Below are 121,308 nucleotides of genomic sequence, written 5' to 3'. Positions count from 1 at the left end.
CACCCCCAACCCCGGCCCCTGCCCGCTCCGGCGACAGAAGGGACTTTCCCGCGGGTCCCGCGCGCGCTCACGAGGCGCCCCGAGCGGGCAGGAGCGGGTGGGAAGCCGGACTCCGACTGGGAGCGGACCCGCCCGGGTCCACACGGGCAGCTCGGATGCGGGGCAGGGTCTGGGGTCTGCGCAGCTGGGCGGGCCGGAGAGCTCGGCCCCGGGATACCCCGAACCGGGCCGGGACAGGTTCCGGAGCGCAGGGGGGCGCGGCCCCGCCCCTCCGCCCCTCCGCCCCTCCCGAGCCGCCGCGGCCCCGCCCTCCTCGTCACGCTCCATGTGACCCGCCCTCCTCGCGGTGCCCTTCAGCCGCCGCCGCAGTTCCCGGCGCCACATGGACCCGGCCGGCCCGAGCGCGCTCCGCCGCTGACCCCAGCGCCCCGACCCCGAGAAGGTAACCCGCGCCCCCTCCCCTCCCCTCCCCCGACGCCCCCCCCTCCTCCCGTGACGCCCCCTCCCTCTCCGGACTCTCCCTCCACAGACCCCTCCTCCCTCCCCTCTCCTCCCCGGACGCCCCTCCTCCCCGGACGCCCCCTCCTCTCTCCCGCCTCCCCTCCCTCCCCTCCCTGCACACCCTCCCCTCCCCGGATGCTTCCTCCCCAGACCCCTCCTGCCCTCCTCTCCCCTTCCCGGACGCCCCTCCTCTCCCCGGACGCCCCCTCCCTCCCCTCCCTCCCTGGACACCCCTCCCTTCCCGGGACCCTTCCTCCCCAGACCCCTCCTGCCCTCCTCTCCCCTTCCCGGACGCCCCTCCTCCCCGGACGCCCCCTCCCCTCCCCTCCCCGCGGGCGCGCTCTCGGCCGCGCGGGCGCTGTCCACCGCGCGGTGCTGAAGCGGCCCCGCGGTCCCGGCCCGCGCGCTCCCTCTCTTGCTCCTTCCCCGAGTCTCCGGCCTCTCGCGTCGCCCTTCCCTCCCTCGTCCGCGGTCTCTCCTCCTTCTCCCGGCGCGCCCCCGCCTGAGGGCCGCTTGGCAGAAAGGGGTGCGGCGGCTGCAGGAGCCCTGGGGAAGCTCCAGCTGCGCCCCGGGCCTCTCTGCGGCGGGCCCTGCGGTTCCCTCCCACCAGGAGCCAGGGGAGAAGTTTGGAAGAAATCTGCTTTGCGACAAAGGCGCCCGTGCGCGCCAGCGCCTTTTGGGGGGGTGGGGTACGGCATTCCCTGCCTGCCACCCCTTCCCCAGCCCGCACACACTCGGGTCTCCTGCGTCTGCGGAGGAAAAATTCATAAAGCACTGGATCTCTAAGAACCTGGTTTCCCTGCCAGAGGAGACCTCACGAGGGGGAGCACTGCAGCTGCTGTTTTTACAGGAAGCATCTCCCCACCGGAGTTCCAGCTGGCCTGGGGAGCCCCACCCATGCAGATGCAAATGGAGGGGTGGTCTGTCCCCCTTTTCCATTTGCTCCCTGAAGGCCGGGCCCCCTGCCCTCTCTCCTTCCCACCCCAGTCTCTGCTGTGGGCAGGGGGTAGCGGGCGCTGGGACCTCCTGTGGAGAGAGCTTGGTCTCTCGAGACTACCCCATCAGTAGCCGAAGGGACCTCCCTGAAGGGGCACTGGCTCAGGGCCCATCCACCGTAACTCTCCTGTCCCTTGGATGGACCGCCCCCTCTGGCCTAGGGCCCATCAAAGAGGCAGCAGATCCGGTCACCTTCAAACGCCCCCTGGGCCTGGCCCTGCTTCACACAGGCTGCACCCCCCCCAAGTTGCGAGCACCCCCATCCCTGCAGTAGCAGCCAAAAGCTGGCTTCAGAAACCCCAGGGGCTGGGTGAGACAACTTTGCAGGTCCAGCTGGGGTCCTGGGATCTGCCCACCCTGGTCAGAGTATAGTGTGGAAGCACCCCTGCACGGAGACCCTCCCAGTGCTGGGGTCCAGCCACAAGGTGTGGGGGACGACGAATGATGCTCTCTCAGACCCCCGACCCATGCTGAGGGGAAGTCGGGCGGGGACGAGCAAGGAGCCCTGCCCAGGGTCAGGGTGACCTGTGAGCACTTCTTTCCTCCAGGCAGAAGACTCCTGGCCACACTCGCATGTGAATTCCGACCCTCGCAAGAACTGCTGAGGAGACAAAGCCGTCGTCATGGAGTTTGTGATGAAGCAGGCCCTGGGAGGTAGGAAGTAGGCGGTGTGGGGCACGTTGCTCCCACCTGGTCGCGGGCCCGCACACTGCAGCGGCATGCGGACGTGGCACGTGGTCACCCTCAGACTTCACACACGCCTGCTCACATCACATCCCCGCAGACACACCTGCTCGCCCCTCTGGGCAGAGCAGGGCCTGGCCAGCCTTGGGGGTGGGGGAGGATGTGCGCTGAGCACTGTGGTCAGGGTGGAGCCCTGCAGACGGTGCTGAGGCAGGGGTCAAAGGCCGAGCAGCAGCACCCCCACTCGGCCCACGAAGACACCCCAGGGTGGCTTTCAGGGGCACCAAGGGCCAATCCTAACGGGCAGGTCCGGCGGCCCCCACTGGGGCTTTGCTTTAGTGAGCAGAGCTATGGGAGGCTGCAGGGTGGCTGCAGCAGCTGGAGTGGGGTTGTGGGGCCAGAGCTGGACCTGTGGTGTCCAGTCAGGACCCTGTGGGTTTCACCCAGGGTCGGCGCATGCACAGGGACAAGAGAAGAGGCTTGCGTGACACCGGCCCTTTCCACGGAGGAAGTGCGGCCTCTTGTGTGTGTGTTCGGGAAGGGGACCCCCCTTCCAACCCTGCTGACTCCTGTTTGAAGGGAATCCTGTGCCTACTTGGCTCAAGGCTGTCGTTGTGGCCAGAGAGCCTGGCCCAGGAGAGGAAGGGAGTGTAGCACAGTGGGCCGAGGCTCTGGCCCAGGAGGTGGGTGGGGCAGTGGGCCGAGGTCCACACTGGCACGAATGTGTCCTGGCAGAGCAGTCTGGTCAGCCAGGCCCATGGGGCCTATCCTGTGTACCCTGGCTCCCCTGGTGCAGCACCACCTCCCTGGGACGAGAGCCTGCAGCCAGCGCCTGACTGCCATTTGAGGTGTCTTCCTTGGGTGGCCCCCATGGGCCACACCCTGCCTGGGACCGTTCGCAGACTGGCGAGTCTGGTGATGCATGATGAGGCCACCCTCTTGGTGCTGCTGGATGGCAGGAGGACTTGGGGGCTTTTGCTATAGGTGGGGAGTCTGTGGGGCCGTTGTGCCAGAAACGAGGGGCAGGATAGAGGGGCCAGGCCACCACCCCTAGGACAGGAGCCCCATGTGTCAGGACAGGAGAAGGGCTACGTCTCCGCTCAACACAAATTAAATGAAAAGACATGGGCCCAGGGCCACGTTCCCTGAGATTCGTGGTCAAGGAGAGGCTGCGGGTCGAGTCTAATTATAATGATTACATCACCGGGACATGATTCAGGGACAAGGCAGCATCCTGGCATTGGGAGGGATCCATGTTCCACCCAGCCAGTCCCAGGCTGTTACAGATAATTAATTAGGTGGCTAATTCAGGCCCTGAGGTGGGCTTGTAAGAAAACTGGAATATCTGATTTGGCTGTCTACATGGCTGAAATTAGCTGGGTAATTGCCAGCCTGGATTCCCTTTGTTCCATGTCAGCCCAAAGTTTCTCCTGCAGCGGCAACGGGGCGGGCTTCTTGGAGCGATGTGGGAGCTGCATGGGGGCTGCCTGCGGAGGCCCCTTGGAGCACCCTTTCTGCGCGGCCGCTCGCCGGGCGCCCCAGGCCGGGCATGGGCCCCCGACATTCACCATCCCAGTGCTGCAGGGGTGGGGCTGCACGTGACCTCCCAGTGACACCTTGTTTTCTGTTCCTGTACTTTGTCACTTTTTCCTCCCCTCCCAGTGGGCATCATTTTGATCTCTCTGGATGTGTGTGGGTGAGAGGGAGACAGACAGAGGGACAGAGACAGACAGAGACCAGGAGAAGTCTTCCAAGAGAGACAGACCAGAGCCCCAGACACAGAGGAACGGCCAGGACGGACCCGGGAAACCATCCAGAGAGGCCAGCCCAGAGAAACGGGGACCAGGGCTGGAGTTGGAGAGAAGATACAGCCCAGAAACAGAGCCAAGAAAGGACAGAAATGGAAATGCCCCAGGACGCACGAGACATACAGCTATGTGGGAAACAGGGCCCGAGGGAGAGAGACGCAGGAGAGAGACAATGGGTGCGAGGCTGTCTGGAGTCAGGCAGAGACAGCGACTTGGGGAGACAGAGGCTGGGAAGAGAACATCATGGAAAAGACAGGGTGACTGAAACGGAGACTGAGGAACCCAAGGGAATGTGGGACAAGAGGTGTAAGTGCAGGGTACGTGTACGGAGAGAGATGGAGAGAGACAAAGAGAGAGACACAGAGTGACAGAGATAGACAGAGAGGCCCAGAGAGAGAGAGACAGAGAGATAGAGAGAGGGCGACAGACAAAGAGAGAGGGAGAGGGAGACAGTGAGACAGAGAGAGAGACAGAGTGACACAGAGAGACAGTGAGAGACAGAGACCCAGAGAAACAGAGACAGAGAGAGATAGAGACAAAGAGACACAGAGAGAGACGACAGAGAGATAGAGAGTAGAGAGAAAGAGACACAGAGAGTGATGGGGCAGGGGAGAGATAGAGAGAGGGACAGAGGCAGAGAGAGACAGAGATATGTCAGAAGCAAACAGAAATAGCGTCCAGACCAGAAACACAGAGTGTCCATCCCTGCACACACTCACGCACACATGTGCACACTCAGAGAAAGACAGCAGAAAGGAGGGAAGAGACGGGGCCTGGAGGGAGCCCGGGGCAGCCTTGCACAGCTGCACTGGGGCAGGACTCGATGCCACCTAATAAATTGTGGCCATTGGAGGCTGTCCCCACCTCGCTGGGCTGAGTGGCCAGTCCGCCAAGGACAGACTTCACAGCACCTTCTCCTCGGCCCTGACCCTGTGCCTCAAGCAAGGCCTTTGTGGGGACAGAGGCTGCAAGGTGACTGCCTGGTGGGGATGGCAGTTGCAGGACTCAGGACTCCCACATCAGATGACAGACAGACAGACAGACGGGACACCCACAGGCCCCCCAAGCACATGGCTGTTTCTGCAGGGCCTTGTCCACTCTGGGGTTCAGGGCACCCTGGACTGGGGAGGGACCCAGTCCCAGATCTGCTGGGCTAAGGACGAGGCGTGTGCCCTCGGTCTGGTCTGTGGTGACTCTGTACCCCGGTCCCGCCCGTCTAGGCCTTCACGCAAGCCACAGCCTCGGGGCCCTTAAGCTCTGAGGATTTCGCTGGAGGGTCGACCAGGCTTGTCCGTGGTGCTCAGGCCTCTCCTTCCCTCCCTCAGTCTGGTCACTGCTCCGCCAGCAGCCTCTGCCCCTCCCCACATCGCACTTGCCGGCATGTTCTGGGCACCTCCCACGTGGCCAGGCTGGGCCTCAGGTGAGACCTCTAGAGGAGGCAGACGAGGACAGAGCGATGGCCCGAGATTTGGAGGAGCCAGCTAAGAAGCTGAGATGCAGTGAGGTCGACCCACTGTGACATCCAAGGCCCCAGGCCCTCCCTGTAATCTCCCGTAGACACCCACCTCTGTCCAGGCTCTGGCTGTGCCGCTGCAGCCACCTCAGAGCCCTCTCCTCCACCGGCCTGTCTGCTTGGACGCTAAGCCCACCTCACTGGGGACCACAAGGTCATCTGGGAGCAGAGCAGAGACCTGGGGGGCACGTGTTGCAGGGGGGACAGGAAGGGGAGGGAGGTGACAAGGAGTCGCCTTGGCGACTATGAGGGAGGACGAGACAGCAGACTGGGAGGGGCCAGAGGGGGCTGTCCTCATCACCATGGGTAGTGGCGGCAGGACTCAGGTGCTGCACATCCGTGTCCGGCCTCGTCGCGTCCCAGCAAGGTCAGCAGCACTGACCGTCGACCTCACTCAGACTCCTGGTGCCGAGCCATTTTTCTGAGGGCAGGTGGCAGCCGTGGACCACAGAAGGAGGGACAGGGCTTCTCCCCTAAGATGGCAGGACAGGCCCAGACACCCAGCCTCTGGGCCCCCGGGGTGGACATGGTGGGGCTTTGCCTGGCGGCTGACTCTCTCGAGGTGCAGCCTGAGAGGGACAGGGCGGAGCGCACGGGGCGTCTGCTCTCAGGGCTGGAGTTCTCCACGGGCTGAGTGGGGGCACCTTCGTCTCCTTCAGACTCAGAAGACATGACCCCCAGGACACAGCTGGGTTCTGCCCCGAGGCCAGGGAGCCAAGGGCACCAGGGGCACCCAGGGCTGGCTAGAGGAGAACTCTTCTGGGGCCGGATCGTCAAGGAAGCTGTCCAGCTGTGGGCAAGCTTGTCTTGACCCGGAGGAGGTCCTGGGGCCTTTACAGGTTTGGGCCCCCCCAGGTCCATCGAGACACCTCAGATTTAAATCAGCTGATGGTCAGTCCCTGAAGGAAGAAAACACGGATGCGAAGTCTGTGTGGCAGCAGCTCGCGTGGGCCCTGGGAGCTTGTCTGCGGCAAAGTGGCCTTGAACTGAGGCCAGATGCTTGGGCCGCGTCGCCTGGGGACGGATCTTGGGCTCAGGGTCCTCAAGGGTGTAACTTGAAGAAACTGTTTTCCCCCGAGGCCAGGAAGTGGCAAATGGCCCTGGAGCTATATTTACACCGTGGACGAGAGTGTGGGCGGTCGTCAGGTTAATGTGGCTGGTATAGACACTCAGGCTAAATCAGGCGCAGGTGGCTATTTTGGCCCAAACAACCCTGTTCGTGGCTGGCTGTCCCATCGTTCCACCTCAGTGTGACGGGTTCTGTGTCTGGAACATGCTCAGGTCTTCAGAGACGGTGCGGGGGCCGGGGAGGGCTTCACGGAGGAGGGGACATCTGAGGTGGGCTCCAAGGACCAACAGACGAGACTGGGACACAGCACATGCCAGGGCCCGGGCTATGGGGGCAGGGCTGGGCTGGGCTGGAAGGGGACTCGGGGGAGAACGTTACAGGACCCGGTAACCAAGCCCGAGGGTGGTCTCCTCAGCAAGCTCCGTTCTGCCCTGGCACGTCCAGCGGCTCTCGGCAGCGGGTCAGCGTGGACGGTGTCCTGGGCGAGGAGGCTGTCCAGTCTCAGGGGTAGAGGGCGTCAGGGCCTATGTCCAGTGCGAGGGGAGGGTGAGGCCTGTGTGTCTGGGCAGGACAGTGGCTCTTCCGGCCGAGGCTTCGGGTGGATGGAGGAAGGTGGATCACTGTCACCCGGCCTCCACGGGCAGAGGACATCATTTCACAGACACGTCCCCCAGGGAGAGCCTCGGGGGCGCTGCGGTCAGGCTCCACACCCTGTGGGTGATGGGTTGCGTCCTCTCGGCCAGGACACCCTGGGGGTCTCATGGGGGTCAGTCCCTAGACGTGTCGAGGCCAGAGGGACCAGATCCTGGAGAAGGGAGGGCAGCGCCTGCCTCGGGGCTCACACGAGACAAGTGGGGCTGGGGTGGGGCTGGGGGGCAGTCTCCCTCCAATTGCCCAGAGCCCCTCCCTCAGTGCCGGTTGCGCTGCCCCCAGGGCTTGTTGGGGGGCCCCCTCCTCTCTTGCCCTTCCCTGCTGTAGGCTCCGTGAGGCCCAGCTGAGGCCTGTATGTCTGCAGCTGCTGTGAGACACAGTGCTGGGCTCCTGCGGCCTTGCAGCTCAGACGCAGCTCTTCCCGGACCCTCCCTCACCTCGCCTCCTAGGACTGCCAGCAGGGCGCAGAGGCAGCGTGAGGTCCCATGGGTCCTGTCCCGACCCCCAGTGCCCACCACGGGACTCTACACTGAGGGCATGACCAGGCGTCCACATCCTACCCCAGACCCAGGTCCTGAGGGCAGGGCCAGCCCACGTCTCCCCAGCCCCGTCTGTCTGTTTTGGGGTTAGCTCTGTTCATTGGGAGCCTCCCACCGGCCTGGGGCTGCCCCACGGGGACACTGACCAGGTGAGGCCAGGGTCTGTGGCATCTGGGAGGACGTTGGAGCCACAGGCTGAGCTGGGCTCTTGCAGAAGGAGCAAATTGGGAGGCGAAGCTCCAGAATTATGCACTGGGGAAGATGCTTTTGACTGAAATTACAGAGAACCAGGCAGAGAGTGGCTTGAATCGAGGTTTGTTTCTCTTATGTGACAAGGTGTCAGGAGGTGGCCCACCTGCTCAGTGGTGCCATCAGGGACACAGCTCTGGCTCTCGTTGTGCCACTGTTGTCCCAGTGGAGCATTCATGCTCAGCCTGCTCCTCGTAGTTGCAAGGTGGCTGCTGCTGCTCTGGCGTCACATCCACATTTCGGGCAGGAGGAAGGGGAGAGGCTAAGGGAATGTGTTTGTGGAGTCTCATGGAGGGTTTCCGTTTATGTGTCATGAGCAAGAAAGCTCTGGGAAGGTGAGGGCCAAGGTGGCACAAGGGGGGCGGTATTGGGCAGGCAGCCTGGCTCACATCAACTTGGAAAATCTTGATTTTCAGATGCAAGACCCCCAGACCTTGAGCCCCAGAGGGCAGGGGTGCCCCCATCCCCTGCTCACCCCTGAGTGCTGGCTCCTTCTCCACAGGCAGCTGGCAAATGCTTGATGGTAAAATACCAATGGTCATTTGGAATGGGCTTCCCAATGCCGTGTTGGCTTGAGACTCGGCTCACTTCACAGGGCTCAGGAGAGACACTCCTTACCCCACATCTCTTGGAGGCCAGAAGGACTTCAGAGAAACTGCCTTTTCTCCCAACACCGGGAAGACAGTCCTTCCCTCAGGAGAGCAGGCCCCTGGTGGGCTCAGCTGCAGCTCAGTTACAAACGCTTCCGCCCAGCGTGGAGGGAACGGACACCACGCACTCGAACCACAGAGCCACGGGCTTTTTGCCTCGTTGGTTGGGATTGAAGCGTTTAACAGCTCCTGTGTGGTGGGGCTCTGTGAGAATCTCGTGCCGACATCAGACTGCTCGACAGGCTTGGGAACGTCATGCCTTTAATGCTGCGACATTCAACAGAGCAAGGAATTAATGAAAACTTCAGAATGAGCATCAAGTTCTGGCAAACCCTGACGCTGACAAGTTTCAGAGACCCCCAAACCTGGGTGGAAACAGACCAGGCAGGGGAAGAGCACACTGGGCCCCCGGCAGCTCTGGGCGGCCCCCTGCTCAGGGCTGGTGCTCTGGGTAGACAGAGAGGAGTGTGCAGGGTCCTTCTGAGATTCCCGCAGTCGGCCAGTGGCTGCTCAGAGCACCCCGATTCTGTCTAGGGGAGAGTGGGGACTCCGACTGGGGTCTCTCGGATTCCTGTCCTGGCCTCCTGTGCTGAAGCTTTGCACAAACCACTGTTTTCCCGCATTGCCTCACTTTTCCCATCGTGTGGACAGGGGAGAACGTGGCTCCTCTCACCCCTGCAGGGGTCAGTCAAGACCTCTGGCTTCCTCTAGGCGGGCAGCTTGGCAGGGTTGGCAGAGGGCCCTCATCCCACCTATAGGTCCTCTAGAGTCCCATGGGCTTGACTGTGAACTGTAGCATCCAGGCAGAGGGTGTGGGCTGAGGCCGGGCAGCTGCTCAGGGCCCAGTGGAGGGCTCAGGGTGCTGGGTTCTGAGTGCTGGGTCCTGTGTGCTGAGTGGTGGGTGCTGAGAGTGCCGGGTGCCATGTGCTGAGTGCTGTGTGCTGGGTTCTGAGGGTGCTGGGTGCTGCATGTTGAGTGCTGAGTGCTAGATGCTAGTATTGGGTGCTGAGGATGCTGAGTGCCGAGTGTTGGGTACTGAGTGCTAGACACTAGTGCTGGGTGCTGAGTTCTGAATGCTACGTGTGAGGTGCTGAGTGTTGCATGCTAGTGCTGGGTGCTGAGTGCCAGATGCTGGGTACCAGTGCAGATGAGACCTAAGGGGTTGAGGACTTGTGGGGTCAGACAGCTGGCCAGAGCAACTCTGACAGAGCCTGCGGGCAGGTTGGCACCCTGGTCTGCCCCTTTGGGCACTAACAGCTGTTCCTGACATTTCCATGGGAACACAAGGGCCTTGTCCTGGTGGAAACATCAGACACTGGTGCTGAGCTTTGCTGTCTGGGGTGGGTGGTGGGCTTCGCCAGGACAGAGCCGTCCACTGCATGCACCCCAGGCCATCTCAGCCCCCGGCCTCTGCCTTCACCTTCCAACTCCCAGAGGCCCAAGAACTGGCAGGGAAGACCACAGGCCCGGGCCTCCTGGGAGAGACAAGAAAAGCAAGTGCTGTGTACACATGGCGAGAGGAGGAATCAGGGGAAAATAGAAAGGGTTTTAACAGAAGGCGAGGGGTGGTCCTGCGGAGCCCCCCAGAAAAGCCACCGTCCTCCAGCCCCCAAGGGTCCTCGGGGCCAAGGGGACCACCCTGCACTTAGCTTTCCTTCAGAAGGAAGGCTCTGGAAATGTGGACCACCACTCCAGGCTGCGCACCTGGTCCACGGGGTGAGAGCAGTCCTTGTGGTGCTGCCGAGAGCCACCAGGAGTCGGGCTCCCCTGTCCTCTGTCCATCAGGCCAGGCGGACGCCCTGCCCAGCAGAGCCTGCCCTGCCCTTGGGGCTCCCTGTTGGGGTGGAGACATCGTGGAGGTCCCTGAGTCTCACTCGAGTCCCCCTGTGGAATCTCAATCTCCCCCTTGAGTGTCGCCATCCCCCCAGCATCTCAGTCCCCCTGCCAGCCACTCCAGCTCCAAATGGGCTGTGGTCGAGGGGTCTGGGCAGTGCTCCTCGCAGGGCCTGCATGGAGACCCACAGCAGGTAAGGATTAGAAGGGGCTTCTGTTTGTAGATCCTCCCGGGAGGGCAGCAGCCCCCCACTGCTCCTGCCCCAGGTTGCCTCAGGGGCCAGGAGGTGTGGGGCCGGGGGAGGGTTCCTGCACCAGGGTCACTCAGCTCCAGTCAGGCCCCTCTTCCCCGGCCCCTGCACCTGCTCCCCACTTCCGGTCCTCGTCCCCCTCAGCAGACAGGGTGCCCGAGGGCAGCGACCCCCATGGCCGTGGCTGCAGCCCTGCCTCACCATCGACGCTGGTGGCCCGGTGGCCCAGTGAGTGGCAGATGGCTGAATGGAGGGACGGACGTGTGAGGATTACAACCACCCTGGAAGCCGGGCGGCCGTGCCATCTGGCGGAGCTTGGCTGCGTTTGGGCTCACTAATTGGCGTTTTCATCTCGCCTCTGTCTCCGTTGGTCCTCTCCCGAAAGCCAAGGCTAGACGCTCTCCTCCTGGCGCCCGGCTCTGCAGGCAGGGACAGCACTGGACAGGTGGCCACAGCCGTGGCCCTGGGGTCCCCTCCCCATTGGGGTGCAGGGCATCTGATCATTACCCAGGCTGAGGGGAGGAGAGCTTTGTTCTTGGCAGGAGAATTCCCAGACAGCTAGTAAGCGTTTGCGAAACCACAAAAGGAGTTGACAGGGAGGGAGGAGAGGCGTTGGTGCTTCCTAGTGGGTATACAAGCCAGAGAAGCATCGCAGAAAATTAGGAGCAGTGAGGTGGCTTCCTTGAGGTGGGGCTCGGGGTCAAGATGAGGGGGCAGTGATCCTCCAGCCAGCCGCTCACGGCGCCCCTCTGTCAGCCTCCCGAGGCAAGGCTGCCAGGCCCAGAGCCCGGGCCCCATCAGCTGGGTGGGACGGGGCCCCCAGCACCTTGTCCCCACCTGCTGGGGGCTTAGAGGGGCGGGACCTGGGGCGCCCAGGCTGGGCTCTGACGCTCAGGAGGGCACTGGGCTGTCTGTGCCAGCGAGGACGGTGCAGAAAGCCAACTTTCTTTCAACCAGTTCACCCTTGCTTGTTTTTCTGACCCTGGCCAGCGGGCTGGGGGCGAGAGCCAGACGGGCATGTCGGAAGCCGGGCCCCAGGAGGGTGGCACCCCAGGCCCCGTGCTGTGCGGCAGGCTTTATTTCTCTTTGGAAGCTAGTTTGTTCTTGACCCAGATGGCCCAGAGAGTCCGGCGCAGGCCCAGCCGTGGTGCTGTGGGCCCTCCTCCTCACCGGGGCAGCGGGTGGGCGTCTGTCGGGGGACTTTGCTTCAGTAAAACTCTCACTGTTTAGCGTGTATCCTTACAACGGACACGTCTGATCCCCTCTGTCATCCTGACTCCGGCCTTTTAAATGCTTCCTTACTGTTTCACTTATTTTATCTGGATATATGGATGGAATTTCCTTTGTGAAAACCTTCTGCAGTGTTTTGGAACCTATGTGCCCTTTTAAAGAGTTACTTCAGCTCTAATTGTCACGGTCGGGATGCTGCTGTGTGTCTGTGCCTCTGCCAACGCCGTTCCAGTTCTCTGCACTTCCGCCGTCTTCCCGCAACCACGCCTGCCGTGGTCTGTGATTTAGGGCAGAGGGTTGGGACGACAGTCGGTGTTTTCTTAATATATGAAAAATATTTTGTTCTTTGCATTCAATTTTATGAGATGTTTGTACATATTTGTTTTTTTAACATGAAAGTAGATTTTTTAACTATTGTTAAAATAGTAAATATTCGTTGTAGGAAATTGAAATAATACAGAGAAGTATAAAGAGGTGACATGGAAAATTGAGATGCAGCATTGCTTTAAAATTCATTCTTTAGGATCACTCATGACTTTATTTAAAAATATTTTTTCAAGGAGAAATGCCTTCAGATCCATTTCTAACTTTAAAAGACTCTGCAAAGTCCCTTATGCTGTTGGTTTCCTAGAACTAGTTCGGGGGGTCAGTGTTGGCACCAAAGGGTGGAAGCAAAGTCAGCTTCCCGAGGTGACTGTGGCTGAGAGCTTCCAACGGCAGACACCGTGATGGCGTCGTCCCCCACGGCCACTCTCCGAAGGCGGATGATTTAGGTAAGTCTCTGTCCGTCTTGTAGACAGACAGACAGATTGAGCTGCAGAATCAGAACAGAATTAACTCCAGCTTCCAGGAGCAGTTTGTAGATCTCTGCCTGCCGCCCTCCCGTCCTCCCGACAGGCGTGGGTGAAGGTGTGCCTCTAATTCAGACTGAACATGATAATACAGAACTAAAGTCGCTTATTTCTCGAATCACCCCACTGAGAGGTGTTCTTGTGTGCACGCATGTGTCCCTTCGTGTCTCTCAGTAACATGCTCATCACTCATCTCAGACGTTTTGTCGGTTTCTTGTAATGGACTGGGGGCACAGAGCTCTGCCCCTGGCTCCCCATGTGGCCATATCAGCAACTGTGCAGGCTTTGTTACGACCGTGTACATGGTCTTCACCGATGCAGTGCACTGCGACCACATTTCTTTCTTACCAAGCCTATGGTTTGCCCATAGTTAACATAGGTCTCTAATTCCTTGCACACCCACCAGCAGCCCCCTCAAAACAGTATTCCCATGTGGTTAAAGGCTCCAGATGAGCTGTTAGTAGTTTCTCTCCTCTGGAGCAGCTGCCTCAGGACTCTGGCACCTTCTGCTCCTGTCTGCACTGGTTGCTGTCTAGGCCATCACGAGACGTGGGCCCGGATCCCCCCATCTTCTCTCCTGGCTGGATCCTCAGGAACCTTCTGAGATGGACTGCATGGAGGGCCGACAGTCTCTCTACTCCAGCTGGTGCACGATTGATAGTTAGGCTGGGTATAAAATTTTAGATTCAAAAGAATTTCATCCTAAAATTTTGAATTCATTTTTCTGTTGTCTTTCAGATTCTAAAGTTGCTGTTGAAAAGTCATGTGCTATTACTTCTAGTACTCTTCACGTGACCTGTTGTTTTCTCTCTGGAGGCTTATACGGTTTCCTCTTCAACCCTGGCATTCTGAAATTTCCAGGATTTAGGACCTTGCTGTGGGTCTCTTATCGACCCTGCTGGTGCACGTTCTGCAGTTCTGGGACACTGCTTTTCATTGCCTCCATGGTGGTCCCGTTGCTTCCTTCTTCCTGCCTCTCCACTCAACTTTGGGCTTCCTGCACGGATTCTGTATTTTCTTGTATTTTCTCTCCATCCGTCTCCATATCTTTTGTTCTACTTTCTGGGATATTTCCTTAATTTTATTTTCTAACTCTTCAACTGAATTTTTAGTTTCCTGTTGAGCTTCCAAGAGCTCTTTGGCATGTTCTGGATCCCCCTAGAGGTCCCCTGTCTGCTGTGCTGTCTGGTCCTCTGAGCCCCTCTTGCCTGTCTGTTCAGTGGGGTGCTCTCATCACGTTGCAGGTTTTCCTGGTGCACACTCGTATTTCAGAGCGAGTTATGAAAGCCTGGCTGGAGTCTTGTGTGCTGTGTGGGACTTCTGGGCGTACCCAAGGGATGAGCATGCGGGTTTTTGTTTGGCTTTTATGTTTGGGGATCTCCAAATGTCAGGGTCTCTAGGTCTTGTGTGAGGGCGTGGTTCCATTACATGGCTGCATGGTGGACTCTGTGAACAGGGCAGTGGACAAGGGCTTGGGTGAGGTCTCATCTTTCAGGAGACAAATGTCCACATAACACCTGTTTGCGGGTGGACGTATCACCTCTGCCCCTACGTGCCTGAGACTGGTCTGAATGTGGAGCGTCTCTGGTTCAGTGTCTCCAGGGAAATGACTGCTTGATCTTCCCTTGCTGCTTGGGTGGTGGGTCCCCAGGGGAGGGAGTGCAAGTGCCCCTATACAGCCCCCAGCCCATCCCTCATTACCCCACCTCCCACAGGACCTGGCGCCTCCAATCCCAGAGTCTTCTGGAGTTCTGCCATCAAGTTGGCTTCTCAGCGGCATCTCCCTCTGCCGTTATTCAGGTTCCACCTGCACATCTGCTTCCCATTTTCCCCAAATGTGATATGTCAGTTACCTCATTCTCTCCTCTCCTGTTCTGTTTGTCCTTGTGGAATTACACTTCTAAATCCCTTTACTCTCATTTTAGTGGGGGTGTAGAAAGGGCGGTAGATAAGCGCATGTGTTCAATCCGTCACATTTAACTGGAACTCAGCATACCATCAGGTGTAAGGACACCTAGCATTAGGACTCCTAGTATTAGGACATGTAGCATAAGGATAACCAGAGTTAACATGCCTAGTTTAGCAAGACTAGCATTAGGACATCTAGCAGTAGGATGAGTAGTATTAGGACACCTGGTTAGGACACCTGGTATTGGGACACCTGGTACTAGGATGCCTGGTATTAGGATCCTTGGTTAGGATGCCTGGTATTAGGATCCCTGATTAGGACACCTGGTACTAGGATGCCTGGTTAAGATGTCTGGTATTAGGCTGGTATGAATTCACTACTGTTGACTTAACCGATGCCTAATGTTGCGCATCACACTTCCAGGCTTTTTGCTCTTATAAGCAATGGCCATCCCTGCAGTTATAGCCTACCATTCAATCAATATTTATTGAGTTCTTACCATGAGCCAGACACCTAGACAGTCTGTCTTGATGAAGCACACATTCTAGTGTGGGACACGGATAAACAAAACCAGGTAAGCAAACACTGTGCCTTGAGTCGGCGATAGGTGCCACATAGGAAAGAAATCAAGGTGGGGATTGTCTTTGGGGCAATTTGTTATATTGAGGTGGCAGTACCATGGCTGCGGGAGGAGTGGTCTTTTAGGAAACCATTGTATCCTTATTTGCATGAATACCAGACGGTGGAAGGATGTGCAGAGCTACCATTCCTCTAAATAGATCACGCAAATCTCCATCCCCAACAGTGCTCCATACTGCAGATCACACACACACTCCCTAACATGGGGTTTCGTCAAAGTTTTGCTGATTGAATGGATAAAATTGATCTTATTTTTAATTACATTTTCTGAGTGACAGTGTGATTCAACATCTTTCCTTCACTCAACAAAATTTCGGAATCTCTGGTAGTTGTCATTTTTATGATTTATACATCTTAGGTAATTTTTCCATTATTTACTAATACCTTTCCATGTTTGTCATTTGCTATTTAACTTTATGATGTTCGATGTATTTCACCACACTTATTTCCACAGTCAGCTCCGTCGGGTTTGGGGGTGGCTTCCTCGTTATGGGCTGGATTATCCATGTCTCTACAGCCGGGTAACTGTTCAGTGGATGCCAGCCATTGTGCCTTTCACCCTGTTGGGTGCTGGATGTTTTTATTTTCCTAAACATATTCGTGAGCTTTGTTCTGGATGTGGTCAGGTACTTAGAGACAGTTTGATTCTTTCCTGTCCTGTTTTTGGGCTTCGTTAGGTGAGATCAGAGCAATGTTTAGTCTGAGGATAATTTTCCCCACAATCAAGGCCATCGCTTACTCTCACAGATGCCCGTGACTTATGGCTTTTTCCACTCTGGCTGTTGGGAACACTCTTGTTAAAAGGCAGAGATTGTTGGATTGGGTAGAAGATGAAGACCCAACTTTATGCTGCCTACAAGAAGCCCACCTTAAATATAAAGACACAATTAGCATAAAAGTAAAAAGATGGACAAAGATAGACCACACTAATATTAATCAAAAGAAAGCTGGAGTGGCTACATTAATATCAGGCAAAGTGGATTTCAGAGTAAAGAATATCACCAGCGATGAAGAGGGGCCTTTCCTGATGATAAAGGTGCCCATTAATGGAGGGCGTAATAGTCCCAGCCATTTCTACACCTAATAACTGAGCTTCAAAATACATAACCAAAAACAGGTAGAGCTTAAAGGGGAAGTAGACAGACCCCAAGTGTAGGTGGACATAGTCAACTCCATCCTAAAGAGACAGACAGACAGAAAGCAGTAGGGACATACAAGACTTGACAACTCACCGGACCTAACTGACCTGTACAGAACACTTCCATCAACAGCAGACACACGTTCTTTTCAAACATACACAGAACATTTACCAAGATAGACAGTATTCTGAGCATAAAACCAGTCTCAAGAAATATAAAAGATTCCAGTCCTGCGAAATATGTTCTCTGACCACAGTGGAATGAAATGAGAAATAAATAACAGAAAGATATTTGGGAAATCCCCCAAATATTTGGAGACTAAACAACATGTTTCTAAATAATGCATGAGTCCAAGAAAGAATCAAAGGGGAATTAGAAAATATTGTGAACTGATTGGAAATGAAAAAAAAAAAAGATTAAAATTTGTGGGATTCAGTAGGGCAGTGTTCAGAGGGAAATTTATATCACTAAACACCTCAATAGAAACGAAGAAAGGTCTCAAATGATTAACTTCAGCTTCTAACATCAGAAACTAGGAAAAGAAAAGCAAATGAAACCCAGAGTAAGCAGAAGAAAGGAAGTACTAAAGCTCAGAGCAGAAATGAATGAAATAGGGGGAAAATGAAACCAAAATCTAGTTCTTTAAGATCAATAAAATTGGACTTGTATCCAGAATATATAAACATCTCTTACCACTCAGTAAGAAGACCAACAACCCAATTAAGAAATAAGCAAAAGCTGAGGGAGGTGGGCCATAACCCCTACCTCGCAGGTCGGCTGGGTGGGGAGATGGAGGTCCACATTCCTAGAGACTGGTCATGTGACCATCGTAGGATGGGATGAGAAGGGCACTCTGCCTCTCTGGTCCTCCTCCCCAGACCTATAACCTCAGTCTAATCCTGAGAAAAACATCAGACAATTCCTAATTGCAAGACATACAAAATTCCCGAAAAGCCCTCCTCAAAACTGTCAAGGTCATGGGGGCCGGCCCAGTGGTGTAGCGGTTAAGTTCACACACTCTGCTTGGCCGGCCCAGGGTTCGCAGATTTGGATCCCGGGCAGGGACTTATGCACCGCTTGTCAAACCATGCTGTGGCGGCGTCCCGTATAAAGTAGAGGAAGATGGGCACGGATGTTAGCCCAGAGCCAATCTTCCTCACAAAAAAGAAAAAAAAACCATCAAGGTCATCAAAACAAGGGAAGTGTGAGGAACTGTCTCAGCCCAGAGGAGCCTGGGTAGACATGGTGACTAGTCACATGGGTCCTGGGGCAGAGTAGGGATGTCAGGTGAAAACTGAGGAAACTTGAATACACTATGGGCTTCAGTTAATCATGTCGTTATCAACGTGGGCTCTGCAGTCGTGGTGAGTGAACCACACCTATGTGACATGTTAGCAGAGGGGACGGTGCAGGGCACATGCGAATGCTCTGTACTGTTTCTTCACAATGTTCCTGTAAATCTAAAATTGTTCTCAAATAAAAAGTTTATTTTTGAAAGTGTGCAAAAGATTTGAATAGGTATTCCACCAAATTAGATATAAAAACAGCTCTTAAGCACATGAAAAGATGCTCAACATCATTGGTCATGAGGGAAATACAGAAGCCGCCATGAGATGCTGCTTCGCGCCCGCTCGGATGTCAGAATCACAGAGACGGGTCACGGTGTTGGCAGGGACGGGGAGGAACTGGAACCCTCAAACTGCTGGTGGAGTTTAAAATGGTAAAACTACTTTGGAAAACCGTTTGGCAGTTTCTTAAAAAGTGAAACCTGAGTTTACCGTCCAGCTCACAAGTTGCACTCCTAGGTGTTTACCAAGAGAAACGAAAGCACACGTCCACACAGACTTGTCCACGGATGTTGACAGCAGGGTTCTTCACCAAAGACCCAAACTGGAGACAACCCTCAGGTCCACCAGCAGGTGGAGGGATAACCCGATTGTGTCCATCCCTGCAATGGCGCCTCCTGGACAGGAAGCAGGAACCAACTGTAGACACACAACAGCAGGGACGGCTCTCAAAGTGTCTCGCGCAGTAAATGGAGCCAGACCCCTCCCCCAAGTACTGCCTATTCCACGATTCCTTTATGTAGAATCCTAGAGAACATGGCAACCTACGGGGACAGAAAGATGATAAGCGGTTGTCCGGGGGTGGTTTGGTGGGAGCAATTACAGGGGCCACCTGGAAACTTTGGGGGACGGATGTGTCCATCGTCTTAACTGTGGTGATGGTTTCATGGATGTGCACATGGCACACTGCATGATTTATAGTGTGTCAATTATGCCTCCATAAAGCTGTTTTAAAACTGGGTTGTGAGTGTTAGTGAGGACACCTGCCTTCGCACCGGTCTGCCGTGGACGCGTGGGGCCCCCTCCCCCGCCCCTTTTGGAGGCAGGATGGGGCCAGGGAGGTGGCAGCGGCCTGGCAGAGCAGCAGCCTCCTTCTGGAGAGAGTGAGAGCGTCCTCGCCCCCTGCCCCACCCACTGGCTGCAGGGAAGAGGGAGACACAGCACACCCTCTTCAGGAGGAGAAGGCGAAGAGGGGCGCCAGGGCGCGCAGTGACGCCCACCCCGTGAAGGTGGGCCATGCCTGAGGACAGCGTCGGAGCGGAATAATTTTCTAATATAGAACATCTTTACTTCCCTGAAATGAACCCCACTGAGTACAAGTCTGTTTTCCTACAGAATTCTCTAAGAAATGCCAAATCCACTTTCCATCTCCGGTTCAGCATTTTGCGCTGCTGTGTCCGAGGGAGCTCGCTCTGCGCTGATTTTTGGCATCGTTATTATGCTAATTTCACAAGAATAACCTGGGGAATTTCCTTCTTTTTTCTCCCTTCCAAGAACATTCTAAATATCATTGGAATTACCTGTTTCCTGAATGTCTGAAAGAATCCACCTGTGAATTCTTAGACATGCTTCTCAGTTTTTGACATTTTTTAGAAAATCTACTTCATTCCAGTTTTCAAATGTATTTGGATAGAGTGTACAATAAATCATTTGATCCTTTTAACGTCCTTTCGATCTGCAGCTCTTTCTCCCGTTTTCCTAATTTTGTGTATCTTCATGCTTTCTTTCCATCTCGCCCTGAGCAGGCTGCTCTATCTGTGTCTTTCAAGATCCACCTCCTGTCTAATCCACTGCTGGTGGGAATGCAAATTGGTGCAGCCTCTGTGGAAAACTGTGTGGAGATTCCTCAAAAAATTAAAAATAGAAATACCTTATGATCCAGCTATCCCACTACTGGGTATCTACCCAACGAACCTGAAATCAACAATCCAAAGAGGCTTATGCACCCCTACGTTCATCGCAGCATTATTCACTACAGCCAAGACATGGAAGCAATGCGTGTCCCTTGACTGATGAATGGATAAAAAAGATGTGGTATATATATATCATGGAATACTATTCAGCCATAAAGAAAGACAAAATCGTCCCATTTGCAACAACATGGATGGACCTGGAGGGTATTATGTTAAGTGAAATAAGCCAGAAAGAGAAAGACAAACAGTGCATGATTTCACTCATATGTGGAAGATAAACCAACACACGCACAGATAGAACTGTTTGGTGGTTACCAGGGGCTAGGGGAGTGGGGGGTGGCCACAAGGGGTGGAGGGATGCACTTATATGGTGACTGATAAACAATAATGTACAACAAAAATTTCATGATAAAAAAATTAAAAAAATATATTAACATGTCAAAAAAAAAAGATCCACCTCCTGGGTGTCAAGGTCTCTTCCTTGATGCGCTGCCTCTGCTGTTACTGTGCTCGCTCCGTCCTCTGCTTTCCTGGGTTCTCCCTCTGGGGGCTGGGCAGACTGTGATCCCGCTGTATCCCTGCTGGCTTAGGAATGCGAGTGTTCAGGGGCATTCGAGGCATCAGCTGCCCCCTGAGCTTTCGCTAGATCACAGCCTCATTGTCTCTGATTCCCAGATATGCAGTATTTGTGTTTTTACTCATTTGTCGTTAGAGATTTTATGTCTACGAGGGTTGGAGAGGAGAGTTTGTTCCTGGTTTCGCTGTTTGTCCTCTTTCCGCTTTCCCAATGCCGTCAAAGATGTGGTCTTATTCCTACTTGGAAAACGTATTGAGGTTGTCTTCGCAGCCTGACATTTTTTTGAGACATGAGATTATAAGTCGTTTTAAAGCTATGCTTCGGGCCGGCCCCGTGGCTTAGCGGTTAAGTGCGCGCGCTCTGCTGCTGGCAGCCCGGGGTTCGGATCCCGGGCGCGCACCGAGGCACCACTTCTCCGGCCATGCTGAGGCCGTGTCCCACATGCAGCAACTAGAAGGATGTGCATCTATGACATACAACTATCTACTGGGGCTTTGGGGGAAATAAAAATAAATAAATAAAAATTATTAAAAAAAAAGGATTTCCTTTCAAAAAAAAAATAAAGTTATGCTTCTTTTTTAAATTGTGATAAAATATACATAACATAAAATTTTCCATTTTAACCGTTCTTAAGTGTACAGTTCAGTGGTATTAACTACATTCACATTGTTGTGCAGCTATCACCACCATCCATCCACAGAACTTTTCATCTTCCCAGACTGAAACTCTGTCCCTTTTAAACCCCATCCGCCCTCCCCCAGCCCCTGGCACCTACCATTCTATTTTCTGTCTCTGTGAATTTGATGACTTTAGGAATCTCATCTCTGTGGACTCATACTGTATTTGCTTTTTTATGTCAGGCTTATTTCACTTTGCATGATATTTTCAAGGTTCATCCATGTTGTAGCAGGTGTCAGAATTTCATTCCTTTATAAGGCCAAATAATACTCCATTGCATGGATGGACCACATTTTGTCTTTCTATTCATCTGCTGATGGGCACTTGGGTTGTTTCCACATTTTGGTTATTGTGAATAATGCTGCTATGAGCATGGGTGTACATACACGTACTTTCAATTCTTTCGAAGTCCCTACCTTCAGTTCTTTTGAGTATATACCTAGGAGTGGGCTTGCTTGATCATATGGTGATTCTCTGTTTAATTTTTTGAGGAATTGCCAAACTGTTTTCCACAGTGGCTGCACCATTTTACATTCTCACCAACAGTGCACGGGGGTTCCAATTTCTCCACATCCTCGCCAACACTTTTTATTTTCTGTTTTTTGTTTTTTAATTTTCTAAATACTTGTCCTAATGAGTGTGAAGTGGTATCTCATTGTGGTGTAGACAATATCTGATTGCTCTTTGTAAACATTCCATGAGAGTTTGAAAAGACCTTGTCTATTTTTTTCAGGGTTTAGGTTTGGTGTGAACATGGTTGTAATCGCCAATCCTTTTTCTATCTGTAGATAATCATAAAAACATGGATGTATTCATCCATAGGGTTTTTTCCTCCTTGCTTTCCAAAAATGGCATCTGTGAGATACGCTTGTCTGCACCTGGCTCTGATAGTGCTCACGGCCACCTGGGATTCCCTGACATGTGTGCATCATGGCCGTGTGGCCGTGTGCCCAAGGTGTCACCTCATCTCCCGCCATTTGCCAGGGCTGCAGCTGAAACAAACAAGCTTTGAACATGTCTGTGGGCACGTGCTTCTTCAGGGAGGAGCATTTGTTTTAATGACATGGACGTCTGGGCTAAGGGGATGGGCTTGAAGGGTGGCTGGATTCTTAATGTGCTTAAGAATGTGGATTGCTGCTCCAGCTGTGCCATCATCCGCTTTCCTGTAGACTGAGAGAGCCCCTTCCCGCCCCAGCAAGAGGCGTGAGCACCTTCAGAGCACGTTCAGAGAGTGAACCTTTGCTGTCACTCTCCTGACGTGCGAGGGACTCACAGCGAGGGGGCACTTTCCCATCAGTGTGGCATTCGGATCAGATCTTCTCTGACATTTATTATGAACCTTAATTTTATCTAAACCCCCAAAAAAGAAAAAAGAAAGAATTGTTGGGGTTTAAATCGCGTGCACGGTATGTTAATTTTGGTGTAACGGGCATCTTTATGATATGAAGCCTGCCCCTGAAGAACCAGTGAGTCTGTCCAAAGCCATCACGTTGAAGGAGATGAGGTTTTCTACATGTAGGTTCTATAGATTGCTGCGTTAAACTTATTCCTAAGTATTTTCTCTTTTTATAACTATTGTGATTGGAACATTGTCCCCATTTGTGTTTCTAGCTTGCTGTTGATAGTATGGTGCACAATGATTCCTTTTTCTCTGTAACTGTTCATCTGGCCCTTCCGCCGCAGGCCACGGTTAGTTCTCGTGGGTTTGCAGCAGTGTCCTGAGTTTTTAGGTATGTGATCCCGTCACCAGCAAAAGAAGTGGGTGGGGGAAGAGTGAGAATCTGATATCTTCTTCTACAATATAATACTCATCATTCGTTTTCTTATGAAATTCAGAAGAACCCCAACACAATGTAATAATGGTGGGCACGTGCGCCAGGCTCTTGATTTTAATGTCTGGAGATTTACCCATCCCCTGTTTTTATTTGTTTTCTACTTCAGTTACAGCTTTTATCTTTATTAATTCTCTCTTCCTGTCTTATTTTGGGTTATTTACTATCTTCTTTAAAATTTTTAAAGATAACAATGAAGTTCCTACACTTGCTGTTTTTCTTCTTTAAAACTAAAAGCTATAATTTCTCCTCCAAAAAAGCTTTTAGCCATGGACCCTAAGTTTAAACATGTAGTGTTTATTTTTCATTGCTTTCTAGAGTTTTTACAGTTTCAGTTTTTATTTCCCCTTCAATTTAAGGGTTAATTGGGTACATGTTTCTAAAACTTGAACTTCTATAGTTTGGTCATCTTTTTAGTGTTTGCAATTTGATTAGATTACAATCAGGGAAGTTGGCCTATAATGTCTCTAGTATTTAATTTGTTAGGATTGAGATCAAATTGATTGTGGTGTGATTTGTGCACAATAAGCACTACCCACTGATAGGGTACATTTCCCTGAGTTGTGACTGAAACCATGACCCCTTTGTGGTCTGTCCATCCTGGGTCCCAGGTGATCCCTGATCTGCTTACTTTCACTATAGACCATCTGTGCTTCCGTTTACATGAAGGAGATCTCTTCATTCGTGTCTGGCATTTCTCCCTCAGTGCAGTCGAGATTTTGAGACTCCTTCGTGTTGTCGGCGCATCAGTGGTTCGTCCTTTCTACTGCTGGGTGCCTTCCGTTTGTGTGTCCGTTCACCTGTTGACGGACATCTGGGGTGGTTCTAGTTTTGGGCTGTTACAAATAAAGCTGATGTGCATGTTCCCGTTCTCTCTGCATGTGAACTTGCGTATCCATTTCTCTTGGGTAAATACCTAGGAGTGGAATTGCTGGGTCATGTGGTAGGCGTATGTTTAATTTTATAAGAAATTGCCAAACTCTTTCCCAGAGTGGTTGCACCATTTACATTCGCACCAGCAGTGGATGAGCATTCCCGTGTCTTCAGGTCCTCGCCAACACTTGGTGTGGTCAGTCTTTTCCATTCGGACAGCTGAGTAGGCAGGTAGTGGTGTCTCTGTGACTTAAGTTTGCATCCCTTATGCCTGATCATGTGGATCAGCGTTTTTGTAATTGCCAAGCACATCTTCTCATGCACTTATTTGCCATCTGTATCTCTTCTTTGGTGAAATGTCTGTCCAAATCTTTTGTCTGTTTTGAGAATCAGGTGCTTTGTATTTTTTTTTTTATAATTTTATTTATTTATTTTTCCCCCCAAAGCCCCAGTAGATAGTTGTATGTCATAGCTACACATCCTTCTAGTTGCTGTATGTGGGACGCGGCCTCAGCATGGCCAGAGAAGCGGTGCGGTGCGTCGGTGCGCGCCCAGGATCCGAACCCGGGCCGCCAGCAGCGGAGCGCGCGCACTTAACCGCTAAGCCATGGGGCCGGCCCAGGTGCTTTGTATTTTTGTCATTGAGTTGTAAGAGTTCTTTACGTATTCTGGAATAAGACCTTTATCAGATAGATGGTTTGCAAATATATTCTCTCAGTCTCTGGCTTGCTTTTTCTTTCTTTTTTTTTTTTTTAACAGTTTCTTTTGAAGGACGAAGGTGTTTAACGTTGATGAAGTCCAATTTATCCATTTTTTCTTTTAAGGTTTATGCTTTTTGTCACCTGTGTAAGAGATCTTTGCCTAAGTCCAGGGCACAGACATTTTTCTCTTATGCTTTCTTCTAGAAGTTTTATAATTAGGTCTATGATTGAGCTTTGTATAAGGTTTGAAGTAAGGGAAGAAATTTATTTGCATAGGGTGTCTAATTGTTTCAGACTATCCTTTCCTCGTTGAATTATCTTTGCAGCTTTGTCAAAACATCAGTTGACCATACATGGGTGGGTCTCTTTCTGGACTCTTGTCTGTCCTGTTGACCTGCACGTTATTCTTTTGTCAATGCCATCCTGCCTTTTTTTTTTTTTTGAGGAAGATTGGCCCTGAGCTAACATCTGTTGCCAATCTTCCTCTTTTTCTTTTTTATCCCCAAAGCCCCAGTACATAGTTGTATATCCTAGTTGTAGGTCCTTCTAGTTCTTCTTTGTGGGATACCACCACAGCATGGCTTGATGAGCAGTGAGTAGGTCCGCGCCCAGGATCCAAACCAGCGAACCCCGAGCCACCGAAGGGGAACGTGCGAACTTAACCGCCACGCCACCCGTCCAGCCCCCCATCCTGTCTTGATTATAGTCAGTCTTAAACTCAAGTGGTGTAAGTCCTCTAAAATTGTTCTCCTTTTGAAAAATTGTTTTGTCTATTCTAGGTCTTTTGCCATTTCCATATAAATTTTAGAATCGGGTGGTAAATTTATTCAAAAAAGCCAACTTGCATTTTCCTTGGGATTGCATTGAATCTATAGGTCAATCCAGGGAAAATGTGATCATAGCAGTATCGAGTCCACGGACACGCTCTCTCTCTATTCATTTAGGTCTTGAATTTCTCTCCACAATTCCGTTGTTCTAGGTCAAGTAGGCTTGCACATCTATTAAAAATATAGTCATAGATATTTTATGTTTTTGCCAGAATTGTTCATGGAATTGTTTTTAAATTTTATTTTCCAGTTGTTTGCTGCTAGTATATAAAAATCCCTTTGTTTGTTGTTTATTAATCTTGTATCTTGTGACCTTGCTAAATTCACTTATTGGTTCTAGAAGTGGTTTTGTAGATCCTTAGGATTTTCTGCACAAATGTTCATGTTGTTTGTTAATAAAGACAATATTAGTTCTTCCTTATTGATCTTCATGCCTTTAATTTATTTTCTTGCCTTCTGCAATGGCTAGTCCTCCAGCACAAAATGGATGGGAGCCATGAGAGGAGCAGCCTGTGTGCGTCGCTGAGCTAAGAGGAAAGTGTTCAGTATTTCACCATGGACCATGATGTTAGCTGGAAGGTTTATTTGTGGCTGAGTACATGATACGTATCTCTTAAATTTTTTAAAATTCTTATTCACCAAATATTTGTTGAGCACCTACTCTGTGCCAGGCACTGATCCAGGTGTTGGGGGCACAGCTGTGATCTGGTCAGGGTCCCTGCTCTCAGGCAGCTTACTGTCTGTCAGCGGAGACTGGCAATAAAAGAGCAAAGATGTATCATTTCAGATCATGGACTGGCTGTGCAGGAGAACAAAGCTGGGAGACAGGAAGGAGGGTGATGAGGGCTGTTTTCTCTTTGCCCATTTTTATTTGGGTCCATATTCAGATCTATAATCAACAAGAATTTCTGTTGTTATGTGGGAGTCCAGTTTCATGCTTCCCCACAAGGAGCTCCATTATCCCAGCCCCACTGAGGGAAATCCAGCTCTTTCTCCCGGGTGCTGAGGCCCCACCTCTGTCACTGATCACGTGTCCAAGGCTTGTGTCTGTGTTAGTGGGTCTGCATACGGGCTGTCCTCTCTGATCCCTTTTCCTGGTTCCTTCCCCTGCAGCCAGGCCTGCCACACCACGCACACCACAGTGGCATCTGGTAGATCCCCTCCTCCCGTTCTTCCTTCAGGCGCCTGTCCTGGCTAACAGGGGCCTTCTGCGTGTCTATACACAACACTCTCAGCTTGCCAAATTTCACAGAATTCCCTTTTTAACTCTTGCTAGTTTGACTGGGATTGCACTGATCTGTAACTCAGCTTGGGGAGTCTCCCCGTCCGTGAACATGACAAGTGTCTTTACTTATTTAGGTATTTTTTCATTTTTCATTAAATTTTATAATTTTCCCCATAGTTTTTCTTTTTCTTTTTTTTTGTGAGGAAGATCAGCCCTGAGCTAACATCCATGCTAATCCTCCTCTTTTTGCTGAGGAAGACCGGCTCTGAGCTAACATCTATTGCCAATCCTCCTCCTTTTTTTCCCCAAAGCCCCAGTAAATAGTTGTATGTCATAGTTGCACATCCTTCTAGTTGCTGTATGTGGGACGCGGCCTCAGCATGGCCAGAGAAGTGGTGCGTCGGTGCGCGCCCGGGATCCGAACCCAGGCCGCCAGCAGTGGAGCGCGCGCACTTAACTGCTAAGCCATGGGGCCAGCCCTCCCCATAGTTTTAATTCAAGTTAAGACATATTTTTCTCTTTTTAAAAATTGACTTTAATCTCAATGCAACATGATATCCCAGATTGGATCCTGGGACAGAAAAACGACTTTAGTGGAAGTACTGGTGACATCCCAATAAAGCCTGTAGTTTGGTTGATGGTCTTGCACCGAGCGGATCACTCAGCTTTGATGAATGCATCGTGGTTGATGTTAGGGTAAGCTGGTCAAGTGTGTGTGGGAGCCCTTTGTCCCACCTGTGTGACTCTTCTGTAAATCTAAAAGTATTTCAAAATGAAGTTCTAAAAGTCAACTTTAATTTGTGTATTATTTAAATACGCATAATTTCCATTATGTATAATGTACCATAAATGAATGCACTCGTCATAGTGCACTGAGTGGGGTTTTGACCACAGGAGTGACTGGTGTACATGAGCAGTCCCAGGAAAACCCGTCTGGGAAGACACTGGGTTGGGAGCTAGTGGGACAAAGTTCAGGGAAGGGAGCTGTAGGAAGAACAACAGGTGCAAAGGCCCTGAGGTGGGAGCATCAGAGCCCCTGATCCCACCCCCACCCCCCAGCATTGCGGAGAAAACTTCTCAGCCTCCCCATCTCCTGCAGAGTTGCCGGGGTGGGAGGGGTAGGGGGAGCCCCCATCCACTGGCTGCGGGGGTGGTGGGCAGACCCCCTGGGCTTTTCTAGGCTCGTGCTCTTGTCGCAGGTGCTCCATGGACGTGGGTGAGTGGCTCTCTTTAGCTGCTGTTGGATTTCTGCATAACACCCTCCCCCAGGATGGGACCTGCTCCTGGGTGGAAAGGCGCCCCACCTCATCCTGCACGGGGTTGTGCCCTGGGGTTGTCTGGTTGTTAGGGGAGCGGGTGGGAAGCGCTAGCGGGTGCTCCAGTCCCCATCTCTCACCCAGGAAGCTGAGGCTGAGAGAAGAGCGAGGGCAGGGTGGGGTCGGCCCCTGCGCGGCCAGCGCGGACCCCCAGCCTCGGATCTGACCCGCCTCCTGCAGGACGGGCCTCAGGCACAAGGGGGACCCACTGGGTGCCTCAGTTTCCTCCTCAGTAAATGCAATGTCGTGCTTACTGGTGGGGGAGCGGGGGGGCTTTTGGAAACGCACTGCGCGTAGCACCGGCAGCTGAGGGGGTGGCGCGGCGCTGGGATTGTGGCCTCTCCCAGGTGGCACTGTGGACACCCAGGAGTGGGTCCCATTTGGACAGCGAGTGGCTTTGCAGCCTGCCCGTGAGCATGAATCTGCTGCGGTGGAGTGACCTCTGGTCCTCTCACCCCCACCTGGGAGACGTCGTCCTGCCTCCCCCAGCTGCCCCTCCATCTGCTGGGCTACCTCCTCCCTGGGCCTTCCCTAACCCCACAGGCCAGGTGGACCAGCCCAGAGCTCAAGTGGGGACAAGACAAGAACAGGGAGACCTGGGGCAACCCTGACACACAGAGCCAGAAGGGCCCCGGGAAGCCCCCCAGGCCTGCACCTGGTGTACAGAGCTCAGCACACAGTTGGTGCTCAACAGGTGCTGTTTTGTCACTAGACCTATAGCCCAAGGAATGCGTTGGAGGAGATTTAGGGATCCAGCCCACCAATTGAAGGGCCCCCTCCAGCCCCTGCCTTAGCCACCACACACCTTTCTCTCTCAGGAGAGGGATGTAGATGAGAGGGGGTCACCCACCTCTGCTTTAAGATGCCAGGACTTTCCAGGAGGGAGAAGGAGCTGTTGGCCACTCTTGCTGTAGTGTGAATTAGCTCATTCAAGTGGGGAGATTTCCGTAAATGCAGTCCACACATGCTGCCAGTGGCCCATGGGCCAGGGAGGTCAGGAAGAGTGCAGCTGTCCCCCGATTTTCCTGCCCCCGCACACACCTGCCGGGGACAACAGCAGCACCGGGAGGCAGCGATCCTGGCCTAATTACCTGGGGAACTGTTACAAGAGTGTATAAGTGACTCTATGACCCAGTTTCCCTCGAGTCATTGGTCTGAAGTCTGCTTTGCAAAATTTTGCAGATGTGGCTGAAAACGGACCATTAAGCTCTTAGATTTCTGTCAGAGTCTGAATTTGTGCCATTGGCCAAGTACCTGGTACAAGTGGGCTCCCCATCCCCACAGTGACAACGGTGGCAAGATGGTCTTGGCCCCCCCACCCCAACCTTTGTAGTAGTTTCCAGCAGCTAGAGAGGCCACGTGGTGTAAACGTGGCCCAGCCTGACAGACATCTAGTTTCCAGCTTAGAACACTCAACAAAAAGTTGTTCTCTTCCCACCAACAGCTGGTGGCCTTCCAAACTACTCCCTCTGCCCACACGAGAAGAGGTCACTCCTGAGTAACTGGCAAAGGTGGCGTTTGGTACAGAAACCTGCAGTAAAGGGAATCTCTCCAGGTTCAGAATTGCATGGACCTGTGCACTATCAGAGTAGTACAGCAGTACCAAGAGTGCCAAGGACGTGGAAGTGGAGAATCAGACCATGCAGTCACTGAATTCAGAGAGGGGGCAGTACAGAGCTGGGCCTCAAAGCCAGGGGGGAATTGGGACACTTCTGGGTATGAGGGGTGGTGGTGGTAGCACCCACCCACACAGACCTGTTTGGGGGATTCTCATGCATTCCCACATCAGGGCGTATTCCTGAGGCGTGGACTCAGCCAGCCTTGGGCAGTGCTTATGAGGGCTCATCAAGGGATCCGCAGACAGAGGCAAGACCTTCAGAGGCCCGTGCCTGGAGGGGCCAGGGAAGCAGACTGAGGGGCATCCATGGGAGTGGGGACAGAAGTCACCGGCCCTGCTTGGGATCATGGGAGGAGGACGGCAGGCATCGGGAAGCAACTGGGGCAGGGGGGTCCCCTCATGAACGTGGCTTGTTCCAGGGGAGCATGCAGGGGTGATGTGCACGGTGGGCCTTGCTCCTGCTGGCCATGTGTGAGTGCGGGGTGCCGTTGAGGGGCTGGCCCCAGCTAACCTGCACCAACCACCCTGTACCCCCCCGTGCCCTTGTGTCTGGGTGCTGTGGAGCCTGCGCACTCCGAGGCGGTAATTACCTGTCTCTGTCCTCTGGGCAGAGTCACAGAGGGCGTCCGGGAGGTGTTTGTTGTTGCCTGTGAATCAGGAGCTCATGAGAAAAGTGGTGGCTGCTGTGGCGAAGAAATTAGGGCCTTGGTGCCGCGCCACGCAGCCGCCAGCTGCTCCGGGCCAGGGGCCACCGCCCCACCCCCTCACACCAGAGCCCACCAGGCGCCGGTCCCAGGCCAGCTCCTCAGTCCACACGTTCCTGTGTTCAGCCATGCCTTCCACCACCTTCCAGAGGCTGCGCCTCTGCTGGACACGGGACCCAGAGAAGACACACACCAGCCCGCAGGAGCTCACACACACACATGCACACATACGTACACACACCAGCCCCCAGGAGCTCACACAGACACACACATGCACACGTACATATACACACCAGCCCCAGCAGCTCACACACACACCTGCACACACACCAGCCCCCAGGAGGTCACACACACACACATGCACACACACGTACACACACCAGGCTGCAGGAGCTCACACAGACACACACACATGCACACACACCAGCCCGCAGGAGCTCACACACACACACGCACACATACGTACACACACCAGCCCCCAGGAGCTCACACAGACACACACATGCACACGTACATATACATACCAGCCCCAGCAGCTCACACACACACCTGCACACACACCAGCCCCCAGGAGCTCACACACACACATGCACACACACGTACACACACCAGGCTGCAGGAGCTCACACAGACACACACACATGCACACACACCAGCCCCCAGGAGCTCACACAGACACACACACATGCACACACACCAGCCCGCAGGAGCTCACACACACACATGCACACATACGTACACACACCAGGCTGCAGGAGCTCACACACACACACATGCACACACACCAGCCCCCAGGAGCTCACACACACACACATGCACACATTACGTACACACACCAGCCCCCAGGAGCTCACACACACACACACATGCACACACACCAGCCCCCAGGAGCTCACACACACACACATGCACACATTACGTACACACACCAGCCCCCAGGAGCTCACACACACACACACACACATGCACACACACCAGCCCCCAGGAGCTCACACAGACACACACATGCACACGTACATATACACACCAGCCCCAGCAGCTCACACACACACCTGCACACACACCAGCCCCACAGGAGCTCACACACACACACACATGCACACATTACGTACACACACCAGCCCCCGGGAGCTCACACACACACATGCACACATACGTACACACACCAGCCCCAGGAGCTCAGACACACACATGCACACAATCCTACACACAGAACCACAGCCGCACACACACAACCACAACACAGTCGCAGGCACACGCAATCACACTTCCCTTACAAACCAACCTGCCCAGCACTCACACCCCCTCCACCCCCCCACCCCCTGACACACACAAGGACCACGCTTCCCCTGATGGATAGAAAGCTCCAGAAGGAGGGTGGGGAGTAGGGCCAGGTGGGAGGAGAGCGAGGAGGGACCATCTTGTCTGGGCAGCGCCGTCCCACCACAGGGTGACTGGATCACCACTTTTCTGTCCCCAGGGGCCACCAAAGACATGGGGAAGATGCTCGGGGGCGACGAGGAGAAGGACCCTGACGCCGCCAAGAAGGAGGAGGAACGGCAGGAGGCGCTGCGGCAGGAGGAGGAGGAGCGCAAGGCCAAGTATGCCAAGATGGAGGCAGAGCGCGAGGCCATGCGGCAGGGCATCCGCGACAAGGTGGGCCGCGCCTCACTGGGGGGCGGGGCCCTGAATGAGGGAGGCTGCCCCAGCCTCCTCCGCCCCTCCTGTGCGGCGCACAGGGCAGACCTGACACGGGAGCTCCAGGAGGTGGCCCCGGCGGAGGGAGCAGGACAGGGGCGGCCCCCCCACCCCGTGTCCGTCCACCCCAGGCTTGCCAGGGTCAGGCTCCTTCTGTGCTGTGAGTCCAGCCTCTGGGTGGGGGCTCCCAGGCTCCTCAGATGGGGCGGTGGTTTCTGCAGGAGAAAGCCCCCAGCCCTGCCCCTCCTGGTGCTATCTCCCAGGACTGCCCCCCAAGGACTCCCAGGAGAGGCTCTGCCCAGTCGGGGAGGGGCCTGACTGCCCCCGCTCACAGGCCGGCCTTGCCTGGGGTGAGTTGTCCGTGGGCAGGGGGAACGCACCTGACCACCCCCGGGGGTCCTCATACCTTCTGAGATTCGCAACAGCGTTGTTGGGGAGCAGGCCTGCGGGCTGTGAGGTCTGGCTGGGGGGTTGGCTGTGAGCTGGTGGCCACACCCTCTCTGGAATCATCTGGGCAATCTTCCCCGTGAGTGGGGCAATGAGAGCGTCGTGCCTGTTTTCCCGCAGAGGGGGAAACTGAGGCCCAGAACGGGAGCAGGCGTGCGAGGCTGAGCCGGCAGCTAGGCCCGAATGCTTAGTGCAGGTGCTCTGTCCCCAAGGCATGTCCCTCCAGTGGCCAGGCTGGAAGGGTGGCCGAGGTCTGGAGAGGGCAGGCGTCAGGGCAGCTGCTCCAGCCTCATCCAAGAGGAGACGGGGCCCTGCCCTGGGGGCTCTGGCTGTGTGAGGAGTGGCCTGGGCACGAGGCGCCCCTGAACCCCAGGGCTTTCCATGGTCCTCGAGGCCGTGCGTCTGGGGGCTTGCCTGCCGCCCTTGGGCTGCACCAGGCCAGGCCTCCTCCGTCGGAGGTGCTCACGGCTGAGTCACTGGGTCCGGGCATCGGGTGGGAGATGTGGCTTGGGGTCTGCCTTGCTGGGTTCCTTCCTGCCCCTAACCCTGGTGCCTGGCTCTTCCCAGACCTTGTAGATGAAACCTGTGGGTAGGCTGCCGGGTGGGCGGTGGTGGGGACCCCAAGGAGATCTCCACGGTTCCCTGCTCTGGAGCAGCTGAGAGGCCCAGGCTGCAGGGTGGGAAAGCTCAGACTCCAGGACCTCCCGCCTGCCGGGTTCTGCCTCAGTGTACCCAGGAAGGGCCAGCTCCACCCAGCCTGATGCGGAAGCCAGACCTCCCAAGGGGGCACAGCACAGGCGGGGCTCCTGCAGGTCTCTGAGCCCACAAGCCCCCCCCCCCACTGATGGGGGCATGGGGGCTGCACACCCTGATGTCCCACTGTGGGTCACTGGCACCTTTCCTGGGGACCTGCAGAAAGCTCGAGTCGATTTTGCTGCAACAGCAGCTCATGACCCCGCTGCCCCCAGCATGGGGAAGAGCCAGGAAATGCGCACCATCGACCAGACACCAGAGAGGCAGCCAAACCCCACTTAGGCTGTGCCCAGAAATCAGTGTATCGATCGGGAAACGGGGGGCAGGGCGGGAGAGGGGAGTCAGAGGACAGAGAGACAGAGAGAGAAAGAGAAAGAGAAAGAGACAGAAACAGAGAGAGCTGAGAGCTGAGAGCTGAGAGACGTCCAGGCAGAGTGTCTCCTGGGAGGAGAGGAATGGGAGGGTGGCCGTGGCGGGGAGCTGGGGGAGGGACAGAAACAAAGAGATGGAGGGGGCGGGGGTGGAGGAGATGGCTGGAGCAGCTGTGTCTGGAAGCTTGTCTGTCTGTCCGTTTGTCTGTTTCCAGCCACCCAGCTGGCCACGGCTTTGCCCCAAGTGGACAGCGGTGGAGGATCCTGGGGGTGAACTTATTTGTCCCAGCCCTCAAGCCTCACGAACAGGTCACAACCTTTGGACAGGCCTTGGAGCCCCTGAGGATGTGCGGGCTGTAGGGGGGCCTCCCCCATCGGGAGACAGGTGCCTCCTGAGGCCCCGCCCCTGAGCCCAGGCCTGGCCCCCAGGTGTGCTTGTGGGGTGGGGGCCAACAGCTTGGAGGGGGTGCGGATTGTGTGAGTTCCTTTGCGTAACACACACCACTCTTTTTAATATGAAACCCCTTCTGTCCCTCCTGTCTTCAAACCCTCCAGTGGCCCCCATTTCATCCAAGGCCCCAGGCCTGTGGTGACTCTGCCCATGGCTCCCATCTCCCCTCGCCGCTGCACACACAGCCTCATGGGGCTCCCATTGAGCCCACACTCGCACTGCCCCAGGGCCTTTGCGCGGCTGCTTCTCTCTGGAGCCCTCCCCACCCCTTTATTTGCTCCCCACACCTGCCTTCATCTGATGCACTTGGGTTTTTACTTGTTTGCTGTTCGTCGTCCATCCACCATGTGGAGGGCAGGAGCTTCAACTCTTGGGCAGGGCTTGTTCCCCTTGATTGAAACGGTGCCTTGTCCTGTGGATGCTGAGCGAGCAAATGAGTGAGCGAGCGAATGAATGAATGGGCATCACGTCAGCCCCAGTGACCTCTTCCTCCTCGTGGGGTCTGATGGGAACTGAACGTCAGAGTGAGTCCTGGTGGGAGTGGGGGGATGTGCCCTCACCCTGAGGGTCCTGGGGTCCTGCGGCTCTGTGGGCGGGCAGGGGGCTGGGTGACCCTCACCAGCGCCCCCCAGCAGATGAGTGATGGATCATGTGCCCCCCTCAGAACCCCCAGCTTCTGGGGTGGCCATGCAGAAGGCTGCACCCCTTGGTGGAGCCCCAGGACCCTTGGCCTAGTGCCACGGGGGTCCCCTGGCCAGGGGTCCTACCTCCCCAGATGAGCACTCCCCAACCTGGGACCCCCTTGGGTGGGCTTGGCACCTTCACCTTCTGAACCCCCTCCACAGGCTGTTCCTCACTTTCTCTGCCAGCCCCCAGCCCCTCCAGGCTGAGAGCTCCTTCCTGTGCCCACCCAGGGCTCTGGTCCCGCCAGCCCAGGGGATGCTGTGGCATCTGCTGAGTCCAGTTGCCAGGGCAGGGGTCAGATCCCGGCCCTTATCCCACTCGCTGGCTGGGCCAGGTTCCTAACCGGCCCTGCCCAATCATTTCAGCTGTTGTGGGATTAAGCAGGACTAGTGGGCCAAGGCCTGTCCCCAGAGGGTCCCTTGCAGGGAAGCTGTGGGGTGTGGGGAGCAGACACACACCTGCTGGGGGCCCCCTGCTGGCCGGTGCGGGGAGCTCAGCGCCTGGCACCTCCCGCCCCCGCGAGGCCCGCACCGTTCTCCGCAGAGCCCTCCTCCACCTGGGTATGGCCAGGTAAGCCCCCCACTGCCCTCCTGCTCCCCTCTGGTGGGACCCCTGCCCTTTAGGTGTGGCTCCCCCAGGTGGCCCTCACTGGCCCCCGGGCGCCAGACCCGGCTTCCTCCAGCCCTCCCTTGGTGCCATGTACCCCCAGGCCTCGTGGGGGCTGGTCAGAGAAGGGTGCCGAGCTGCCTGGTCCAGAGCCCCATCAGATCGGGCGCCAAGGGGCCGGACCCGGTCGAGGGGAGCGGAAGCGGACATGCTGGACTTCTCACCGCAGAGGCTGTGAGCAGCGCCTCCCCCTCCCAACTCGGTCACGACGCCGTCTGCGGGGGAGATCAGCCCACCTGCGCGTCATTTGCATACGCGCCGCCTGGTTTGCATACGCACGTCCTGATTTGCATGCGCACCGCTAAGTTCGTGCTTCCAGCCGCTCACGTTCCGCAGCTTCCAGCCAGAACCACCCCCTCCCGGTGCCGGGCCGGCGGATCGCAGTCCAGCTGGCCCCCACGTACCCCCGAGATCACTCGATGCTCAGCCTGAGGTTTGCGCTGATAACAACAGGTGTGACTGTGATTGCTGATTATTAGTTGTTTCACCATGTCACAGATTTTCACCGTTAATTAGCACCGCGCTGGCGGCCCTGGGCTCCCTCCCGGCCACAGGGTATGGGATGGGGTCCTGCCGTCTCAGTAGTCAACAGGGATGGCTGGGCGCCTCAGTGGTTAGTGTTGCTGGTGAACAGCCGCCGATGGACGCCTGCCCCCGCTGTGGCTGGGCATTTGTCTCCAGTACTCGGAAGCCTCAAACCGGCTCTCAGCCAGACCACATGGGAGCCAGGCTCCGGGGTAGACCCCAGCTCAGGAGCCCCGTGCCAGCAGAGTAACCGTGACCCTCAGGTCAAGCCCGGAGTGGCCTTAGCCTCAGAATGACTTTGAGCCTCAGTGGAGCGACTGGACTGGGGTCTGGGGTCTCCTTCCTGGACCCCAAAGGGGGGGACCCCGACACTGTTTGCAGACAGGGCTTCTCCCAACCCCATGTGTGGCTTCCCTGGTCAGGGAGGGTCCTCTGCTCAACGTGCACCACGTGTTCTCGCCATTACCCGCTGTTCCCACTGCCACTCTTGTGTCTCTGCCAGCACCGAGTGTTCCTCTGAGAAGCGCACTTTGGCCAGGAGCGTGAGCGCAGGCTCTGGCGGCACAGCCCTTTCCCCCAGCACACGCGTGTTCCTGCCGTGTGCACAGAGGTCCTGTGGCTGTAGGAACCTGCTGGGCTCCGTGCCCCTGGCTGGAGGGAAGCTCTCTGGTCTCACCTAGTTTCTGGTGGTGTCCCTCTCCCCGGCTCACAACCCACCCCACAGCACTGAGCCACATGTCCTACCCTCCCTCCCCTTCTGAGATCGGGGACTCTGCCCTCTGTGGTGAGGTTGTCCCCAAGGGGTGACCCAGGAAGTGAGCCTGTGCTCCTCGCACGTCCCGTGGAAGTGCCTGGTGTCTGGCCAGCTTGTCACACTTGTGCCCTCTGCTGACCTGACGTCAGTGCTCAGTAGGGAGGACACTCTGGACAATGTGCCCGCTGCTGAGGACGTTCTCGAGATGCCCTCACTGCCCCTTACTGAGACCCTTCCAGTGCTCCCGGCTTTTGTTCAGGGTGCAGAGAGGGCCCCTGCTGAAGAAGCCTAGACATCATCCCTCATCTCTCATCCCCCTCTCCTCAGTGGCCGGCCGCGGCCCGGGAGGGCCAGGTTGTGCTCTGGTCACAGGTGGGCCAAGAGTATGGCTGACTCCTCTTGGACCTCTGCTGAAGGTGGACCTTGCCTCCCCAATGCCTGAAGCCACCTGCAGCCTCGGGGGAGGAGACAGTGCAGAGGTTTCCCTCAGCAGGCTGGGGGTGGGACACGGCCAGGCCCCCCCAGTCTGGAAGGAGAGAGAAGGGCCTTCTTGGAGCGCCAGGGTGCCACCCCCCAGCACCAGAAGCAGAGCCCACCACTTCTTGCAGGAGGAGCTGGTGAGGAGAGATGAGCAGGCACTGGGGGCTCCACCATCTGGGCAGAAGCACCCCTCCCCAAGGCCAGCAGTCCTGCACTTGTGTGCTCCCGGCAGGATTCTGACACTCACACGTTCCCCCAGCACGCCCTCTTTACCCTCATTAATGCTTCTGCTCTCATGCACTCCCTAACTTGTGGCCAAGGACCTCAGACCTGGCCAAGGGGTGTCCCTTCCCCCAGCCTCGGTGGGTCCTGAGATCCACCCACCCAGTGGACAACCAGCCCCCCACCCACAAGGCTGGCTTGGCCCCACCTGGTTCCCACCAGCCCTAAGGCAGGAGGTCTGGTGTGGTCTTGTGGCATCAATGCTTGTCTCCAGAGGGCTGGTGAGGATGCTGATGGGCCTGGTGGGGGTGTGTATCAGTCTCCTGGAAATTTATACTCTCAGTTTTGGAGGCCAGAAGTCCAAAATCAAGATGTGGGCAGGGTTGCGCTCCCTCTGAAACCTGTAGGGGAGAATCCTTTCTGTCTCCTCTAGTTTCTGGTGCTTCCTCCAGTGTTCGGTGTCTTTGGCTTGTGGCAGTGGCTCCAATCTTTCTCCATTTCCATATGGCTTCTCCCTGTGTGTCCTTTTCCTGTACAAGGAAACTCTTGTTGGATTTAGGGCCCAGAATGACCTCATCTCTATCCTTACTTTAATTACATCTGCAAAGACGCTATTTCCAAATAAGGTCACATAGTGCGGTTCCAGGTGACATGAACTTTGGGGGGACACGGGGCAGAGACACACACAGGAAACCCAGGCATGTTGGCTGAGGGCACATGGAGGTGGAGGTTCCAGGACATCCAGCTACAAGTAACTACTGGGCACACCCCTCTGCCGCTGCCCACCGAGTGTGCAGAGTGACCGCATGTCCCCAGACCAGGTTTCTGGGCTGTGTGCGGTGGGCCAGCACGGAGCGACGTGTTCTCTCCCCTGACGTCCTGCCCGCGGCTCCCGGCCACCGCCCAGGCCAGGCTGTGGACAGGACCGAGCACCCCCCACCAAGTGGGACCGCAGGGGCGGGGCTTCGGGGGGTCGTGGCGTTGGCGCCCCCTCAAAGGGAGACGCGGCGTTCCCCCTGACCCCCCGTAGTTCCCCCTTCAGCGCGGCCCCGCCGTTCAGGCTGCCGCACTCTCCGTGGGGGTCTCCTCCAGGCCCCCTCCTGGGTGGGGATGGTCCTGGTGGCCGGCGGTGGCGCAAGGGGCTCCCGCACACGCTACAGGCAGCTACAGGCGCTGCCTCTCCGGCCCTTGGCCGATCCCCCCGGTGCAGGGAGACGGGTCGGGACCCTCGGGGTGTGCGCGGTCCCCCGCCCGCCTGACCCCGTGCTCTCCCCTCCCCCACAGTACGGCATCAAGAAGAAGGAGGAGCGCGAGGCTGAGGCCCAGGCCGCCATGGAGGCCAACTCGGAGGGCAGCCTGACGCGGCCCAAGAAGGCCATCCCGCCGGGCTGCGGGGATGAGCCGGAGGAGGAGGACGAGAGCATCCTGGACACGGTCATCAAGTATCTGCCCGGGCCGCTGCAGGACATGTTCAAGAAGTAATGCCCGGCGCTGGACGGCAGCCCGCCAAGCCCGGAGCCCCCACCCCCGACCGTCCCCTTCGCGCACCCCTGGACATGCCCTCCGCGGAGGCCCGCGGAGGCCCCCGAAGGGATGTCGGGAGCAGAGTGCAGCCCCACAACGCCAATATAAGCCATAGCCCTGTCTATCAGCCCCACGCCCCCTCACGCCTTGGGAGCCTCCGCCCCCCTCCCCCTCCCTGCACTGCCATCGCCACCGCCACCGGGGGAGGGGCGCCCTCCCCCTCCCCAGGGGCCCCTGCGGTCCGTGCTGGAGGCCCCGGGAACAAGTCCACGTGCTCCTCTGGCCGCGGGTGGGTTGGACCCGCCCCCAGATCCTGGGTCGCCCCTTCCTCCCGCCCTTCGCCGCTCACCCAGCAGCACCCGTGGCCAGGGCCACGGAAAGGGCCAGGCCCTCGACCACCCCTCCGTGCGTCGTCCCTGCGTTGGTGGGCGCTGGTCCAGGCCCAAACTCAGGAGCAGAGCCATACTGGGGGGAGGCGGTCGTGCAGGCAGTGATGGGGGCTGGGAGGGGCAGCTGGTGCCCGGGGCCCTCCTGCGGCAGGGGTGGGAAGCCCCTCCCACTTAGGATCAGCCTGGACCCCAACCCCTTCCTCCTGCACTCACACCTGGGTTGCTGGATCTCGGCATCATCCTGTCGGCTAGTTGCCCACTTCTCTCCATCTGCGCCCCTCACGTTCTTTGTCCGTCTGACTCTGTCCTTTCCTCTCCCACTCCTCTGGAAGGCTTTGCTTCTTAAGAATGCCATGGCCCTGTTCTCTTACAAACCAAGGGAAACAAAGCCATAGGCTTAGGGAGGAAATTCTCAGAGCCCCCACCCCGCCCCCGTGTGGCGCACACAGAACCCCTCACACACCCGTCTAACTCTCGCTCCCCTCTCTGTCTGGGCCTGGCAGAGCCCGGCCCACTCCCCTCCCTGGGTGGCACCTCCTGTCTTCTCCTCCCTCCGAGGCTGCTCTGGGGGGATGGCCAGCCCTCTGCCTCTGAACACCCACACCTTCCACGAGAGCTGCGGAGGATACCCGGAGCTCTCGGGGGCGCGTGCTGTGCCTCCGGAGAGGTGCGTGGAGACAGGAGGCCGGTCCCTGCCCTCCTCCGCCGTCCGCTCCTCGGCAGAGTGCGGCCCCTCGAGCTGGGGTCTTCGGGGTGTCCTTGGCACAGCGGAGGCGGCGTTTGACCAACCACCGTGGGCCGACACAGCCGGGCCTTTGAGCCCTTCCGTTTTCTCCATCCTTGTTTAATCTGCATCACAATATGTTGAATCTCAGGTAAATGAGGTCTTCTGCGTCGGAAGAGTTTTATCTTGACGGACAGCCCGTCGCCTCACTCCCCAGGGCCCTTTCTGTCCACATCAAAAATTCATTGTGTCCACGTGTGGCGGGCCAGGGGCGTGGCCCTCCTTGCTCTTTAGAGAAGCCATACGATTAGACCGCAATACTCACCGCGCCCCTCCCTCCGGAGACGGAGAGCATGTCCCGCCCGCGCTGCGCCGGTGTCCTGCGCCCCGACCCTCCCGGTTCCACGTCTGCCTGTTTCCACACTTTAAAAAGCCAGCTCTGAGCAGGCAGGGTATTGTCTCGTAGACACCCCGCATCGTTCCCAGGCAGGGGGCGCCGAGCAGCTGAGCTTAGTAGACGTGGGTGTTGTCTGTCCGTCTGTCCCCACGCTGCGCCCCCTCCTGCATGTTGGAGGCCGCCGCGTTTGTTCCCTCCGGATGGAATCACAGCCAATAAACACCAGTGATTTCACACCGATCGGCCTCTGTCTCCGAGTCCTGATTCCGCCTGGGAGGCCAGAGTGGCGGAGGGGAGGGCACAGCCCGGGGTCCTGGAGTGGGGCTGGACCCCACAGGGATCTGCACTCTCTGGGCTCTGCTGGACAACCCTCGCTCACCCCACGCCCTGCCAGATAGAAAACACCTTCCCCTCTCCCTGGGGCGACTGCAGCGTCTCCCCACTGCCCTGACCCAGATTCTCTGCTCTGATCCGTTCCTTAAGGCAGCCCCAGAGTCATCTCCATCTACAACACAGATCAGCCCCTTCAGGGCCCCAACCCCTCCCATGACTCTCACTCTGCAGACCCTGTCACAGGCCTTTCCTTCCATACGGCTATGCCAGGCCCTGGGGGCACAGGTCCCACTGTGCTGGCCACACCTCGGGCCCACCTGGCAAATTCCTGCACAGCCCCGAGGGTCTGGCCCTCCGCCTCTGTGCCCCACTGCAGCTCTGGGCCCCACACTCCACAGGGGACGCCTACCCATCTGGGCTGAGACCTGATGGGGTGGGATATGCTGGCTCTCTGGCCTGGGCCTGGGCACCCCAGCCCAGCCCAGCGAACAGCCCTGCTGTCTCCTCTGGGCCCCTGCCCATGTCCTTCCTGTGCCCAAAGCCCACCCCAACGTGCTGTGGCTACTCGTGTCCCCAGAAAGGCCTTGTTTGACCCTCCACTTCTGGGGGCCTCTCTCCAGGGAGGCAGCAAGCCCCGCTCACCTGTGGTTTTCCTCATGCTGCTGGCTGGGAATGCACATGGGGCTTCCAGTAACATGTGCCCAGTGTCAGCGAGCAGAAAGGCCACACTCGCCCCGCCCCGCCCCCGCCCCTCCCCACCGAGCTGTGCACTGAAGGCCGCTAGGGAGCTAGGCCCCTTTGCCTCTGCCTCCATGCTGGGGATGCTGGGTGGGGTCGGGGAGGGGTCTGGGAGGGAACGTGCTCTTCTCCGAGCATGTGGGGGGATTGTCTGCTATCCCCCCTCCTCCTGCCACTGGGGGGAGTTTGGCCCCCAGCCCCAAGTACCGCTGAGCAGCCAATGCGCCTTCCATCTCCTGAGGAGGGAGCGGCTGTCCGACAACCTTCCTTCCCTGGATCCCAAACTCGGAAGAAGTCTTTGCCGCCCACTCTGTGGCTTGGGGTCTGCACGCTGCCCCACAAGGTGCTGCTAGGAGGCACCGGAAACTGCACCCACCACTCAGCCTCCCCTCCCCCGACAGACACAGCCTGGCCTGGACCTGACTCGGTCCTGAACAGCGACCTGGACATGCCAGGTGACCCGGTGCGCCTTCCCCCAGCCCTTCTTCAGCGACGGGTAGTTCAGACCTCTCAGGGAACGGGGTCCGAGGGCTCCAGGGAAAGGCACTCGATCGCTTGTCCGGAGCCCCTGCGATGTGCTGAGCTCAGTTCCAGGCACCGGGCATGACTGAGGCCCCTTCCTCCTGGAACCCTTCTTTCCAGTGGCAGGAGACAGATGATAAACATGAGTCAAGGGGTGATTTCTCCTGTGGAGTGAATCTTGAAGGATATACAGCATGGTGATGGCTGTTCTCTCATCTCTGAGGGGTGACATGTGCAGAGATACCCCCAGGAAGGGCAGAGGGATCCCTGTGGGCCTCTGGTGGAAAAGCATTCCAGGCAGAGGAACAGCCCTGCCAGCAACCTAAGGCAGGAGCCACCCTGGGCCTTTCAGCACAGTGACCCTGATTCCAGCTGACCTGGCCTTTTCAGGGCAGTGACCTCCACTCCAGCTGACCCGGCCTTTCAGGGCGGTGACCCTGACTCCCGCTGACACGGCCTTTCAGGGCAGTGACCCCCACTGCAGCCAACCTGGACTTTCAGGGCGGTGACCCCGACTCCAGCTGACTCGGCCTTTCAGGGCGGTGACCCCGACTGCACCTGACCGTGCACCTGTCATGTGACATGTGACACTTCTCTCTTAGCAGAGTCTCTTTCTTTTCTGGGCGTTTAACTCTTTGGACAAAGCAGAGCACACTTTGATTCTTGGTACCCTCCAGGGATGTCCTCCACTGGCAGGCAGGCAGGTCCTCCACTCTCCCGGCTCCGAGAACCTCTGTGCCCTGGTCCTGCACACAGCCAGCCCCAGGCCGGGCTCTGCTTCCGTTTCCTGTCTCCCCTCCTCTTAGGCGACCTGCCCTCCCTCAGCTGCCTGAGCCACAACCCACTTAACCATCAAGGCGGTTAGGACAAACATTTAAAGGTCTGGCAATTAAGGACCATTTTGTCCAGTTCTGCTAATCCACAGCTACACAAATCCTGCTGTCCACAGTCGGAGCCAGCGGGGCCAGAAAACCCTGGATCTGGGCCGCTTGTCCACATGGTTTGCTTTTTTTTGTTTTATTGGTGAGGAAGATTGTCGCTGAGCTAACATCTGGGCCAATCTTCCTCTATTTTGTATATGGGACATGGCTATAGCATGCCTTAGTGAGTGGTGTGCAGGTCTGCACCTGGGATCTGGGCCCACGAACCACAGGTCGGCGAGGTGAACCTAACCACTAGGCCACCGGCTCAGCGTTAGCTCAAGCGGTTGCTCTGCACTCTCGGGAACTGCTTCCCTTTAATCCCTTGGTGTCCACACAGTTTGGAAATGGCTCCACTCCAGTCTCAGCCGCTTCCGGTATGGTCTGAAAGGAGGGGTCCCGTCACGGGTGAGAGGTGGTTTCCACGGAGCCTGGCTCAGGCCGGACTGGGTTGGGGGGCGAGGTGAGGCGGCGGGACCAGAGGCGGGTTTGGGGCTTGGGCTGGGGCAGGACGGGGTGGCACTGGCGGGTATCCAGCTGGGGGGGATTGAGAGTCGAGCCGGGGGTCGAGCTGGGCGTGCGTGCTGGGGGTCCGGGCTGGGGGCAGGATTGGGGTCAGGAATGGGGACGGGTTTGGGGGCTCGGGCTGTAGCAATGCCAGGCCAGAGTCGGCCACGCACGCGAGGATGGAAGGGCTTCAGGGCAGGACTCGGCCCAGTGCCACTCAAGCTGGGCGCTGAGGCCACGCATCCGGTAGCCGAAGCCCGGCCTGTAAGGTGCAGGGCGCGGGTCCCGCGACGTCCAGGCTGCCCGCGCAGGCCCTGGGTTCCCACCCCACGTCCCTCCCGGCTCCGCCCCCTCCCCGCCCAGCCTGCCTGAGCCAATCAGCGCATGCCAGATCAGACCTCCACCATTAGCTCTCAGAGAGTCACACGGTGGAAGCCTGGCCAATCAGAACCATGGAGACACCAATGTATGGAGGGTGGAACATGGCGTGTCGGGAAGGGAGCCTCCGACTGTCCTCCCCTGGTCGTCCTCCCTCGAGGGTCCTCCCCTGAGTGTCCTCCCCCGAGGGTCCTCCCCCCAGGGTCCTCCCTGACTGTCCTCCCTGTGTCCCCCCACGAAGCCAGTCCCGGTTGGAGTTGTCCCTCCTGCTGCCCTGCCCCCAGCTGGCCCCCCTCAGGATGAGGCCGGTGGGGTATGAGGCCCGAGTGGGCCGGAGCTGGCCGAACGGAGGTGCATGCCCGTCTGAGGACAGAGTGGGGGCAGGCCCCATGCAGGGGTCCCTCGGGACCTCAGGAGCTGAGGAGGGCTGGGGATGGAGCCGGGTCTAGTGGCTTCACTCTGCCGCCTGAGGCTCAGGGAAGACCCACAGCCCGGCGGGTGGGCTCAGCGGCACCCAGAGTCCTGCGCTGTTCACACCGCCCGTCTGGAGGGTGGGGCCTGGCGGCCTCCCTCCTGCTGGCCCTCAGGAGCCCCTCGGGGCTCGCCCCAATGGTGCCCAAGGTGATTTCTCTCAGCCCCAGAGGACAGGGCATGGGAGTTGAAGTTTAGTTGATTTCTACAAAATAGAACACTGTTTCTTGCACCCTTGAGTGAGTCCACTGGGATTTACGCTGTGCAGAGGCAAGGAAGGCCTTTGCTGGAGGGAGGGAGGGGGCCCGGCCTGGCTAGGGGAATGCCTGGAGGCTGGGATGGGACAGGGCGAGGGCCTGGCAGAAGCTCAGGCTGCCGCCCTCCTGGAGCAGGAGATCCAGGGACTGGTGACGGAGGAGGTCCCGGGGCATGGCTCCTGCCTCTGCTACCCCCAGCTCTCTCTGCAGTGCCCTGTGTAAAGACCATTCCTTGGAAAGGCAAGTGTCACTGTGTTATTACCCAGCCTTCCAGGCCAGCCCAAGCACTGACATTTAATCTGCTTTAAGAACAAACCTTTGGTGCAGGTTCTGCTGGCAGCCGCAGAGGGAGCTTGCCCACAAGCAGGGCCCTGTGCTCTGTGCCCACGTGGCCAAAAACCCTGATTCTCTCAAAGGAGTCCTGGATTCCAGGGCCCACCAGCCAGAACTCAGCCTCTGTTCACATGCGTCCACTGGGCCCAGGCCGTGGGCCCAGAGCAGGAGGGGCACACCCCCTCACACCTCCTGGCCCTCCCTCACACCCAGGCCTGGGAACAGGTGGGGCCTGCTGGAACTTCCAGGCTAAGACTGACGATTGACACTCTGCATGGATTCTCTCTCCTGCAGTTAATTCGTCATACACTGAGCAGAAATAAAGTTAAATGATCAAAAGTCACCAACCAGGAGAAATTCATCGACAGCTGGGGCAGGAAATATACAAGATGACCGTGGAAGCAAGGAGACGCCAAATAACAAGCAAACACAAACCCACAATTATGGGGCATGTCAAAGGGCACCACAGCCCCTGGCCCAGCTACCAGTGGCAGAAGCTGGAGCAGTTTGAACGACAAAACAGTGTTGGATTATAACCCAAGTATCAAATAAATGTCCATGAGTCCACACTGATATCGATGACTGAATAAACAAATAAACACAAGAGAGAGACAGGTCTCCTGTGCAGAAGGTTCCAGCTAACTTATGTAGACGCCGCCCTCAAAGGGGAGCAAACTCCCCACTCCAGGTGTGGCTGCATGTGACGACCTCCTTCCACAGAGCAGGTCCGGGGAGGGCTGAAAAGACAGGTGTGCAGTGCAGAGATCTGACTCACCGCCCCAGGAAGGCCCTGGTCGGCATCCACAGTGAAAGGTCACGTGATGATGCGTGCCCCTGAGGGGATGGCATGAGGAGGGCACTTCACCTCTGTGGTCCTCCTCCCCAGACCCATATCCCCAGTGGAACCATGAGAAAAACATCAGACCGACCCCAGCTGAGGGGTGTTCTACAAAATAACTGCCAGGGGTCCTTGAAACTGTCAAGGTCATCAAAAACAAGGGCTGTCTGAGAAACTGTCACAGCCGAGAGGAGCCCGTGGAGACATGACGACTGATATAATGTGATGTCCAGAAACAGAAAAAGGACATCAAGTGAAAATTGAGGAAATCAGAAGAAAGAATGGACTTTAGTTAATAAAAACGCACTGGAGTTGGTCCATGCACTGTGACAGGTGCACCACACTAATGGAAGATGCTAATACAGGGAACTGGGGACAGGGTATATGGGAACATGCTGCACTGTCTTCACAAGTTTTCTGTAAATCTAAAACTGTTCCAAAATTAAAAGTTTACTTAATAAAACATTTAACTGGAAAAGGCATAATCCAATTCAATGAACATTACAACCAACAGCTAATGCAAGACGGGAAGAGAGGGGAGTGCCCCTTACCAGCTCACCTGCCCGCAGAGCCCCAAAGCCACACAGGAGAATGGGCAGTCCTGGGGTTCTTCCTGAACGTTCTCTTTCCTCCCCTTCCAAAGAGGCAAGTTCTGCTAACTATGAATAAAGCTGTTATGAACATTTGTGAAAAGTTTGTGTGGATGTAAGTTTTCAACTCATTTGGGTAAGTACCAAGGAGTGTGACTGCTGGATCGTATGGTAAGATTATGTTTAGTTTTGTGAGAAATTGCTGCCTCCCTACCCTCCAGAGCCCTGGGGTCCTAGGACCACCCCTCATCTCTCCGGAGCCCTGGAGTCCTACAGACAGTGGAATGGCAAACACTACAGGTACCAGAAGCACCTCCCAGGACTCTCTATTAGAATTTATGCCCGTTTTGTGGTTCCCAAGGTCTTAGTGAAGGAAGCTATTTCCCACCAACAAGAGTATATTCTTAGTCTGAGCATTTTTCATACTTGATCCATTTGTTATAAAGCCCAGACTCTTCTCTTTCAAAAGGTTTTTGACTAAAAATGTTCTTAAAGAAGCAACTTTGTTTTCATAGAACCCCAATACATTTGAAAAACCATACGAATAAATGTAATAGTCAAATAATTTATTCTTTTATGTCCAAATAAAACCCAGAGACAAGTGAGCTGTGACAAGAGTGCTATTGTAGAGAGAACACATTAGCCTGTGCGTGGTTTGGACACACAGGTCTGTCTCCTCGGGAGCTGGAAGGGGTCTTGCTGCCATGTAAACTGGAGCAGAAGGTCAAACTAGAACAAATGTCTCTGAGGGAGGGAGTGACTTGTGCATCCCGCAGGAGATCGTTTTTATAAAAGTACAGTAGTATTTCAGTACAACTAGGAGAGGGGGACATAATTTTACCATTCCTGTGAAGGGGGCCATCGCTAAGCAGTCAGCCCCCACCCCACCGCGGGTCTGGCCGCAGCGGCCCCTTATGAGAGGTTTGTTGCACCCACTGGAGATTTTATCCTTAAGAACCAAAAATCAAAGGGAGATGTTTATCCTGGGCCAAGCGGCGGGCGTTGCGGAGGCCTCTGGCTGCAGTGTGCGTGTGCTCCTGAGATTAAGGCCTTTCCACGCAGGCCGAGGCACAGCTAACACCATTTCTTTTGCACGCACCTGTTGTATTTTAGGGGACACACAATCGCGTCTGTAATAGCAGTTAACGGTTAAAATGGGACTTGCGCATTTTCATGCACACGGAATGGCATTGGAGAAACAAGACACCGGCGAGAGCTAAAGGGGGAGCTGCAGACGGTTACACGCGGCCCTTTGAGGCTGATGGAGGCTGCGCGGCACTCGGTGGGACACAGACCCGGCTGCTCACCCGTCCTTCTTTTCCAGAGTCGCCTTTTGTGGGGTGTTGACCTGGGCTTAGCTTTGCAGCATCTGCAGCCCGTGGTTGGTGGCTGGAGCCGGGGGGGGTCCACCTGGAGACCCGCCTCAGACCCTGGCGCCGACTGGCCTCCCCTGACGGCAGAGACGTGCATGGCCAGCAAACGGGCCCTGATGGTGAAGACTCCATGTGGTTTACTCCAGTATCTAAACAAACACGAACATTGACGTGTGGTTTCAGCCAATATCTTGACGTTCGTTGGATGGAGTAAACGACTTACTGAAAGTAAGTAAAACAGGTAAAGTCAGTTTCTTAAAACTACACTTAACTTTCAGTAAAGTTACTGAAACCTGAGACAGGATATAATTTTGGTCATCGTATTCTCCCTTTTCGAAACTCTAGTTTTCTCAGATTTTCAAGATTGCTGTCAATTACTTAAACTTTAAAAATGAAAGTTTGGGGCATAGTGCTTTTCTTCCTCCCAACTGTCTGTGAATGGTCGATTTCGTGTGTCAACTTGACTGGGTCCCAGATGCCCAGATTTAAAGGATTTGGGTGTTTCCAGACAAGACCAGCGTGAGAATGGGCGGCCGGAGCCTCCCAAGTGTGGATGGGCATCACGCAACCCCTGGAGGCCTGAGTAGAACAGAAAGGTGGGGCAGGAGGGCGTCCTCCTGTCTGACTGCCTGACTGGGACACCGTCTTCTCTGCCCTTGGATGGCACTCGCCCCTGGCCCTCCTGGGTCTCCAGCTGGCAGATGGCAGATAGGGGCCTTCTCAGCCTCCACAATCCTGTGAGCAGACTCCTCGTGATGTCTCCTTCTATATCTGTCTCTGCGGAGAGTTATGTATGCGTACACACCTCCTGTCGGTTCTGTTCCTCCAGAGAACTCCGACCAACACACTGTCTGACAGAAGGAAGGAAAACAGTCTGTCAGCCCACCCGCGGAACTAGCAGGTTCTCTGTAACGTGACTTTCACTGGCACATGAAGCTCTAAACCCAAGTTCTCTCTTCACACAAACGGATGCGCAGTGTGGACATAGAGTTCCTGTCAAACCTCTGGTATCAAATGCTGGACCGATTTAAATGAAGCTCTGCATCCACGGTGACAATCACAAACGCCACGTGGAGCAAAGCGATTAAGGTGGTTAACCTGTGAGGGTTCAGGACTGGGGTGCTGCAGGCACGGAGTGTATGCGGTGCACGTGTGTGCGTGCAGTCTGCACCCACACCTGTGGTGTTCCTGCTACCCCGTCTTACACTAGTGTGTGCACGTGCATATGCGCTCGCAGTCTGCACCACCTGTGGTGTTCCCGCTACCCCATCTTACACTAATGTGTGTGCGCGCACGTGTGCACGCAGTCTGTACCAACTCCTGTGGTGTTCCTGCTACCGTCTTACACTAGTGTGTGCGTGTGTGATCGCAGTCTGCACCCACACCTGTGGTGTTCCTGCTACCCCATCTAACCCTCAGATTATCTACTGTACAAATGCTCTTACAAATATTTCAGATGATAAATTTCCAGGCTGAAAGAATTTTAGATAAGTTTTTCTTTTGCTTTTATTACAAGCATATAATATTAATTGGCAAAACACTGAATACAAGCTTCACTATCATAAAATCAAAACTTTTAAGCAATATTCCAAAAAAGATTTTAGACAAAAACTAGCCACCAATAGTACAAAAATTACACACCAACACAAAGCATAAAAAATGTAAACTTTCAAATTAAACAGTCAAAAATATGTATCTGCATTGTCATCTCCATAAATCACGACAGCTTCCACGTTGCCACATGTGGCGAGCAGGCTCAGCGCCGATCTCGCCTCTGAGCCCACATTACTGGGAAGAAATGGTTTTCTTATACCCAATCAAGTTGTTGGACAGACATTTACACTAATGCTACACACGTTGGGGGCACTCACACTCCAGTCCATCCTTCAGATGCACTCGTGGACATGGTGAGTTACACACGACGCCCTGCCCAGGCTGGCCGTGCCACACCCACTCGTCTGGCAGGGATCTTTGTTGAGACTACAGTGTAGTTTGAATGATGGTTTTCTAATCTACTTATCCCAACTTATTTACTTAGTTTGTTTCAATACCAAGGCAGAGAAACGCATCGGTTTATCACCGAAGGTCACATGTGATGCGGTGAAGTGTAAATGGTTTCCTGAGGAAATAGAGAAACTGGATTTTTTTGTGATTTAGCCATCTGCACTAAATTTATCTTCAATGTTTTGAGAGCACACCAAATACTCACATACAAGGCCCAAACCAGCTGGCTTGTTCCTATCCAATGACACATTTCAAATCATTGTAAAATCCATCCTGTGCGCTTTGAGGAAAAGAACCAAACGAATTTCTAAAGACTTCGAATGCCACGAGGAGGCATCAGAAGCCGCACGCCCTGGAGGGCTCAGGAGCCCTGGGCAAGTAGCACCATCACATTTGTGGTCGATACGGGGTGGTGCATCCAGGGCTGTGAGCAAGCGGGTCTCAGGGCACGAGCCCCGGGCGGCCATGAGGCTGGTCTAGGATGGCGTCACACGTCACTTCACGCTGCCTGCCCCGTCATGTACTTCTAAATATTGCTGACAGGTATTCTTATACAGGCACACGCACACGCACAATCCCAATAACAGCATTCCTATAATAGTAACAATGAGAAAGGAAAAACCAAATGGCTGAATGTACATCTTTTGAAGTTCCACCTGCATTTCCTTTCAATTTAGCAGAATAGATGCTACATTACAATTTAAACATCTGTCTAATAAACGCATGTTGGAACCTATTGCACAAAAGCATAAACAATGCTCTTCATCCATATAAAATAAAAACATACAAATTAAAAGCTACTCAAAGTAAAAAGAAGAAGCTTGCAAAACATCTCACAATTTCATTTTATATGCCTGTAAATAAAGCTGGACCACTGAAACCAAACAATTGGATGGGAAAATATGATAGAAGGCTTAAAATAGAATAAATAATTTTATAAAGTTTTCTTTTTTTAACCCCCCAAATCTTAAATTCAATATTATATATTCTATCTGAATTTTCTATTTTCATGAAAATGGTGTCTAGTGAGACCGTGTGCTGGGTGAGGTCCCACCGCTGCTGCCGTGACGCAGGACGTAACTGAACACTAGCTTCACCAGCACCACAGTTGTGAAACTCCTTCACAGTAACTCCATCTGTTAAAAAAAACCTTAATAGGATCCAATCATTAACCGATCCTGGCTTTCACGCTGGAAAAAATAAAATTCAGCCTTTTGATGTTAAATGAAAGCACAACAAAATGAAGGAGACCCCAGAAGCTTCCCCGTGATGGCAAGGTTCACCAGGCTCGAGTCTTGATAAGGCCGTGGTCAGACCCAAGAGGCCAGAGGTCACCAGGGATCGTCCTGTAGTGAAGACGGTCTGCAGGAGGAAATCTTAGAAAAATAGGTACTTTTGCTGCTGAGGTTTCATCAGGTTAACACGGTTACAAAAGCAGGTCACACAGGAGGGGTGAGTGACCAGCGGGAGATGTTGACACTGGCTCCGACACATCTCCACCTCTCTGTATATTTAAATATATCAACTTAGCACCATAGCAAATTCAAGTGATTTTGAAGATAGCTACAAAGTTACAAATATATATTATGAGATTATTACAGCAATATTAAGTTTAATCTGAACTGTGAATTAATTTTATTTGAATTTGGATGCTCATACTGTTTAATCCTTCCTTACTTTCACCACACAGGAAAATACCTAAATTCTAATGTTTACACTTAAAACTGCATTGTGATAACATGGTTTTACAGAATGCTTCAGCAGTAAGATATCTTTTGAGGTAGACAGGTAATATTTGCTCACACACATCTACTCAATAAACCTTGCAGAATAACTCTAAATATGATTTGGATGAATAGCAAGCTTAGGTAATTGAATAATTCAAACGGCACTGGGAGTTAACGGGCTTAAATAAAGAGGTGAATTTTGACCAATTCCTAACAAAGAACTTGTTTTTATGTTTTTAAAAGGCTTTACATTAAAATCACTTGGATTGACTTAATTTGGATGTTCTCATCACTAACACTAGGTCTCATCAGTAGCTGCTTCTGACATTTATGTATATGAAACAGGAAGCAGAAGAAACAGGAAACAAAACTGAATGTCGATGAGCCCAACTTCAACTTTCAAAGCAAATTCAGGAAAAAATTCTAGTTACTGAGGTGAAATACTTCGTGGAAAATGCAGCCCTCAGGGCCACCATCAGAGACCCGGCCCCTGACAAGGGCAGTGGGTGGACAACTCCCGCCAGGAGGGAGGAGGACCGGAAGCTCACCCATAATCAGTGGACACGCGGGGGAGGTGACAAGAAAGCTCCAGGATGCACTGCGACTGCTCCTGTGACTGCTCCAGAGCAGGGTCCTGTCTCCTTGCTCCTGCCTTTACACAATTTTAAAGGAACAGATATCTATGTGCTGGCAAAGAGTTTATTCTCTGATTCCACAAAAATACTACCATTTGGGAGGAGGAGGCTGTGACTGGTGCTGTAGGTCACCAAGTCCCTGGAAAAGCAGCCTCTGCCGCACGGGAGCCCACTCCTCCGGCCACCCCGCTGCCCACCCGCTCCTGTGTTCTGCCCATTAACAACGGCCTCAAAGTGTGCGAGCAATCTCCATGAGCCTCCACGAGAGAGGAGGGAGGGCAGGAAGCCGGCTGCCTTCTGGCGGTGGCTGTGGTGGGAGCCGGTGTCACCTGCAGCTGTGGGAGCAAACACCTTCACAGGGCAGCAGCCCCCCGCCCGACGGATGGCACCGTCTTAGGGCCCTGGGCCCCTCCACGAGCGCCACCATCTCTCTCTTCAGCAGAACGAAAATGGGAGAGAATAAGTAAGAAATTAAATGAGGGCATGGAACAATTTGTGCCCTGTTTAATAAGCCATTTTTTAGAACAAGAATTGTTCAGTAAACCAGTGGTAAGCTGGTCAAACCACCCCTGGTCACCTTGCTGGGCATGCTGGGGACGGCGAGCACCAAGTCTCAGCCGTGTCCATGTTCAGGGGGCAGCGGGATGGAGCCCTCCCTGCTGAAGGGCCACCTGGTTCCCAGTGTGTCCGCAGAGCAGTGGAGGCCGAGGCTGCCACGCCGCACCAGGCGAGTCAGGGGAGCTGCTGGCCTCGTTACATTTTGAAAATTAAATACCGTGGTTGACTCATAATATTAATGGAAGCCTCTTTTGGTATGCTTTTAAATTAAATTTTTATGTATCTTTGAAGTCTTCAGAAAGCTAAAGGCAACATAAATATCATTCACCATGAAAAGATATTTTTCAATAACTTATGAAGGATTCAATGAACATACAAGTATTTTTGAGGCTTATTGTGAAACCTAATTCATAAACTAAACTGAAACGACCAAGATTTTCAAGACCCGGAAAGCGAGCAAAGGTCCCGCGTGTCAGGACAGAGCATGTGCGCTGCTCCTCTGGTCGGGAAACCGGGGCGACAGGAGCTGCCAAGCGACGTGCGGCTGTGAAGCGTTTCATCATCTGTGACGTGGTGCTGGTAGTGTCTGCTTGAGTGGGAATTCTCTCTCATACAAAAGTTATAAATACTCTCTATTCAGAAGTCTGGTCCACACGACACCCAGAGGCAACATTCTCAAGCGTGGTCGTGGGCCTGCCCGGCCACGTGCTCGCCTGGGCCCCGGGTGCGAGGGCCGCGTCCCGCTGCGCCGCCCGCCTCTCACAGCAAGTCCATCTTGGGTCTGTAATGCAGCAGAAGCGGCGCCTTCTGTAAGACAAACCGGCAGAGCTGCTCTTAGCAGGGAGGGCGTGAGGACAGACGGGCACAGCCAGACTCACAGGAAGAGACCAGGCCACGAAGCGTGTCTGAAACATGCTGCGGACACACTCGCCTCAGCTGTGACGAGCAGTCAAGAGGGACGGAAGCTGAGAGGAACAAGCCCCGTGCTCTGGGGCCCCGGGAGCCCTGCTCCTCCACTGACCCTGCTCCTTCTCTCTGGGCCTCCTGCTCCCTCAGACCCTCAGCCCTGGTCGTGGTCAGCCCTGGCTCTCTCCCCATGCTCCCAAGGGCTCGAACGGTACCCTCCAAGGGCAGTGGCCACTCCCTCCCCAGCTCTTCGCAGGACGCTGGTCACCTTGACCAGGAGGGCTGGGGTGAGCTGTGAGCCCGGGTCTGGCGCTGCTGGGCGCTTCCTCAGGCCACGCTGACTCTGGGGTTGATGGTTTCAGAGTGACTGTGTTTCACAACGGTGCTGTGACTGAATCATTATTTCTAGGCTCTTAGAGAAAAGTATGCACAGAAAAGTAGCTGCATTTGTAGCAGACTCTGCAAGTCAAATAAAACATCACCACGAAGTAACAAGCCTCACCTTGAATCTCCACCTCGTGACAACCACAAATTTGAGTGTGTGGTCCTTGCCCAGGATCTCCTCGTTGCACAAAATGTCCAGCTGGCAGGAGAAGAAGGCTCCAGTCAGGGCCGAGGGCTCGGCACACCAGCCTCTGGTCTGCACCAGCTCCGCCAGGCCCGTCACAAGGTCGCAGTCAGCCACAGGGCTGTGCCCAGTCTCTGGGCAGCAAAGGTGGGAGGGAGCACTCGGACTGCCCCTCCCCAACCCACCCGAGAGGGCCCAGAGCACTGGGGGCCTTGTCCACTGGGGGCCTCCATCCACACCCGCCCACTGGGGGGGCCTCAGCCCACATCTGCCCATGGAGTGGGCCCTCTGTCTACACCTGCCCACTGGGGGGCGTCGGTCCACACCTGCCCAAGGGGTGGGCCCTCCGTCTACACCCACCCACTAGGGTGGCCTCCATCCACACTTGCCAACTGGGGGGGGGGTGCTCGGTCCACACCCGCCAACTGGTGGGGGGGCTCGGTCCACACCCACCATGACAGCCTCCCCCCAAGGGCTGTGGCCTCCAGGCTGCTCCCCCAGAAAGAGTATCTTGTCCTCCCACTCTCCCCACCTCAGTCCACCTCTTTGCCAAGCTTGTCCCTCTCACCTCAGTGGAAAAAGGGAATGTGCTCCTCACACGGTCTTTTTCCTTTTCTTTTTTTTAAAGAGACTATTTTAGAGCAGTTTTAGGTTCACAGCAAAATTGAACAGATGGTACAGAGTTCTCACATACCCCGTCCTCACACACACATGACCCCCCCCTGTGAACATCGCCCCCCACAGGGCACATCTGTTACAGTCAGTGAGCCTACACGGACACACTAGCATCATCCAAAGTCCAGAGTCCACAGGAGGGCTCCCTCTTGGTGTGGTACCTTCTGTGGGTCCAGACATGCCTAATGACGCGTGTCCACCACACAGGGCCTCTTCACCCTCCTCCCCACCCAACAACCACCGATCTGTTCCTGTTGCCACAGTTTTGCCTTTTCTGGAATGTTGGAATCATCCAGGGAGCAGCCGTTTCAGACTGGCTTCTTTCACTTAGTGATATGCATTTAGGGTTCCTCCATGTCTTGATAGCGCATTTCTTTTCAGCACTGAATAAGATTCTGTTGTCTGGACGTACCACACTTTATCCATCCACCTACTGAAGGATATCTTGGCTGCTTCCAAGTTTTAGGAATTATGAATAAAGCTGCTACAAACATCCGAGTGCAAGTTTTTGTGTGGACATAAGTTTTTTGGCTCCCTTGGCTGAACACCCAGGAGCATGAGGCTGATCTCGTGGTAAGGGTGTTTCTGCGTTCCCACCAGCAGCGAGTGAGCGCTCCTGTTGCCCCACGTCCTCGTCACCATTTGGTGTTGTCAGTGTTCAGGATTTTCATTCTAATAGGTGTGTGATATGAGTGGTATCTCCTTGTTTTAATTTACATTTCCCTGATGACAAATGATGTTGACCCAGAAGATCGTTTAAACTTCTCCCTCAGGGTAAGGGAAGAAGGGTCCAGAATCTGTGTGCACAGCTGGGCCGTGCGGCAAACACGGGGCCACCTGGGCTGGCTCTGAGAGGCCTGGTCATTTCACTAACAGACCACACTGACCTGCACTTGCAAGGACAGAACCCTCCAACCTCCGCCCCCGCCGCCTCCCTCCTCCACTCCAACCCTCTGGACAACCTCACTGTGACCCCAGGAGCTAAATGGCACCATATGCCAAGGACCCCAACCTCGGCCCCAGAGCCGACACTCACCTCCCACGTGTCACCTCTCCACTGGGTGTAGGCAGCGGCCACAGCAACCTGGCCCCAAAGAGGCCGTCCACCCAGGTGCCCAGGCCCCAAACCCAGGGGTCACTCCTGACCCCATTCTTCCCCAAACAGCCCCACCTAAACACAAGAGCAAATCATTTTGGCTCTCTCTCTGTCAGTCTCCTGCAGCTGCAGTGGAAACACCACAACCGTGGGGCTTAAACCAACAGAAATTTAATCTCTCAGAGTCTGTCTGAAAGCCAGCACGTCACGCCCTCCAGAGGCTCCCAGGGCCTCCTGACTCGTGGCCACATCCCTCCAACCTCTGCCTCTGTCATCACGTGACCTTCCACTGTGCTTCAAATCTCCCTCTGACTCTGGTGTGTGTGTGTGTGTGTGTATGTATCAGTAGTTAATTCCTTTTTGTTTTTTTTTAAATTGTGGTAAAATGCACGTAAAATTTACCACCTTAACCATTTTTCAGTGCACAGTTCAATGGTATTAAATAGATCCATATTGTTGTGCAGCCATCACCACCATCCATCTCCATAACCTTTTCATCTTATAAAACTGAAACTCTCCTCATTAAACAATAACTCCCCATGTGCCCTCCTCCATGCCCCTGGCAACCACCATACTACTCTGTCTTTATGGATGTGACTCCTCTAGGGACCTCATATAAGCGGAATCCTACAATATTTGTCTTTTTGTGATTGGCCTATTTCACTGAGTATAACGTCCTCAAGGTCCATCTATGTTGTAGCATATTGCAGAATTTCCTTCCTTTTTTAAGGCTGAATAATATTCCATTGTATGGATGGACCACATTTTGTTTACCCTTTCTTCTGTTGATGGACACCTGAGTTGCTTCCACACTTAAGTTATTGTAAATAATGCTGCTGTGAACATGGATTCACAAATGGGTGTCACCACTGGGTGTACAAATAACTCTTTGAGACCCTGACTTCAGTTCTTTTGGGTATATACTCAGAAGTGGAATTGCTGGATCACATGGTAATTCTATATTTAATTTTCTGAGGAACCTCCATATTGTCTTCCACAGTGGGTGCACCATTTTACATTCCCACCAGCAGTGCACAGGGTTCCAATTTCTCCACACCCCCGCCAGCACTCATTTATTTATTTATTCTAGAGCAGCCATCCTATGAGAGTGAGGGGTATTGCACTGCAGTTTGGATTTGCATTTCCTTAATGATTAGTGATGCTGACCATCTTTTCTTGTGCTTATTGGCCATTCGCAAATCTTCTTTGGAGAAATGTGTACTCAAGTCCTTTTTGCCCATTTTTGAATTGGGTTGTTTTTTTGTGTGTTGAATTTTAGGAATTCTCTATGTATTCTGGATGGTAATCCCTTATCAGATACATTACTTGCAAATACTTTCTCCCATTTTGTACAAAATCTTTTAATTTTCAGAAAGTCCAATTTGTCTATCTTTTCTTTTGTTACCTATGCATTTGGTGTCATCCAAGAAATCATCACCAAATTCAATGTCACGAAGCTTTTCTCCTATGTTTGGAGGAAGATTAGCCCTGAGCTAACATTCGTTGCCAATCTTCCTCTTTTTGCTGAGGAAGATTAGCTCCTGAGCTAACATATGTGCCCATCTTCCTCTATTTTCTACGTGGGACGCCACCACAGCATGGCTTGGTGAGTGGTGCACAGGCCCACGCCTAGGATCGAACCTGCGAACCCCGGGCTGCCTAAGTGGAGCACGAACTTAACGGCTATGCCACTGGGCCGGCTTCTCTGTTTTCTTTTAAGAGTTCTAGTGTTTTAGGTCTTATGTTTAGGTCCTTGATGCATTTTGAGTTAGTTTTTGTGTATGGTGTTAGGTAAGGGTCCAACTTCATTCCTTTGCATGTGGATATACAGTTCTCTCAGCACTATTTGTTGAAAAGACTGTCTTCCCCATCGAATGGTCTTGGCACACTTGTCAAAAATCATTTGACCACACATGTGGAGGTTTGTTCTGGGCTCTCTGTTCTATTCCCTTGGTCTGTCTTTGTGCCAGCACCACACTGTTCTGATTACTATAGCTTTGTGGTGAGTTTTGAAATCAGGAAGTGTGAGTCCTCTAGTTTCTTCTTCTTTTTCAAGATTATTCTGGCTATTTGGGTCCCTTGAGATTTTGAATGAATTTTAGATGGGTTTTATAATTTCTGCAAAAAACATCATTGGGATTTTGATAGGAATTGCACTGAATCTGTACAGCATTTTGGGTAGTAATGGCATTTTCACAATATTAAGTCTTCCAATCCATGAACTTGGGATGCGTTTCCATTTATTTATGTCCTCTTTAATTTCTTTCAGCAATTTTTGTAGTTTTCATTGTACAAGTCTTTCCCCTCCTTGCTTAAGTTAATTCCTAGGTATTTCATTCTTTTTGATGCTATGGTGAATGGAATTTCCTTTTCAGATTGTTCACTGCTTGTGTACAGAAAAGCGACTGATTTCTGTGTTGACTTTGTATCCTGCTACTTTGCTGAATTCATTTATTAGTTCTAACAGTTTGTGTGTGTGTGTGTGTGTGTGTGTGTGTGTGTGTGTGTGTGTGTAATCTTTAGGATCTTCTACATATAAGATCATATCATCTGCAAACAGAGAAATTTTCACTCTTCCTTTCCAATTTGGATGTGTTTTCTTTCTTTTTCTTGCCTACTTGTTCTGGATAGAACTTCCAGAATTATGTTGAATAGAAAGGGTAAAAGTGGGCATCCTTGCCTTGTTCCTGATCTTAGAGAAAAAGCTTTCAGTCTTTCACCACTGAGTATGATGCTTGTAGCAGGTTTTCACATATGGCTTTTATTTTATTTTACTTTCATATATGGCTTCTATTGCTAGTTGAGTGTTTTTATTACGAAATGGTGTTGAATTTTGTCAAATGCTTTTTCTGCATCAACTGAAATGATCACGTGGTTTTTCCTTCATTCTGCTAATGTGGTGTATTACATCTATCGATTTCATATGGTGAATCATCCTTGCGTTCCAGGAATAGATCCCACTTGGTCATGGTGTAAAAATCCCTTTAATAGCTGCTGAATTCCGTTTGCTGGTATTTTCTTTTTTTTTATGTGAGGAAGATCAGCCCTGAGCTAATATCCATGCTAATCCTCCTCTTTTTGCTGAGGAAGACCGGCTCTGAGCTAACATCTATTGCCAATCCTCCTCCTTTTTTTCCCCCAAAGCCCCAGTAGATACCTGTACGTCACAGTTGCACATTCTTCTAGCTGCTGTATGTGGGACGTGGCCTCAGCATGGCTGGAGAAGTGGTGCGTCGGTGCGCGCCCGGTGTCCGAACCCGGGCCACCAGTAGCGGAGCACGCGCACTTAACCGCTAAGCCAGGGGGCTGGCCCCTGCTGGTATTTTCTTGAGGATTTTTGCATCAATGTTCATAAGGACTACTGGTCTCCAGTTTTCTTTTCTTGTAGTGTCTTTGTCTGGCTTTGGTATCAGGGTCATGCTGGCCTCCTAGAATGGTTAGAAAGAGTTCCCTCCTCTTCAATTTTCTGGAAAAGTTTGAGAAGGATTAGTTCTTCTTTAACTGTTCGGTAAAATTCACCAGTGAAGCCATCAGGTCCAGGGCTTTTCTTTGTTGGGAAATTTTTGATTACTGAGTCAATCTCCTTACTAGTCACAGGACTATTCGGATTTTCTAGTTCTTTGTGATTTAGTCTTGGTAGGTTTTGTGTTTCTAGATTACCTGTCAATTTCATCTAAGTTATCCAATTTGTTGGTATACAATTGTTCACAGCACTCTCTGACAATCCTTTTTATTTCTGTAGAATTAGAAGTAATGTCCCCACTTTCATTTCAGATTTTAGTAACTTGAGCTTTCTCTTTTTTTCTTAGTCCACCTAGCTAAAAGTTTGTCATTTTATTGACCTTTTTGAAGAATCACTGATTTTCTCAATTGTTTTTCTATTCTATCCTCTATTTTGTTTATCTCTGCTATAATCTTTATTATTTCCCTCCTTCTGCTAGCTTTGGGTTTAGTTTGTTCTTTTCCTAGTCTCTTAAGTTGTAAATTTGGATTGTTGATCTGAGATCTTTCTTGTTTTTAATGTAAGCATCTATAGCTATATATTTCCCCCTTAGCACTGCTTTCACTGTGTCTCATAAGTTTTGGTACACTGTGTTTTTGTTTTCATTTGTCTCTAAGTATTTTCTAATTTCTTTTTGATTTCTTCTTTGATCCATTGGTTGTTTAAAAATGTGCTGTCTACAGGCTGAGTGAAAGGATGGAAGACAATACTCCAAGCTAATGGCAAACAAAGAAAGCAGGTGTTGCCATACTCATATCAGACAAAGTAGATTTCAAGATAAAACAGGTTGAGAAAGACAAAGGGAAATATATAACGATAAAAGGGACACTCCATCAAGAAGACATATCACTTATAAATATATATGCACCCAACATAGGAGCACCAATGTACATAAAGCAACTATTAACAAACCTAAAAGGAGAAATCAACAACAACACAATAATAGTAGGGGATCTTAACACCCCACTTACAACAATGGATAGATCATCCAGACAAAAGGTCAATAAAGAAATAGTAGACTTAAATGAAAAACTGGACAAGATGGACTTAGTAGACATATACAGAGCACTCCATCCAAAAACAGCTGACTACACATTCTTCTCAAGTGCACATGGAACATTCTCTAGGATAGACCATATGTTGGGAAACAAAGCAAGCCTCAATAAATTTAAGAAGATTGAAATCATAACAAGCATCTTTTCAGACCATAAGGCTATGAAACTGGAAATGAACCATGAAAAAAAAACTGGGAAAGTGACAAAAATGTGGAGATTAGACAACATGCTACTGAACAACCAATGGATCATTGATGAAATTAAAGGAGAAATCAAAAACTATCTGGAAACAGGGCCGGCCCTGTGGCTTGGTGGTTAAGTGCGCGCACTGCGATGCTGGTGGCCCGGGTTCGGATCCCGGGTGCGCATCGAGGCACCACTTCTCCGTTCATCCTGAGGCCGAGTCCCACGTGCAGCAACTAGAAGGATGTGCAGCTACGACACACAACTATCCACTGGGGCTTTGGGGGGAAAAAATAAAATAAATAAAATCTTTAAAAAAAAAAAAAAAAAAAAAACTATCTGGAAACAAACGAAAACGATAACACGCCATATCAAACCATATGGGATGCAGCAAAAGCGGTCCTGAGAGCGAAACTCATAGCGATACAAGCCCACCTTAACAAACAAGAAAAAGCCCTAATAGGCAACCTTAAATTACACCTAACAGAACTAGAAAAAGAACAACAAACAGAGCCCAAAGCCAGCAGAAGGAGAGAAATAATAAAAATCAGAGCAGAAATAAATGAAATTGAGACCAAAAAAACAGCAGAAAGGATTAATGAAACAAAGAGTTGGTTCTTCGAGAAGATAACAAAATCGACAAACCCTTAGCCAGGCTTACTAAGAAAAAAAGAGAAAAGGCTCAAGTAAATAAAATTAGAAATGAAAGAGGAGAAATTACAACGGATACCACGGAAATACAGAGGATTATAAGAGAATACTATGAGAAATTATATGCCAACAAATTGGACAATCTAGAAGAAATGGATAAATTCTTAGACTTATACAACCTCCCAAAATTGAACCAAAAAGAAATGGAGAATCTGAATAGACCAATAACAAGTAAAGAGATTGAAATAGTAATCAAAAACCTCCCAAAAAATAAAAGTCCAGGACCAGATGGCTTCTCCAGTGAATTTTACCAAACATTCAAAGAAGATTTAATACCCATCCTTCTCAAACTATTCCAGAAAATAGAGGAAGATGGAACACTTCCTAAATCATTCTATGAGGCCAAAATCACCCTGATACCAAAACCAGACAAAGACAATACAAAGAAAGAAAATTACAGGCCAATATCGCTGATGAACATTGATGCAAAAATCCTCAACAAAATATTAGCAAACCGAATACAACAATACATTAAAAAGATCATACACCATGATCAAGTGGGATTAATACCAGGGACGCAGGGATGGTTCAACATCCGCAAATCAATCAACGTGATACATCACATCAACAAAACAAAGAATAAAAACCACATGATCATCTCAATAGACGCAGAGAAGGCATTTGACAAGATACAACATCCATTTATGATAAAAACTCTCAATAAAATGGGAATAGAAGGAAAATACCTCAACATAATAAAGGCCATATATGACAAACCCACAGCCAACATCATACTCAACGGGGAAAGACTGAAAGCCATTCCTCTGAGAACAGGAACGAAGCAGGGCTGCCCACTCTCACCACTCCTGTTCAACATAGTACTGGAGGTTTTGGCCAGAGCAATTAGGCAAGAAAAAGGAATAAAAGGAATCCAAATAGGTAACGAAGAAGTGAAACTCTCACTATTTGCAGATGACATGATTGTATATATAGAAAACCCTAAAGAATCTGTTGGAAAACTATTAGAAACAATCAACAACTACAGCAAAGTTGCAGGGTACAAAATCAATCTACAAAAATCAGTTGCATTTCTGTATGCTAATAATGAACTAACAGAAAGAGAGCTCAAAAGATAATACCATTTACAATTGCATCAAAAAGAATAAAATACCTAGGAATAAATCTTACCAAGGAGGTGAAGGACCTATACAATGAGAACTACAAGACATTATTGAAAGAAATCCATGATGACATAAAGAAATGGAAAGATATCCCATGCACGTGGATTGGAAGAATAAACATAGTTAAAATGTCTATATTACCTAAAGCAATCTACAGATTCAATGCAATCCCAATTAGAATCCCAATGACATTCTTCACAGAAATAGAAAAAAGAATACTAAAATTTATATGGGGCAACAAAAGACCCCGAATAGCTAAAGAAATCCTAAGAAAAAAGAACAAAGCAGGAGGCATCACAATCCCTGACTTCAAAACATACTACAAAGCAATAGTAATCAAAACAGCATGGTACTGGTACAAAAACAGACACACAGATCAATGGAACAGAATTGAAAGCCCAGAAATAAAACCACACATATACGGACAGCTAATTTTCGACAAAGGTGCTAAGAACATGCAATGGAGAAAGGAAAGTCTCTTCAATAAATGGTGTTGGGAAAACTGGACAGCCACACGCAAAAGAATGAAAGTGGACCATGTGCTATCGCCATTCACAAAAATCAACTCAAAATGGATCAAAGACCTGAAGGTGAGACCTGAAACTATAAAACTCATAGAAGAAAATATAGGCAACACACTATTTGACATTGGTTTTAAAGGAATCTTTTCGGATGACATGCCTACCCAGACTAGGGAAACTAAAGAAAAAATAAACAAGTGGGACTTTATCAGATTAAAGAGCTTTTATAAGACTAATGAAACCAGAATCAAGATGAACAGACAACCAACCAGCTGGGAGAGAATATTTGCAAAACATACATCTGACAAGGGGTTGATTTCCATAATATATAAAGAACTCACACAACTGAACAACAAAAAAACAAACAACCCGATCAAAAAATGGGCAGAGGAAATGAACAGACACTTCTCCAAGGAAGATATACAGATGGCCAATAGGCACATGAAAAGATGCTCAACATCACTAATCATCAGGGAAATGCAAATCAAAACAACACTAAGATATCACCTCACACCCGTTAGAATGGCTATAATCACCAAGACAAAAATCAACAAATGTTGGAGAGGATGTGGAGAAACAGGAACCCTCATACACAGCTGGAGAAACAGGAACCCTCATACACAGCTGGTGGGAATGCAAATTGGTGCAGCCTCTATGGAAAACGGTATGGAGATTCCTCAAAGAATTAAAAATAGAGATGCCCTATGATCCAGCCATCCCACTACTGGGAATCTATCCAACGAACCTGAAATCAACAATCCAAAGAGGCTTATGCACCCCTATGTTCACTGCAGCATTATTCACCATAGCCAAGAAGTGGAAGCAACCTAAGTGTCCCTTGACTGACGACTGGATTAGGAAAATGTGGTATATATATACAATGGAATACTACTCAGCCATAAAAAAAGACAAAATTGTCCCATTTGCAACAACGTGGATGGACCTGGAGCGTATTATGTTAAGTGAAATAAGCCAGAAAGAGAAAGACAAACACTGTATGATCTCACTCATATGTGGAATATAAACCAACACATGGACAGAGAAAACTGGACTGTGGTTACCAGGGGCAATGGGGGTGGGGGGTGGGCACAAGGGGTGAAGGGAGTCATATATATGGTGATGGACAAACAAAAATGTACAACCCAAAATTTCACAATGTTAGAAACCATTAAAACATCAATTAAAAAAAAAAAAAAAAAGTGCTGTCTAGGGCCAGCCCTGTGGCCTAGTGGTTGAGTTCAGCGAGCTCTGCTTCAGCGGCCCGGGTTCTGGGGTTTGGATCCTGGGCGTGGACCTACACCACTCGTCTGCTGTGCTGTGGTGGCGACCCACATGCAAAATAGAGGAAGACTGGCACAGATGTTAGCTCAGGGCAAAAAAAATGTGTTGTCTAATTTCCACAATTTTGTAAATTTTCCAGTTTTCCTTTTGTTATTCATTTCTAACTTTATGTCATTGTGGTCAGAGAAGATACTTTGTATGACATCTATCTTTTGAGACAATGTGTCTGAACTTCTCTTATAAGGACTGTTGTCACTGGATTTAGGGCCCACCTGGATAATCCAGGATGATCTCTTCATCTCAAGATTCTTTTTTTTTTTTTTTGTGAGGAAGATTAGCCCTGAGCTGACATCTGTTGCCAATTCTCCTCTTTTTGCTGAGGAAGATTGGCCCTGGGCTAACATCTGTGCCCATCTTCCTCTACTTTATATGGGACGCCGCCACAGCACGGCTTGACAAGTGATGTGTGGGTCCGCACCCAGGATCCAAACCTGCGAACCCCAGGCTGCGGAAGCAGAGCCCGCGAACTTAACTGCTACGCCACCAGGCTGGCCCCAAGATTCTTTTTTTTAATAATTTTTTTTTTTTGGTGAGGAAGATTGTTGTTGAGCTAACATCTGTGCCCATCTTCTTCTATTTTTAATGTGTGGGATACTGCCACAGCATGGCTTGATAAGTGGTGTGCAGGTCCATGCCTGGGATCCGAACCCACAAACCCCAGGCCGCCACAGCTTAGTGTTTGAACTTAACCACTATGCCACCAGGCCAGCCCTCAAGATTCTTAACACATTTGCAAAAACATTTTTTCAAATAAAGTCACATCCACATGTTTTGGGAGTTAGGAAATGGACATATCTTTTCATGAAGTCACCATTCAGCCTACTACAGTCTGCCTCTGGCTTCTCAAAATCTACAGCCATCCCACATGCAAAACACATTCACCCGATCTCAACATCCCCAAGAATCTCAATCCATTCCAGCATCAACTCCAAATTCCAAAATCTCATCAGCTCCAAAGTTGCTGATCTTATCTTCCAAATCATATGAATCAGGTCTGGGTGAGACTCTGGGTATGATCCATCCTGGGGCAAAATTCCTCTCTAGCTGGACCTGTGAAACTAGAAAACATGTTATCTGCTCCCAAAACACAAGGGTGGGACAGGCACAGGACAGATATTCCTACTCCAAAAGGGACATATATTAGACATAAAGGGGTCACTGGTCTCAAGCAAGTTTGAAATCCAGCAGGGAAAATTCCATGATGTTTCAAGACCTGAGAATACACCAATGGGGGTGGAGGTTCTGCCCCGAGCCCATGATGGCCTCACTCTCTGGGCCCGAGGCTCTGCCCTTGGAATCTTTCTTCCTTTTTCTTCAAGGGTAGCTCATATTTGTAGCCAAGTAGCTCTATCAGCCTATTTCCTGCACGTAGAATTTTGGAAGGCTGACAGTCTTCTCTCATTTCTTCCTGTCTCTGTCCCTTTCAGTCCGAGCTGGTTATGTTTCTGCTGATATAATATTCTCAAAAGCTTTGTGGGTCTCCCATGTATGTCATGAATCCAGGCCATTAGACACGAATATTCTCTACAGATCTTTCCTGGATAACTCCTCTCCATTCCCGGGTTCTGTGAGATGGCTGAGCCAGCATGAATCACACAACTAATCTCTTCAGCAAAGGTTGTCCAGCCACTCCTCTAGCCTTCTCTCCAGAGTGTGCTTCCCCAACAGTAAAACTCCTAACTTTACTGTCTTTTTGCAATCTGAACAGGCTGTGAATTTTTCAAGTCATCAAGTCGTGGTTCCTTTTTGCTCAGCAGTTCCTGCCTGGATTCACCTCTCTCCTTCCATGTTTTATTATAAGCAACAAGAAGAAACGAGACCACCCCTTCAACACTTTGCTTGGAAATCTCAGCTAAACATCCAAGTTCATCACTTCCAAGTTCTGCTTTCCACACAAGTGTAGAACACAATGCAGCCATGTTTTCTCCCACTGTGTAACAAGGATCACTTTTCTTCCTGTTTCCAAGACTATGCTCCTCTTTTCCATCTGAGTTTTCATCAGAAGTGTTTTTAATCTTCCTATTTTTACCAACATTCTGTTTGTGGTGATATGTACCCTCTAAGATGACAGAAGCTTTCTCCACTGTGTTCCTCAGTTCCTTCTGGGCTATCATCAGAATCATCTTCAATGACCATGTTTCTACCAACAGTGTCTTCAAGTCGTTTTTAAAATCTAGGCTTTTCTATTGTGTTCCTCAAAATTCTTCCAACCTCTCCCTAATATCCAATTCCAAAGCCATTTCCACATTTTTAGGTATTTGTCAACAGCAGCACTTCACTTCCTGGTACCAAAAAGTGTTTAGGTTTCCTGTGGCAGTTGAGATAAAGTACCACAAACTTGGTGGCTTAAAACAACAGGAATTTACTTTCTCACAGATCTGGAGGCTAGAAGTCTGACATCAAGGTGTTGGCAGGGCTGCCTTCCCTGTGGAGGCTCTAGGGGAGGATCCTTCCTGCCTCTTCCAGCTTCTGGGGGCTCCAGGCGTTCCTTGGCTTGTGGCTGCATCACTCTAATCTCTGTCTCTGTCCTCACATCACCTTCTCCTCTGTGTGTCTCCAATTTCCCTCTGCTACACTCTTGTAAGGATACTTGTCATTGGATTTAGGGTCTACCCAGACAACCCAGGATTATTTCATCTCAAGATCCTGAACTTAATTACATCTGAAAAGATTCTTTTTCCAAAACAGGTCATATTTACAGGTTCTGGGGGTTAGGATGTGGACGTATCTTTTGGGGGGCAACTGTTCACCCCACTACTCTCTCTAAAACAAATCTGAAGTCCACCTACTTCTCTCCATCCTCACTGACCACCCCAGTCCACCTCTCCTGGGACTCCTGCCACAAACACCCCCAGCTGGCCTTCCCTACTTTCCATTTCTGCACCCCAACAATTCATTTTCCTCACAGCCTGAGGACTATTTTAAAACTATATACTCAGATCACGTATCCCCCGTTTAAGGCCCCCCAGTGCCATCTCTTTACATTCATGTATGCGCAGCTGGCCCCTACTGACAACTCACATTTTAGTGTAAGTGGTGACACTTACGTGGAGGTGTCTTAAGTGGAGGGCTCCCCAGTGACTCCTAAGCTAAAGTGTTTACTCAACCCTCCGTCCACCAACCCCACTGTGCACCACGGGCCACCAGGTTTTCTCTTATTCTCAGCATTTATTACAACTTGAAAGTATTTTGTCTATCTACCTATCTGTCTATTCATCCCCCATCTACCCATCCATCCATCCGTTTGTGAAACTAAACAAGAGAAAATCTTTAACATATTATAAACAATCCCATTACCCTCCTCCTCAGTACTCTCTCTTCTATCAGCAGCAGTCCCCACGTTCATGGTCTCTGGGCCTTCCACTATCCTCACTGCTATATCCTATCAAACTATCTGGAGACAGACAAGACAAATTGAGATTTTTTCCCCCTGATTTAAAATCTTAAAACAAAGTTGTTAAAAAAAAAAAAAGAACTTTGGAAGTATCACTTTTACAAATAAGAAGCGACTTGTTACAGTTTCTATTTATGGTGTACCAATTACCTCGTTGAAGGACGAAAGGTTGAGTTTTTTGGCGATGAACTTCTTTAGATGCAGGACCGTGGCTTGGGCTGAGCAGCGGATCCATTTCCGTTTCAAGCCCCGCAGTTTGCTGCTATTGCATTCCAGACAGATGCTCACCTGTAAAAGAAAGCACACACAGCCAGGCAGGCCTTGTCACGAGGGATGCTACTTGCTCTTCTTGGGAGGCTTTCTTAGGTATCTACTAATCCCATCTAAAAATGCTGACTCTTTTGAAATCAGAAATCTGTTTTGACCCCAACACTGCAGAAAAAGAATTTTACTTCAATCATTTTACACACATTATCTTAAAATCTGTTTATTATTTGCCATTTTGTGAAATATAAGCTAACACTGTTAATTCTGTCTTATTAACGTAGTACTTTAAAGTAAACCCGAGGATTATTTATCCATTTTAGGCGCTGTACTGGTCTCTGAGTTAACCTGATAAAGACTGGAACCCTGTTCTGAAAGCTTCTGCCAGCGGTTCCCCCACAGGCTGTGCTGAGCGCTCTGCCAGCATGAGTAGGAAAGACACACAGCAAAGACCACGGTGGGCGCCAACGATTCTGCATGAATGCATCAAGGAAGGTTTTAGGAAGGAAGTACTATTATGCTTGGCCTTGAAAGAAGAGAGCAAACTCACTAGAGAAGAACAGTTCTCTGCGCAGAGGAAAACCATGAGCAAAAGCACAAAGTCTAAAAGTTCACAGTTACCTTTTGGATGATCATCAGTTCTGTGGGGTTTGAGTGCGTGGTGTGTGATAAGGAACCATAAGATAACACTCCAAGTAAAAGTGATTCTAGGATCATGGGGTGCCCGGTAGACACAAACGTGAACCTGCCAAGGACAGACAACCCCAGGCCATGCAGGACTGCCGAGAGAGCCCCACAAGCAAATAGTTCTCCAGGAGCAGCCACAAAAATGGCACAATCAGACCCCAAAATCAGACATGGGAATTAAAGGAATTAATGAAATACGTATGTCTGAAATTACTAGAGATACAAAAGAAGGTAATTAAAGATGTAACACACTCACTGAAACCAAAATAAAATAAAAACACACTCACTGAAACCAAAGCTCAATGGGTGGTTGAGCCACAGATCAGCCTTAGCTGAAGACAGATCACTTTTCTCAAAGACCGATTTGAGGAAATTACTCAGAAGTGTATGAGCAAGGATATCAACTAAAACACAAAACAAAGGAAGGTAAGAGGCATGGAGACAGACTCTAACAAACGCGTCACAAGAGTTCCAGAGGAAAGCAGAGAACCAACGAAAGGCAAGGTGATGAAAGACATCAATCCTCACAGTCAGGAAGCAAATGAGTCCAAAATAAAAGAAATTAAAGGAAATCTACACCTAGACAGAGCCGGCAACACCTCAGAACACAGCAGGCAAGGCCCTGAGAGCAGCAGGAGGAAGCTCTTCAGACGTGGCCACTGAGCAGGGAAAGCAACCTTCCCCAGGTGGAAACAGAAAATAGGTAGCTCAAGGATCATTCAAGAGTGAAAATGAAACAAAGCTATTTACAAACAAAAACAGGAAATAACTAGGAGAGGCTGTAGTTCAGGAAGAGACGTGAACCTGGGAGGAAGATGTGAGACGTGGGAGGAGAGGTGAGCCCGGAGGTGGGGTCCTGAGCCAGGTGCAGCGGCTGGCTGGTCTGGGTTGGAAGACGAGGAGGACCGAGTGGCTGACTCTAAGCAGCAGGGCAACCCCAGGCCAAGCAAGCAAGGCTCCAGCGTCGTTTAGGAGTGAGGAAGAGACTCAGATAAACTTCGAAATTTTTAAAAATGTCAATATTCATTTTAGAATTTCATAACCACTAAAATAATAAAAGTAGTTCATATAACTTGCCAATTCGTTGCCAAATGCAGGCAAAAAAAGAGATTAAAGAAGACTTACTAATTCAATACAAGGCAAGAAGGAGGAGCATAAAAATACAAACGGGAAGCACAAAGAAATAAATTTGAAATAAATTTACCAGTGATTGCTGTGAACGTAAAATAACTTGTCAGTTAAAGGCATTTTCTGATTTGATTTTTTTAAAAACTCAGGTCTATGCTATAAAAAGTGTCACATTTAAGATAGATATTTGAAAAACTGAAATAACAGGCAAATATTAACCAAAAGAAAGCTGACATAGCCATATTAATGTTAGATAAAGCAGACTTGAAGAAGGAAAGCTTAAGAAAAAATTCCCTAAGGATGGGAAACCTTTCTCAACTTGCACCTAGTAACAAACTTAAGTTGACAGACCGATGAGAAATGGTGCAGTCCACGCCAGGGGGAGGACTCTACTCTGCCCTTGAGAGCTGCACGCCTTCTCAGGCACATGCACTCTCGAGCGTCTGTGTCCAGGCCCAGGCCTCACGCAGACCCGTCTCTACCACCACAGTCAATCAAGTCAGAAATCACCAGCAAAAGGAGACACTAAACCTGCCACCACCGGGTGTGGTGTGTGCGAGGGTCGGCACTGCAGACCAGCTAGAGATGGCCCGCGTGCCCACCAAGAGGCTGCTGACCAACAGATAAGGCACAGACACCCCAACAAAGGAGCATGGAGGCCTGTGTGTCCCAACACGGAAAACTGCAGACTGAAGGCGACAGCCAAAGAGAGACGGAGATTAAACAGGAGAGGTGGAGGGTGGATCCAGGAGTTCCAGAAGGCAACAGCCAGAGAGAAAAGGAAGTTTCCGGGAATAGAAGGAAGTCCAGGGTCCTCAGGACAGAAGGTGGAACCCAAATGACAACAAGAATAATGGAAGAGATGGATTCCTGGAAATCTCTGAACTCCCAGCATAAAGAGAAATCCTACAAAGTTCCAAAATGGGGGAAAAGCACCACTCACTTCCAGAGGAAAGGAAGTGGGTCTGCACAGGGAATTACTGGAAATGGGGAAATGCAGGCCTGGTCAGGACTGCTGGCTTAGAGCACTGTGAGAGTGATGGATCATGTCTGCATCTCTCAGCAGGTTACTGAACTTGTCTGCCTCAGGAGAAAACGGGCCTGAGCCCAATCGTCCTGGGAAGCCTGTTCCTCAGGCGGGTCTTGGGCGGCGGCCACGCCCACCAGGCAGTGCTGGGGAGCCGGGTCAGGGGAACGCAGAGGCTGCTCAGGCAGATGGGAGCAGAGGTGGTCACATGCACGGCCTGCTGAGTCAGATGCTGTTTTGAGACGCAGCCCCTCCAAATTCCCTGTTGAACAAAAACCAGAGCTGCAGCCCAGTCATGGTTCTCATGAGCATCAGGTGTCAGCGTCCAGACACAAGAGAGCATCCAGACACAAGAGGGTGTCCAGTCAGGAGACGGCGTGCAGATGGGAGAGGGCGTGCAGATAGGAGAGCATGTCCAGTCGGGAGACAGCGCACAGACGGGAGAGGGCGTCCAGTCAGGAGATGGCATGCGGATGGGAGCACGAGGCCAGGAGCAGCCTGGGGGTTGGGTGGCTTATACTTCTCTCACCCGTTTTTCTTTTTTTAATGCTTAGTGTTAAAAGTACACAATTCAATCAGTTCGCCTGAGTGACTTAGGAAGGCTTGTGTTAAAAGTTATGAGGAAAAGGTATTTTGAATTTAGAATTCTATACCCAGCCAAAGTATCATCCAAGTGTGGGGAATGAAGACTATCCCGACGTGCAAAAACTCGGAAGTTCACTATGCACACGCCCCTCTTCAGTGATGGAGGAGGCCCCCAGAGAAGCAGACTCCATGGAGAGGAAGACAGGATAAAGGCAACAGTATGTGCAGAAGCCCACAAAAACCTTTACATCTTTTGTCAAATCTAAACAATTGTTAATATTGTGTCAAAACTCTAAGAAAAACATTAGGCGATAATTCTGAGAATAAAAGTAGTGTAAAATAAAATTAAAAACTACCAAGAATGATTGGGAGCAAACTTTAGATGACCTGAACAAATTGTGGAAGGCGGGTAGTGATTGGGGAGGGGAATCAGAAAAACACATAATAGAAGTTTTGTCTTGTTCTGAGAAGCTACAGATACTGATTAATTCTACAAATTGACACCAAATGCAGATTTAGACATGTTTGAAAATTTAAGGGCAACTACTAGAGGAACAGAGAGAGAGAAACATTCCCAAACCTCCAGAGGAGAAAAAGAAAAGGAAGAGCAAGCCACGATGGGAAGGTCTGAAGAGGGCGGAGGACGCGCACCATGGCATGCCGGCCAGGGCCCAGCCCCGGACACCAGCACCCGCATGTGCGTCAAGGCCTCACGACGCAGCCAGAGAGCCGGCAAACATCACCTTCAATGCATCCAACAGAAAGGAGACCACGCACAGGGGCTGAGGCCGCAAGCGAAGGGGTCAGAGAAAAGGCTTTCAGAAAACTGAACACTCGATCCACTAAAACCAAAAATCGGCTCTTTTGGAAGCAACCAACCAAATAGACAAATCTTGGGCATATTTGGGATAAGAAAGAAACGGCAAAAATTAGTAACAACAAACACTGGGAATTCAAAACCGACAAAAGAGAGACTGAGCTAGAGGAGAACACGGCGCACAACTTCACTTGATGCTCAGCCTCGTGCCTGGAGGGGCCCGGCCAGCAGCACTGACCCCGAATCCATGTCGCGACGAATTCACGTCGCAACCAGATCCCAGTCCTCCAAGGTGGAGGACTGGTCTAAGCACGTGCACTAATAAGAGGTATTGCAGGAGGACTCCATCACTCAGCTGAGTTAAAACCCCGGGAAGGGGAAGAAGGGTGCCCTTCCCCTACTCCATCCGTAGCTCCAACGACCTGAAACGCATCAGGCCACAGCCTGCATTTCCACAAAGACATGGTTCTATTTCTGCAATGCTTATGGGAATTTTTGTAACAATACAGAAGTTTATAAACTGGAAAATTAAGATTCCGTTACTCTATTCTTGTACCCACATCATTTTAATTGTGTCTTTAATAAATGTATGTACACATGAATATGTATGTATATTTGTGTGTATATTTTGTTTACTAGATATGAACATATCAGAATATATATAAAAATACATATGTGTGCGTATACTATACATTTATCATATATATTCTGATATGGCCGACACCCCTTGTTTTCATGGCTATTCTTAAGCTTTTCCTCTTCCAGATGAGATTCAGAAGCAGCTGGTTAAATTCCATAATAAATGGTTAAAATCACAGCTACTGAGGTTAATTTGGGGAGAACTGACATCTTAACGTCAATCTTCCCATCCAGGAATATCCAACTATGGAGATGTTTCTCTTACACTCTTCCATAAGGTTTGTGTGTCTTCACTGAGGCCTCACACCTTTCTTGTTAGGCTATTTTAAAGTTTTTATTGTTATGTGAATAAAGTCTCCCCCTCATACCTACTGATTATTATATATTGATCTTATCTTAACAAGCAACAATAAGCCCTATCAGTCTCCCAGTTGGTTGTCTTAGGTTTATGTCAGACAATGGTATGATCTGAGAACAACGGCATTTTGTCTTACACACGCATCTCATTTCTTCTGTCTCCCTCCTGCGTGGCTAGGAACTTGAGAATCACGCCAAGCACCAGTGATCATGGGCATCTGTTTCTGACGTTAATGAGACGACTGTTTCATCAATAAAGTATAATGACTGTCACAGCTTTCAAGTTAAGATACTACATTAGAAAGTTTATAGACACGGATGTGGGATTTTATAAATTCTTTTACAGCATCTCTCGAGCATTTAGTTTTTCTTTTTCAATCTGCTAATGTAGTAACCGATGCAGGAATAGATTCCTTGATGTGACATTTTCACTATTAACACGCAACTGGACTCCACTTTCTTCTATGTAACAGGGGCCTGTGCACAGAAAGTGCCTGGGCCAAACCACGCAGTGACACCAGGGGGCGGCTAACACCCCCAGGCGTGTGCAGGGGGAGCGCTCATTTTCTTATATTTAAAATGTTTTACAGTGAGCGTATATTACTTTGGTAATTAAAAAAAGAAAGAAAAATATAAAGTAAGGAGCTGGGAGGAGACATGAGCAAGCATGTTGACATTTCAACATCTCTACTCCCTCTCAGCCTCTTTCTTTTTTCTTTTTTGTGAGGAAGATCAGCCCTGAGCTAACATCTGTTGTCAATCTTCCTCTTTTTGCTGAGGAAGACTGGCCCTGGGCTCACATCCGTGCCCATTCTTCTCCACTTTATATGGGACGCTGCCACAGCATGGCTTGATAAGTGGTGTGTAGGTCCGTGCTCTGGATCTGAACGTACAAATCCCAGGCCGCCCAAGAGGAGTGTGTGAACTTAACCACTATGCCACTGGGCCGGCCCCAGCCTTTTTCTTTTTTAAACAAGAAAACATTCAGTGGGGAAGTTTCCAGTGCATCTGTTTTTTGTTACAGTTTTAGGAAACATACTGCAGCACACAAGCACTGAAACAAACAATTCTTTCACGTTCACAGAAATGAAACATCATCTACCTGCTCGTCGCTTCTGTGATAGTCATTGTCCTCCTCCTGCTTCTCTTCTGCAGTTTCTTTGTTCGAACTGTCATCTGCTTTGGTTTCACCTTTTCGCAAAAACAGATAATGTATTATGAAATCTAAAATGTTAAACCATTATTTTTTTAACTTACAGTATACTCAAAACGCTATAAAAAATTCAGTGTAATACGACAGTTTGCACCATAGAGCGTGTATGAGTCAGAGGAGAGCTGGTTTACAGATTGTCTGTTAGAACGCATGCTCCTTAAAGTGAGGCAGCCCCAGGAGGCGGGGTTGGCCGCACGTGGGCCTGCAGGTGTGCGCAGGGCACAGAGCAGCTCCCCGCCCCAGTACTACGCAAGGCTGACACCTCCCTGACCCGCTCAGTCTCACGTGACTCCTCTAACTGTTACTGTTCCAACACCACTCTCAAAATTAAGACTCCACTTCAGGTAAAACGGCTGGGACAAGACTCCTGGATCCCCAAACACGCTCCTAACCGCTGCCCTGGGGCCCCATGATGCAAGCAGAGCCTGCAGTGCTCTGCCCTTCCCGGTGACAGCCGGAGCCTCGTCTTATCCTCAAATCGTTAGAAATGCACAGGCGCCTAAAATTTCTTAGGAATTGTGCGTTCCACTAGAAGAATACCATGGCATCGAAGATTTGAATGATTTGTTAGGATATGTACAGATTTTAAAATATCATTAATTTTACATCAAAGACAAAATGTTATTTTGCCATTCTACAATAAAACAAACAAAACTGAAGCAAAGAGTCTTAGGAAGCCCATCTTCCACATTTCCCATCGTCCCACCACACCCCACCTCCAGGCACTTTCTGGGACCCCCTTGTGCATCCCCTCGCTCCACCCCCGCCGCGCCGCGTGATCCCTCTGTCTGTGACACTGTTTCTCAGTGCCATCCCACGTTCCCATCAGCAACAGCAGTGACAGAATCCTGGCGTCCTAACAACCGTCTCATACTCCCATGACAAAATTTTGTTACTCTATGACATAAACCGCCTGAGGGAGGGTGAGAAGACCAGAGAGCTCTTTAGGAAAAGGCCTAAAAAATAAAATCCCCTCAATTTCTCAACAAACACACAGAAGCCTACTCACCATTCCGATGGGAATCTAAGTGTTGTTTTGCAGAACAAGTCTCCCCCTTGATGTCTCCAGGCACTTCCATGCCTAATTTGTGGTAGAATTCCCTCTGTTTTCTCATTTCCGCTATTAAAAATTAATATATAATCTTTAATCTTAGGTAGGCAAAGAATTATATTAAAATTCTGTTCAAAAATATCACATGAAGAGATCACAGACGGGGGTTACAAAGTTTTGAAGGCTGCTGTGAACGAGAAGGTAACCACTGGGATTGTAACTCCTGCAATCCTGGAGCGGCTGCCAGTTCCGGATGGCAGGAAGGCCCCTGGTATGGGAGCTGCGTGAGTCTCTGTACTCGCTGAGCCCACCAGGGCCCAGCACGCAGCACAGACCCCGAGCCCACGCAGGCTGTGCAGACAGGGGAGAGGTCGTCCAGCAGAGGGAAGGATGCCTCCCTGGACCTAAGCCCCTTAGCTGCCCGTGTGTCTGGACCTGAGCTGTCACGTGGCATCAGGCGAACCTTCAGGGAGACTCACCGTGGCGTCTCCCACTGACGCCAGGGCAGCACCCCGGGCACTCGGGCTTTCTGGCACCTCCCACCGTGCAGCGGCAGCTTCGTGACCAGAGGTGCTGCTGGTTCTTCTAACATCCCTTCACAGCCACACTGGACCCTCCCAGCCCAGAGATGCCAGCAGGGGACCACGAAAGAGCTCTCACTCACCTAAGGGAAGGACGACAACCCGAGGCAGCCCAAGTCCCCGAGTTCACCTCATCTTCACACCTGCAGGGTGGGCTATTCACAGCTGTGGACAGCCACCTAGGTGTGCCCAACGGCGGGTAAAGGGTACCCCCTGGTGTCTGGGGCTAGTTGTCACAGCTTGCCTGAATGCTGGGGACGAGATGGAGATGCCCACCACAGAGGAAAGGGTCCCCTCTGCACCGCTGTCTTGTCTCCTCCTCAGTACTAACGTCCGTTAAGACCCCTGCCCTGGGCAGTCAGCATGCCAGCCACCGAGCGGGTGCTGGGCCTGGGCAGAGAGAGGCCAGGAGGTCGAGGCTGGAACCTTGCACATTCCAGGGAAGGGCCAATTCCGTGACCAGGCAGCTACCAACCGACTTTCCTTGAGTCCCACCCACAGGACTCCACAGCTCACACCCAGATGAGGAAGCACTAGTCACTGCTCAGGGCCACGCAGCAGACAGTACAGGAAATTCAAACCTTAGTTGCTTAAATCAACGACCCATAAATCACTCTGTGAACGGCATCTCTGAGCAGCTGACCCAGGGACGCCCCCCAGGAGCACATCTATCCCTTCCTGGACCTACATAGACCCTCTGAAAGGCCCGATTCTGCAGGAACGAATGAACGCACACGGCAATGGCCCCAGAGGGAAAAGAGGGCTGCCTCTCAGAATTGAAGAGCTGTGCGAGGGCTGGCCCAGAGCCAGACGAAAGGCTGGAACCAAATATGGCAAAATCCAGACTAAAAGATTAGTACAGAAAATTTGTGATCAGCTTGAAAAGAAACATTTCCCTTAAAGAATCATACAAAAGCTGGCTCGGAAACCAAGGCCTGAAACACACTGCTTGACCGTGCGTGGCCATTCCTATCAGTTCTCCAGAAGGGTGGTGATCCTTAACCTGATAGCCTCACAGACTGACGCCAAAGAGGGAACTCTCACCTAACAGGTGGAAATGGTGCAGCTTCAAATACCTTGTTTCAAGTCCAATTTCTTTAATTTTCATCTATCAGAATGAAAAAGGATTGAAAATAACAACACTCAATGTCAGGTAGAGAAATGTTAACTGGGGTACCTTTTCACGAAGGTAACTTGGCTATATATATAAAAAAAGTTTAAAAACTTAACCACTGACCCAAAAATTCTGCTAGTAATCTATCCTAAGGAAATAACATGTACGTGCATAAGAAGATGTGAATCCAGATGTTCACTGAAGCCTTATTTACAACACTGAAATATCAGAAACAATTTAAATGCGAAACGTCCAACAACAGGGCCTGAGCCGATCAGAAGAGCTGACCTCCCTGCTGCACATGTGCCAGCCTCATTCTGCACCCCCAGACACTTTCAGATGAGATCAAGAGAGCCTCAGAATCCTTCTCAACACTACATTTGAGATACCACGACCATCCACTACTGACAGTTGACGTGCAAGATAAATCTAACTTATTTCCTACGTGGGATAAGAGTGTGAGTCATTTATTCAGTGGAACACTTTGCAGCCATTAAAAAAGATGATACATATCATATTTATTGACATGGAGCAAGCACCACAATATACTGCTATGCTAAAGATAGATTATGTAGCATTATAGATATAATGTGATCTCATTTTTTGTCAAAACTAAAAGTTATAATAGTGGTACGACTAGGATGCTATGAGAATTCGGTGGGGGAGAAAAGGCTTATAAAAAGTAACAGTGCACTGGGCACGGAATCCGTCCATGTCATCCACTGTACTGACAAACTGAAAAGACAGAAACCACACGATCATCACAACAGATGCAGAAGCAGCCAAAATCTGGCCTCCGTTCCTGACACACTCGCAGCACCTCCCGCACCTGATGAAGGGCACACACAGGACCCTCAGCTAACCTCATGCTCAGTGGTGGAAGACCGGCTGCTTCCCCTAGGGCCAGGAACCAGACCAGGACGTCCACCCTCACCACTGACCTAAGGTCAGGAACCAGACAGGGACGTCCACCCTTGCCACTGAGACTGAACATCATACTGAGAGCTCTAGCCCAGGGTTACAACGTTTTCTGTCAACAAACAGAGAGTAAATATTTGGGCCTTTGGAAACTAAAGGGCAAAACTGAGGTATTATATAGGAACTTACATAATAAGAGAGAAAACCAAGGTTTTTATTGATGAAATTGAAATAGATGTACATAAAACATGTCCATAAGCATGCATATCAGATGCATTTTGCCATTATTACTTTGAGCAGACTGTTATCTGTAAAACCAATTAAGAAAAATAGAAGTTTTAATTTTACCTTATTCCTTCTCGGATGCCCTTCCATTCTTTATGCAGATCCGAGTTTCTGATCTGTATCATTGTCCTTCGCTCTGAAGAACTACTTTTACCATTTCTTGAAGGCAGGTCAGTCACTGAGGAACTCCCTCAACCTTTGTTTGTCTGAGAAAGTCTTTATTGCTCCTCCGCTTCTGGAGACTTTCACAGGGCGCAGAATTCCAGGTCGGTGGGTTTTTCTCCCAACACTCGACACATTTCGCTGCCCTCTCTTCTCGCCTGCATGGTTTCTGAGGAGAAGTCGGCTGTAATTCTGATCTTCGCTCCTCTGGGGCAGGTGTTGTTTCCTCTGGCTTCTTTCAGGATTTTTTGTCTTTGATTTTCTGTCGTTTGAAAGTGATATGCTGAGGATGTAGCTTTTTTGGTATTTATCCTGCTTGGTGTTCTCTGAGCTTCCTGGCTCTGTGGCTTGGTGTCTGACATTAATTTGGGGAAATTCTCAGTCATTATTGTTTCAGATGTTTCTTCTGTTCCTTTCTCTCTTCTCCTTCTGGTGTTCCCATTATGTGTGCGTGACACCTTTTGTGGTTGTCCACAGTCCTTAGGTACTCTGTTCTGGTTTTCTCAGTCTGTTCTCCTGGATTTTTAGTTTTGGAGGTTTCCGTTGAGATGTCCTCCAGCTCAGAGGTCCTTTCCTTGGCCGTGTCCAGTCTGACGAGCCCATCAGAGGCACTCGTCATTTCTGTGACAGTGCTTCTCATCTCTAGCCTTTCCTTCTGGTTCTTTTAGGACTTCCATCTCTCTGCTCACATTGCTCCTGTGTTCTAGCATGCCGTCTGCTTTTTCCATTAGAGCCCTTAGCATAGTAATCATAGTTAAGTTCCCGGTCTGATAATTCCACACCCCTGTCTTGTCTGGTTCTGATGCTCGCTGTCTCTTCAGACTGTGTTTCTTGCCTTTTGTGTGCCTCATGATGTTTTCTTGGTAGCCAGGTAAAAGGAACTGCTGTAAGTAGGCCTTTATTATCTGGGGAGGTGTGGGGGCTGGGATGCCTTCCAGTCCTAGGATTAGGCGACTCTGATCCTACATGGACTACAGAGCCTGGCCTCTGGATGGGGAACCTCACCACTGCTCCTCAGGTCCTGCCCCCCAAGGCGGGACAGGATGTAGAGCCAATGGGAGCTGGGTCTTCCTTCCCCAGGTCAGTCAGGCTCTGAGAACACCCAGCAGGTCAGGCTCTAGTCAACTGGTTTCCCCTGAGGACAGACCTTGTTCAGAAGAACAGAGTGCTCTGGCCTACTTCAGAAGAGTGCCTCCCCCTTCCCCTGCTGGAAGCAGGAGGGGTTTTTCTCTGATATTTCCTGTGAGAACCTGGCTGGGCTCTTGCAGGTGGATCTCATAGTATTGTAGGAACCCCCGTGACTGGGTCACCCTGCAGGTTTTTTTTTTTTTTTTTTTTGGTGAGGAAGATTCACCCTGAAGTAACATCCGTTGCCAATCTTCCTCTTTTTTTTTTGCTTGAGAAAGATTAGCCCAGAGCTAACTTGTGCCCATCTTCCTCTACTTTGTATGTGGGATGCAGCCACAGCATGGCTGATGAGTGGAGTAGGTCCATGCCCGGGATCCAAACCCACAAACCCGGGCTGCCAAAGCAGAGCACACAGAACTTGAACCACTCTGCCACGGGACTGGCCCTCTGGGTCCCCTTGCTGGTTTAAACTCAGTGGTCCACATGCAGCCCCCAGCAGCCCCTTGATTACAGGTCAGGTTTTCTTGCCCTGGCTCTGGCTCCCGGGGAGGTTCCCGCCTGAGTCTCTGCTCTGGGAAGCTAGGACACCCCGTATCCGCTGTCAGTCTCTCCAATCTTGGGGGCAGTGGCTTGCCAAGTCCGTCCCTCTTCACTCCAAGAAGAGTTGCTGAGTTTTCAGTCTGTTCAGCTTTTTACTTGTTGCTGGGGCACAGTGACAACTTCCAAGCTCCTTACAGGAGGAACCAGAAACCGGAAGTCACGAAATTTAAAATACAGTAAGAACAACTGAGCATAATTTTTTGTAATACAGGCTACCAATGAGAAGGATGGACTCCTTTTGGGAGGATAACATTTGTTTAAGTGGGGTTAAAAGTTAGTGTTCCTTATCATCAAATCTGCACGGATTTCATCTTTGAAGTGTCTTTTCACACAGCAATACTGACCTCAGTCCACGAGCTCAGGACTTCATCTGAGCACATGGACCACTCAGAAGGTGAACCTGGAACTCTACTAGGTTCTTCTCTTGGTGTTTGTCTCATCACGCTGTTACACTGCAGGCTGGTCACTTCCCACTGAAGGTCAGAGGGAAGCTCCTCGACGGCACAGGTGAATGAACCTGACACATGGAAACTGCCTCTGTGCTGAGGTCCAAAAACCCTGCTGGGCTTGCAGCCAGAGCTCAGGCAGTACATCTGCTGCAAATCTGTGTGGGGATGGAGGTCTCGCTGTGCCTTTTACCTCCAACGGCATGGGACCTCTGTAAGCAGCCTGACAGTACTTGTGATTCACACAATTTTAGCTGTTGTTGAAATGACTTTATTGCATTATAAGTTTTGCATATAAGTATTGTTTTACCTCATGATATTAAGCTGAATTCATTAAGAAACATTGTCAGGTCTTTAGCAAAAGCTAATTGCCAAAGCCATTCAGTGTTTGACATAGTACCTAAAGGCGCTTCTTTTCATTCAGGAAAATTTCAATCTGCCCTTAGCTCAAAAAAATAAAAAAAAAAGCACAAAAAAACTTTACCACCACGAAGGTATCAAAATGCTGTGTGGCAGGAAGAGCCAGGGTACTCGGCATTCTTCTGACAAAGCTCATGCACCCAATGATGGTCACATCTACAGGGCAAATGAAGTCTACCGCTGGCACTACTGATTCAACAACACGCACTAGAGTCAAGTGTTTTCCGTCAAGTACCTGCTGGTGAACACACGACGAACTGTAAACACCTCACATTTTCACAAGCTTGGTTAACTTGTCCAACTAAGCATTTTCCTGATACACACAAATTTTTACCACCATTGGCTGTAACACATCCTAGCAGATTCCACTTCAGGTTGTACTGAATCAGTACTTTCTCAATTCCTTTGAAAATATTCTCGCCTACAGCTGTTCATGTAGACTGTTCACAGAGGCTCATTCTTCAGTCACTTCAAACTCACTGAACACACAACTGAGCAGCATCAGAGCCCTCGAGAGCCAGGAAACCACTCCAATCACCTGCCTTGTTGTTTAACTGACTCTGGACGTTGCTTCTAACAGACTCACCACCACACAACTGTTCTCACTGAGCCTCCTGGTCTCAACCAGGTGCATTTTCTTTGAACATATTTCTTTAGTTGCTGTAATCCACCAAGATTTAATTAACTTATCACTAGTAAATGACTGTCCTAGTTAGGTGAACAGATGAGCCAATCAGAAACTTACTTTGCTTGCAGCTTATATTCGTTTTTTATTTTTTTATTTTTATTTATTTTTATTTTTAAAGATTTATTTATTTATTTTCCCCCCAAAGCCCCAGTAGATAGTTGTATGTCATAGTTGCACAGCCTTCTAGTTGCCGTATGTGGGACGCGGCCTCAGCGTGGCCGGAGAAGCGGTGCGTCGGTGTGTGCCCGGGATCCGAACCCGGGCCGCCAGCATCAGAGAGCACGCACTTAACCGCTAAGCCACAGGGCCAGCCCCGCGTTTTTTATTTTTGTGAAGAAATTTTGCTGTGATGAAATATTCAATTTCAAATTTTCAATTCTTTCTAAATGTTGCTTTCCTTTGAGTTGGGCATATTGTGTGTTTAGTCTGGTAATGCCAACACATATTATATTCTTTTATTTTAGCATAGCTATGGTGTCACTGCATGATAAACATGATGCTTTGCCAACTAATAGTGACCCTTCAATGAGAGCAATCCACACTTTACTGTGGCTTAAAAGGGCAACATTTGAAGTCTGTGTTTCTTTCTTCCTTATCTTGACAAGACAGGTATGTACTGGTAATAAAAAAAGCCCCGACACAGTGATATGCACGGCTCTGGAAGTTATAACTGCCAAGTTACTACTGTCACTGAGATCTGTGGTGTGCTGAGCAGCAGTGTGAAGCAACCAGAGTCCCCATGCAGTCTGTCGCAACGCTCGACTCTGCCACTGTAGTGTGAAAACAAAAGAGTGCGTGCCTCACTCCAATAAAACTATTTATGGATGATGAAATCTCAATTCATATAATTTTCACGTCACAAAATACTATTTTTCTTTTTATTTTCTTTCAACTACTTAAAAATGTACAAAACACTCTTGGCTCACGAGCCACACAGACAGGCAGTGGGCCAGATCTGGACTGTGGCTGTTGTCTGCCGACTCCTGCTCTAGCCAGTGCAAAGAGGCAAGAGAAAGAAATGAAAATGCGGATGCCTTGGCCCAGCGATTCTACTTCCAGAGTAAAGACAAGAGATGCATTCTCCCACATCCACAGAAGCATGTAGAAGGATACTCACTGCACCCCCTCCCCTTTTGTTAATGCCAAGATGAGAAACGTCTTAAGTATCCAGCAGGAGAGGGCGAGTGAACGAGCAGAATGAATTCCACGCAGCCATCACTAGGGCTGGAGCACAGCGTGATGCACCGACGAGCATCTCCACGTCACACCGGTGAGAGAGGCAAGCGTGACAGTGCGAAGGAAAAAAAGAGAGGTGGTGGCATAATAATGCAAAATAGATACTTTGATAAATTTTATAGATAAAGATGTTGCCTCTGGGGAGACAAGTTTTCAAAAATTATGACAACAAAAAGAAACAACAAACAACTGGAAAACTAATTTTTCACCAAAAAGGTCTCATCTATAAGGGAAGAGAAAAACAGTCAGCCAGTAACCTGCTGGATCCAGAGAGACACTGATTTTTCTTTTCCAAATTACTTGAGAGGACGGAAGTGGGGTCAGGAAGGAGGGGTCGTGGTCATCCTCTAGGAAACACGCCCGCACCCCCAGGTTGCGGCTGGCTCACCACACATATCATGGTGGAACGTGCTCTCGGTTATTTGAAGGACCAGGTAGAGGCCCCCGTTCTGAGAAATAAGCTTTACAACATTATCACAACAAGGAAAACCAAAGAAACTGCATCAAGAACACAGTCATGCTGTTAAGGATTTCAAACTTACAATGACCTTGTAAAGAGCAACAAACGACTGAAAGTCTGAGAAACAGAAACGAAGTGTTTGCCTCGACAGAAAAGATGCCAGCCTACGGGCAGAGCTCGGCTGCCTTGGGGTGAGAGTGTGAACCTGGAGATCTCCCCATTTCTTCCACGTTAGGTTGGAGCCAACGGACACCACGCTGGCTTGTCGTCAAGGTGAACTGACAACATGTGCTCTCCTGCTGCACAGGACACCCAACTTGTCCAGGAGGATCTTCACACGGGCACCACCTTCTTCATAAACCAGAGCTCCACTAAAAATGTGTCAGGGAGCACCTGCATGCTGACTGTTGGCCTTGAGACACCTCTGCACCCGAGGGAAACCTGGGCTCTGCGGGGAAGTGGCCAGTGCTGCATGGGGGCCGGGTCGACAAGACGAGCCCAGACCCCGCCCGAACTGGAAAGCAAGGCCACCTCAGACTCCCTGGGTTATGTCAGAAAGACCTGGGAGACCACGTGACAAGTGCCCGCTGGCCACAGATGGGAGAGGACTTGAGTTTCTGAAAGGACAGTAATTGCAATAAACTGCGATCATGTAAATGTTTAAACCCGCCTAACTGACTAAGGCTGGAGCAGCTAATAAACCAGTTCGTTATTTTTTAAACAAAGAAAGAAAAGACTTATGCACTTGTTCTGCTTTTCTATACAAACTGGACCTCAGGGAAACCAAGCAGCGACGTATGTCTTTGTGGAAGAATTCCACCTTAAATAAATGGAGCAGGACCAAGAGAGTGGTAACAACAGGCTTGCTGCCTGTGACGGACTTATGCATCTAAGCTCTGGGGGTGAATGGCTACTGGGACAACACACAAGAGACCGGTCAATGGCACCGGTCCAAGTGGAAGAACCACCTAGAAGCGGGCTTGCTGAAGACACGAGTTGGAATCCGATCAGGCCTCTGGACCCACAGTTCACAGGAACAGGGAGTCCTCCGCAAGTCCAGACTTTCAGACAGGAGGGGCTGAGAAGGTGCAGAGCAGTCAGCCCAAGGGCAGACCTTACCTGGATCCCGACTAAAATCAACTAAAACAAAGAAAACCCCCAAGACGTGGTGTTCACTGGACGGCTAGAAATGTCGGCACTGACTGGATATTTGACACTAGGTACTACGCCTATTTTTCTTAGATTTATAAAGGTGTTGTGGTCCTGTGTTTTAAGAAGAATCCTAATCTTTTGGGGATACAAATGGAAACATTTTCAGATGAAATAACAGGCAGGGGTTGGGGAGCCACAGCTGAAACAGGATGCATCATGAGTTGACAACTGCTGACACTGGGGAATAAATATATGGGACTCTTTACCCGATTCTGCCTACTTTTGTATGTTTAAAATAATCTATAATAATTTTTTAAGGTATTTTATTTTGATGCATTCTTTGTCTTTTCCCAGAACTAAAAAACTTTTAAGATATAAAAAGATGATTGTTTCTATCTACGTTTACTCAGGAAATTTAAATTCTTCTCGTATGAATGAATTCTGTGAACAGTGAAAGAAGACTTTACCAACATTATTCCCTCAGATATGTATTCAAGGCCAGATATATCTAATGATCTAATGTAGTAGGCTGTATTTTAAATTATAACCCTCTTCTGAAATATAATGATGAGGAAACACAGCCCAAACGAATTCTTAACATATCTTATCTTTGAAAGAAAGTGTACCTAAGTGGCAGGCACTGCCACGCCAGTCCACCCTCTGACAATGAACGGAACCCTGAGGCCGACGTCCCTCTGTCCCTCTCTCCTTATCACCACCCCCACAATCAAGGGCCGCGACGGTCTCAGTGTTCAGAATTGTGGAAGTTTTATTTATTTATTTTTTTTTTAAGATTTTATTTATTCATTTTTTCCCCCCAAAGCCCCAGTAGATAGTTGTATGTCATAGGTTCACATCCTTCTAGTTGCTGTACGTGGGACTCGGCCTCGCGTTGGACGGAGAAGTGGTGCCTTGGGGCTTGCCCGGGATCCGAACCCGGGCCGCCAGCATCAGAGCGCGCTCACTTAACCGCTAAGCCACGGAGCCGGCCCAAGAATTGTGGAAGTTTTAAAAAGAGTGGCCGTTCTCACCTTTAGGATATTTGTATTACACGATATTCCTTTTTAATTCTCAACGAGATTTGACTGTGAATATAGCTAAACTTCACAGACACACCAGCTCCTGATCTCCCTGCTGTGTGGGCACGAGTAGGGAGGCTGCCTGTCCCTGCTCTGCCCCCACCGCCCACACAAGGACTGGCACGCACAACACAGACACCAGCAGCTCTGGAATGAAGGAGCAGACGAGTGCAAGAAAAAGGAGGGACCACAATGAAATGGTGGTGCTGCCAAAGAAAGGGGCCTCTCATCAGAGAGCTAGGGCCCCCAGGAGATGGCGCTCCGAGGCCGGGCTTCAGACTTAGGGATCCAAGTGGACAATCTGACACTCACCTTCTTGGAGGCCTGGAACCAACTTGTAAACAATATCCTGCATGGTTCTGTCATGACTGGCGAAAAGAACAGAACAGGTGGGGTTAGCTGGAAGTGTCAATTCTATAATTCTCACACATTTCCATTTAACAATATCAAACTCCACAATCACAAATTTGGAGTTCTGGTTGAATTCTGCTTCTAGTTTGCACTTAAAAAAATGTGCTGGCAAAAGTTACATATGACCTGAATTAATGCATCACTTAATTTAGGTTCTAGCTGCTTATGAACATTTCAAATAATGATGACATAGACAAGACCCTCTTGGTGACCAGCGCCCTTTGCCTGCTGGATTTCCAAGTTCTAATGGACATTAGGCTTTGAAAGTCTCCAGTGATGAGCCAGTCCGAGGTATGCCAGACCTCAGACATTCCTGACCACGACCCACACTAAAAAATACACTTCAGTCACGACACTCACGTTTACGTGGACGTGTGGATAACACACAGGCACACGGAAGCATTATAAGACAGCTGACCTTCAGTGCACACAATGCCCTCAACGGTCCTACTGTACCTCTGCCTCCTTTTTGTAAAGCTTGCCTGATTCCCACAGCGGGCGCTGGGCTGAACCACTTTCAGAGTTTGACATCTGGGTCCCATGAGCGACCGTGCCAGGCCCCGCCCGCCTGGCCAAGGACCCATGGGGCGCAAAGTGGAGGGGTACAGGGAGCTCTCCTCGGGGAGGGTGTGAGTGGGCAGGACAGAACAGCATGGGCACTTCTCCTGGTGTCCAGCCACACCCAGGCTCTTGGGGGGCAGCCCCTTGAAGAAGAGGCCATTTCTTTGCAGCTTTCACATTTATACTCCACGCTACAGGTCACACACCCTCTCACCTCTTCCCTTGTTCTGTGGTCTCCACCAGGCCCACAAGGCAAAAGCCCTCAGCTCTAAGTGCAGAGCTGCCTCACCGATCCTCCAGACCCTGCGAGCTTGGTCTGGCATCTGTATATGGCCAGCCCTGCTCGGCAACACCCCACCTCCTAAGTCCTGAACCACTGCCCGGGACTCAAGCGATGTCGCCAGGCCCCACGGCTCCGCCCTGCCTCACGGCCCTCTCACTCTGCCAGCCTGAAGCTGGAGGCCCTTCTACTGGGGCAACCTCGTGGTCTGGGGGTAGCAGAACCAGCGGGAGGCTGTGGCAGGTATGGCTGGTGAAGCTGCGTCAGGAACAAGGCTCTGAGTCAAACTCAGAGTTGGCGTCAGGACGGGCGAAATGACCACCCCAGCCAGTGCAGTTCCAGGCAGAGCCCGGAAAGCAAGGAGTGAGGGACAGGATTACCAGGACAGAGCCGTCCGGAGGCCTAGGGCCCAGGGCAGGCCTCAGGGCTGAGCATGTCCACCCAGCTCTGGCACCTCTGCCTCCCTGGCCCTCGTCACCGCATGGTCACTGCACAAGGAGGAGGCAGGGCCAGGCCCGCGACCCAAGCTGCAGACTTCTTTGGCGTGCACCCAGCCAACTCCACTGTGCAGCCTTCTTTCTTTCTCCGTGTTAGCACACTAAGCCAGGCCTGTGATGACAGCGTCTCAGACAATAAAAGGGCTTCCGCTCTGCAGACAGCCCTGCCTGTCAAGAGCCAGGGCAGGGAGAGCAGGAGCAGTCCCACAGCGCCCCCGCCAGCATGGCGCCCTTCCACCACCTGCCCTTGGCAGTTCACATCAGGAAAGCTCCCTAGCTCTGGCCAACAACTAGTACCCAGAACATGTAAAGCACTTCTTCAGAGCAGAATAAACAGAAAACTCAGTAGAAAAATGACACAAAACGTGAACAGCCACCCCCAGAAACCCAAATGGCTAGGTAACATCGGGAAGAGGCCCGGGCTTGGATAATCAGGGTAAAGGAACAAGATCCCTCCAGAGCCACCACGCGGCAAAGGTAAGCATCTGGCAATGCAAGGATGGGCGCGAATGCAGCGCATGGGCACCCACAGGCCATGCAGGCCAGGAGAGCTTGGGAAGGCATGCATCCCCACACCCCAACACTCTGCTCCCGGGAACAGCCAAGGAGAGACACCCGTGCAGGAGAGCCCACAGTGGACAGCCCCTGACGTCCACCCACAACAGAACTCAGCAGACAGTGGGCCTCCTCCTGGGGAATGCTGTGGGCCGCAGCTCCACACGTACAGCGACTCTGGAGAACTGGCCGAGTCATCGGCAGGGTGCACGAGAACTCAGCTGGTAGAACACGCTGGTAGAAAGCTGGAGAATAGGGGAGGCCAAGCTGTGTTGTCTGGTGCTGGCTGGGGCGCAAATGCAGAGAAGACTGGCCTGCAGGGAGGGGGCTTCTGGGCCTGGCGGTTGCCACTTCCTGACTGGAGTGCCGTTCCCTTCAAAGAGGTTTAAGCTGTTCATGCGTTTTTGTCTTTGTTTTTGTTTTTTTCTTTTGGTGAGGAAGATTGGCCCTGAGCTAACATCTGTGCCAATCTTCCTCTATTTTGTATATGGGACGTCGCCACAGCATGGCTTGATGAGTGGTGTGCAGGTCCGCCCCCAGGATCCGAATCCGTGAACCCCATGCAGCTGAAGCGGAGTGCACAAACTTAACCACTATGCCACTGGGCTGGCCCTGTTCACGCGTTTTTAAACTCTTCTGCGTGCACGATGCATTTCACAACTTTAGGTGTGAACACACAAATATGCCTCTCTTCCTTCAAAACTTGTCTCCAGACTTACCTGTGCTGTTCTCATGTGGTGTGGGGAGCACTTCACTTCCATTAAAACGGCTCCCAAATCTGGAAGTCACGTAAACTCTGCTTAAGAGCTACAAGCCAGCACCTCCTGCCCTCCTTGGCCTGACCCCCAGGTCAGGGTTGTGTCATCTCCTGACCCTTCCTCAGAATCAGTGTGGACTCAGAGGGGGCCCAGTCTCCCCGAGACCCAAGAAGGCAGCACAGGGCAGGAGAGCCACTGGCCCCAGGAAGCGAGATGCAGGCCACATGCAAGGACCTGGTCCAGGGGCCCAAGGAGCCAGCCAGTTCGTTCCCAGGCAGAAAGGCAGGTCTAAGGGCTGCTGCCCAGTTCAGAGTAAACTTTAGCCACGCTAGTGTAAAACTGGTGAAATCCAGCGGGGTCCTCAGGTTTCTCAAGCGACTCAATGTGAGTGAAGGCTGCCGGAACCTGCAGGAGCAGCCCAGTACTCCTGCCTGACATGTGGTCACAGGAGCCCTCGGCCCCAAGCAGGTCACTGACAGAGGACGAGGGCCACAGAGGCGGCGCTGGGGATGGGCGCGGGCACTTACCCGATGTACTGCAGTGGGTGGCTCTGGTGGATGACGATCCGGCACGTGGGGCAGGTGTTGTTCTCCTCCAGGTACTTGACCAGGCAGCTCCGACAGACTGTCGGCAAAAGCACATTGCTGTCAGAAAGTGGACCCAAAACCAAGCGCTGACATGCCTCGGGCTCAGACACACACCAAGGCCCAGCGGACACCCGCCCCGCAGGCGCTCAACAAAACACCACCTCCTTTCAGCCTCCCAACCACGGACAGTGGCTCGACCAGCTGCCTTACTCGACAGGGCTGAGGCTCAGGAACAACAGGGAGAGAAACTCAAGTGGGGAGCAGCTGTCTGGATGTCAAGAGCTGAGAAACCATCAGGACACACTTGCAGTGTCTCGTCCGAGTGTTCTCACCATAAGGGCCAAGAGTTAAAATTTTAAGTCAGCCTAAAGGATCATAAGACTTTTTTTTTTTTTTTTGTGACGAAGATCAGCCCTGAGCTAACATCCATGCCAATCCTCCTCTTTTTGCTGAGGAAGACTGGCCCTGGGCTAACATCCGTGCCCATCTTTCTCCACTTTATATGGGATGCTGCCACAGCATGGCCTGACAAGCAGTGCGTAGGTCGGCGCCTGGGATCCGAACCTGCGAACCCCGGGCCACTAAAGTGGAGTACGCGCACTTAACCACTACACCACTGGGCTGGCACCCAGGAGACTTCTTTTGTACAACAAAATTAAATAAAAGTCAATGAAAATAACATAAAATTATGCTTGCCGATATCTAAAAATACAATTAACTTTAAAATAAAAATTCCATAAAAATTGGCAAATATTTTATTTTCTAAAGTGAAAAAATGCAGATCAAAAGTGATCTTAGAGGTAATTATTTTATTTTAAAGATCCTGTCTAAAGAAAGTACTCCACGGGCCGGCCACGTGGCTTAGCGGTTAAGTGCGCGTGCTCCGCTACTGGCGGCCCGGGTTCGGATCCCGGGCGTGCACCGACGCACCGCTTGTCCTCCCATGCTGAGGCCGCGTCCCACATACAGCAACTAGCAGGGTGTGCAACTATGACATACAACTATCTACTGGGGCTTTGGGGAAAAAAGGAGGAGGATTGGTAATAGATGTTAGCTCAGAGCCAGTCTTCCTCAGTAAAAAGAGGAGGATTAGCATGGATGTTAGCTCAGAGCTGATCTTCCTCACAAAAAATAAAAATAAAAAAAAAAAATAAAAAAAAATAAAGAAAGTACTCCTCAGAAATCGACAGGTGTACTTCTCACTGGCATTCTCAACCATCCTCACACGACAACTAAGTTTCAAGGTAAACAACGATTATCTCCTTTTCGGTCGAGTGGTGCTTAAAAAAAGAAAAAAAATCCAACTCTAGCACAAGCTACAAGTCTTCTAAAAATCAAAACACGGGCTTACTAGCCGTGAGGCGCAGACCACCAGATTCCTGTTTAAAAAGTTTACGCAGTTCATTCAGAAATTTTAAAAATAAGCATTTCTGCAGAATAGAAATGAATATTCTATCATACCACAGTTACTGATTTAGCCGTTATAAAGAAATAACTAAAGTTTTCCTGTATTTAGCTTTCTTAAATGATATCACTACTGAAATTACCCACAGTATTTTTAATTTGAAATAATTTTTCTGATTTATCTTCAAGATCATCTATATTCCTGCTCCTGTGTCCTGCTCTGTGCTTCAGCTAAAAGTTTCTGGTAAAAGAGCACATGGTCAAAGAGCACATGGCTAGAAACCGCCAAAGGCCACGGTCTAGAATACCCTGCACACACACGTATGCAGATACTCGGTCACCACACACACACACGGCTGTCAAAGGCCACAGTCTAGAACACCCTGCACATACACGTATGCAGACACTCGGTCACTGTGGTTGCGTCGATGAGATATCCGCTGCACAGGCGGCACGTGATGTGGGCATTTATGTCCCAGAGTTTAATCTTTCTGGTCAACATCTTTGGCTTCTGCAAGAGAAAAATGCATGTTAATCAACACATGAAACACCCCAATGCGTTCCATCAAAGGTCCAGATTCAATGTAAATCAATTACAGCACGTCCCTCCCAAAGGAGAGCTCATTGTGACAGGAGTGGAGGCCCGGGTCAGGTCCAAGCTGCAGAGGCTCTGTGAGCCCAATGCACTGCTGCTGCCCCTTAACCACCCGCGGCACTACCCCCCTTCTGAGCTCCCGACCCTCTCCTCCTGCTCAGGACTGAGCAGAGGCCAGCTGGTGAGGGAGGTTTTGTGAAGCTGGAGGAGGAGAGGCCAGGGGAGCAGGTGGGCTGGAGCCCAGACCTGGTGACAGGGCTGTGGGCTGCGCTGGGTCTGGGGCAGGAAGCTAAGGGGTCTGCTACAGTTTCTGGCTCCTCCGTAAAGCCGTGGAGACGAACAACCACAGGTGAGCAGGTGAGGTCACCACACAGGTCACCACTTTAGGTCGGGCTCCCTGAAGGCCCGAGTGACGCTAGTGAGAGCAGTACCAGGCGAACCCGAACCAGGAGCAGACTCCCCCACGAGGTCTCAACGTGGAGAAACAGAACGGCTGATAAGCATACATAAAGATGTTCAGCCCACGGATACGCCAAGACTCATAGACTACAGCAGGTGTCGTTCCGACGTCAGAAAGGATCAGGAAGTCAACGTCCGGTATTGACAAGGCCTGAGGAAGCGGGTAGTCAGAGAGACCACCAGCCATTAGGTGCCAAATCGAACACAAGCAGTTCTATTTCTACAAGGTTATCTTAATAATGGGACAAGTTCAAAAGATGTTCATTCAAATTGTTTAAAATGGCAAAACACAGAAAACCACCACTGAGGACTGGCTAGGAAAGCTATTTTATTAACCAGCAGGGGCTCCAGACCCCCCATCCACCCTGTCCAAGGGACACCCAACCAGCCTAGGACCCTGCCCCCACCTGGGCCTCAGCACCCTCTCGGCCCAGCAAAGTCCAGGCCCAGAACTGGGGGCACACAGAGCTCCTTGCCCCTGATGGGGAGGACTGGGTGCACCTGAGGCCCTCCATGACCCCTCACTTATCCCACAGGACATCAGTGCAGCACACAACACGGCATTGTAGAAATGCAAACATCTGTGCACCAGAGTGCCAACACGCTGTCGCCGTTTCGGTGGGGAGGCTGCCCCCTCCTGCTGTCCCCTTCCAGAGCTGTGGTAGCTCTCACTGTCCCTTACACTAGAGCCCAGGCTCCATGAGGGCAGGGTTTTGTCATCACATCTCCTGAGCTTAATACAATGCTATGGCAGGACGAGAGACAGCCCCTGAAGATGTCCACATCCGACCTGAAAACCTGTGTGTCACGTCACATGGCAAAAAGTCCTTGAGATGGGAGATGGTCCTGGATTACCCAGGTGGACCCTCCATCATCACCAGCTCATTATAAGGGGGAGGCAGGAGGGTCAGAGGCAGAGAGAGATGGGAGATGTTGCGCTACTGGCTTGAAGGTGGGGCCATGAGCCAAGGATGGGGGCACCCCTGGAAGATGGAAAAGACCGTGTCTGGTGGTTTTGCTGTGAGCATTTTTGCTGCATAACTAATTGGCCGTTAAGTCAATTTTGCCGTAAAAGAGAAAATCACAAAAATTAAAGGGGGACATTAACTAAAAAGGACAGAATGAAACATGAAAAATGAGTCACAAAAAAAGACTTAGTAGCAAAATACAAAATATTGGAATACATTTAAAATGTGGATATGCAGACTCATGGCAATACTGTACAAAGAACTGATGTCATTTGTGTGTGTGGATTGTACCTAACTAAGCACTTGTCTTCGTTCTATGGGAAATGTGGGTTCAATTCTGTGCCCTCAAAGAGGAGGCCCTTGGCCCTCTTTCTCCTCCAAGGTAGTGTGTTTCAAATAAGAAACCAACTCCTGGGGCATATCCTCATCATCTGGCAGCTCAAAAAAGCCATCCCTAACATCGCTGAATGGAACAAACCTAACTATTCCAGACCACCAGCACTGCCATATCCACTTGTCACCGTGCAGACCGCTGTGAGGGCAAAGAGGCACATCGTATGAAGATGGGAGTAACCGTGAGGACTTTGTCAATGGAGAAAGGAGATGACAACAACAAAACCGTCAACCAGTTATTTCACTTTTGCAGCAAAATTGCATGCAGCCAATTAGTTATGTGGTGAAAATGCGGCAAAGATGTTTCCGGTGAAACGACCCAGAACCGGAAAAGACAAGGAATGGGTTCTCCCTGGAGCCTCGAGAAGGAGCCAGCCCTGTCAGCATCGCAACTTCACCTCGGGAGGCCTGTTGTGGACTCTGACCTTCAGAACGTCAGATAACACATTTGTGTTGCTTTAGCCACGCAGTGTGTGGTCCTGTTACAGCAGCAACAGGAAACTGGCACAAATGCCCACACGAGGCAGGCCTCCAGCGAACTCCCACTGAAGGAATGCTCTCAGAGTACGCCTTCGAGCGGAATTCTGCACAGAGACCAGAAACAGATCCTCCAGGACATGGGAGTCAAAGGCCTAAAGGGGCCGACGGTGTCACCGAAGGCGGCTGGCCGCATGGCAAGTGTGGGCAGAGAGGGCCAGCCAGATAGCACCAGCCTCACCCAGTGGCCACAATGAATACGGCTCATAGGCTGCAGGGCAAGGACACTCACTATTCCTCACTATTTAAAAAAGGAAAGCAAAGCAAACCACTCAGAGCACATCAGACACATTTCCATCTGGATGAGGTATGAGGGTGAGAACGCCAGCTGTGCCCCCCGTTGCGCATCACGGCATAGGGGGCCAGCCAGGGCTTCACGGCAGACGAGGACATGCAGGACGCAGGGGGGAGGGGCAATCTGGAGACTAAATCATCACTTATACTGAAACCCATCAAATCAATGAACTATCAGAGTGAATTAATGTATTCAAGACCGCCAGACTAAATTCACGTATAAAAACGAAGTGTGCCTCCAAACCAGCAAAAACCCTCTAAATTTCTCGTAGAAAATAAGATATGAAGCAGACACTGCTGGCTGCTCACCCAAATCTCTCCTCCTCCCCCTAATAGCAGGCATGAGCTGACACACGGTCCCTGCTAGAGATGACCTCTCCCACCTCCTGCGCAGCCAGGTGTGTCTACAGGACGGGGGTCACTGCTGTCACTAGTATTTTAGAAAAGACGAAATGGAACTCATCTAATGGCTGGAACATTCTAATGGCTCCTTAAGCCAACGGGTCCAGTTATCCTAACACCACAGGAAACAACCTCAGGTTGGCAAAGCCGCACCAGCTCTGAGCCCACGTGGGTTTGCGCATCTTCACCAAGTGCTTGCACTGAGCCCTGGCCGGGAACTTTGACCTTCTGGGAACCATCTCGGTGAAGAAGTGCCCAGGCTTCCTTGTGGAGCAGGAAATAAAAGGAGATAACAACCTAAGAGAAGCAAAACCCTAGAATCATTCCCCAGCAGAGCAAAGCAGAAAACAGGACAGTGCCAACTTGGAAATAGTCTCCTGTGACCGCTGCCGAAGCCCAGGGTGTGATGTCCACCCGCTGGCCCTGACCGAGGGCTGCACTATGTCCTCAGTCTTCTATCGAGCAGTTGTTTACACATGGGCCACTAAGAATTTGAGGATGTGCTCAGCAATGTGCAAATATTCTTATCACACAGTAATATACTCAGCAATAAAATGTCTTCCAACCACGAAATTACTGAACCACCAAACTAAAACTAAAGCCAAGACAAACTCCACAAGCATACTGACACACACAAACAGGGCCTCTTGCCCCTCTGCAGGGATAGGGGTCTGCCTCTCCTCTGCGGGGACTGGAGTCTGCATCTCCTTTGCTATGAGTGGGGTCTGCATTTATTTGCAGGGATCAGGGTCTGTGTCTCCTTTGCTGTGAGCAGGGCCTATGTTTATTTGCAGGGATCAGGGTCTGCATCTCCTTCATCGTGAGCAGGGTCTGCATTTCATCTGCAGGGATCAGAGTCTGCATCTCCTTTGCAGAAATCAGGGTCTGTGTCTCCTTTGCTGTGAGCAGGGCCTATGTTTATTTGCAGGGATCAGGGTCTGCATCTCCTTCATCGTGAGCAGGGTCTGCATTTCATCTGCAGGGATCAGGGTCTGCATCTCCTTTGCAGAAATCAGGGTCTGCGTCTCCTTTGCTATGAGTAGGGTCTGCATTTATTTGCAGGGATCAGGGTCTGCGCCTTCTTCGTTGTGAGCAGGGTCTGCATCTCCTTTGCTGGGATCAGTGTCAGTGTGAAGTCATGTTTAGTGGATAGGCAGGTCGATAGATATAGATGTGTATTTGCACGTGACTGTGGACTCACACACTCATTTCCCAGCTCTCTCTGCTGGGAGGGCCTGGGAGTGACCGCTCCTTGGCAGCCCCGGGTCCTGGTGTGTACACACCACTGTCCACTATGATCAACCAGGGGTGCCTGGACATGCGGCTGACCCAGGGCTGGGCAAGAAACATAATAGAACCTGGAGTGCCCACTGTGCTCAGAGCAGAGGGGACCCGGCGCCAGCTCAAGGGGGCTCCACTGGCCACATCAGGGACAAGTGGAGCATCAGATAACCAGTGACTGTCATCAGGCTAATAGACAGAATCAGATTCTAATCAACGGAATAACAGAGAAGCCCATGAGTCCACTGAGACAGACAAACAAACAAGTAAGAAACACTCTTCTTTACAGGAGAATGTGAACTGGCAGACGTGGAGGGAATGCTGCGAGTAGAAAACCAGCACCCACGACATACCTGCAGGGACAGCTACTCAGAATCGTCAGTGGATGCTAAACGGGGACTCTGCTGAGGGAAAGAACATCCATCAAGTCCCACCAGACACTTCTCAGCCACAGGGGAGAGCGGGGACTTCAGGGTGGAGAAACCTCAGAGAAATCACTTACTGAGCGACCAGGTGACACCCAGGCGGGGACAAGAAAGACGACAGGCGCACCTCCTGGCATCACACCACGAAGGACTCCTGCCGAAAGGGCACCCCCGAGTCTCACTGCACCAGACAAGACCCGTGAGGGAGGGCACTTTTCAACACCGTCTGGGTCATAAAAGATAAGGAAAGACAGAAGGACAGGCTGCCCGAGTGCAGTGCCTGGCTGAGGGCTGGCCCAGACCAGCCTGGAAAAGGGGGCCACTGCTCACTGACCACCCATATTTGGAGACGAGACTGGCCTGTCCCCCTAGCCCAGACTGCTGGCTCTGCCCACGCTAGGACCTCCACGCTGAGCCCCCACGGCTGGCCACCCTCCTGGCCTCAGGCACATGAGGAGCTGCACTCAGGAAAGGCAAGTGCTCACTGTCACCATCACTGTGACAGAGTCTCAACCCTGGGCCTCCCATGCTCAGTAGCCCCTGCACAGCACTGGGCACTGCACACTGGACAGGATTCCAGTCCTGTGCCCTCCGCAAATAGCAACCGCCAGCAAGGCCCAAGGCGCCCTCCTCCCTGGTCTGTCTCACAGATGCCTTACAGGAAGGAGACAGAAGACCAGGAATACCTGGAACCTTCACTAGTGAAAGGGAACACAGCCATCTGAACACCTCGACCCCCACCCAACGTTGCAGGCCCCTGAGACGCCCAGGACTCACCTCCTCTAGACGTCTGCTGTTCCCTCCTTCTGCCTGTGCATTGGGCGCTTCAGGCTGCTGCGTGGAGGCTCTTCTCCAGCTCGGCTGCTTCACTCTGCACACTGGCTCTGCACTGCTGCGCCTCCCTTCTGCCCCTGCTCTCTGTCCATTTTCTAGCACAGAAACGGCACCTGTTATTCCATTTAATGTCATTTATGTGATACACACGGCCCTGTAATTAGGTCTTACTAGAATTTTTAGGTGAGTCCCATGTAGTGAACAGTGGAAAGAGTCAATCAGAAATATTAATTGAGAAAAATTTGAATATATATAAATAATTGTGCCCCAATCTGCTCTGGAGCTATCAGAGATTGCATTTTTTTTTTTGGTGAGGAAGATCAGCCCTGAGCTAACATCCATGTCAATCCTCCTCTTTTTGCTGAGGAAGACCAGCCCTGAGCTAATATCTATTGCCAATCCTCCTCCTTTTTTCCCCTTTTTCTCCCCAAAGCCCCAGTAGATAGTCGTATGTCATAGTTGCACATTCTTCTAGTTGCTATATGTGGGACGCCGCCTCAGTATGGCCGGACAAGCAGTGCGTCGGTGCGCACCCAGATCTGAACCCGGGCCACCAGTAGCAGAGCGTGTGCACTTAACCGCTAAGCCACAGGGCCGGCCCCCAGAGATTGCATTTTAAAGGAGTTATAAGGAATCGACTTCTATGGCTACAATATATTCACAAAGTGTAGTTCAAGGTAAATTTAATCAATTCACATGCACTTGAAAGAAGAGAAAAATCAAAATTTAAACTGCATTTACCTGTACATGGTGGCCTGGAATCCTGTGCTACATTCTGAAGCCTGTGGAGACACACAAGACAGGGGAGGTGTCACCCACACGTGCTATCCACACAGATCCACAGCGGAGACAAGGTCATGGAGTTCTGGTGGGAGATGGATGACAGACACAACAAGCACAGTGTTTTATGTTGGGGACCAGGGAGGGGGCCTATGTGAGGCTCAAGTGGGACTTCAGGGCCTTGCTAGGCAGGAGCCAGGTGAGCACAGGTGAGGGGTGAGCAGAGATGACTGGTGGGTGTGAGCACAAGTGAGGGGTGAGCACAGGTGAGGGGTGGGGGTAAGTAAGAGCAGGTGAGGGTAAGTGCAGGTGAGGGTGAGCACAGGTAAGGGGTGGGGGAATGCAGGTGAGGGTGAGCACAGGTAAGGGGTGGTGTAAGCACAGGTGAGGGGTGAAGGGGGAGCGCAGATGAGGGGGGAGTGCAGGTGAGGGTGAACACCGGTGAGGGGTGGGGGGGAGGGGTGGGGGGGAGCACAGGTTAGGGGTGAGGTGAGTGCAGGGGAGGGGTGGGGGTGAGCGCAGGGGAGAGTGAGTGCAGGTGAGGGGCAAGGGTGAGAGGCAGGCCGGCCACGGGGCAGCAGACAGGGCAGGGGTGGCACAGAGGCCTCTGGAAAGACTTAGGCCTCCACTCTGGGCGAGTGGCTCTCAGGGCTCCGAGGTGGCCAGCAGCTGGTCTGCTTCCCAGCCTACTGGCTGAGGGAGGGTGGGTGGGGCTGGTGACTATCGTGGGACTCAGCCTGAGTCTCCTTAGGACCTCGATGGACCTCCCCACTTGCCTGTCCCTTCAGGTGGGAACGTGCAGGCAGAGCCTCGCTGGCCTGCTCCCTTCTGAAGAGGGAGGCACAGCTGCGGCCAAACTGGGGAAGCGTCAGGGCTGACCGCCACGCAGAACTCCTGTGGTGTGACAACGGTGGTTAACCACCACAGGGAACAGTGGGCCTGATAAATGCTTCCATGATGCTCATATCACATCCAACTTATGTCACGTTTACCCTTCAAGTTTTTCCATAACTGCATTTTTTTTTTTTTTTGTGAAGAGGACTAGCCCTGAGCTAACATCTGATGCCAATCCTCCCCATTTTTTCTTGAGGAAAATTGGCCCTGAGCTAACATCCGTGCCCATCTTCCTCTACTTTATATGGGGCGCCGCCATAGCATGGCCTGACAAGCGGTGCGTCGGTGCATGCCCGGGATCTGAACCGGCGAACCCAGGGCCGCTGCAGCGGAGCACACGCACTCAACCGCTTGCGCAACCGGGCCGGCCCCATCCATAACTGCATTTTTTATTAACCAATCTTTGAAGCTCAATTAACTTTTCATAAAAAGGAACAAGGGAAGGGAGGGAGGGAAAGAGTTAGTTACTGAGGAAGATTAACAGGCGGGTCTGAGGCACTTACAAAAGAACAAAGATGAAGAGAATGAAGCACAGCTCTGGACCAGAACTTTCCGTGATGAAGGAGACTGTCCACATGGCAGCCACTGAGCCCTTGAGGTAAATCTGGAAAGCGTGACTGAGGAATCCTTCAGTGGATTTAATTTTAATTAGTGTCGACTGTGGCTCATTACACGGTTACAGACTGCTACGTGAGTTAAGGCGGCAGTGAACAGAGAGACACAAACCCCGAGAGCTGCGTTCTCACGAGGAGTGGAGGGTGATAAACCATAAATGCGACACACAGGTCAGCGACCTAGTGTGTCAGAAGGCAACACACACTATGAATAAGAGGGAGTGGGAGCCGGGGGCACCAGGTCGGTCAGCAAATATTTCATTTAGAAGATGACATTTGAGCAATAATAGATATTATGAACAACTTTATGACATTAAAGTTGAATATTTATTTGAAGTTGGTAAATTCCCAGAAAAATAACTCACCAGAATTGAGACAAGTAGAAAGAGAAAACCCGGAAAGTTCTTTAACATTAAGGAAGCCGACTCACTTGTCAGAAAACTGCAGGCCCGGACGGAGTCTCGAGATAGCTCTACCGAAGCTCAGGAGCCACCCCAACCTCACAGGAGCCCGCTCCAGGAACCACAGAACACACACGCCACACCAGAAGTGGGGGACATCACAGACCACGCTCACTGGTGGACGTGAGTGTAAACAGCGTGGACACACGAGTCACCCCACCCAGCGGGGCAAGAACAGGAGGACGGTGCTTGACAAACCAGGTTCATTCCTGGAATATAAGGGGGCTCAACATAAGGAATAAACATAACTTATGACAAAAGATAAGAGGAGAAAAATGATCAGATCTTCCTGAAGATGCACAGAAATCACCGATAAAATTCATTATCCATTCATGATTTAAAAGAAAACCCTTAGCCAATTTAGAAGGAAATGTCTTTAGCCAACAAGAGTTCTCTACTTAAAAGAGACACTAACACAAATATCCACTCAAAGGCTTAAGCCTGAATGTTCAAAGCAGCTTTATTCCTAACGCCCACAGTGGAAACAGCCCCAGCGCCACCAACAGGTGCCGGGAGACGGAAAGGGGTCTATCCATGCAGCGGGTGCTGCTCAGCAGCAAAAACAGTCGGAGGATGGAGCTCTGTGCTGGGAGGACAGAACAGACACAAAGGCTACACAGTGAGGGTCCCCTCCGCCCAGTTCTAGAGAGGGCAGGTCGGGGTGCCCACGGGCCGGGCCAGCGGGGGCACTGGCGCCCAAGGGAAGTCTAAGGGGACGGGAGGGTTCTGGGTCAGGACTGGGGCATGGTCACACGACTAGACAAACTTGCCAAAAGACACCAACTGCATCATAAAACTGGCGAACTTCAGTGTGTGTAAATTATACTTCCACAAAAAGTGTATTTTACAAGTAAAAACACCCTACAATGAACATCATTCCCAGTGGTGAAATTGGGAAAAAAATCCAACTCCTATCTTGTACCGGACATACCCCCATCCTCACCCCAAATAGTCAGTTCCAGGTGGATGAAGACCAAATGCGAAAGGACAACTGTAGCCCTCGACAAGAAGCCCAGGAGACAGCGTCATGACCTCGTAAGGAAAAGATGAGACAGAGCAAGAAGCACTAACCACACAGGGAGGGACAAACAAAATCCACTTGCTTAAAGACAACACGAGAGGGGACACCACAGTGGAAGAAAAGACCCTGCCCTGAGACTCCAGTCCAGATGGGGCACAGCAAGCCTGTTCTGCAGCCAGTGTGAGTGGGGCCCCTGCGCCGCGTGTCTGTCGTCTGTGACTGCTCTGGAATTGAAGACTTTTGATGCTGTGTGGCCCACAAAGCTAAGTTATTTGCAGTGTGGTCCTTTATGGAAAAGTTTGCCAACCCCTGCTCCAGACGATAAAAAGAACAGGCACTTCACAAAGGAGAAAACCCAAACAAGTATATTTTAAAATGTTCAACCTCATTAGTAACCCGGGAAATGCAAACGAAGACCCAACAACAGCCGTCTCACTCGGTCCCACACCTGACGCAGCCTCGAAGCTGGAAGATGACCAGACAGTGCCCTTATCTAAGTAAACCGTAAAGACAGACTCTCCTGTGGTCTGAAATAACAGAGGATTTCTGGTGGTTGCCTGGCAGCCACAAAGAGAGTGACCACCCGTGTCAGAGTCGTGGGTGCCCTGACACTGCCAAGTGAGTTTCAAAGCTGACAAAGAGGCTCAACGCCACAGACTGGTTGCACGTTGGTTGCTAAACTGTCCAGGGTAATTTTCCACTGTACATAACTATGCAGAATAATTTCTAACAAAAAATATAAAACTAAAAAATAATGGCACATTTTAGACAGGACTAGACCTTGCACAGCTTAGCGGTCCATTCTCCAAGTCAGACCAGAGGCACAGGGGCTCCGCTCTCTGGCCCCCTTACCCTGGACACCAGCGCTGCCCACCCGTGCTGCCCAACATGGCAGCCAGTGTGGCTGGAGCCCTACAACACGGCTGGTGTGGCTGAAGGACTGAATCCCACTCCTGCCTGGCCAACAACTGACAGTGGTCCTGTGAGAGGCCAACAAGGCTGGCCCTTGGCTGGCGCCAGGGAGCCTGGTGGAGAGTTCCCTGCATCGAATGCTGAGTCGCCTGCTGGGCCCAAACACGTGTGAAAACGTAGCGTGGTTATGCGGGAAGACGCTTTCCGTCTGCAATCCGGTGCTCGACAGGCAGGGGTGACAAACTCTGGGTGCAGGCAGCCTCCCTGAGGATGACGCTCATGGGTCGGGCTGGGAATTAAGAGGACTGTGGAAGCTGCGCCCAGTCCCCCAGACCTCGTCTCACACCTTCTCCTCTGCTGATTTTGCTGTGTCCTTTCACTGAAATAAACTGCAGTGGTGAGTATGGCGAGCGCTTCTGGCACGGCACAACCAGAAATGCTCCACACCTGGGATGTCAGGCTCCAAACCCCACCCTCACCAAATCCCTCTCCTCGCCCCTTGCCACTCGCCCTCCTGGTGTTGTTCTCGGATGCCCTGGGCCTGCCGGGCACCCACTCCCCACTGGCCCCTGGGTCTCAACCCTGTGGATCTTCTACGGAACCTGCCCAACCCTTCACTTCGTGAGAGAGTGACCGGGGCACTCCCAGGCGGCCTGTCTTTCCCAGTCACTCCGCTCCTGCTCCTCAGGGGCCCTGCACTCACACAGCACCCGCTCTCCATGGGGACCCTGCTCCCTCTTCCTTGGAAGCTTCTGCACCCCAATTCTCCAGTGTGCCTGGGCTGATCGGCCTCCACTCTGGACACCAGGAGTCCTCCTGCTTCACAGGGCTCTGGCCTTTCCAGCAAGGCCTTCTTGCTCCAGAACCTTCCACACCTCCCTCCTCTCAGTGAAGATGAACCACCCACCAGCCCCCCAGACGGGACCCCCATGACCCTGTCATGCTTCTCCTGCCCATCTTCCATCCCCCTACGCCAGAAAGCCGCTCAGGACAAGATCCCAGCGATGACGGCGCTGAAAACATTACCAGTCCCCAAGGTCCCCCTGCGGTCCCTCCAGATCTGACTCCTGAATCTCCCCCATGTAGCCCCCACAGTGGTGAGATGCAGCCCTTCACAGAGACTAGCCCTGGCACTTGCTCTGTGTGGGCGCCGGAGCCTTCCGAAGGGCACGGACGAGTGCCACTCCACCGCACCTTTCAGGCACACCCCAGACCCCAGGGCACCCGCACCTGTGTGAAGAGGCCCTGCCTTCCTGCCCACTCACCCTGGACCGTCCCCAAGCCAGCCTCCTCGGCCACCGACAGTTCTCCTGGGCCAATGCCTCTACAAAGGCCACTCCGCTGCCCACTCCACTGTCTGGAAGGCCCCTCCTTCTGACTCCCACAAGCTGTTTTGGCTACTTGCCTACTCTCCACCCGGTACTACACCTACATCATCCATTATCGTCCTCTAGGTACATATACTGGGTTTGTTTTGCAGTATGAAAGTAATATACACACTTATCAAACACAATTTGCAAAGTAAAGAATTATGTTAAGGAAAAAACTCTACAGTCTGAATCACCCAAAACTAACTGCTGTTCTTAGTGTGACGGTGTACTTCCCTCTGTTGCAGGACCCTGAGATGCTTCTGACACAAACACACATACCCTCGTTTTTACTAAAACACCGTCCTCAGACCACATGCTGCACTATGATACCATTCTCGTAACTAATAAACTACCGTGGGCACCTTCCCACGTCGGCACATATAGCAACCGGGCTCCACAGTTCGAGGTCTCAGATTACGGCCACAGCTGTCCGTGTGACCACGGTGTAGTGTGTGTCCCTCCCCAGAGACAAGCGCATGGAGCAGATGGCTCTGTGAGCAGCGGGCCCCTCCTGGAAGTGTCCTCCGGAGGCCAGGGCCCCTGCAGCCTGGACCCCCCCTCCAGCTGCCTGCCTCAGGTGCAGGCGCTGCTGCCTGGGGACCCACCAGGAGAAAGAGCCTGCACCCGCTCCCTCAGGCAACCCACCAAGGGTCCTGCTTTCTTTCATTAACCACATCTTACAAGAAAAAGTTTTTTACTTATTTTTGAATTAGTTTTGCTAAGCTGTATTTTTCTAGAAAATGGTTCATCAAATTTATTGGCACAAAATTGTTCAAAATATCCTGTAGCCCTTATTAAACTGCTTCACTGAGGATATCTGACAAGTAATCAACGGCACATATTCTAAAGGGACAACTTGGTAAGCTCTGACATTTGCCCCGGGAAACGACCACCACCACTGAGATAAGGACCTCCGCCCTGGGGACCCTCGCCCTGCCCCCCGAGATCCCTGACCCGCCCCCTGGGGACCACCCCCCACCAGAGATCCCCGACTCGCCCCCCGGGACCACTGACCCACTCCCCGGAGATGCCCGCCCTGCCCCCGGGACCCCCAACCTGCCCCCGGGGCCCCTCACCCACCCCCCAGGACCTACACCCCACAACTGCACTGAGTTGACGTTTCCTGGACGTTGTGCACATGGGATCACACAGTATGTGCTCATTTCACTCAACGTAACTGTTTTGAGATCTGTCCCTGTTGTGTGTATGACCAGCTCATTCTTTTTATTCTGAGCAGTGTCCACTGTAACTTTGCTGGCCCACTCACCAGTAGATGGACGTCTGGGTGTTTCCTTTGGGGCTGTTAGGAACAAGGTTGCTGTGAACATTCGTGGCCACGTCTTTGTGTGGACAGATGCTTTGGAGTAGACGTCCACTGTGGTTACAGGACAACTTTCTAAGAAACTGCCTACCTGCTTCTTGCCCGAGTCCGAGCTCCAGCTGCCCAACAGGGTCATTCCTCTCCTCCTCCAAGCCACATCTTCTGTTGGCCTTCCGTGCCCATGGCCATTTCCTGGACAATGCCATGGCTCCCGTCTGGATGGCAGCTCCATCCAGGACAGGCCTCCCCATGCCCACTCTTGCCACTGATTCTCTCCTATGGCCAAGTCTGAGCAACACTGGGAGAAGCAAATCAGACCTGTCCCTCCTGAGTGAGACCCTTCAAGGGCCCCTAACTCCCAATGAGCCATGGCCCCCTCCACGCTCCAGCCCTGTCCACACTGGTGTCCATCTGCGTCAGGGCTTGTCTACATCAGCACCTGCCCACATCAGGGCTCGTCCATATAAGTGCTCGTCCACATCAGCTCTGTTCCCCTTGGCATCGCCCACCTCTCAGCTGTGTGTGTGCCGTTCCCCATCAGCCTGGCCCTCCATCCTCAGGGCAGGGGGCTGGCTCCTGGGTAGCCATCAGAAAGACCCTAAGCTTTCCGGACAGGCCACCTCAACCTCTGGTCTGAAGCTGGCCGCTGTCCTGTCCCCCACGCTGTCACCATCTTCAGTGTGCTGTGCCCAGCCCACCCCCACAGCAAGGCAGAAGCTGTATCCTCATCACTGGACACCCTGTCCGGCGGAGCACCCACCTCAGGCCCAGTGCTGAGGAAGTAAATACTGTCGAATCAACCAGAGGTACTTCCGCCTTCATCCAAGTACTCTGAAAAACCTATTCTCGTTTATTTTCACACAAAAATCACCAAACTGCTGAACTCTGTCCCTTGTCCAGTGCCCTCTTTTCACAAACCAGTCTGCTACGATCTTGGACATGCATGTTCCTGAGTCACTCCTCTGGGGAAGCCACCTCCGTGCCCCGTACTCACCTCTCTGCCCCATTTGATCAGCTTCTCTTTCTCTCCCACTGACCGACCGGAGGAGCTGGATCGTGTGGGGTCGCTTCTGTGTCCCCAGCACCCACTGTAAGCCTTCTGCCTGGTCCACTGTGGCCTTTTCTCTGTGGCCTACTTGACCCCACGCCCTGCCCCCGGACCCCGGCTCCTCCCTGCTCTTGCTGTGGCCCCAGCACCTCTAACCCACTCTCACACCTGCTGTCCATTCTGTCTGGTCCTGCTCACCAGCGGAAGCCCAGCACCCACAATGGCGCCCGGCACAAAGTGGGACTCGGATAGCTGCTGAGCAAACGCACTCTGTGCCAGCATTGCCACGTCTGCCAGCGAGGCCTGGAGGAAGGACGGCCCCACCATGGTTCTGCACACGGCCAAACGCCAAGGGTAAACAGAATCACATCATGAACGCTCCTGGCTGGGACATTGAAACCAGGTAAAGATTATGAGGAAAAAGGAAACTTTAAGTGTACTTCTATATGGCTATATATCACCACGAAAGCTTTAAAAAGTAAATAATAATAATAATAATGAAATAACATAAAATGCTTTGAATTTAGATTCTCAAAAGAGTTCACGACTCACAAGGCAGTGAGAATCCCTGCTCTACCTCCTCCGCTAACTAGGGCCTGACGCCCCCCAGCAAAGCCACTCCTGCCTGCTCCAGCCCATGTGGGCCGGGTTCACTTCCCTGCTGCTCACCTCCAGGTCACACTGGTCTCAGCCCCACTGAGGGCCACGGGGGGCTCCCTCCCCGCTGCCCGGCGACATGGAGCGCAGTGCTCAGAGGCCCTCGTGCCTCGTGCTTACCTCCCCACCTCTGCTCAGGGTCTTGCCCTGACTCAGGTATGCCATGGCCCATTGTCCAGCTCAGTCGCTGACCATGTGGCCCTATACCCAGAGCCATTCCTCCTCCATCACCAAGTGTCCCAAGGAGCACTCAGTATGACACTAACACGTGTTAAATGAGCAAATAAATACCCACTCACTGATATGGCAAAGACTGACGGCCATCTCCACTGTCGAGTTTACTCCCGATTTTCATTTCTTAAATTAAGTGTTTGTACAAATATTTGGGTGTAACTTAGCGACCTGAGATACAGTTACCGCCGTGGGACTCTGGGCACCTCCTGAGCAGCACCATGGCCCACCCACATCAATGACATCTACTACAACCCCAGACCAGATTACTCGCAGGCAAAGTCTACACGGCCCACCGCACACCAACACTCACTTCCAGTCTTGTCCCAGCGGCCACCCACCTCCACGTGTACGCTCGTAATCCTCCAGCTCAACACTCCTTGAACCCAAAATGAGACTTCAATCATCTACGCTCCACTTGGACAGCCAGGCATTTCCACACGGATGCTGGCATCTCAAAGTCTAACCTGGATTTCCCACCTACATCAGCTCTTTCCTCACCTCAGGGACCAGCAGCTCAAGTGCCTGGTCCTCCTTCTCGCTCACCACTCACCCGTCTGTAAAAAATCGAGTCGACTGCACCCCTCACACCTACCCTACTCTGCCGTGCTGTCCAAGCAGCACCCCTCGCTCCCACCACACCGGGCCATGCTCACCCCCAACACGGCTCCCGCCACACCAGGCCACACTCACCCCCAACATGGCTCCCGCCACGCTGGGCCACGCTCACCCCCAACACGGCTCCCGCCACGCCAGGCCATGCTCACCCCCAACACAGCTCCCAGGCATCCCCTGAAAACATGAGTCTGAGCTGGTAGCTCCATGGTGTGAAATCCTTCGCAAGCTCAGAGAAAGCCCAAGTGTTCCAGTGGCCAATGAGGCCCCAAGCCATCTCCCTCACTCCACTACAGCCACGGTGGGCCATTTGCTAGTTCTAGTCTAGAACATTCTAGTTGCATTTCTTCCTGTGGTTCTTGCACTTACTATACTTTCGGCTGGAACGTTCTCTCTTAGATGGCCACATGGCCCTTCCCTCAACTCCATCAAACCTTTTCTCAGATGTCACCTCCCCAGCAACACCTTCAGAGACCACCTTGTTTAAAATTATGTGCATGCACATGCATGCATATGAACACACATGCGTGCACACATGCGTGCACGTACACAAGGACTCTAAGCTATCACACCGGAACTTATAATCTACTTACAATTTTGTTACCACCCATCTCCCTACACTACAGTGTCAGCAATATTAAAAATTCAATGGAAGGGCTATACGATAAAGTTGAGAAAATCTTTCCAAAGAGTAGAAAAAGACAGGAAATATGAAAGAAAAGATCTGACATCCAACTAACAGGCGTTTCAGAGAAGGAGCTTTCAAATACACTTTACTATTTCATGTCTCAGCTGGTACACAGGTGTTCATCACATCACTCTTTATGCTTGTTTGTGGGCAATATTTCATTTTTTAGGAAATTGGAGTACTTCCCCAGCTGGAAGATCACCAGACTGCCAGGGCCCCAGTGCCAAGCGCAGTGACTGAAAATGACCCACATCTGACCACGAATCAGAATCCCCAGACACCAAGGGTACAAGAGAGATCCTAAAGGTTTCGGGGGGAAGGCGCCCCCACAATGGAACGGGGATCAGAGAACACCAGACTTTTCATCAGCAACACTAGATTCTACGAGTCAAAGGAGCAATTCTTTCCAAGTTCTGAGGAAAAACGACTTGAACGTAGAACACTACATCTAGCCAAACTATTGACCAAGTGTGGACAGAAGCCACAGCGTTTTCAGAGCCCTCAGGGAACGTGCCCCAACATCCACTGTACTAATGCTCCAGAGCACCCTTCCGTGCCAACAAGTGTGCTCACGCCATCACAGGGCGTCACCTGCCCATGGAGATCCTGCTCCCGCTGGTGACGAAGTACAAACTCATCAGCAAAGAGCGATGAGCGCCTTGGAGAAAGCAGATCAAGGCAGTGAAGCAGAGGACGAGTGGAGGGGCTGCTTCTGACAGGGACCAGGAGAGAGCCAGTTCCAAGGGACGTCTGAACTTTGACCTGGAGTGGGAGATGCGCCCAGCAGAGGAAGGGGCCAGAGCAGCAGACACCCCACAGACGGGGAGAGGGACCCTGGAGGCCCAGCATAACACTGTGTGGCCGGCCAACCTGGAGAACGAGGCGTCCGGATGAGACGGGGGATGAGGACAGGGGGCCCAGGAGCGCAAGGGGTTCAGACTCGACCCTTGAGAATTTAGAACAGGAGACAGTATCATCAGGCAAGGGAAGGCAAGATTCGATCTCAGCTGTATAACCGACTCTATTCACATCATCACATCGGCTTTCAACTCTCAGGTTCAGCCTCTGAAGAAGCATGAAAAACCCGCAGTGAAAGAGGCTGTCAGACCTCAAGCCCTATAGGCAGGGGGCAGGATGACAAAGCTGGTTGGCTGCAGACGTGTGCCTCCTTCATGAAAAAGGCTGACTCAGGGTGGAACCAGGAGTCTCAAGGGTGAAACTGAGAGCCAGCGGGTCACCCCGAACTTGACACCCCATCAAGGATGTGGCTGGGGATCCCCCAATGCAGGTGAACTGCGCTGATCCAGGCTTCGTTACCTCCACTGCCCCCTTGTGAACTGGAGCAGCTACACCTGCTGTCCTTCATCTGTCCTGCAGCCCTGGGGTGCTGGGAGAGCAACTCGTCTCCCCGGGTGCACAGGTGCCCAGGAATGCAGCTAGTGGATCACACCCAACAGATGACCCAGGGATGAGACTCGGGACTCTGAGCTGATGTGGTTCAGGTGAGACTTGGGACTCTGAGCGGATGCTATGATGGGATGAGACCCTGGGGAACCTTGGAAGGGAGGGGCAGGCGTGTTTTGCATTTGCGGGAATATAAATTTTGGGAGGCTAAAGGGCAGACTATGGTGGGCAGAATTCTGAGATAGCCCCAAGATTCTGGGCCCAGTGGACACATACCTCTAGCCTCACTACCCTAGGTACTGCTGCAAAGGGGGTTTTGAAGATGTAATTAAGGTCCCCAATCAGCTGACCTTAAAAGAGGGGGAGTATCCGGTGGCCTGCCCAAATCTCATGGTCATTCAAAGCACAGTTTTCTCCTGTTGGTGGCAAAAGAGAGGGTCAGAGGGATGCGTCCTGCTGGTCTGGCAGAAAGCAACATGCTATGTCAACTGCCCATGGCTCAGGGCAAAGCGGGGCCTCTGGGAACTGAGGGCAGTCCCGAGCAACGGATTCTACTAACAGCCAGCGAGTTTGGAAGAGAACCCGGGACCCAGGCAAGAGCTGTGGCCTGGCCTACATGCTGCTTTCAGCCTCTGAGGCCCTGAGCAGAGGAGCCAGCCACGCTGTGCTGGCCTTCTGACCCGTGGAACTGTGGCTAATAACTAGGTGTCCTTTTTTTTTTTTTTTTTTTGTGAGGAAGATCAGCCCTGAGCTAACATCCAGGCCAATCCTCTGCTGAGGAAAACAGGCCCTGGGCTAACATCCGTGCCCATCTTCCTCTACTTTATACGGGATGCCACCCAGCATGGCTTGACAAGTGGTGCATCGGTATGTGCCGGAGATCCAAACCTTCGAACCCCAGGCCGCTGAAGCGGAGCGCATGCACTTAACTGCTATGCCACAGGGCCGGCCCCTGGGTGTCCTTTTAAGTCCCTCACTTTGTGGTAATTTGTTATGCAGCAATAGAAAACAAACACAACAGTATTTAGAGAAATGGAAGTTACTAGCAGAAGAAAGGGCCAGTTTCCCAAGCATGTAAAATACAGAGTGGCCCCAACTCTGGAAACATTTTCATTAGGCAACTATTCTCCCAATTCTAGAGACAAGAAACTGGGTAATAAACATGTGGCAGAAGCTGCAGCCCCTTGGCATGTACTGAACTGTGCCCCCAAAATTCATGTGTTGAAGCCCTAACCCCCATCTCCAAACATGGGGCCGTTAGATTCATGCAGGTGGAGCCCACGATGGGGTCAGTGCCCTCCCAGAAGAGACAGCAGAGAGCATCCTCTCTATGTCCGCCATGGGAGCAACCGCGAGAGGCGGCCATCTGCAGGCCAGGAAGCCGGACCTCCCCAAGAGTCAAGTCGACCGGCACCTTGATCTTGGACTTCAGCCTCCAGGACTGTGAGAAATAAATGCCTGGGGTTCAAACCACCCCGTCTGTGGCATTTCGTTACAGCAGCCAAGCTGACTAAGACACCCCTCTTCTGATTTCTGGCTTCTGTCTTCTTCACCAGCTGCCTTTAATGTGAGGCTGGGGAACGTGAACTGTCTCCAGCCATTCCCATCTCTATGGTAAGAAAGGCAGCGACTTTATGTAAAGGAAATGTTATTTGACAGCAAAAGTCATATTTCTATGAACAATTCCAAAACTTTCTACCCACTAAATCTTTTACAAGGCCTGCTAAGAGCATCAAAGCTGACTTTGATAGGACTCGCGCCTGTGTGCCTGTGAGGAACGATGACAGGGCCCGCAGACCCTCCGTGTCAGACACAGAACAGAGCGGCCCGATGGATTCACCCTCTCACGAGAGAGACTGAAACACCCAGGACAAAGGCACACCTCCCTGGGCTCCTGTGCTGGGACTCCAGGTCCCTCCTGACACTCTGTGCTGCCTGGTAGACTTGGCCCAGCACACAGGCCTTTGAACTGGGCACAAGAGGGGTGGCCAGCAGCAGTGACCCAAGTCAATGCCACAACTTGACGGCACGTCCTGATGGTGTGACAAGAAGCACTGAACAGCACCTACGAAGCCATCTCCCAAACCCAAGCCTGACCCACCCTCCCCCTCACTCCCTTTAGTCTCCAGAGGACACAGGGGACAACAGACAAGGGGGATGACACCAGAGGTGAAGAATCAGAAAAATCCAGATGTGACAGGTGGCTGAGAAAAGTCAACGCCATGGGGGGAAAGTGGGGAGCCTAAAATGAAAAGATACTAAGAGGACATGACCCACAGAGCCACACTGGGAACCCGTCCGGTCTGTTTCAGGAGGGAATGACCCCCAGAGCCACACTGGGAACCCGTCTGGGTCTGTTTCAGGAGGGAATGACCCCCAGAGCCACACCGGGAACCCGTCTGGGTCTGTTTCAGGAGGGAACGACCCCCAGAGCCACACCGGGAACCCGTCTGGGTCTGTTTCAGGAGGGAACGACCCCCAGAGCCACACCGGGAACCCGTCTGGGTCTGTTTCAGGAGGGAACGACCCCCAGAGCCACACCGGGAACCCGTCTGGGTCTGTTTCAGGAGGGAACGACCCCCAGAGCCACACCGGGAACCCGTCTGGGTCTGTTTCAGGAGGGAATGACCCCTAGAGCCACACCGGGAACCCGTCTGGGTCTGTTTCAGGAGGGAATGACCCCCAGAGCCACACCGGGAACTCGTCTGGGTCTGTTTCAGGAGAGAATGACCCCCAGAGCCACACCGGGAACCCGTCTGGGTCTGTTTCAGGAGGGAATGACCCCCAGAGCCACACTGGGAACTCGTCTGGGTCTGTTTCAGGAGAGAATGACCCCCAGAGCCACACCGGGAACCCGTCTGGGTCTGTTTCAGGAGGGAATGACCCCCAGAGCCCCACTGGGAACCCATCTCCGTCTGGTTAAAGGGAAAATGTCATGGAAGACACTCTTGATACAACCGGGAGATCTGAAAATGGACAGGAAATGAGCTGGTACGTGCACTGGTATGCCCACTTCTCAGGTGTGATGATGACACTGCAGTTGCCAGGAGACCACCTGAATCCTAGGACCTTGTTCTCTGAACTACTAAGGAACTGGGCAGATTGCGTGCAGCTGCTTCCAGATGATTCGGTGACAATAAACATGTATTCAGACAAACAGATGAAGCAAACATGGCAAAACATAACTGCTGAATTCGGGGAAGGGGATAAGGTGTTCATCATATAATTCTTTCAGTTTTTCTCCAAAATATAAACTTTGGTAAAAAAGTAAAATGAAATCACTCGAAATAAAAAACGAGGAGAGGTTGGGCCGGCCCCGTGGCTTAGCGGTTAAGTGCGCGCGCTCTGCTGCTGGCGGCCCGGGTTCGGATCCTGGGCGCGCACTGATGCACCGCTTCTCCGGCCATGCTGAGGCCACGTCCCACATACAGCAACTAGAAGGATGTGCAGCTACGACATACAACTATCCACTGGGGCTTTGGGGGAAAAAAAATAAATACATAAAATTATAAAAAAAAAAAAAAACCAGGAAAGGCTAACCCTTCCCTGCACCTCACTGCCCAGCTGTGCCTGTGCCCTGTGCTGTGCTTCCTCATTGGGCAAGTGGGGGTGATCAGAGAGAGGTCCTGGTGGGCTTTAAGAATCAAAGGAGCTGATACACACAGCACTTTCAGAACAGGGCACAAAAGGCGTCAGTGAAGTTCAGCTTTTAGTTATTCTTTGTTGAGCACCTAAGGCGGCCAGGCCCTGCGGAGAACTAGGAAATGTGGTAGCTGAGGAGACCTCCACAACACCCACAGGGCCCCCACACAACCCACAAGTTAGGAGGGGGCTTCAAGGAGATCTGTGGACAGCTTTCTACTGTTTGCATATTTCTTGCTAAACACCTGGAATATGCTGTTAATGTAGCAAAGTCCAGCAAATATTGATGCATTTGCAAAAAAAATTCAATTAACCTCCACTCTCTACACTCACCTAAATATTAGAAGTTCTCTTCAAAAAAAAAAATCACCCTAACAATCAGTTCTTAAGGACTATATTTTCTAGTGAGTTTTAGTTCTTATCAATCAGCACTCTGCTTAATTCAATGGACAATTCTGAAAATGCACCAGAGCAATGTTCACACCTTAACCCTCTCATCACACGTGTTTATTATTGCTTTTTGTCATTTTGGCTTTCATATAATTCAGTCCTGTAGGGAGAAACGTGGCAGATGAGAAAAGACAGTCTTGTTATTTTTAAAGGCCTCACTTCTTAAAATTTAATGATAAATCATCAGTTTGTAGAACTGAGGAATAATAGTTCCATATTTCGAAGCACAATGAATTCTGCAGCATTTTGGCAACAGTAACAGCAAATATCAGAGAAACTGTCCCCAAACCTCAACATATTTCAATAGTAAAAGAACATTACATTTTCAACTTCAAATTCAATTCTGACCGTTAACCAAATAAAGCTCCAAATGAAATAACAAATCCTGCCATTTAATGGATTAGAGAGAGCAACAGTATAGAGCAAAACAAACCTTGTTTTATAATCCAAATCAAACAACCCAAATAAGTAATTCTAACTACTGGCAAAGGGCCCTGCCTCACACTGCAGGGTGGACCCTCAGGAGGTGCAGACGGAGTGGGGCGGCAGGAGGGGATGCCTCCCTCTTGTGGGACTTTGGGACGAGTTCCCCAGGGAGGCCTCCCAGGTAGCCCGGATGGGTGCCCCTCACAGCCCTGTGCTGCAGCCTCAGCTGGGAGCGCCAGAAAGAGGCATGGTGTTTGAGCGCAGGCCCTTGGGAGTGGAAGCCACGGGCCCTGAGCACTGAGGCCCCTGCACACTGGCTCCTGGGGGCATTGCTTCCCCACACAGGTAAAGTATCCAAAACGTTTCAGGATCTCACATCTTAAAAACTTCTTACAAAGGTCAGCTTATAATTTCTGGAGCAAAATCACTGTCAGGAATAAAATGATGCTCTGAAAACCACTAAAATAACTGCACATGAAGCTATCAAAGAATTCTACATCACCGACACACACACCGACAGTTTAATTTGCGGGTGGGGTGGGGGTGGGGGGGGTCTTATGGTTTGCTACAGGTGTTCTAAATTATAAGTTAATTCCTAAAAATCTTTCCTCTTTGTAACTACCTTCCCTCACATGTAAGCTCCAAGTTTCACACCGGTTTCAGTCATTATGGTGACGCCAGAGGAACCTAAACAACTAAGCTAAAGAGACAGCTGAGTTGTTGACACTCCTCTATATACAACTCTGTTCATTTACTTATGGGGTACTTCTCAGTACAGGCCTTGTATTAGCTGAAACCTGATAAACGCCAGGCTTTAAGATGGCACCAGTGACCCCTACTCCCTCCCAGATGCACAGCCTTGTGGAGTTCCACCCCCTTGAGTGTGGGCTGGGCCTAGTGACTAGGTTCTAACAAACAGCATATGGCAAAAGGGATGGGATGTCACTGTCAACATTAGGTCATGAAGACTGTGGCCTCCTTGCTCACTCTCCTGTTCTGTCACTGGCTCCCTCTGAGCTGCCCTGTGGAGAGCCCCATGTGGAAAGGAACTGATGTCTCCAGGCAACAGCCGCATGAGTGGGCCTGGAAGCAGATCCCCCCAGCTGAGCCTTCAGAGGAGACCACAGCCCCAGCCTGCACCCTGACCACAGCCTTCTGAGACCCTCAGGCAGAGGACCCAGCTAGGCCGTGCCCAGATTCCTGACCCATGGGCACTGTGAGATAATAACCAAAGTCGTTTTAGGGTGCTAAGTTTTGGGGTAGTTTGTTGGACAACAATATATAAATAACACAACTACTCAGCACTATCACACCTTTAAAAATCCAAAAAGGGCAAAATAAAGACCCTAACCAAACCTGAATGCCCAGTTTTGCAAGTCTTTTCCAAAACTTCACAAAGCAAATTAAGTTTTAAAAAAAGTAAAGTATATATTAAGAAAAAATCAGAAGAAGTAAGCATTGAGTAAGAAGTCCCAAGTGTAGTTACATTTGGCAAATAAAAGTTTCTAAGCTGGACTATTCAGGGACTCCATTCAGTTAAGGTTCAGTCCTATGAAATGTTACACTGAAAATCTAAAGTGGTTTTCTCCTAAGCTACCAAGAAACGAAGTTGTGGCACAAAATGAAATACTGAACTGACCAGTTCAAGTGTCTCTCTTGGACGTCCATGTAGCTCAGAGTTTTAGATTTATACCTCATCCTGCTGTGCAACTTCTGGATAAGTTTGCAAGCCTAATGCAAGTTGACCTTTCTAAGAGTGTTCCTGCCTTTCGTTCATTCACTCACCCACTCACTCGTTCATTCAACAAGTGTGTCTGCATGCCGACCTCATGCAGGCAGCCAGTTCTGGGAGCTGAGCTGGGCAAGGCCCTACCCTCCTGGGCTTTTCATTCTCTCAAACTCTCCAACATTATCTTACTGGACACACTCTGGAGCCCTTCCCCAGGCAAAGAGCAGCACACACCACACCCTACTTTTTTGTCATCACTCCCAAATTAAAGGAAAACATGGGCAAGTTCTAGATGAAAGTCTGACTCAAAGGTTTCAGAAAAGCAAAGTCCCCTTCCCTTTAATCCTCTCCTTTTCTGGAGTGGAGATGGTGCCTGATTCACTCACCTGACCTGCACCCTCGCCTGCTCCAACTTTCCTGCACTGGGCCCACTGCCCCCACAGCACTTCCTGCAGCCCACACTCCCTCCTGGAACTTCCTGGACACTGAAAACACCTTCAGACTCAGGAAGGATGGTGCACCCACACAATCTTGAGAATGGGGCTTGTTTGGTGACACCACCAGAGGGAAAGGAGGGCAGGAGTAGCTGAAGGTGCTGGACACTGACCACAGGGCCAAGGCAAAAAAAGGACAGCAGCCCTGGAGCAGGGGCTGGGACAACAGGGTAGGGGACAACTTTCTGGGTCTAGGGAGTGGGCACAGCACTGGCCTGGGGCATAGAGCCAGTGTAGACTAGGAGCCCCCCTGGAATCCCCAGAGCTGGGAGGATGGGCACCAACCCTGCCTCACGTCGGCCCCTGAGGCCCAGCCAAGTGGCATCTGCTGAAGATGAGAAGGTCTGTGGCTGGCTCAGGGGCTCATGATGTCAGGGTGTTCAAGGGCCTCCCGGAAAGAGGAGGTTTGCACCTGTGGGGCTCAGGTGACCAGGATCCCTGATGCCCCAGGACCTTCATAGCAGGTGGGTCCAGTTGAGTGGGCTGGGCAAGTTCAGGGCACCTCTGGATCCTGGCCCAGGGGCCCAACCCCATGGAGGCCTAGCTTGGGGTCCCAGCACTCCTTACAGTCTACTCTTGGGTCTGCGTGCTTCTCAGTGACTTTTTCAGGAGTCCCAGCCTCCCTAGGGGCTTGTCTCCAAGTTCCAGCTCTTATCAGGGTCCTGGCCTTCCCAGACAGCCTAACCTTTTTCATGGTCCTACCCCAGCATCCCGACCCTCCTAAGTGACCAAGCTGGGGCCCTGGTCATTCCCAGAGCCTGTTATATGGCACGAGCCCTCCTTATGGCACAGTCCCAGGGTTCCAGCCTCCCAGGAAGGAGGAGCTGACTCAGGGTCCCAGAAGCACTCACAGGACTGTTCCAGGATCTCAGTCCTCTTTGGGGCCAGTGTTGGAGTCCCAGTCCTCCCTAGTGGGTTTATCCCAGAGTCCTGACCTTCCCATGGGCCTGTCCCAGGGTCCGGACCTCCCCAGTGGCCAATCCCAGGGTCCTGGCCCTACTCAGTAAGCTGTCCTGGGGTTGGACCTTCCTCAGTGACCCATCCCAGTGTCCCAGCCCTCCCTGGGTCCTGCCCCTCATCAGTGACCCATCTTAGGGTCCAGCCCTCTCTGATTCCTGTCCAATCTTAGGGTCTCAGCCTTCCCTAACGACCTGTACTGAGGCTGGACCCTCCTCAATGACTCATCCCACGGCTGGACTCTCCTTGGTGACCCATCTCAGGGTCCAGCGCTTCCTGGTCCCTGTCTGGTGCGTCCCAGCGTGGGGCCCTACCCCGATGGCCTGTCCAGGGGTCTAGTCCTCCCTGGTCCCTCCCAATGACCTGTCCCGGGGTCTAGCTCTCCCTGGTCCCTCCCTGGTGACCCGTCCCGGGGTCTGGTCCTCCCCGGTGGCCCGTCTTAGGGTCCGGTCTTCCCCATGACCCGTCCCGGGGTCGGGCCCTCCCTGGTCCCTCCCTGGTGACCCGTCCCGGCGTCTGGTCCTCCCCGGTGGCCCGTCTTGGGGTCCGGTCTTCCCCAGTGACCTGTCCTGGTGTCTGGCCCTCCCTTGTCCCTCCCCGGTGACCCGTCCCGGTGGCCCGTCCCCGGTGGGCCTGGCCTGCGCCTGCGGCCTGCCGAGCGGTGTCGGGGCGCGGCGGCCGGGCCGACCAGGGGCGCAGGGGCACGGGCCGGGGTTCGGAGCCTTCCGGACGCGGACACGGGCCGAGGCCGCGGCCTGAGGAGCAGGCGCCGCGGGCCCGGCCGGGTGGGGCGCAGACTCACTGACCTGCCGTCTCGGCTGCGGGCGAGCGGGTCGCACGCGGGGGCCGCGCCGGGCTGGGGAGGGGGCGCCGCTCCCTCCGGGTCCCCACAGGAGCAGGAGAAAAAAAGCCGTCCGAAGTTTAAAACAAAGAGGCGGAAATGCCCGAGCAGAGCCGAGCAGTGAGTCGGGGGCACCGCACTTGGAGCATGCGCATTGCGCGGCAGAGCTCCCACCCCGCAGCCGGGCCGGGGGCGGAGCCTTCGGGGGGCGGAGTCAGGGCGTGGTCAGAGGGCGCAGGCGCGTCCGCGAAGGTCTCGGCCGAGGGATCTCAAGAGGCGAGGTGCCGGGGGGGAGGAGCCTGGGGCGGGGCGTGGTCAGAGAGTGTGGGTGGAGACAGGAGGGGGTCTGGTCAGGGGGAGAGTCGGGCCCCTGCTCCGCGGAGGGGCTGTGCAGGGGGCTTGTGGCGCGCGAGGGGTCGGCAAGGCGGGGCCGCAGACAGGGCGCGGCCAGGGGCGAGGCCTGGCGGAGGCGGGGCCTGGGGCGGGGCCGGGGCGTGGTCTGCCGGTGCCGCTCGGGCGGGGGCGGCAGCCTGTCTGGGCGGGGCTTTTCGGGGCGGGCCCTGGCGCGGCGGAGGAGGAGCCTCGCGGGGCGGGGCCTCGCAGGGGCGGGGGCGTGGCGTGGTGGGCGGGCGCTGCTCCAGGCGGGCCGTGGCTTGCGGGACCCGGACTCTTCAGGCAGCTCGCGCAGAGCCTGGCTCTAGGACGCGGGCGATGTCGCTGTGCGTTTCTGTCGTTCCTGGGAACTAGCACCAGGCGCCCTCCGTGCATCAGGCAGGAGCGGGGCCGCCGCGGACAGACTCCCGGACAGTGGGCAGCCTGGCTAACCCCACAGCTCGTCCGTGTGTCCACCTTCGCGCAGGCCCCGCCCTGGAGTTGTAAGCAGTGACCGTGACGTCCACACCCTCTTGGGGTCCACACTGTCGGGAGACAATAACAGGCGAAAACGTAAATATGGTGTCATGTGAGAGACAAGCCCGGTGGGGGAGGCAGTGGGTGTCCAGAGTTAGTCACTATAGGGTGGATGGGCACAGAAGGGACTCACAGGGAGTGAGCCCTGCTAATATCTGGAGCGCGGGCTTCACAGGCAGGGAGTCCAGCCAGCGCCAGGCCCCCAAGTGGGGGGAGTGAAGCTTGCTTTCTAGTGGTCAGCCTGGCCAAAGCCAAAGGGCACAGAGAGGCTGGAGATGAGGCCAGATTGGGAGGTCCCTGGTGTTCTGAGCAGAGGGGTGAAGGCGTGGGGCTGGCATTTTAAAGCCTCCCTCCAGCTGCCCTTCATCTATGGCTGACTGGAGCAGGCCAAAGGGGTGCCGTGGAGGGCAGGAAGGTGAGAGGAGGCAGGGATGGGCGGGGAACGACTGGAAGGGTGGGCAGCTGCTGACATCTAGGGAGGGTGATGGGGCCCGAGGGTGGGGTGGCAGTGCACGTGATGCCCCTCAGACCCCAGTGGAGCAGCTGTGAGGCTGTGGACTGCAGGAGTGCAGTATGAGCTTGCAGCGCCCGGGGATGGATGAGATGGTCAAGGGAGTGAGTGAGCCCTCTGCGGCCTTCCCGCATGGAGACATCGGGAGTCAGGGAGGAGCCAGCAAGGAAGACACAGATGGAGCAGACTGGGGAGGAGGAGCTGACCAGGTGTGACGTCTGGTCAGCTGCTGCAAGGGGCAAAGGAAGTAAGGCCCCTCTGGGGCCTTGGCCAGTGCAATGTGGGTGCACTGTTGGGGTAAAAACAGATTGTGTTGGGCTCCAGGTGAGATAAGTAGCTAGGTAGACACGAGCAAGAGATCATAGCTGAAGACGTTGCTGCATCAGTGGAGCGTCTTACTGGCATCCAGACAGGAGTGGGGGAATCACAGCTGGAGACCTCGCTACATCAAAGAAGCATCTTGCTGGCATCCCACGAGATACAGATAGCACCAGAGTCTGAGACCTTCAACCACCATGATAAAAGGAATGAGTGTCCAAAACAAAGCCTTCTGCTCTACACCTCTAGAGGACATTGAACTTTCTTTAATTTACTTACAAATTCCATATGCTTTAGCCCCCCTTCTACAGGGGATGACTGCCATGACAGTTCTGGAGATTTCCCTAAAGGTCAAGAACGCCCCGTCCTGACATGTGGGTGGAGAAAAAACCATTATTGGAGGATAGTCAGATAATGCAAATTCCCTCTAAACAGCCCAAATAAAAATAAAACTAACCCAAGACACAGGGCAGATGCACTCTCTGGCACTACTCGCTTCTCACTTGGAGTGTATCTGACCTTTCCTCTAATAAATCTTTGCTTGCTTGCTGTTGCCGTTGTGTCGGTGTCTGAATTCCTCTCTTACACTGACCAAGAACCTGGGCAATCAGACTCTTCAGTCCGCTTACACAGGGCAACGGGTGAATACAGACAGCTTTTCAAGGAATTTGTTGTGGAGGGAAGCCACAAACAGAGCCTGGGCGGCCAGGAGGAGAGCACTGCTTTCTGTTTGGGGGGGCCCTGGAGGCTTCAGAGGGGCTGATGGGGTGCAAGGGGAGATTGACCACACTGGAGAGAGGGAAGGCTGCCTGAGCCCAGGTCCTCACCTGGGACTGGGGACTGGATCCAGGGGATGGTGGCTGCCCTTCATGTAGAGGGAGGCAGACCACAGTGCAGGGAATGGGGAGCCTGTGCACCATCTCTTCTAGCTGCTTCCATTTTCCAGTGAAATGGGAGCTAAGTTGACCCAGACCAGGGATGGTGGCCCAGGTATCGACAGTGGGGACAGCAGACCAGTAGCAGCCCTGGGCTGAAGGCAGAGTGACCCCAGAAAGTCATCTGATGGCCCTTTGACACCTTGACCACCTGTCCACACATGGGGGAGAGCCAAGAGCATTTAAGAGCATGTGTGTGAGGCACAGCCACCGCTCAGAACTCGTTCCAGCCGCAGGTCTCTCTCGAAAGGTGCAAACCATACATCTGGGCTGCCTGCCCGCTCTCTCAGGTGACCTCATTGGTGACAACACCCTAGACTTTGACCCTGAACCCTGGGATCCTGTGTCCAGCTGCCTGGCCACATCTCTGTTGGGATATCTTTAGGGAGCTCAGACTCCAATGTCAGAATGTCAGCTCCTGATCTTCCCCGAAGCCCACTACCCACCCAGCCCCCGTTGCAGAGAACGTGGGCTCCATCCCGCCTGCTGAGCTGAGGCATGGGGGTCCTTACTCCCACACTCACACCTGCTGTCACAGACACTTCAGAATTCGCTCATCCTGGTCCAATGCCACTGACTCCCCTAGATTAGCACAGAGCCTCCAGACTGGTCTCCCCGCTTCTTTCCTTGGGCCCCTAAACCTATTCTCAACACAAAATAGAACTCTCATAATGTATTAGTTCGAGCTTGTCTCTCCTCTGCTCGGAACCCTCCAGGGGCTTCAATCAGAGCAAAAGCACAAAAGCAGGGGCACAGGCGAGGAAACCTAGGAGGATGGAAAGTGTGTTGTGTTGATGGTGGTGGTAAGTTCAGGATGTGTGCACAGGTCAAATATGTGTTGTGTGGGTGGTAGTGGTAAATTCAGGGTATATGCACAGGTCAAATGTGTGTTGTGTTGAAGGCAGTGGTAAGTTCACATTGTACGCACAGGTAGAATGTGTGTTGAAGGTGGTGGTAAGTTCAGGGTATATGCACAGGTCAAATGTGTGTTGTATTGAAGGCGGTGGTAAGTTCACATTGTATGCACAGATCAAATGTGTGTTGTGTTAATGGCAGTGGTAAGTTCACAGTGTATGCATGGGTCAAATGTGTGTTGTGTTGAAGGCGGTGCTAAGTTCACATTGTACACACAGGTAGAATGTGTGTTGAAGGTGGTGGTAAGTTCAGGGTGTATGCATGGGTCGAATGTGTATTGTGTTGAAGGCAGTTGTGAGTTCCTGGGTGATGCACGGTTCAAGTGTGTGTGGTGTGAAGGCAGTACTAAGTTCCTGGGTATATGCACAGGTCAAATGTTGTTGTGTTGATGGTGGTGGTAAGTTCATGGTGTACGCATGGATC

The 121,308-nt window shown here is 51.8% G+C and overlaps 2 protein-coding genes and 1 long non-coding RNA gene across 9 annotated transcripts; 1 reads left to right on the top strand and 2 right to left on the bottom strand.

Annotated features, from left to right (window-relative positions):
• The first annotated feature begins 320 nt into the window (after window positions 1-320).
• On the top strand, window positions 321-40,447 carry CPLX1 (complexin 1). Its single transcript, XM_014788804.2, has 4 exons — window positions 321-442; window positions 2,046-2,151; window positions 31,603-31,778; window positions 38,458-40,447. Exons 2-4 carry the CDS (start codon window positions 2,121-2,123, stop codon window positions 38,653-38,655), a joined length of 405 nt encoding a protein of 134 aa, XP_014644290.1. The 5' UTR covers window positions 321-442; window positions 2,046-2,120; the 3' UTR covers window positions 38,656-40,447.
• Window positions 26,740-39,481, bottom strand: LOC147916373 (uncharacterized). 5 transcript variants are annotated; one of them, XR_015553030.1, is made up of 5 exons: window positions 39,047-39,232; window positions 32,227-37,703; window positions 30,009-30,065; window positions 28,651-28,899; window positions 26,740-27,240 (listed from the first exon to the last, which is right to left on the bottom strand). It is a non-coding gene; the product is annotated as an uncharacterized LOC147916373 (long non-coding RNA). The 5 variants fall into 5 exon arrangements; XR_015553029.1 differs by having other exon boundaries at window positions 30,009-34,263; window positions 35,230-37,703; XR_015553031.1 differs by having other exon boundaries at window positions 30,009-34,263; window positions 35,357-37,703.
• An 8,508-nt stretch (window positions 40,448-48,955) lies between the features above and the next one.
• Window positions 48,956-117,427, bottom strand: PCGF3 (polycomb group ring finger 3). 3 transcript variants are annotated; one of them, XM_014788803.2, is made up of 11 exons: window positions 117,263-117,427; window positions 97,484-97,524; window positions 96,686-96,855; window positions 90,948-91,065; window positions 89,091-89,187; window positions 85,814-85,869; window positions 75,191-75,301; window positions 74,071-74,159; window positions 67,615-67,752; window positions 53,800-53,880; window positions 48,956-53,198 (listed from the first exon to the last, which is right to left on the bottom strand). In XM_014788803.2, the coding sequence occupies exons 4-11, from the start codon at window positions 91,054-91,056 to the stop codon at window positions 53,151-53,153; spliced, it is 729 nt and encodes a 242-aa protein (XP_014644289.1). In that variant the 5' UTR covers window positions 91,057-91,065; window positions 96,686-96,855; window positions 97,484-97,524; window positions 117,263-117,427; the 3' UTR covers window positions 48,956-53,150. The 3 variants fall into 3 exon arrangements, with proteins under 3 accessions (XP_014644289.1, XP_087290883.1, XP_087290882.1); XM_087434757.1 differs by having other exon boundaries at window positions 96,686-96,837; XM_087434756.1 differs by lacking the exons at window positions 53,800-53,880; window positions 97,484-97,524; window positions 117,263-117,427.
• Between the last annotated feature and the right edge of the window lie 3,881 nt (window positions 117,428-121,308).

Source organism: Ceratotherium simum, chromosome 8 (genome assembly GCF_057802395.1).
Source record: "Ceratotherium simum simum isolate JZ-2026a chromosome 8, ASM5780239v1, whole genome shotgun sequence".
Classification (NCBI taxonomy): domain Eukaryota; kingdom Metazoa; phylum Chordata; class Mammalia; order Perissodactyla; family Rhinocerotidae; genus Ceratotherium; species Ceratotherium simum.
This window is presented reverse-complemented; position numbering and strand designations above follow the sequence as displayed.

Coding starts and splice junctions, on each gene's coding strand:
- PCGF3 (XM_014788803.2), bottom strand. CDS start 91,056: ATGTTGACCAGAAAGATTAAACTCTGGGACATAAATGCCCACATCACG. Junction 89,188..90,947: donor GACCGAGTGTCTGCATACGT/GTATGTGCAGGG, acceptor TTTTGCCGACAG/TCTGTCGGAGCTGCCTGGTC. Junction 53,881..67,614: donor ACCTTTCGTCCTTCAACGAG/GTAATTGGTACA, acceptor TTCTCCTGCCAG/CTGGACATTTTGTGCAACGA.
- CPLX1 (XM_014788804.2), top strand. CDS start 2,121: ATGGAGTTTGTGATGAAGCAGGCCCTGGGAG. Junction 2,152..31,602: donor GATGAAGCAGGCCCTGGGAG/GTAGGAAGTAGG, acceptor TTCTGTCCCCAG/GGGCCACCAAAGACATGGGG. Junction 31,779..38,457: donor GGCAGGGCATCCGCGACAAG/GTGGGCCGCGCC, acceptor CCTCCCCCACAG/TACGGCATCAAGAAGAAGGA.